Below are 144179 nucleotides of genomic sequence, written 5' to 3'. Positions count from 1 at the left end.
CTCTTTTGGAAAAAGTGGAAGGCTGAGGGGTGACCTAGTAGAAGTCTTTAAAATGATGAAAGGTTTCAATGAGAGAGAACCTTTCCTCTTGTGGGGAAAAGCAGAACCAGAGGCTGTCAATATAAGACCAATGTGAAATTCAGGAGAAACTTCTTTACCCGGGGAATGGAAGAGAATGTGGAACTTGCTCCCACAGGGAATGGTTGAGGTGAATAGTGTAGATGTATTTAAGGGAGAAGCTGGACGAACACATGAGGGAGAAAGGAATAGAGGGGTTACAATGATAGATTTGGATGAGGAATATAGGAGGAGGTTCGAGTAGAGCATAAAGAGCAGCATGGGCTGGTTGGACCGACTGGTCTGTTTCTGTGCCGTATAATCCTGTGTAGTTTCTGACCAGTGTCTCAGTTCCTTCTGCTAACATCCCTCATGCCAAAACCAACACATTTGTAAGAGGAGGCAGAACCTTAAACAGTAGTGATAAAAATGGGGCTCATGAAATAATTCAGGAGCCACCTGCGAGCTTTCCTCATCACGGTCACGTACACGGGTGCGTAGTTTAAACCCACAACACCACACCAGCACTCTACTCACGGTCTCAATTTCTAGAACACAGTCAGGACAGTTTTTCTAGAACAGTATATTTTCAAACTGGCTCGGGAACAGGCCAGGCAAGAGTTAGAGAGGAAGGACAACTTGGGCGGGGGGGATTTGTTAATCATCCAACAGTCAATGACTGCCTTGCAAACGGTGACCAGAATACAACTGAATTTGAGCTCCGGTTTGGGAGGGAGAGTCAGCGGGTGTATTTTGGTTGAGAGAATGATGAAAGTCAATATAAGTTATGATGGTACAATTTTTAAACGGGGGTTTCCCTTCCTATTTGCTTCCCAAATAATGAATTATTTCATGACCCCCACATTTTTGTTCACTGTTGTTTAAAGGTCTGGGTGCTATTACAAATCTGTTGGTTTTTCACATGAGGGATGTTAGCAGAAGGAACTGAGGCACTTGTCGGAAACCACACAGGATATAGGGCACAGAAACAGGCCATTCAGCAGCACAGGAAGAGGCCATTCAACTCCTCAGGCCTGTCCCCCTCCCCCATTCAATGGGATGGTGACTCCTCGACTCCACCTTGCTGCCCTATCCCTTTGCTCCCAAAATCCTATCGGTCTCAGACTTGAATAGACTTAGCAATGGAGCATCCACAGCGCTCGGTAGGGGGAGAATTCCAAAGATTCACAACCCTCCGAGTGAAGGAATTTCCCCTCATCTCAGTGCAAAATGGACAACCCCTCACCCTGAGACTGTGACGCCCCCAGCGCCCCCCATACTAGACTTTACAGCTGCGGGAGGGAAACAGTCTGTCAGCACTGACCCTGTCAAACCCTCGAAGAATGTTCAAAGTTTCAATCAGATCACCTTTCATTCTTCCAAACTCCAGCGGTACCAGGCTCCCCTACTTCAATCTCGCCCCATAGGATGGCCCTCTTGTAGGGATTCACAGAATGAGTAAGGAGGCCATTCTGCACTTCAGGCTCATGCCAGCATCCCAAGAATCAGTCTCGTGAACCCTCACTGCATCCCCACCAACGGCAAGTCTCCTTAGCTGAGGACACCAAAACTTGTGCATGTGCTCCAGGCATGATCTTGCCGAGGCCTAGTATAATGGGGGCAAAACTTCCTTACTCTTAAAACAGCACCTCCCTCACAAGGGGAGAGCCAACATGCCATTCGCCGCCTTTTATTGCTTGTTGCTGCCAGCAGGGCGGCTTGCTGTGTTTCGGGTGTGGGGCACCCAAATCCTCCCACACGCCAACATTGTCCTGGGCTCCGTGAGGTGGATGAAGGGTGCAACACCAAAGCAATTCACTCCAGGGCATCACCCTGGCTCCCTTTGAGTGAGGGGTACTCAGCAAATCCCAAGAGAAATTAGCGCCTTTCTCACTTTTGCCCCACATGCAATGATGATGGTGTGTGTGTGTGTGTGTGTGTGCGCGCGTGTGTGTGTGTGTGTGTGCACATAACTCCTGCCATTTCATCTTACCTGGACCTTTGGTGCTCTGAGACCCTTTACTGCCTTATTTCAACTCTTCCGCCTGCCACTGGTCACTAGCCTACCTCCAACCTGACAGGCTTCGCTGACTTGCTCTAGGACTACGTCGCAACCTCTCCTATCTCTTAAAGCCTATCTTTCCTCTTAAGAGTGAAACAATCCATTTAAGCCCAACAGTTCTGACATGCAGTCAGAGCCACATTAGTTGGCCAATGTTTGGTTGACCTTTGACCCTGCCTAAACTGGCATCCCAATGAGGTCCTGGCTGCCTTTTATTTCACTTTTTAAAACAAAGGGGAGCCTCTCCTGATTAGAGTAACCTTATTTCAAAAACAGTGCTCCCTCTTATAATGTTTTATTTCTACTTTATTCCATGACCAGCCCCTCCAACTCACACCCTCAAATAGCGTTGCTTCCCCCTCCATCTAACAGCTTAAATACCGGGGTGGGCGCAGGGAGGGGGCGGGGACAGCCATCGCCACGCCCCCGCGACCAATCACGGCGGGCGTTTCTACTTCACCCATCGCGCGGCGGCCGCCCGCCGTCCAATCAGCTCCCCACCACCTCCAGACCCCGCGCGGGGGGCAGGCGGATCCAGCTTTCCCGCCAACTGTCAGAAGTCAAAATGAGGACCACGTGGTTATTCGGCCCCTCCCACCATTACAAGCCCCTTTCCCCAAAAATGCGTCTCAAAAAAGCATTAACATAGCTGAACAATATGGGAACATGTCTTCTCAAAAGAAGTGAAGATGAAGACATTAAGATGACTGAAAAAGAAAACATCTTAAAAGGCATTCGCTAAAAGAGAGCATATCTTCTTAAAAGGCCATGAGATGACTAAAAAAGAACATATTTTCTCAAAAGGCATTAAGATGATTGATAAATAGAACACATCTTCCCAAATGACTGGAAAAGAGGACAAATGTTCTAAAATGCATTAAGATACAGAACATGTCTTCTCAGAAGGCATTAAGATGACTGAAAAAGAGAACATATCTTCTTCAATGCATTCAGATAACCAAAATGAGGACATACACAAACAAATGAACTAGGAGCAGGAGTAGGCCATAAGACCCTTCAAGTCTGCTCCGCCATTCAATAAGATCATGGCTGATCTGATTGTAACCTCCTCCCACCCCTGATAACCTGTCACCCTCTTGTCAGTCGAGAATCTATGTAGCTCTGCCTTTAAAATATTAAAAGACTTTGCTTCCACCACCTTTCAAATAAGAGTGTTTCATGACACACCACCCTCCGAGAGAAAAATTTCTCCTCATCTCTGTCTTAAATGAGTGAGCCCTTATTTTTAAATAGTGACCCCTAGTTCTAGATTCTCCCACAAGAGAAAACATCCTCTCCACATCCACTGACCCCTCAGGATCATAAATGTTTCAATCAAGTCACCTCTTACTCTTCTAAACTCCAGCGGATACAAACCTAACCTGTCCAATATTTCCTCATAAGACAAACCCACCCATTCCTGGTATTAGCCTAGTAAACCTTCACTGAACTGCTTCCAACGCACTTACATCCTTCCTTAAATAAGGTGACCAATACTGTACACAGTATTCCAGATGTGGTCTTACCAGTGCCCTGCACAATTGAAGCATAACCTCCCTACTTTTGTATTCAATTCACCTCGCAATAAGCTATTATATTCTATTAGCTTTCTTAATTGTTTGCTGTATCTGCATACTAACTTTTGTGATTCATGCACTAGGACACCCAGATCAACCAGAATCTGAGGTCTCTGCAATCTCTCACCATTTAGATAATATGCTTCTTTTTTATTCTTCCTGCCAAAATGGACAATTTCACATTTGCCCACATTGTACTCCATTTGCCTGGTCTTTGTCCACTCACTTAACCTATGTCTACTTCATTATGTCCTCTTCACAGCTTACTTTCCTACCTATCTTTGTGTCGGCAGCAAACGTACCCACCAAACCATCTGTCCCTTCTTCCAAGTCATTTGCATAAATTGTAAAAAGTTGAAGTCCCAGCACTGATCCCTGTGGCACACCACTCGTCACATCCTGCCAGCCAGAGAAAGATCCATTTATGGCTACATTCTCTGTTTCCTGTTAGCCAGACAACCTTTTATCCATGCCAATACACCCTTACACCCATAAGCTTTTATTTTCCACAACAGCGTTTGTTGGTATTTTTTCAAATGCCATCTGAAAATCTAAGTACAGTACATCTACAAGTTCCCCTTTATCCATAGCACATGTGGCTCCTTCAAAGAACGCTAATAAATTGGTTAGACATGATTCCTCTTTTAGAAAACCATGTTGACTCTGCATGATTGCTTTGAGTTTTTCTAAATGCCTTGCTATAACACCTTTAGTAATAGCTTCTAACATTTTCCCTATGACAGATGTTAAGTTAATGAGCCTGTAGTTTCCAGCTTCCTGTCTCCCTCCCTTTTTGAATAAAGGAATCACATTTGCTATTTGCCTATCTAAAGGGACCTTCCCAAAATCTGGAGAATTTTGAAAATCTTCTTAAAAGGCATTAAGATGATCAAATATCTCCTCAAATGCATGGAGGTGGCATATTATAAGACATTAAGATGACTGAAAAAGAGAACATTTCTCAAAAGGCATTAAGATAATTGAACAAAGGAAAATATCTTCTTTAAAAGGCATTAAGATATGGAAAAAGAGAAAATATCTTCTTAAGAAGCATTAAGAGGATTGAAAAAGAGGACATATTCCCTTAAAAGGCATTAAGATGGCTAAAAAAAGGACATAATCTCATCTAATTGCTGAAAAATTGGGAGGAAATATCGAAGGCAAGTTAATCAATGGTCAACACCAGGATGGTTAATCAAGGCTAAATAATTGCCTCAATGTCAAAACAAGAGTTGTCAACACAGGCCATTAAGAGTCACTAAACTTTCTTGAGATACAACCACCCACTAAAAACTTAAATGTAGCCCAAAGAGTTTTGAGGGAGATGACGGTGTAGTGGCACTGTCACTGGGCTAGTAATCCAGCAGTCCAGGCTAACGCTCAGGGGACACAAGTTCCAATCAAGAAGATTTAGCAGAAGCGACATATATTCAGAAACAGGAACCTGTCCTCTGCAGGCAAAAGGAACATGTCCAGGCATTGTGCCTTTTTTTTTGAATTGAACAAAAGCCTGGGGGGAAATAGTTCCCTTGGTGCATTGTCCAAAGTAACACCTTGACTAACCTGCTAAGTGCAAGATGAAAATTTTCGCAGCATGTCTCCTCAGCAATACACAACTCTTATCTGTTCTAAACAATTTGGTAGATATGTTGCCTTTATAAAGCACCTTTAATGACATCCCAAAGCACTTTACAAGTCAATGAAGTACTTTTGAAGCGTAAGCACTGTCGCATTGTAGGATTACCAATGTGATCACTGCTTTTTTCAGTGTCATTGGCCAAAAGATAAATGCTCATGGCACAGTAGGGATAATTCCCCTGCTCTTCTTCGGATTAGTACCCTTGCAATCCTTTACATCCACCCGAGAGGGCAGATCGGGAGCCCTCGGTTGAAAGCCTCATGCGGCAGTGCAGCATTCTCTCAGCACTGCATCAGGAGTGTCAGCCCAGCTTGTGGGCTCGAGTCACTGGACTGGGCCTTGAATCCACCTCTGATCCTGCAGCCAGGCTGCTTGCCAACAAGCTATGCTGGGTATACAATCAGGCTTTGTAGTCAACAATCAGGGCAATTTGATTGAAGTGTATACAAGATCCTGAACGGCCTTGACAAGGTGAATGTCGAAAGGATGTTTCCTCTTGTGGGTGAGTCCAGAACTAGGGGGCACTGTTTTAAAATTAGAGGTCGCCCTTTTCGGACAGAGATGGAGGAGAAATTTTTTTCTCTCAGAGGGCTGTGCGACTTTCAAATTCTCATCCTCAGAAGATGGTGGAGCCAGGGTAATTGAATTTTAAGGCAGAGGTGGACAGATTTTGTGAGGCAAGGGAATCAAAGGTTACCGGGGTTAGATGGGAATGTGGAAATTGAAACACAAGAGGATCAGTCATGATTTTATTGAATGGCGGAGCAGGCTCGAGGGGCTGAATGGTCCACTCCTATTCCTATTTCTTATCTTTTAATGTTGCAATCATGTCAATACTTCCTATGGGGAAAAATGTCAACATCTCCACTGTTAGAGGTAAATAAGATTAGGGCAGGTTTAGATAAAATAGACACAGTAAAGCTGTTCCCATTAGCGAGGTACAGGAGACACAGATTTGAGGTTTTGCACAGGGGATGCAGGGGAGATGTAAGGAAGAACTTTTTTACACAGCGATTGGTAATGAACTCGCTGCCCACGAGGGTGGTGGAAGCAGAGACAATGAATGATTTCAAAAGGAAATTGGGTGGGAACCTGATGGAAATAAACTTGCAGGGGTACGGTGATACAGCAGGAGGAATGGGACCGACTGGATTGCTCTACAGAGGACCAGCATGGACTCGATGGGCCAAATGGCCTCCCTTCTAAGAAGTAATGGCTCATTGACTATCATCTGTGGCCTTATACCCTACTATTGAACAAAATGTTAACGTCTCTTTTCCTACATATATCCAAAAACTTTCTACACAAATTTCCATTTGCTTTTTCAAATTATTAAAACTTTTAGCATACAAATTGAGGCTTTAAAAAAATTACACATTTCACATGATTAAATTTATCCACAGGGTTTTTATTAGAAAGGGACGACTTTTCTACACGACAGCAGCATAGAAAGAGACCATTCAGCCCATCTGCTGTGTGCCAGTATTTCTGCTCCACGAGCCTCCTCCCACCCCCTCACCACATCCTTCCGTTCCTCTCTCTAACTTCTCTCCAACTTCCCTTTAAACATATCTATGCTGTCCACCTCAACCCCTCCAGTGGTAGCGATTTCCACATTCTCACCACTCACTGGGAAATGAAGTTTCTCCCGAATTCCCCATCGGAGTTTCCATTCAAAAGATTTCAACCTCTTCCAGCATTTTGGGTTTAAGACTCAATATCCATTCACTTACAGCTGTATTTTCACTGTTTAAATATATATCAAAGGTTCCTTGGTAGCTGGAATATCATGGCACTGAGACAGACGAGTCACTGAATGCTCTGGTTCAACCCTTATCAGTATGTGCATTCCTTTTCAAAGCTATTTAAATGAAATGCTAGAGGGGAAAGCTTTAAAATGTTTCATTTGGATAAAATTCCTGTTTAATATTTTGAAAGGTGATTGTTTGTGTGGTGATTTAACATCATCTACTTGGCCAGCCCTTCAGGGTCGAGGATGACTTGCTTCCACTCCAGTCTGATGGGTTCTAAGGTGGCTGAGAAGCCCAGTGTATGACCTGCAGACTGTGCCACATGCAGCGGCGGTTGGCGATTGAAGGGTGAGGCAGATGGCTCCTCCTTGGGTTTGTGTGCTCTCTCGGATACCTGGGTTTCACCTTCACAAAAGAACCTCCTCCATCCATTTTGGTCAGTCACAAGCCAGGGACTCCCATGAGTCGGTGTTACTTGGGGTGGGGTGGGGGGGGAAGAAAGGTCACTGAAGCATGTCCACCATATTCTCAGGAGTCTCCTGCTTCCACTGAGTTCTGAGTATAGCAGTTGCTTCCGGAGTCTGCTATCAGGCATACGAAAGACCTTTCCTGTGTACCAGAATGGGTTTGGAGTGATTTGCGCCTCAGCACTGGGCAGACTGGCTTGGGAAAAGGAAGCTGGTGTTGGATGACCTTTCTAGTTTTAAAAAAAACACTGCAGTAACGATTACACATAATTATGCTGAGGGATTCTGCATAGAGGTGATTGGACATTTGACTCTTGATTTTTTTTTCCCCCCAAACACACCATAGATTTGGAAGTCAAGGTGTCAAATGTGCTAGCATAGTATATTAAATCATTCTGCTGACATAGGCGCTACCTAGAAGGACTCATCAACTTGGTAATGATATTCTTTGTTTGCAAATATGCAAACATTTGAACTTCAGTCGTCAGAATCCTTCAGGCCCACTTCAAACTTGCAGGCTTCTGATCTAAAACAGAATCCAATTTATTGGCTGCTATGCCACCTTAAATCTGGCCCTCCCAAAAGGAGCTTCCCAGAAGGAAATTTTCCCTAGTTCACTGTCTTTGGAACAACAGAGACCGAGGAGCAGAATGTAAGTGGTGTACAAAATTAGGCATTTTATCTGTAATGGAGGGGGCTATGAAGCAGAGTGGATATGAAGTACCCATTTCCCTCTGTAGCTCTGTATTTGAGAGGACTGCTTAAGTGTGTTGATACTCAAACAGAGGCAGTATATGCACACGTGCAAGAGATTAATAGGAGTCAGGTTGTCTTGAGGTTTTGAAAGATGTAAAGGATAGGGGTGTTAAGCTTGAGATACAAGTAACTAGGTTAGATCTAAAATTTGCATTTTTAGAGAAGTTGAGAGTTAGTTTGAATATCAAATGGGAGTCAGAGCTACCAAAAAACATCTTTTCATTTCGCAGGAGTTCCATAGGTAGAGTAGTGGGGTTAGTATTTTTTATTGACCCAAAAAGCAAAGACGGAAACATGAAAAGATTTTATATGTGGAAGGATTTGAGTTTCAATGAGGTGCAAGAACAATGGAACTGGGATGGAAGGGGAGAGAGTTTAGGATTAGAGATAGCTGGAGCTCTGGGCCGGGTGAGGATGCCATTTGAACTGGCCATCCAGTCAACACTAAAGTCCTGGGCTGCAACAAGCAGTTTTATTCTGAAGTGGATTCCAATGTAGAGTGGAAGAGGGTGGAGGTCATGTGCTAGGCCTTTATTAAAGCTACAACACTGCCTTGTGGAACATTATAGATGGTTAACTATAAAATCTAGTAAAGGAACTGTTGCCTGGGGTGTGTTTACTAGTGAGTTTGACCAAGTAGAATTTTTTTGGGGTGGAATGTTTTAAATAAAACTAACATTAATGGTGTAACTAATCTTGTGTTTAAGTTTCCTTTTATTGTTGCTAATAAGCTTTTGGGATTAAGAAATAAAAGTAAAAGCATTATGGTACTTTGCCTTGTGTTCAGAGTACAAAAAAAAGTCTGTAAGACAAATTTCCCTGAGATTTGGTTTGCACAGCAATTAACACTGGCTGTGGTTATAACAGAAATGGTCACACTCCCAAGGACCTTCTGTGTAGCAAGGTACATGGAGCTAAATGAGTAGTGGACAACCAAAGCAAAGGTTCAAGGATGCTTGTAGCCATGACATGAAGGCCCTAACCATCAACAATTGCACCTGGGAGTCAATTCTTATGGGTTGGCATGTTATGACACAAATGGCCAGTGTCTACAGCAGCCTGGCAACAATCCCCAATGTCACTTGGCAGCTTCATGGTGCAGTGCCTGAGGCAGAACCTGTTACTTGGCCTTCAAAGCCAAAAGGTACACCAAGTGAAGACACCCCTCTGAATGGATCATTTGCTACCTGCCCACCATTTGACCTCAAGGGGAATGTTGGTGTCCTTCAACAACCAGGAGACAAATTTAATGTCATTGGCATTAGGATTAGATGGGCATAGAAACTGAATGAACCATATAAATGAGAGGTCAAAGGCCAGGAACCATGTGACAAGTAACATCTGACTCCAAAGCCTGTCCACCATCTGCAAGGCACAAGTCAGGAGTGTGATAGAATACTCCACTTGTCTGGATGAATGCAACTCCTACAACACAAGCTTGACACCATCCAGGACAAAATCAGCCCCGCTTGATTGGTGCCCCATCCACAAACATTCACTCCCTCCACCATTGACAGTAACAGCAGTGTACACCATCTACAAGACACTGCAGGAATTCACCAAAACCCCTTCAACAGCACCTCTCAAACACCACCATCTAGAAGGACAAGGACAGCAGACACATGGGAACATCACCACCTGGAAGTTCCCATCATTGTCACTCACCATCCTGAATTGGAAATATATCGGCTGTTCCTTCACTGACATTGGGTCAAACTCCTGGAACTCCCTCCCCAACAGCGCTGTGAGGGAATCTGTACCACATGTACTGCAGCAGTTGAAGGCAACTGCCTACCACCCTCAGGGGTGACTAGGGATGGGTAATAAATGCTGGCCCAGCCAGCAAAGCCCACATCCTATGAATGAAATTAGAAATTTATGTGATAGGGGTAGAGGCAGCAACTTTGTCCACATCCAATAAATGTGGATATTGCTGGCTTGGCCATCCCTAATTGCCCTTGTTCAGACATAAAGAGTGGATCTAGAGTCACATGTAGGCCAGATAAGGACATCTGAAGGTCAGTGAACCAGATAGGACTTTACAACAAGAAAAAATGGTCAAATGTGGGATCTATGGTTTTTTTTTAAAAAAACTGAATTCAAATTTCACCATTGGTATGTGAACATAGGTCCCCAGAGCATTATCCTGGGTCTTGAATACCAGCTTGGTGACAATACCACCACTTAAAAAGGTGTGCTTGGAAATCTGTCATGCTGTAACCCACAAGGCTAGGGACCAATCCCAGTTGGCAGACATGGGCCAAAATTGCTTTTAAAGTTATCCAGGGTTTGGAAACGTGTATATCTAATCCAGTTTTACAGAAACATAACTACACAGTTATCAGAGAGAAAGAAAATTCCAAGGTAGCTGACTCCAGGATAATTTGCATAACAAGTTATTCATTTTAATAAATCAATTCCTCATGGGTGACAGACAGCTCCAATACAAAATTCTTTGATGACCCACATACAAACCTGCGTTTACGAAAACAGAATTTTACAGGAAATACTTGAACAGGAAAATGAAGGGATGACAAACTGGTTACATGCAGCAGTTAGCAAAATGTTCAAGCTTTTTTTAAAACACATTTTTAAAGTCAACTGCAGTTAAACCCTTCATTAAAGCTACTTTGAAAAGTCAGATAATAGTCACTGTACACATTAATTTTATTTAAATTCTGAAGTTTCTCAAATAACTAGAGTTATCAATTGGAAATAGACTGAAACATTAAGTTGTGAATTTTGACACTCCCAATAACATTCCTTTTGTGAAATAAAAGAGACTCACTCAGCTGTAATCTGTATGAGAAACAGCTTTGTTTACATTTACAGCAAAAAAATGAGTTTACTTGCAATGCTCAGAAATCACAGCTTCCATTTCTTTTGCACACATTTGGCATTTCCTTTGAATCCTGGCCTTTCACCCACCAACTCCCCTGTGGTGACAAGTTTCTAATATCTCCTGCTGGGAGGAGAGGAAAGCAAAGCAGTGCCGTCAATAGTCAGCCATTCTGCCCAAATATTGGGCTCAAGTAGTGTTGATGTGCTTGAAACAAAGATTCAATTTTTTTAAAAAATTGAAGTGTTGCATCATATCCCCAGCTGCTTGACAACCACTCAGGTTGAAGTCAAAAATATCACATCCATCACCTTCAAAAGTGGAGGGTCAGCAATTCAATCTACACTAGGGCTTCCAAAGACGGTCATTGGCTGTTTAATGATGGTGTTTACTATTACAACATCTACAAGAGCTATTGCCATTTTTAATAAAGGGAAGGATGGAAGAAATGATCCCCAATATTGCATCAACACTTGGATGTACAATACAGCTTAAACTACTTACAAAAGAAAACACATCTGGGTTATTTTGCTCAGACAAAGGGAGGGTCAGTCAATATGTTGCATTGACAACAGCTGGAGGGTTGCAGTAATGTGCTTAGGTGAAACTTCACACCCACCTAGCAGGTAGTGACCAGCTGCAGCGAAATACAGGTCTTGCTGTGCCTAGCCTTCAATTTTGGCCCATGCCCATGTGGACTGCCAAGTAGAGTTTTATCTTCAAGCCAATCTTTAGTAGTTGACAGGTGAAGGTCTTGGGATGAAATGGATATGTTTTGTACTGAAGAGTAGGCATTGTGTATTAACAATCTTGGACTGGAAGAGCATGGAATGCCTCAGCAACAAGGTTACATTACAGACTATGGAGGAAAAGAATAGGGAATTAAGCCATGTCACCCACCAGAGGATACCAATGTTGGCCTTTGATACTGAAGTTGAGGTTTCCTCTCCCTTCATTTGTCCCAAACACCATTAGATTGTTGGGCCTCAAACAATGTTATTTACCCCTCCGTACATCTACCATTTTCCTCTGAATCCGGTAGGCATCGTCCATAAACTTCTCCAGCATGGTATCCAACAAGCAGATGGTGGAAGCCCCAGGCAGTTTCCCTCCAGGCAGGGTCTCAAGGAAGGGAATCCACTTCATGTAGTGGTGGGAGACCGGCGCATTGTTCTCTGTCCACTTCAGCAGCTCCTCCGTGACGGCCTCCTCCGTCAGCACCCTCGCCATCGTGGTCTGGATCTCATCCAAGAGGATGAAGGTTGGCCGGCGAATCAGCTTGGCCCTTTTGCTCAAGGCTGGGTGGTCCAGCTCGAACAGGACACGGTAAAGCCTGATCTCGTCGTACAGAAAGTGGATATTGGCCTGGTAAGGCAGCTGTTTGACCGGGATGGGGTCGATGACGCAGCTGTAGACTGCTGACAACGGAATGAACTCCCTCATAGAGTCCTTCAGCTCCATCTTGTTGGCCAGGTAGTGCAGGGAGAGCAGCAGGGCGTGTTTCTGGAGTGGAGGCGAGGAATTTCTCTGCAGAGCCCGGACACACTCCAGAAAGTCAAACCTGTCAGCATGGTGGCAGGAGACACAGAAGAAGTGAGCAGTCACGTATTCAATGTCCAGGTTTGTAAAGTGGCCGATGGTGAAAACATGCAGGACGTCATCAATGAACTCCTTGTCCCTGTAGCCAGAAGTGTCCAAGTCAATCTTGGTGCGGATGAAGTAGAACTGCTTGCCAACCCGCCTGAGCTCACTGGCAAGGGCTGCGGCCTCCTGTGTGAACCACGTCGATGACAGGATGAAGAAGCCGACGTACTTGTCGACCTCCACTGCCTTCAGGTAGTCACTGGACGAGAAGTTGGCCCCCTCAATGCTGGGCAGCTCCCAGAACACGGAGCTGGGGTTTCCTGGCCGGCTGTAAGGTGCTGGCTTTGCCACATGTTGGTCAGGGCCAGTGGGTGCTGCACCATCTTCACCATCCTTGAAACCCATGACAGAATTAATGAAGGCAGACTTCCCCACTCTCGGGATCCCAGTGACCGCCACATGAACTGTCACGCTTTCCACTCTGCTCTTCTCAGCTTTCACCAAAGATGCCACTTCAGACACCCCACCATGGCTCATGGCATCTGAAAACCTTCCTATAATTCCTGCAATTTCCAAATCCATGCTTGTAAACTGGGAGAAAAATAAACCATAGTTAGAATCTAATCTACAACTTAGAACAAAGAATGAGAACAAAGAATGAACACATCGATGAACTCCAAGAGTCCTCTTTCTGTTTCTAAGACCCATAAACACACGTGGGAGGAGAGAGGGATTGGAGGTGGTAGCATAGTGGAATCATCAGACTACTTTCTTCTCCGCTGATGCTGCCAGACCTGCTGAGTTTTTCCAGGTAATTCTGTTTTTGTTTTGTTAAATCCATAGACCCAGGGCAATGCCCTTTGGACCCAGGTTCAAGCTGTCATGGCAGATGGTAGAATTAGAATTCACTAAAAATCTGGAACTAAAAATCTAGGTGACAGCCATGAACCCATCTGGTTCACTAATGCCCTTGTGGGAAGGAAATCTGCTGCTGGCCTTACCTGGTCTGGCCTACATGCAGTTCATTCTAAAATGTCCCCTGAAAATGCTGGCCTAGCCAGTGACACACACCCCATGAATGAATAAAAAATTGAACTAACGGCCAACTGAGGGAAGTCACCTTTTTCTCAGGCCTTGAGGAAACAGACAGGTCACTTTGTATAGATGGGGCCCAATTTTAATCCCTTGCATGCTAGTCTGCTGGACACAATGACAAGATTTGTCACACAAGGAGGCCATTCGATCTGTCAACAATTCAGCTAGTGCCATTCCCTTGTAGTCCTGCACATTCTGCTGTCTTGTAACCAAGACCTCACTATTTTTTTTTTTTTTTTTATAAACTTATGACTAAATTACATTTTTTTAAAAAATTGGATAAAGGCTTTCAAATGACTGGGGCCATTGCTGGCTGACTCAAACAAAAGGCACTTCCTGGCCCTCAGAACATCTGCCACCTTGTTATCTCTGAAGAGATGTCAATGATGGATTTGATCTCTGCAGTCACAAAGGGAATTGTACAAAGACCAATTACATTTCTAAGGTCAAGGCCTGGCCAACAGATGACCAGTCTGATAGTTCAAAGGACCCCAAAACCTCTTGGAAGCTATTAATGATGGAAACATTAACCATCAAGAACCCAGACAAAGGAATATAAATCCTTTGTCCGAACCAAAGTGGAGAAGTGGGAGTCATAGCACGTGATTACCCCACCACTGTAGCTGGGAGAACCAGTTACCCTGCCTTGTGGGGCTGCGAAGCTGACTGCCATCTTCCATAGAGCAAGTGGCAGCACAGCCAAGACTATGTCCAAGTTTAAATTGCCCTGGCTCCCATCTACTGTTTCTACTGGAACTTACTGTACCAGCACCTATAAGACTAATTCATCTCCATGTGCTGATCTCATCATGGAATTCTGTGCACTGGAAAAGTGAATTATCCAGCATTAGTCTTCAACCTGCTGATTCAGGAATACATCATTGGACTTTTGATTCTGGACTCGTGAAATTTTTTTTATTTTCTGTGGTCTTTGCCCTGTACTTCTTCCTTTATCCCTCTTTTGTATGAGTGTAAAAGTGGGTGGGGAGGGAGTGTGGTGTAGCAAACCCTCCTTCCTGCTTTGTATGTGTAAAATAAACTACTCCTGATTCTACCCTTGAGTTTGCTGTGGAGTGGTTAATAAAAATTGGATCACATCAAAACTGATGCTTGGGGGGAAAATTGCCACCACTTTTGAAATCAATCACCTCTGCTTCCACCACCCTCAGTGTTTAAAAAATAAAAATGTTCTTCACACTACTCTTCCACCCCCACCTCTTACCAAAATCTCAAATCTGTCTTCTGTTGTCCTTGGTATCAGCTTTTCCTTGTACACATAAAAAGTGGAGAAACTGGGATTGCTCTCGAGAATGGAGAGCATTAAGAGGACATTGAGGTTCTCAAAGAACTATCACAAACTGGTCAATGGCAGCAGGGTTAGATTTTAAACAGCGGCTGCTGAAGAAACCGTAGCAACAAGAGAAAGCTTTTTTTAAAAAAGTTGTGAAATGATGGCAGCAGCCGATTCTAAAATGAATATTTCTATTTGTGGAACTTTTAAGGCTTCAGGGAACACCACAAGAGCAGAACTAATCAGATAAGAGTCAGTACCTGCAGGATGGGCTGAACGGCCTCCCCATTCTTTACCAATGCAGAAACTGTTTAGCCTGCAGATGGTCAACAGTGATGGTCGAGCATTTAGCTTGATGGCAGTGTAAATAAACACTGGATTAATTACAAAAACAGAATTACCTGGAAAAACTCAGCAGGTCTGGCAGCATCGGCGGAGAAGAAAAGAGTTGACGTTTCGAGTCCTCATGACCCTTCGACAGAACTTGAGTTCGAGTCCAGGAAAGAGCTGAAATATAAGCTGGTTTAAGGTGTGTGTGTGGGGGGCGGAGAGATGAACAAGGCAACAGAGAAATCCGGAAATCTTGTCGCAGAGAGGAACAGAACTTCTTCAAGGAGGTAGGCATTTCTTGAAGAGCAGTGGCAGTCAATTAAACACAGAGATAAAAACAAAAAAACTGCGGATGCTGGAAATCCAAAACAAAAACAGAATTCCAGGTAATTCTGTTTTTGTTTTGGATTTCCAGCATCCGCAGTTTTTTTGTTTTTATCTCTGTGTTTAATTGACTGCCACTGCTCTTCAAGAAATGCCTACCTCCTTGAAGAAGTTCTGTTCCTCTCTGCGACAAGATTTCCGGATTTCTCTGTTGCCTTGTTCATCTCTCCGCCCCCCACACACACACCTTAAACCAGCTTATATTTCAGCTCTTTCCTGGACTCGAACTCAAGTTCTGTCGAAGGGTCATGAGGACTCGAAACGTCAACTCTTTTCTTCTCCGCCGATGCTGCCAGACCTGCTGAGTTTTTCCAGGTAATTCTGTTTTTGTTTTGGATTTCCAGCATCCGCAGTTTTTTTGTTTTTATCACTGGATTAATTACATCTAATGGAGGCAAATTCCATATGTAAGAAGTCAACCAAACCCATTTCTACTGAAATAGAGAGGTCAACCGAAAGGCACAGGGCCCTCTATGATCAGTTGTCTATGTTAGTGTGCAAGTAAATCATTTCTTCAAAAGATCTCAAGCTGGCTATCTGGGTCACTGACCAGGGGAAGTCAATTCTGACAGCACATAACTAAACAAACCACTCAAATTCCACCTTTTGATTTGCACATCAATTCAAGAAATACTGCTATGCACTGTAAAGATACTTTTGGCATTGTAAGATGACAACATTTGGCCCATTGTGCCTGCACTGGCTCTATGAAAGATCATTCTGCCTAGTGCCACTCCTCTGCCTTATCCCTGTAACCTTGCACACTTTTCAGGGAGAAAGCCAACTCCCCTTTGAATAGTTGGGTTGAACCTGCCTCCACCACCCTTTCAGGAAGTTCATTCCAGACTCCAACCACCCTCTGGGTGAAAAAGTTTTTCCTCATCACATTTGCTCCTTTTCCCACAATTAGTTTGAATCTGTGCCCTCATGTTCTCTTGAGTGGGAACGGTTTCTCACTATTTACCCTGCCCATACCCCTCAGGATCTTGAATCTTTCATCTAGTCTCTTCTCAGCCTCATTTTCTCCAAGAGAGTCCCTGCTTATCCTTATAGCTACAGTTCTTCATCCTAGGAATCATTGTGAATCTAGAGAATATATCAATCAATATTTTCTTGGAAACAAGGTATTAACAACCCCTCCTGCCCACACCAGTGGTAATGCCTCCTCCCACCTAACTCAGTATACCTCTTTATTCCCATTTTCCTAATGTATTTAAAAAGGGGGAAGATGGATAAATACATCTACACTATTCACCTCAACCACTCCCTGAGAGCGAGTTCCACATTCTCCCACACTCTTTGGGAGAAGAAGTTCCTCCTGAATTCCCCACTGGATTTATTAGTGACAAACTGATATTGATGATCCCTAGATCTGGTCTCCCCCCACAAGTGGAAAACGATTATTATAATCACATTCATATGTTTAAAGACCCCAGTCAGCATCTAAAAGCTAAGTACTAGGGAACTTGATTGGGTGATTCTCAAAAAACACAAGCCAGAATATCCAATTTATAACAAAGTCAGATTTTTCATTGTAAATGAAAATAACATTACAACTCAGTCAGAACTCTAGACTAGTAACTCAAATTAATGAGCATCATTATTTGTCAGGAAAATCAATAGCATTTCAAATTAATTGTGCAAAGTTGCTCAATGGCCTGATTAATCTGCCACCACAATGCTTAGCACATTTAGATTTAACATATATCTCCACCAAGACAGCATTATTCAACTGAAAGAATACATCATGCTAAAAAAGGGACTGGAAATTACAGACACCCAACATCACATTCCCTCTCAAACCATTTCTGTCTCAATTTCAAATCAGCTTTCTGGTTTAGTCTGGAGGCCAGCAGCTCCAACAAACATTAGCCATATTAAAAAAAGGATCAGCTCTGCATTACCAGTCACAATTACAGGACAAAGGTAGCTCTTTCAAATAAACCAACACTAATAGCTTTCTTCCTCTTGGACATGTTATTCCATGAATCAAACATTCAAAAAGAAACTAATGCTTTTGGACAAGTCTGAGCTCACTGGAAACAATTAGAGCCTCCCTAATTTGTTTAGTGGACAGACAGACAAGGAGCTGCTCAGCTATTCAAATTGCCAAAAAACACAAAAGGAATGTTGCTTCAAGAGCTTTAGGTTCCTCACTCACCACAGAAGTACAAGCATGCTAAAAACAGATAGTAGTGCTATGACTAAGAGATGAGGGGGAAAACAATGGTTTTTTTTCCCTCAATAGCTCACAACAACTGTTACCAGCCATTTTAATTCTCTACCTTGCTCTCACTCCAACTTCTGTCCTCAGCCTGCTCCACTGTTCCAGTGAAGCCCAAGAAACAGTACTTTCTGTCAAATCAGACACTACCTACAGCCTTCAAAGTTCAACAATTTCAGACTAATCTCTGCCCCCATTTTGTTTCCTTTGCCAGTTTCACTTTTACACATTCAGACAATAGCTGCTCTTAAATATTCTGCCATTCACATCTATAGACACATTTTGTTTCTTTACTTATCCCAAAACTAATTCCCTTGACATCACACCATGAAACCTCTCATCCTTCAATCACTTACATTTCAATTTTGAAAACAATCATCACCACTTGCTGAAAATCTATCCCATTTCTAACTTTACTCAGTTCTGATAAAAGGGCATCAACCTGAAACATTAACTCCACTTGATTTTCTCCTTTCTCGCCACAGATAGTGCCCAGCCTGCTGATTGCTTCCAGCATTTCCTGTTTGTCTTCAACTGAAGACCCATCATCCACTTACTTGTCTGAATATCCACCCAATCACATAACTATGCCAAATGCTCCCACAGCTTTTATATAATGCTAATTGATCTCTTCTGACTACTTAACTGAAGCAGCTATGTCAATTTGAAAAAGGTGCAGCCCAGTTTCCATTGACTCATTGTCACCTCTTAAGAATATTTATTATCTAACATCTCCACCATCTCATTGAGCCAATTATTGGTTAATGGAAGCAAAGGGGCATCCAAAGTGACTAACTTAACTCAGAAACCAGCTGTGAAATGTTGCATCCACTTAGACATGATAATGGTCAAGGGAAATGGCCACCCACTGGGACACAACAGTTAAATAATAGTCAGGGAGCAGGGGGTAGCAATCTCGCCCCTGAATTAAAAGGGTATTAAAAGATCTGTAGTCCCACTCCAAAGACTTGATCACAACATCAAGTCTCATACTCCCCAGTGCCAGTACTGAAGGTATGCTGCCCTGTCAGAGGGCCAGTACTGAGAGAATGCTGCCCTGTCAGAGGATCCGTACTGAGGATCATCTGCAATGTCAGAGGGTCAGTACTGAGGATCATCTGCACTGTCAGAGGGTCAGTACTGAGGATCATCTGCACTGTCAGAGGGTCAGTACTGAGGATCATCTGCACTGTCAGAGGGCCAGTACTGAGGGAGTGCTGCACTGTCAGAGGGCCAGTACTGCGGGAGTGCTACACTGTCAGAGGTCCAGTACTGTGGGAGTGCTGCACTGTCACAGGGTCAGCACTGAGGGAGCGCTGCACTGTGGGAGGGTCAGTAATAAGGGAGCGCTGCACTATTGGAGGGTAAGTACTGAGGAAGCGCTGTCCTGTCGGAGCGTCAGTACTGAGGGAGTGCAGCACTGTCAGAAGATGAGTACCGAGGGAATGCTGCACTGTTGGAGGGTCAGTACTGAGGGAGTGCAGCACTGCCGGAGAGTCAGTAATGAGGGAGAGCTACCCTGTCGGAGGGTGAGTACTGAGGGAATGGTGCACTGTCAGAGGGATGACAATTGGATGACATATGAAACTGAGGCCCTGTCTTCTCCAGTTGGCATTAAGCAGCTAATTCTCTTCAAAAGAATTGCTTCTTACCTTTGATCTGCTCCATGCAAACCACCTTCCTGTGGAACTAAGAAATTATTGGGATGGATCAATGATTACTGGCCATCTTCTAATTGTCTCTATCAATGTATGACGTTTTGTACCCTAATCCTCTAAATATATACACACAGGGCTAGGAATTGGTATAGATAAAATTAAAAACTTTTTTTTGAAAATTAAAGATAGTTTGTCCTGATGTAAAATTGTTTTTTTAATTCTTTCATTTATTGCCCATCCCTAATTGCCCTTGAGGAGGTGGTGGTGAGCTGTCTTCTTGAACAGCTGCAGTCCCTGTGGTGTAGGTACACCCACAGTGCTGTTAGTGAGAGAGTTCCAGAGATAGTGAAGGAACGGCGATATATTTCCAAGTCAGGATGATATGTGACGTGGAGGAGAACTTCCAGGTGGTGGAGTTCCCATATATCTCCTGTCCTTGTCATTCGAGGCAGTGCAGGTTGCAGGTTTGAGACGTACTGTCGAAGTACTTGGTGAGTTGCTGCAGTGCATCTTGTAGATGGTACACACTGCTGCCACTGTGCATCTCTGGTGGAGCGAGTGAATGTTTTTGGATGTGGTGCCATTCAAACGGGCCGCTTTGCCCTGGATGCTGTCGAGCTTCTTGTGTGCTGTGGGAGCTGCACTCATACAGGCAAGTGAAGAGTATTCCATCACACTCCTGACTAGTGCCTAGTAGATAGTGGACAGGCTTTGGAGAGTCAGGAGGTGAGTTACTCACCTGAGAATCCCCAATCTGTAGCTCCCATAGCTACAGTATTTATATGGCTGGTCCAGTTCAGTTTCTGGTCAAAGGTAACCTCCCAGGATGTTGATAGTGGGGAATTCAGTGATGGTAGTGTCATTGAACATCAATGGGAGATGGTTAGATTTTCTCTTGTTGGCAATTGTCATTGACTGGCACTTAATGATTCACAAATTTTACTTAATGAAATGGTTCAAATTGTTCATCCCCCAAGATGCTCCTGAGTTTAGTGTGTCACTGTACAATTTAGCTGAATGCACAGCTAAGGTTCTACTGAATGGCGAACTTTAATCTGTCAGACAATAGATTATTAGGCAAGAAGGGGCCAGCATGGAGCAGAAGGAGAATATTCAGCCCCTCGGGCCTGCTCTGCCATTCAGTAAGATCGTAGCTGATCTTCTAGCTTACTCCACTTCTTCGTCCGACATATCCCCATATCCCTTAATATCCAAAAACGTATCAATCTCAGTCCTGAATATACTCAACGAATGAGCATGCACGGTTTTCTGGGGCAGGGAATTCCAAAGGTTCACAATGCTCTGAGCGAAGAAGTTTCTCCTCATCTCGGTCCAAAATTGTCAAGCCTTTATCCTGAGACTGCGCCCCGCGCCCCCCCCCCCTCCTCCCCCACCACCACCAAGTTCTGCCTCTCCAGCCAAGGGGGAAATCCTGACTTGGAAATATATAGCCGCCCCTTCACTGTCATTGAGTCAAAACCCTGGAACTCCCTCTCTAACAGCACTGTGGGTGTACCTACACCACATGGACTGCAGCGGTTCAAGAAGGCAGTTCACCACCACCTTCTCAAGAGGAAATTAGGGATGGGCAATAAATGCTGGCCCAGCCAACGAAGCCCACATCCTGTGAACTAATTTTTTTTAAAAAGTGATTGCTTATTGTCTCAAATTCTAACTTGATGGTGGACAGATTGGCATGTGACATTTTTTCAGGCACCATCTCGTTTATTGGACAGCTTTGCTGAATCATCTTGCACAGTGTGCATGATTAGAGGTCTATAAAGAGTTGAGCTTTCCATCACAATCTGTAAAGTAAGACAAGGACAGAGGTCACATCTCTACCCAAACGGGAATCAGGATAATTGCGTTTATTTCTCAGTATATTCACTGCTTCTAGGCATTATGCCGTCAAAGAGTGGATTAAGGAGAAGAAAAGGCTTGCGTTGCCATTAAATTAGAGCACAGAAGATGGCCATTTGGCCCATTGTGACTGTGCTGGCTCTCTGAAAGAACAGTCATGCAAGATCTAGTACAATCACGTTGCTTTTATATTCTGTGCCTCCATTTATAAACTCAAGGAACCCATATGCTTTTATTACCATCTTATCAACTCTGTTGAGTTGAACAGTAGCCTTGTGGTCATGTTATTGGATGAATAATCAAGAGACGTGAGTTCAAATCCCACCGTGGCAGGAATGAATTTAAATTAGGTTCATTAAATAAATCTGGAAGTAACAGTGATCATGATACTATCATTCTTGTTGTAAAAACCCATCTGGTTCACTCATGCCCTTTAGGGAAGGAAATCTGCCATCCTTACCCGGTCTGGCCTGCATGTGATTCCAGAACCACAGCAATGTGGTTCACTCCTAGCTGCCCTCTGCAATGGACCAGCAAGCCACTCAGTGGTATTCAAGAAAGTAAATCCCCATCATCTTCTCAAGGGGAAATGAGGGAAGGGCAATAAATGCCAGCCATGAATGAATGGAAAGTAAGGGACCTGCCACCTTTAAGTTTGGGCTAATGTCTTTCTGCTCATCTGCACATGACCCATACGTTACATTTCGTGGTGGCACAATGATCAAGGGTTGCATTTAATTCTGAGGACACTAGCTTGGGTGCCAGGAAGTGGGAACTTCAGTAAGGAACACAACAACTAAACTCAGAGCAGGTGGTGATGGAAGGTGTTTAGGTGTAGAGAGACTGTATGTAAACTACGTAACATTGTGGTGTGAGCACTCATCCTTTTATTGTCGTGTTCAGAAAGTGCCAGTGTGTGGTGCACTCATGTTCCTCCATCTTTGGCTGGAAGGGATCATTCTGGCTTCCTGTTATGGTGTGGTGAAGACAGCAGAGATAAGGTGTTTATAGTCTGGGATCCTTAAATTCCTGTGTCTCTCGTGTGGAGACATCAGTTGCAAGTTTCATGGTCTGGTCCACTTGGCTCTCAGTTGCCAGTGACTGTGCATCAGTCCCTGTTCCAGAGTCATTCCCTGTTCCAGAGTCAGCAATGCAAGTTCTTCATGAAGGCTTTGCGGAATGCCACGTTGAAGGTCGTGTAGATGATGGGGTTGATGATGTAACCCAGCCAGGCGCAGACGCTATAGAGCGCCGGCGGGATGTAGCACCTCTGGCAGTGGACGTTCAGGATGTGAGTGATGAAAAATGGCAGCCAGCTGATGATGAAGACGCCTGCCAATCCGACACAGAGAGAGGAAAAGAGTCGTCAATGCACCTGTCCATTTGTCATTGCAACGCAGTGACTCGCGAAAGGGTTCCTACCCCACTCAGAGCTCCTCAACCATATGGCAACAGGGCTCCATTAATTACTTGCAGTTGCTACTTCTTTGATAAAATTTACATTACATTCATGGCACACAAGCTTATACATTTGGTATCATCGGTATAGAATACAATACTAGAACATAGCGATTCCATACAACTTAGCCTATTGTTCTAGATCATTGTAACACTATAGGACTCAGACTAATCTACTGGGAGTATGGTACACCATTCACAGCCAATTAGTCTAGATCATTACATTTCCATGCAGCTTGGCCTATTACTCTAGAACATTGTGGTCTGGTGGAATGCAGCCTATTGTTCTGGATTACAGCAAAACCCATAGAACTTGGACTGTTGATCTAAATTATTGTGCTACAATGCAACTTAACCTATGGTTCTAGATCATTGTGCCACAAGGCAACTTTGCCTATTTTCTAGATCATTTCAAGACAATGGAAGTTAGTCCACAGTTATAGAGTATGGAATTTAGCCTAAAGTCCAAGATCATTGCAAGATCCATGGAATCTATCCTGCTCTTCTAAATCATTGAGACACAACGGAACCTCATCTATTGTTCTAGATAGTTGTAACTACATAGAACCCGGTCTGTTGTTCTAGATAATTGTTATATGTTGCATGTTCTAGATCATTGTGGCACAACAGCACCTAATCAATTGTTCAAGACCACCGAGACTGTGGATCTTTGGCTAATGTTCTAGGTCATTGTGACTCGGTGGAACATAGTCTATTGTTCTAGTTTGTTCTAGACTCACCTAAGACAACTGCCAACATTTGTTGCTTTCTTCTCCTTCTGGTGGGACAGTTTGCTTTCGCTGCTGATTTGGCCATTGGCACCTGTTTCTTGTCCAACACCCTCTGCACCTCAAAAGCGCTTCGCCTGAAGAACCCTGCTTGGCCATCGCTCTCGGGGTCCGCAGATACCGCGATGGAGGAAGTTGGCCTTCCATTTACCAGCCATCAGGCAAGATCTGGAAGTCGTCGTGAGCTGGAAAGCCAGCGGAGTTCCTGTTGGCCTTGAGCTCTCGGGAGACCCCACAAAGCGGTTTCCCTCAGATTCTTCAGAGTAAGGGATTGCTTCTCGTACCAGTGTCTAGGATACCAAAAAGAAGAGAAAATAGGTGTTACCAACAGCCAATAGCACAGACCAGAGCACACACAAATCACAGGAGAGGACAAGGACGGGAATGACAAATGGCCCTTGTCTCCAAGTCACCATTTTGTACATGGGGTGTGGGCACAGAATCATACTGCACAGAAGGCCATTAAGCCCATTGAGCCTCTGCTGGCTCTTTGAAAGAGCTTTCTAATCAGTCCCACTCTTCCGCTCACTCTTTGCCCAACAGCCCAGCAAATTTTTATCCAATTCCCCTTTTGAAAGTTCCTACTGAATCTGCTTCCACCGCCCTTTCAGGCAGCGCCTTCCAGATCACAGCAACTCACTGTGTAAAAAGAAAAAAAAATTCTCCTCATCTCCCCCTCTTTCTTTTACTGATTCTCTTCGATCTGTGTCCCTCTGGTTACCAACCCTCCTGATACAGGAAACAGTTTCTCCTTATTTACTCTATCCAAACCCCTCATGATTTCGCCCACCTCGATTAAATCTCTCTCTGTACCTTCTCTGCTCTAAGGAGAACAATCCCAACTTCTCCAATCTCCCTATGGAAGTGAAAAGAATTGGGGTTCTGTGCGATGGGAATGGATCGATCTATTGACATTCTGCACAATAGGAGTGAAGGAGAAGGGGTTTGTTCCATTGGGATTGTGTGCAATGCGAATGAGTGGGAAATGGTTTGGGTCCATTGAGATTCCGTGCGATGGCAGCGAATGGGAAGAGAGTTGATCAATGACCTTTGGAATGATTGGTGACCTTAGTGACAAGTGGGAATTTCGGCCACTCAAATTGATCTGGGAATTTGTCAATCAGCTCCGAGGATTCTGATGTATCCAGGTGAGGCCTTACCAATTTATTTTTACTCACACTAGTGCTCCCGTTTGATTGGACCATTAAAGTGCAAAGTTTGACATCTGGGTGTGTGCACTTATTCTGAAACTAAATAAAACAAAAAAAAATGGAATTATCGACCCTAGCAACAGAGTAGGCACGAACATGGATACGAATACTTCATATTGGCCATAAAGAAAAGCCATTGTTTACAATTTGAATTGAGAGATTATCCATTTAATAGGGCAAAAATCCTTTCAAAATTACTGACTTAAGTATTACACTTTTTAAAAAAAATATTCGTTCATGGGATGTGGGCTTCGCCGGCTGGGTCAGCATTTGTTGCCCATCCCTAATTGCCCCTTGAGAAAGTGGGGGTGAGCTGCCTTCTTGAGCCATTGCAGTCCATGTGGTGTAGGTACACCCACATTGCTGTTAGGGAGGGAGCTCCAGGATTTTGACCCAGCGACAGTGAAGGAGCAGCCGATGTATTTCTAAGTCAGGATAGTGAGTGACTTGGTGAGGAACTTCCAGGTGGTGGTGTTCCCACCTATCTGCTACCCTTGTCCTTCTAGATGATCATGGTCATGGGTTTGGGAGGTACTATCTAAGGAGGCTTGGTGAGTTGCTGCAGTGCGTCTTGTAGATGGTACACTCTGCTGCCACTGTGCGTCGGTGGTGGAGGGAGTGAATGTTTCAGGTGGAATATAATTATGAGATATGCACAGTAATATTGCACAAGGAAATATCTCCCTGAAAAGCATATTTTTTAAATAATAAAGCAAGACACTGTCCCTTCCAAACACTCCCAGGACAGGTACAGCACGGGATTAGATACAGAGTAGAGCTCCCTCTACACTGTCCCCACCAAACACTCCCAGGACAACGTGAAGTTAGATGTACATTTCCCTCTATACCTGCCAATCTGCAGCCTCCTACAAAAGACCAACATCCTATACCTGTGATGACATCACTTCCTCAGTCATCCTGTATCCTCCCTTAAACGGCAGGTTGAAAGCAACTCTGCATCATTGGCAGCGTGTCTGGTACAAAATGGATCGAAGCAACTCTAACCCATGTCGAATTGAACCCGTGCAGCCTCTATACAAAGCAAACTTGTGCAGGATTTAATCGCGGAGTCTAGAGGTTAAAGGTCAGTCACTTACACCACGCCCACTACGCACATCCCCTCATCTTAATATTTGAGCTTGTTATTTACGCTTCTGACCTTTATGGGCGGTTGGGTTTCATGCTCCATGGCAACGCTAATCCTCTTAGCTGCCACGCGCTTCCTCCTCCATCTCAGCATGGCATAGATCTGGACATAAACCAATAGCATCATGATGAAGGGAACATAGAAGGACACAATAGAAGAATATAAAATAAAAGAAGGGTTCATGATGGCACAGATGGTCTCGTTCATTTTATCTGGAACAGGACAGAGCACATTCCTGGTCTCCATAATTGCAAAAACTCTCATTGAGTCACTGGAGAATATGTAACTAAAGGTTCACAAAGATGGCACCCGAATTACGAGCTTATAACTACCAGGCAAGACTGAAGAGGTTGGGGCTCTTTCCTCTAGAAAAGAGAAAGCTGAGGGGTGACCTGATAGAAGCATTTAAAACTATGAAAGAGTTTTGACAGGGTGAACCTAGAGAAATTGTTTCCACTTTTGGGGTGGGGGAGGGTAACGCGGGTGGGAGACCAGAACTGGACGGTGATCAAAATAAGATAGTCACTAGTGTTGTATGTGCTGGCATGCCACTGTAACGTAAAGGTGTTCAGAGAGTAAGAGTTAGAGTGGGACTGGAGAATAACACCACCCACGGTATGATGTATAAAGTCACATGGTAACAGACTGAGAGAACAGTCTGGAGAGAACACTCTGCAACCAGCCTGCATGGAGGTAGCAGCGCCATGTATGACAGTATCCTGAGATCTGTAAATAGATAAAGAGTTCATGTTTAAATCTACAATTCTCAAGGTCTCATCGTTGATACACCACCACACACCATAATACAACATGGGTTGGCAGAGGTGAGATACCAGCACTATCAGCGTAGTACAACAACTAGTAAATCCAGTGGGGAATTCGGGAGAAACTTCTTCACCTAGAGAGTGGGGAGAATGTGGAACTCACTCCCACAGGGAGTGGTTGATGTGAATAGTATCGATGTATTTAAGGGGGAAGTTAGATAAACACATGAAGGAGAAAAGAATAGAAGGAAATGGTGATGGGAGAGATAAAGAGGGGGTGGGCGGGTGCTCGTGTGGAGCATAAATTCTCCTAATCTTCTCCTCTGGTTCTTTTCCCGATTCGCTTCAATCTGTGGCCCTCTGGTTACCGGCCCTCCTGCCACTGGAAACACTTACTCCTTATTTACTCGGTGAAAACCTATCATGAATTTGCATGCCTCAATTAAATCTCCCCCTTAACCTTCTCTGCTTTGAGAAAAATTCCAGCTGCTCCGGTCTCTCCATATAACTGATGTTCCCTGCTGTGAGAATTCTCATGCCCCTCCCTCACCATAGAAGGAGACAAAAGAGGAATAAAAGGTGAAAGAAGGGTTCATGATGGGCACATCTTACCAGGGTGGTTTTTTAGCCCGAAGAGCAGTGGGCATGAGATGGCGAAGGACAGCACCCAGACCATGGTTATCATTAACGTGACTCTCCGCTTGGAGCTGCAGTGGGTATTGTAGAGCATTGGCATGGCAACCGCTGTGTAGCTGCAAGGGGTGGACAAGAAACAGGTTAGAGCTGTTGATGAACCGGACGGTCTTTAAAAAACTCCAAAATAGGTGGCGAGTGAAGCAGGGAAGTAAGTTCAATAGGCCAAGTGGCCTACTCCTGTAGCCATGGCAACCAAGGGAGGTTGAGGATGAGGATCCATTGATCCAATCGGAAAAAGGTACAGAATACTCCCAAGAACTAGCAAACAACCAGACAAATAGGAGCAGGAGGAGGCCATTCGGCCTCTCGAGCCTGCCTCACCCATTCATTAAGGTCATGGCTGATGTTCTACTTCAACTCCATTTTTCCACCCTCAGTGCCCAAAAATCTATCAATCTGAGTCCTGAGTATACCCAATGATGGAGCATCCATAGCTCCCTGGGGTAGAGAATTCCAAAGATTCACAACCCTCTGAGTGAAGAAATTTCTCCTCATCTCAGTCCAAAATGGCTGACCTCTTACCCTAAGACTGTGACCCCCCCACCCCACATTGTACCAGACTCCCCAGCCAGGGTAGGGGTTGGGTGGGGGGGGGAGGTTAACAGCCTCCTAGAATCGACGATGTTAAACTCCCAAAGAATTTTGTACATTTCAATGAGATCACCTGTCATTCTTCTAAACTCCAGAGAATATGGGGACATTCTACTCAATCTCCCCTCATAGGACATCCCTCTCATCCTAGGAATCAGTTTAGTTAAAGTTAGGGATGGGATTAGGGAATTAGGGATGGGGTTATGGAGTTAAGGTTAGGGGTAGGGAGTTAGGGATGGAGTTAGAGTTTGGGGTAGGGAGTTAGGGATGGGGTTGAGGAGTTAGGGATGAGGTAGGGAGTTAAGGATGGGGTTAGGGCTGGAGTTGGGAGTTAGGGATGGGGTTGGAGAGTTAGGGATGGAGTTATGGAGTGAGGATTGGGATAGGGAGTTAGGGAAGGGGTTAGGGTTGGGGTTGGGGTTAGGGGTAGGTCTAGGGGTTAGGAGTAGGGTTAAGGATCCAGAACTGTGCACAATATTCAGGTGTAGTCTCACCAAAGATCTATATAATTATTTTAAGACTTCTTTACTTTTATATGCCAATCCATTTGCAATAAAGGCAAACATGCCATTTACCTTTCGAGTTCCTTGCTGTACACATATGCCGACTTTCTGTGATTCGTGTACAGGGACACCCAGGTCCCTCTGCATCCCAATATTTCCCAGTTTCCCACCATTTCCAACGAGAATCACAAGCGGGACAGCTTCTCTCATGGGAGCGTCCCATCCTCTATCGAGCTGCAGGGAGGATGGGGGGGGGAACCTTGTCAATGCACATCGGGAGAACCTGGAGTCATGAAAGGTCCTCTCACTGGCCGTTGGGTCTCGCTGGTCCCACTCCTCCCAAAACTAGGGAGCCCAGGGAAAGTAATGGAGGAAGGAGGGAGGGTGGTGGGTAAAGGCCTGAGGAGGGAGGTGGGGTGGGGGGTGTTGGCGGTGAAGAAATTGTGGAAGAGTCTAGCTACCCTTGTGCAGCCCAGAGGGCACTCCACTGACATTGGCACACGTGTGTCATGTACCCCACTGGAACCCTGATGTGTATGAATTCAGATGGACACATAACAAATTATGAATTAGGAGCAGGAGTAGGTCACTCAGCCCCTTGAGCCTGTTCCACTATTCAATAAGATCATGGCTCACCTGATTGTAACCTCAACCCCACATTCCTGCCTAGCCCCGATAACCTTTCAACCCCTTGTTAACTAAGAATCTATCTAGCTCTGCCTTAGAAATATTCAAAGACTCTGCATCCACTGCCTTTTGAGGAAGAGAGTTCCAAAGACTCATGACCCTCTGAGAGAAAAAAAGTTCTCCTAATCTCTGTCTTAAATGAGCGACCTCTTATTTTTAAACAGCGACTCCTCGTTCTAGATTCTCCCACAAGAGGAAACATCCTCTCCACATCCACCCTGTCAAGACACCTCAGGATCTTAAGTGTTTCAATCAAGTCACCTCTTTCTCATCTAAATTCCAGTGGATACGAGCCTAACCTGTCTAACCTTTCCTCATAAGACAACCCACCCATTCCTGGTATTAGCCTGGTAAACATCCTCTGAACTGCTTCTAACGCATTGACACCTTTCCTTATATAAGGTGACCAATACTGTACACAGTACTCCAGATACAGTCTCACCAGTGTCCCATAGAACTGAAGCATAACCTCCCTACATTCAATTCCCCTCACAATAAATGATAACATTCTATTAGCCTTTCTAATTACTTGATGTACCTGCATATTAGCCTTTTGTGATTCATGCACTCGGACACCCAGATCCCTCTGCATCTCAGAGCTCTGCAATCTCTCACCATTTAGATAATATGCCTCTTTTTTATTCTTCCTGTCACTGCCCCACCACCCGGTGCCAAAAGGGCTGGAGAAGCAAGTCGTCCGCTACCATTTTAAGTCTGTTGCTATGCAATTTCCGCCAGGTGGAATGAAATTAAACCCCTTTTCCTGATCTTCTCAGGACTGCACAGCACCGAAGGAGGCTATTCTTCATCTATTCTGCATTTTCTACACTGCCAAAATCCGAGAGATTATAACTCTCAGGAAAGACTGAACAAGCTGGCGTTCTTTTCTCTAGAAATGAGAAAGCTGAGGGGTGACCTGATTAAGACGATGAAAGGGGTTTTTCAATAGAGTAGAGAAAGTCTTTCTATTTGTGTGGGGTGAGACCAGAACTAAGGGCTATCAATATTTGATTGTCACTAAAAGGTGAGATGGCGACATAGCATTAATGTCTGGACTATTAATCCAGAGGCCTAGGCTAATGCTCTGGGGGACAAGGGTTCAATTCCTACCACAGTGGCAGGTGGAATTTAAATTCAATTAATAAATCTAGAATTGAAAACTAGTCTCAGTAATGGTGACCATCAATTGTCATAAAAACCCTATTTGTTTCACTGATGTACTTTTGGGAAGGAAAGTGTGATAGAGTTGATTTTCTAGGCAGCTTTGCTTGGTGGAAACTTTGAACTTTATTTACAAGATGACAGCAGCAGTTACATGTGTGCATCTAACTCTATAACTAAAGAAGAATTCTCTCCTCGAGGGTCCCCATGCTGCTAACTCATTGGTCTTTACAGATCATGTGATCTTACAACACAGGAGTAATCTTAAAGCTACAGTCCTACGTTTATCAGAACTATAATTACAGCAGCCACCACGACCACCACCCCCACCCCCACCCCCACCCCAACAACCTTAAACTTTTCTCTACCTTTTGTATTTATCTCATGACAGCACAATATTTACACAGGTCATGAAATTACAAGTTCAGTCTTTAAGATGATTTCCTGATCTGTGTGGAATGTTGAAGCTCCACGACTTCCGATTCTTTTGCAGGAACCATATTCCCCGGAACCACATTAACATCAGGTACCTCATTAGGCACAGACAGTTCAGTGTCTTCCACTCCGACAGAGACATCAGGCATGTCTGTCCTTGGCTGAGCAACTTCAACAGGAACCAGAGGTTCAGCAATGGTGACAGGTGGAACATCATTTTCTTGGGATATCTCTCTTCCTCAATGATCCACATGCTTACGGGTGATCCAGCTCTCCACTTCCACACAGTACGACAATGCTCCGGTCACAGAGCTTACTTTACCAGCTAACCACTTCGGTCCTCCACTGACATTCCTTACATACACTGTTTCTCCAACAGTAAAACAGCAAATCAGGAGTCGCTTTTTGGTTTCCTTGACTTTTCTCCATCTTACCCTCCAAATTGGGATTGTTCTGTAGTGAAATAGGAAACGAGCAAGTTTAGTTTAGTCACCTGTTAACTTTTTCATTCTCGCCTTTTATTGTCTTTTCAGGATCTTCCTCCTTTTTGTCTTCTGCTTTCTACCACAGAGTATAGTCTTGGCCTTCATCTTGACTTCACTGTGGGCCAGACTTCTCTCTCAACTTGTCTTAGTTCAGTAATTGAGTTACCCATGACTTCATTATCTACTTGCATCTTGGAAAGTTCTATGACCTTTCCTTTCAAGGTCTCTTTAGCTTCATTCAGCTGATTCTTCAGCTCTTCTGTCTCCTCCTTGTATCCGTTGGCTTCCTTCAGGAACCTTGAACATTGCTGCATCTTCTGTGCCAAGTGGTTCTTCAGTTTGTTCAGAGTGATGTTAAATTCTCCCTGCTTCTCTTCATAATTTTCCAGAGGTACAAATTTTGACCTGAGGGATCCTTGTGGTGTGTGAGAGTCTTTCAACAGGGTTTTTCTTTTCTTTGTGAAACTCGCTCGCTTCAACTTGAACTCTGTAATTCAGCAGAGTTGCCTTCAGTTTCTTCTGCTGTTCTTCCATGTCGTTGTTTAAGACAGTCTTAATTTCTTCAGGTTGCTGAATAGCTACACAATCCATTTTCATCTAGTTGTGGTCCTTGGACTCTCCAGGCTCTTTCTGAAGGACCTTGCGTTGTTCCTTTTTCAACTCAGGAACTCTTCCTGCTTCCTTTTGAAATCTGACTGGCCAATCAAGATTAGTTTCCCTCAACCAATTTCGACTTAGAACATTTGGTCCTCTAACTTCTAATACCATCACTGGTAGTTGTACTGTTTGGTGTCTACAATAAGCAGGTAATCTGGTGATACCTGTTACCTGGATTTCTTCGCCTGTGTATGTTTTCAACTTGGTAGACGTTTGTTCCAAATTTAATTGTTGAGCACCTTTATTTAAATATCTGAAAGTTTGTTCTCCTACTACAGTGGTAGAAGCACCAGTGTCTACTTCCATTATTAAGAGTTTCCCATTTACCTGTAAAGTGACAGTGACTGGCTCTGCCTTCCCAACTTTCATGTTGAATAAGGATTAAAAGTCAGAATTGGTTGTTTCTGGCTCTTCCTCACTATATACTTCATTGGGCTTTGTTTGTTGCCCTGAAGCCTGTTTTAATGTCGCTTTGCAATATTTCAATATGTGTCCTCTCTTGTGACAAAAATAACACTCCACCTTTTTAAATTGCCACTCATGAGGAGTGTGATTGTTTCCACGTCGATAAAAATTAGTTTTCGAATTTGCTAACAAACTGGTTCCTCAATTTTCGGTTAGTGGGGGCTGTTTCCCGCTTCCTGGCGGAGTCATGGATTTTTGCGCCATTTTCAGTCGACCGTTCCCGCCCAACTAGGAAAATGGCGCCATTTTGTGCACCTTGAATTGCTTGTTGAATCCCTTCCAGTGCTTTCCATCGCAAGCACTATTTCTAACGCTTTCTTAAAATCAAGATCCACTTCCATCAGCAATCTTCGCTGAATAGCATCCTCTTGCACACCACAGACCAAAATGATCTCTGAGCTTATCATTCAGGCTTTCACCAAAATCACAATATTCCATTATTTGTTTTAATTTCGCCATGTAGGTAGTAATGGTCTCTCCCAGGGCTGTATTCAGTGAATTGAACGTGAACCTCTACATTATGACTGAGGGTTTGGGTTGAAAATGTTTCTTATTGTCACTAATTTACTGAGGGTCTTCAAATCAGGGGGCCATCAAGCTTCGAATTAAACTGTAGGTTTTGCTCCCACAAATACTCAGAAGAATCTCTCTCCTCTTTTCCTCCCCTGTGGTTAAAGCTACAGTCCTATGTTTATCAGAACTATAATTACAATAGAAAACCCTTTTATAGACTCACAGAGATGTGGTTGACTCTAACCCTAACACTGGCAGGCCACTCAGTTCAAGGGTGAAATTGACCTTGCCAGCGGATGCCCACATTCCTAAAAATAAATCCAATGGGGAATTCAGGAGATACTACTTTACCCAAAGATTGGGAAGAATGGGGAACTCGCATCCAGGGAATGGTTGAGGTGAATAGCATCGATGAATTTAAGGGGGATAGCAGGATAAACACATGAGGGAGAAAGAAATAGAAGGATATGGTGAATGGGGTGAGGTGAAGAGGGGGTGGGAGGGGGCTCGTTTGGAGGAGAAACACCGGCACGGAGCAGATGGGCCGAATGGCCTGCTTCCACACTGGCGAACACCACTGAAAGCCCTCCAGTTACCTGTTGATGCTGATGGCACACAGGCTGAAGATGCTGTCTGTGCACAACATCATGTCCAGTGTCACAAAGATGTCACAGTGAACCCAGCTGAAACACCACTTGCCAACCACCTTTAACCAGAGCAAAGTACAAACAACATCAGCAACAGTTCACAGCCAGGGTGGCATCCCTTCAAACAAACCCTTCCACAAGATCACAGAACACCTCTAGCCATCCGGACGTCTGTTCACTGACTGGAGCTCTACATCCAGCCTTAAATCCAGATAAAAGATCTGCATTCCTACAGTGCCTTACTCTTTGGTTCTGACCTGAAACGTTAACTTTGTTTCTCCCTCCACAGATGCTGGGTGTTTCCAGCATTTTCTGTTCTTATTTCGGATTTCCAGTGTCTTCAGTGTTTTGTTCTTCCACTGCTTTTGCGCACAAGACACCTAAGAGCAGTTCTTCTAAAATGCTTTTGTTAGTAGATCACTTTTGCAGGCGGTGTGGGAGGGGCTGGGGAGGCTGCCGATCCTACCCCACCCACTTTCAATTGTCACCCCCAAATAAGCTCATCAGAATTAATGGGAAGAATGGCTCCAAGGAATATGTTTATGGAAACTTAAGGTCACCCAAACTCCATTTTAGAATTCTTATTCCTGTTTTCAAATCTTTCCTTGTGCCCCCTCCCTGTCTCTGTAACTTTCTCCAGCCCCTACAACCTTTCCTATCTCTGGAACCTCCTCCAGTCCTTACAACCTTTCCCATCTCTGTAAACTTATCCAGTGCCTACAACCCTCCTTAACTCTGTAACCTCCTCTAGTCCCTTCAACCGTCCTTATCTCTGTAACCTCCTCCAGCCCCTACAACACTCCCTATCCCTGTAATCTCCTCCAGTCCCTACAATACTCCCTATCTCTGTAACTTCCTCCAGCCCACACAACCCTCCCTATGTCTGTAACCTTCCCTAGTCCCTAAAACCTTTCCTATCTCTGTAATCTCCTCCAGTCCCTGCAAACTTTCCTATCTCTGTAACCTCCTCCAATCCATACAACCCTCCTTATCTCTGTAACCTCCTCCAGCCCCTACAACCCTCCCTATCTCTGTAACCTCCTCCAGCCCCCACAACCTTCCCTATCTCTGTAACCTCCTCTAGTCCCTAAAACTTCCCTATCTCTGTAATGTCATCCAGCCCTCATAACCTTTCCTATCTCCTGTGAGGCACCTCGGAGACACTTCATTAAATCGAAGGTGCTGTAGAATCATAAGTTGTTGTTGAAATTATAAACTTTCTGCTGCTGTTTTGCTGTTGACAGATTTGCACTCATTGACATTTTCATTGAATAACACATTAATTCATGCCAGAGAAAAAGCCTAGACATTTTCATATTCTAAACATGAATATGCCAAGAGAACGTGTTGATTTGAAACATTTGAATATGTGTTATAACATCATCTTAACAATCATCTGTTGAGAAACTAACACTTATTCTGCACCTACATTAATCAAATTTGGAGAACATTGGCTTAACACTTGGGTCGTTTTATGCATTTGTCACTGATGTAGTGTCTTTGAAGAGCGGACCACAGGAGACTCAGGTACAGGTTATGATCGTTTATTCGAGCAATTGCAAGGAGGGCACAATCTCAATACAGCTTGAGACAGCACTCTGCTAAGCTACAAGTGTTCACCATATTTATACATTATTGGTCACATACAATAACATCCGCCAGATTCCGATCTTGTCAACATATATGTTTACATTGAAGAGCACACTTAATCTATGTTATTGCCATCCTCTGACTCCAGTATAACTCCCAGGACCTTGCTAGTGATTGCAAACACTGAGGGTGTACAAAGTTTGAGAATGTATAAGGTTCATTTGGTTTAATTGTTTAATTGTTCATTTACTGATTTGCGCTGGCTGCCTCTAGATTCTAATTTAAGTAATTAATTCCCTTATAATGAATCGTCCTTTACCATAAATTCTCATTTACTTTCTTCCCCTTAAAAGTCACTGAGGTCCATAGAGATATTACATCTCCATTGAAAAGAATATAAAAGGCGAAAATAGTAATTCGGGTAATTTCAAAATAAGAACGTTCCAAGAGATTAAACGCTTGTGGACAGTCTAGATAATATGAAGTATAAATTAGTTTGACAAGCGCTGCAGCAAAGAATATTACAGTAATTCTCATTTCCTATAAAACTAATTTTGCTCCAGGTTTAATTGTGTGAAAATAGTGCGATTAGATATCTAGCGGAGACATTATACAAAATTAATTATCTAGCAGTTGGATGATAATGAATGAATATTTTATCATTTGTGCACTGAATAGCTTCATTGCGCCGGCTGATCTCATGTTTGATTTTTCTTTATTTGAAGTAGTAATGAAAGCAATTGAGAGATGGGATTGCGAGATTCGCTCTTTGGAGGATCACAACACTCAGAAGCGTGCCCGACGGCAGCAATATTATCCCCCATCCATGACGATCATTCAGCGGCTGAGGGTTGGCCGCGACAATGTAGGAAAGGTTTTTGCTAAGGTGGATAAGCCTTCGGTGCAAGTGAAGCGTCACCAGCAGGGGGCGAGGTGAGGAAGAGCGACTTTTAATCACACAGCGAGTTGTTGTGATCTGGAAGGCGCTGCCTGAAATGGCGGTGGAAGCAGATTCAACAGGAACTTTCAAAAGGGGGGAATTGGATAAATACTGGAAGGGGAGAAATTTTCAGGACGACGGGGGAAAGAGCAGCGGGGGACGGGGGGAGACTGGGGACTAATTGGATTGATCTTTCAAAAAGCTGCAGCAGACTCAATTTTTCTTAATCTTTTCGTGGGATGTGGGCATCGCTGGCAAGGCCAGCATTTGTTGCCCATCCCTAATTGCCCCTGAACTGAGTGGCTTGCTCGGCCATTTCAGAGGGCAATTAAAAGTAAACCATATCGCTGTGGACCTGGAGTGACATGTAGGCCAGACCAGGTAAGGACGGCAGATTTCCTTCCCTAAAGGGCATTAGTGAACTAGTTGGGTTTTTATGACAATCGATGATAATTTCATGGTCACCATGACTGAGACTGGCTTTCAGTTCCTGATTTATTAATTGAATTTAAATTCTACCAACTGCCTTGTAGGGATTGGAACCCATGTCCCCAGAGTGTTAGACTGGGCCTTCAGATTACTAGTCCAGTGACATTGCTACTACGCCACTGTCTCTCCATTTGAATGGCCAAATGGTCTCCTTCTGTGCTGGACCATTCCATGATGAATAGTGAAACAGGCTCAATAGACTGAATGGCCTGCTCCTGTCCCTATTGTGCGCAGTTTTTGTCTCCTTACCTAAGAAAGGGTATACTTGCCATAGAGGGAGAGCAATGAATGTTCACTAGACTGATTCCTGGGGTGGCAGGATTGTCATATGAGGAGAGATTGGGCTGACTAGGCCTGTATTCACTGGAGTTCAGAAGAATGAGAGGGGATCTCATTGAAACATATAACATTCTGACAGGGCTGGACAGACTGGATGCAGGGATGATATTTCCTCTGGCTGGTGGGGTGGTGTAGAACAAGGGGTCATAGTCTCAGGATGTGGGGTCGGCCATTTAGGGCTGAGATGAGGAGAAACTTCTTCACTCAGAGGGTGGTGAACCTGTGGAATTCTCTACCACAGAGAAGTCACTGAGTATATTTAACAAGGAAATAGATGGATTTCTAGACTCTAAAGGCACCAAGGGGTATGGGGAGAGCACGGGAGTGTGGCGTTGAGATAGAGGATCAGCAATGATCATACTGAATGGCGGAACAGACTCAAAGAGCCAAATTACCTAATCCTGCTCCTATTTCCTATAGCCAGGATTTTATGGCCCCACCGCGGCGTGTCTCTCCCCCAGCGGATGCGGCAAGCCATTTAAATCTCCATTTAGTTCGGCGGGACCGTAATATCCCGATGGGCAGGAGGGGCCATAAAATCCTGGCCTATGTTTCTATATGGTCAAGTTCAGTCTTGTGTTGTTCACCAATCACCTGGTATCGAAATGGATGACTGGAAGAGAGACCTTGTTCTGGCTGTGACTGATGCGCAAGTGACTGGCTCCAGGAAGGGAAGTGGGAAAAGGACTTAGGACCTCTTTGGCGGTGGGTGGGATCGCTGAGGTGCGATGTTGGTAGCTGCGAGGCCCAACGCCCTTCGCGGCCCTCCCACCTATCGATACATGGGACCGAACTAACGGTTTTACCTCTAGATAGATGACCCAGGGCATCACCAGAGTGGCCACCAGTAGGTCTGCCACAGCCAGGCTGACGATGAGGTAGTTGGTGGTGGTCTGCAGTGCCCTCTCCCTGGACACTGCCATGCACACCAGCACATTGCCAAACACCACCACGAATATCAGGAGGCTGAGCAATGCTGAGTAGTAATTGTAGCGATGCCTCCACTGCTCACCGGCCCTGTTGCTCCAGGGCCCCAGCTCCCTCATCTGCGAGTCATTCAGGGCAGCCATGTTTGGAGCAGCCATTGGCCGCGACCTCTGAACTCCAACCTCCTCAGTAGCCTGCAGAGGAAAGAAGGCAAAAAATTTAACTTCAACCAAGTGGGAAAATGGTGCAACAATACCGGCAATCCAGGCACCAAGGGTAAAAAGGAAGCAATAGCAGCAACAACAACTTATATTTATCTAGCGCCTTTAGCATGGCAAAGTGTCCCAAGGTGCTTCATAGGAGCATTATTACATTTGACACCGAGCCACATAAGGAGATATTGTGGCCAATAACTCGGTCAAAGATGTCAGTTTTTAAGGGGTATCTTAAAGGAGGAGAGAGAGGGAGAGAGTCAGAGAGGTTTAGCGAGGGAATTCCAGAGCTTAGGGCCTCAGGCAGCTGAAGGCACGGCCGCCAATGGTAGAACGATGGGAATCGGGTTGTGCTCAAGAGGGCAGGATTGAGGAATGCAGGGAGGGTTAAATCAGATGATCTGATCATTAACCACCTTGAAGTTGGCGGGATCTTGCTGTGCTCAATTTGGCTCCCGCCTTTGGTACTTCTGTCATTTATTGTAAAAGGCTTTGGGACATGGGCAGGTCCAAAATGCGAACAATAGTTCTCTAAAGTGTTCATATAAACACCCCTTAAATGGTGCCTCTTAATCCAATCTAGTTGGCTTTATCCAACAGCAAAGATTATGGTCGGGGAAGTTGTCATCTCCGGATGTTCAACTGTAACTTAATCCGATTCCATTAAAACTGCCTCATCAAGACATTTATTAAATCAATAAAACCTCTTGTATGTCAAGCATTGTGCACAGACCATTTATAAGCATTAATCAGTTCACATGAGGGATGTGTGTTCACAATAACCTGAGAAGATAATTATATGAAATCTATCAGCCATGATATGAACTGAACAATTGCGGTCCCCAAACTATTGTTAACTCATTCATTGTATGTCGACTGGTCTACACACAGAATTAAATTACTCAATAGATAATGATCTGCGGAGGTAGGATTATGCTCAGGGACAAAAACCCACCAGTTTGCTATGCCCCCTGCCCTCTCTCTCTTTAGACTCTTTCCCTACATAAATCCGCCTCATCCTCTCTACTTACCTCTTTGAAGACTACCCAATCCTCTCCTCTCTTCCTGCTATGTGGATCTCCAATCCCAATGTAAACCACACGGGCCAATCTCACCGGGTATCAACCAGCCAATCCTGTCCCTCAGGCCAACTCTCGGGTACCCTCTTCTCTCTTCCGAGGTTAAAAGCAGGGGAGGGAGGAAATGCATGAGGAAGGAACGAGGGAGAATGGGAGGGAAGTAAGGATGGAGGAATGGGAGGAATAAATTGGGGAAATTAGTTGGAAGGGAGGAAGGAAGGGAGGGAGGGAGGAAAAAATATGAGGGAAGGAAAGAATAAACCACTGGATTCCATCCGACCCTTTCTCCCCTGTATAACCCACTGGATTCTACCCTGACCCTTTCCCCTCTGTAAAAACCACTGGGTTCCACCCTGACCCCCTCTCCTCTGCATAACCCACTGGATTCCACCCTGACATTCTCCCCTCTGTAAAAACAACTGGATCCCATCCTGACCCACTCTCCTCTCTATAACCAACTGGATTTGCCCTGACCCTCTCTCTTCTGTAAAACCCACTGGATTCCACCCGATCCTCTCACCTCTGCATAATCAACTGGAATCCATCCTGACCCTCTCTCCTCTGCATAACCTACTGGAATCCATCCTGACCCTCTCTCCTCTGCATAACCCATTGGATTTCATCCTGACACTCTCTCCACTGTATAAACAGGGAGAGTGAGTCAGAAAGAATGGGATACCAGGGGGATGGGAGAGAAGGAGAGAGACCAGGAAAAATGGGAGAATGGGAGAGATAGAGACAGAGTTGGGATTCAAACCCTCAATTTTCCAAAGGCAGGGGTGGAAGACAGCGAAGGGAGGGGTGGGGGGTTGGGGGAAGGTGGGGGGAAGAGAGAAAGAGAGGTTGGGAGACAGAGAGGGGAAGAGAGAGAAGGAGAGAGGCAGAGGGAAGGGGATTGGGGGGTGAGAGGGGAGAAAGAGAGAGATTGAGGTACAGAGGAAGAACAGATTAGAGGAGAAGGAGGGAGAGAGAGAGAGAGAGGGAGAAAGGGTAATGATGAATGGGGATGGAAGAAAATGAAAGGGAGAGAGAGAGCGGGAGGCAGGGTGGGTGGTAGAGGGACAGAAGGAGAGGGAGACCAGAGGAAATGAGAGCGCGAGAGTGAAGGAGAGAGAAACATTTTTAAAAATTCATTCATGGGATTTGGGCTTTGCTGGCTGGGCCAGCATTTATTGCCCACACCTAATTGCCCTTGAGAAGGTGATGGTGAGCTGCCTTCTTGAACCGCTGCAGTCCCTGTGGTGCAGGTACATCCACAATGTTGTTAGGGAGGCTGATATAGTTCCAAGTCAGGATGGTGAGTGACTTGGAGGGGAACTTCCAGCTGGTGGTGTTCCCATCTATCTGCTGCCCTTGTCCTTCTAGATGGTAGTGGTTGTAGGTTTGGAAGGTGCTGTCAAAGGAGCCTTGGTGAATACCTGCAGTGCATCTTGTAGATGGTACACACTGCAGCGACTGTGTGTTGGTGGTGGAGGAAGTGAATGTTTGTGGATGGGTTGCCAATAAAGCGGGCTGCTTTGTCCTGGATGGTGTCCAGCTTCTGAGTGTTGAGGGAGCTGCACTCATCCAGGCAAGTGGAGAGTATTCCATCGTACTCCTGACTTGTGCCTTGTAGATGATGGACAGGCTTTGGAGAGTCAGGGGGTGGGTTACTCATCGCAGGATTCCTAGCCTTTGACCTGCTCTTGTAGCCACAGTATTTATATAGCTCATCCAGGTGTTAGTAAGGAGGACTTAGGGTCGACAGGGCTGAGATTTCTGTTGTCATTTCTGGTGCCTATGTCAATGCCGGATGGCCCATCCAGTTTCATTCCTTTGTCGAGACTTTGTAGCGGTTTTGAGTGGCAACTCAGCCATTTCAGAGGGAATTTAGGAGTCAACCACATTGTTGTGGGTCTGGGGGTCACATGTAGGCCAGACCAGGTAAGGATGACATAATTCCCTCCCTAAAGGGGCATTAGTGAACCAGATGGGTTTTTACAACTATCGGCAATGGTTTCATGGTTATCGTAAGACTTTTAATTCCAGATTTTTAATAAATTCCAATTCCACCATCTGAACCCATTACCATTCAAACCCGGGCCCTCAGAGCATTACCCTGGGTCTCTGGATGACTAGTCAGGTGACAATACCACTACGCCATCGCCTCCCCTAACTGGGGAGTGGGACACCAGGAGGGAAGGAGAAAGAGACCGGAGAGAATGGGACAGCAGGAGAAAAGGAGAGAGAGACCACGGAGAATGGGAGAGCGGGAGGGAATGAAAGAGAGACCGGGGGGAGTGGGGGAGCGGGAGAGAAGGAGAGAGAGAGACCAGAGAGAACGGGAGAGCGGGAGAGGAGAGAGAGACCGTGGGGAGTGGGAGAGCGGGAGGGAAGGAGAGGGAGACCGGTGTAGTGGGACACCGGGAGGGAAGGAGAGGGAGACTGGGAGGGAAGGAGAGAGAGACCAGGGGAACGGGAGAGCAGAAAGAAAGGGAGGGAGAACAGGGTGTGGGAGAGCGGGAGAGGAGAGAAAGAGAGACCGGTGAGAATGGGAGAGAGGGTGGGAAGGAGAGGGAGACTGGGGGAGTGGGAACGTGGGAGAGAAGGAGAGGGAGACCGGCGGGGGGTAGTGGGAAAGTGGGAGGGAAGGAGAGAGAGAGCAGGAGGAATGGGAGAGCGGGAGAGGAGGAGAGGGAAAATGGAAGAGCGGGAGAGGGAGGTGGATATGACAGAGAACCAGGATAAAACAGTGACAAAAACAAGTAAACATGCCAGTTAGAGACTGTGGAGGGTGCACAATCCAGTGTGTGAGCAGAAAGAAATGAATCATAAAATCTTACAACACAGGAAGAGGCCATTCAGCCCATTGTGCCTGTGCTGGCTCTCTGAAAGATCTATCCAATTAGTCCCACTTCCCCCAGGTCGCTCTTTCCCCCATAGCCCTGCAAACATTTCCCCTTCAAGTATTTATTCAATTCCCCTTTTGAAAGTTCCTGTTGAATCTGCTTCCACTGCCCTTTCAGGCAGCACCTCCCAGATCACAACAACTCGCTGTGTAAAAAAAAAAAATCCCCTCATCTCCCCCTCTGGTTCTTTTCCCGATTCTCTTCAATCTGTCTCCCTCTGTTCACTGACCCTCCTGCCGCTGGAAACAGTTTCTCCTTGTTTACTCCAGTGAAAACCCTGATGGTCGTAGGGAAGGTGTCACGATATCAATGCCCAACCATTTACAGCTCAAATAGCTGACTGTGAAGGTGCCAGGCTTTACCAGGTGTGGCAGGAGGGCACCAGCAGCCATTTCCCGGCTCCGTACTGATTTCCCCGGAACTGTCCCATGTCCCCCGCGAGGGAGGCAGTGCGGCACCTTCGAGAGGGAGTGGGTTACCACAGGGTGGTACAAATACGTTTTGACAGGACTTAACCCAACCAGTTTGGATACAGAAAGAAAGCTTGGCAGAAATTTTGCTCCCGTTCACCAAATTATGCAGAACTAAAGGAGACCATTCAGCCCATCGAGTCTGTGCCAGCACTTCTGACGAGCGATCAGGTTAGTCCCACTTCCACCACACCCATCCCTAACTCTTTCCTTTAACTGCTATTCGACCACTCCCTATGGGAGCGAGTTCCACGTTCTCCCCACTCTCTGGGTAAATTCTCCTGAATTCCCCATTAGATTTATTAATGACTATCTTATATTGATAACCACTAACCACCCCGACCCCCACCGCCCAGTTCTGATTTCCTCCACATCTTCTCTACGTCCATCCACTCAAAACCCTTTCATCATTTTAAGGACCTCGACCAGGTCACCCCCTCAGCCTTCTCTTTTCTGGAGAAAAGAGCCCCAGCCTGTTCAGTCTTTCCTGATGGTTATAATCTCTCAGATCTGGAATCGTCCTTGTAAATCTTATTTGTTTTGCATCTTCTCCGGTGCCTCTATATCCTTTTTTATAATACGGAGGCCAGAACTGTGCACAGTGCTCCCATCGCTTGATACAGGGCAGAACAAAACCTCTGTTTTTCAATGCTCACCCTCTAGAAATGAAACCAAGTGCTTATTGCTCTTCTAAAAGTCTCTATCAACCTGCATCACCAACTTTTTGCCACTGGTGTTTCGTTCCTGTTTGCTCGCCTTGATAATTTGGTGTTGAAAATTGGGTAGCACATTCACTTCTGCTCCGTCCCGAGACCGAGTACCTCCTTGTGAGTCTCCTTCTGTTCTTCCTTCCCTGCAGCATCCACAGAGCGGAGAGTCTCACTCCGGCAGAGAGAGAGACGTTCTCGATCATTCAGGGCTGCACTGGTGCTGCCTGTACCAAACTCTCAGCACAGCCTGTCTCTCTCTTACACACACACACACAAACACAAACACACACACACACACACATGCACCATCAGAGACCTGCTCTCCTCAACATCATCCCTCTCCCTGACAGCTTGATGTTCTCTCCAAATAAGCCAGACACCCAATCGGATTACAACTCAACAGACCAGAAATTAATTCCCCCAGCTAACCATTGCAGTCCTGGGGAGGGGTTTAAGAGTTGAGGGATCCCGCCTGTGGGATCCATCACTCGCCTCTTAGCAGCAGGTAAGGGTTTAATGAGAAATCGAAGTACAGCCAGAATTAAACATTTAGCAAGGAGAGAGAATATTAAATTTACTAAGTGTCTGTCGACTACCACTGGGTCTCACCGTGTTTCACCTTACCATTTATCTGTTTAATCCATTGGTTTCCTGCAACGAAGGGACGCCAACAAATTTATGATATTTATAGCACAGGAGGAGGCCATTCGGCCCATCGTGCCTGTGTTGGCTATTTGAATGATCTACCCAATTAGTCCAACTGTCCCCCCTGCTCTTCCCTCCACAGCCCTGCAAGTATTTTCCCCTTCAAGCAGATGAAGTAATTAGTTACAGCTTAGCTAATCTTAGGCAGGTAATTAGCAAGTGGGACAACTTTTAGACACAGTGATCCCGGACGAAAGCAGAAATACTCACCTCTCACTCCTAGAGCCATAGAAGGTGTTGCATTTCTCTAGTGCCTTTCACTGCTTAAGGACGTCCCAAAGAACATCACAACCAATCATATTACTTCCTGAAATGTTGTCCCTGTTGTAATGGGACACCATTTTATGCACAGCAAGCTTTCACAATGAGTAACGTGATAATGACCTAGATCATCGGTTGAGGGATAACTATTGGGCCCAGGACACTGGGGAGAACTTCCCCCTGCTCTTCTACCAAATAGTGGCCCTGGGATCTTTTATATCCACCAGAGAAAGCAAACGAAGCGATGCTTTAACGTCTCACCTGGAAAACGACTCCAGCAGTGCAGCACTCCCTCAGTGTTCACCCTCCAACAGTGCAGCACTCCCTCAGTACTGACCCTCTGACAGTGTAGCGCACCTTCATTACTGAATCTCCAACAGTGCAGCTCTTCATCAGTACTGACCCTCTGACAGTGCAGCGCTCCCTCAGTACTGACACTCTGTCAGTGCAGCGGCCCTCATTACTGACTCTTCAACAGTGCAGCTCTCCCTCACTTCTGCATCTCTGATAGTGCAGCGTTCCCTCAGTGCTGACTCTCCAACAGTGCAGCGCTCCCTCAGTACAGACCCTCCCTCAGTTAGGAGAAATGGATTTTGATTCATGGGCCACTAGCACCAACAATGGGGAAAGAGGGAACCATAGCATTGGGGTGGCCTTCACTTGAACCACACTGGGATCAGTCCCCAGGTGAATCACATAGATAGGGCTGTAGAGTGGGCTCTAAACTAAATAGTGGAGGAGGGGGCAGGTTTGGGATGAAGGGAAAGTTAGAAAGTTGACGGGAAAGGACAAGGCAATAGTGCAGGCTAGCAATATGGGTAATGATAACCAGAGTGTGATAGGAAGGAACAGAATGTACAAATATAAGAGTGCAACAGCAAGCAGGGTCACAGTAGGGACAACTGACAGAAAGACAGATTTAAAAGCTCTTTATCTGAATGCTTCAGCATTTGTAACAAGATGTATGAATTGATGGAACAATTAGAAATAAAGGTGTATGATATCACAGCCAATACAGGGATGTGTTTGCAACATTATTAAGGCAGGGGGCTGAATATTCAGGAGTATTTGACATTTCTGAAGGATAGAACAAAATGAAAAAGTCACGGTTTAGGTATGGTAATAAAGGCTGAAATCAGTACAGTCATGAGAAATTATTTTGGCTCAGAAGATGAAGATGTGGAATCAGCTTGTTTGGAGATAATACAAGTAAGGGTAAGAAGCCACTGTTAGGAGTATTTTATATGTCACCGAACAGTTGTGATGTGGTAGGATTGATAATAACAGAAAAAAATGGGTACTTGTGAGAAAAGTCCTTCAATAATCGTAAGTGTAATTTGCTTATAAATTGGACAAAGCGAATTGGCAGAGGATGAGTTCATTGAATATATTCTAGAACTAATGAGGAAACAGGCAAGTTAATCTGTAATGAGGCAGGATTAGGAATGATTTCATAGTGAAACATCATCTAGTCAAGAGTGATCGTAACATGAAAGAATGTTACATTCAATTTAACGATGAGAAACCTGGGCCTGAAACTGGGTCTTAAAGTTAAATAAAGGCAACTACAAAGATCTGAACTCAGAGGTTGGCTGCAGTGGACCGGAAAAATAGGTTGAAAGATAAGGCTGTAGATAGGAAGTGGCAGATATTTAATTCACAACTCTGAACAACAATGTATTCCATTGACAAAGAATGACTCTATGAGAAGGATGCACAATCCATAGTTAACTAAGAAACTTAAGTATGCCCATGGGGGAGGTGCCAGAGGACTGGAGAACAGCTAATGTGGTTCTGCTATTTAAGAAGGGTTGTAGAGATAAGCTAGGGAACTACAGGCTAGTGAATCTCATGTCAGTGGTCGGGAAAATATTGGAGAAAGTTCTGGAGGAGAGTGCTTATCTCCACGTGGAGGGGCAAGGTTTGATCAGGGATAGTCAGCATGGCTTTGTCAGAGGGAGGTCATGGCGAACATATTTGATTGAATTTTTTGAGGAGGTGACCAGGTGTGTCGATGAGGGTAGCGCAGTTGATGTAGTTTATATGGATTTCAGCAAAGCCTTTGACAAGGTCCCATGTGGGAGACTTATAAAGAAGGCAAATGCACATGGGATAAAGGGTAATCTGATAAGGTGGATTCAAAATTGGCTTAGTTGTAGGAGACAGAGGGTGATGACAGAAGGATGCTTTAGTGACTGGAAGCCAGTGTCCAGTGGCATACCACAGGGATCTGTGCTGTGTCCCCTATTATTCATCATTTATATAAATGACATAGATGACTATGTAGGGACTAGGTTTAGTAAGTTTGTGGATGACACATAGATTGGCCAGGTGGTTAACAGTGAGGTTGAGTGTCTTGGACTACAGGAAGATATAGACGGGATGGTCAAATGGGCAGATAAGTGGCAGATGGAATTTAACCCTGAAAAGTGAGAGGTGATACACTTTGGAAGGAGTAATTTCACAAAGAAGTATTCAATGAACTGCATGACACTAGGAAGTTCTGAGGAACAAAGGGACCTCGACGTGTCCATAGATCTCTGAAGGCACAGGGCCGTGTTAGTGGGGTGGTGAAAAAGACATATGGGATGCTTGCCTTTATCAATCGAAGCATAGATTACAAAAGTAGGGAGGTGATGTTGGAGTTGTATAGAACCTTGGTGAGGCCACAGCTGGAGTACTGTGTGCAGTTCTGGTCGCCACATTATAGGAAGGATGTGATTGCACTGGATGGGGTGCAGAGGATATTCACCAGGATGTTGCCTGGGATGAAACATTTAAGTTATGAAGAGATGAAGATAGACTTGGGTTGTTTTTGTTGGACCAGAGAAGACTGAAGGGCGACTTGATTGAGTGTACAAGATTATGAGGGGCATGGACAGGGTGGATAGGGAGCAGCTGTTCCCCTTAGTTGGAGGGTCAGTCACGAGGGGACATAAGTTCAAAGTGAGGGGCAGGAGGTTTAGGGGGGATATGAAGAAAAACATTTTTTACCCAGAGGGTGTTGACGGTCTGGAATGCGCTGCCTGGGACGGTGGTGGAGGCGGGTTGCCTCACATCCTTTAAAAAGTACCCAGATGAGCACTTGGCACGTCATAACATTCAAGGCTATGGGCCAAATGCTGGAAAATGGGATTAAGTAGGTAGGTCAGGTGTTTCTCACGTGTCGGCGCAGACTCGATGGGCCAAAGGGCCTCTTCAGCACTGTGAGATTCTGTGATGAATCACCAGGACATTCACACTGCGGAAAGGCCATTTGTCTGTTCAATCATAAGATTGAATTCACTCATTCATCCAATCTTCAGAGGCAGTTCACACTGGGCTGAGGCTGTTCACCTGCTCCATGTGTCAGAAAGGATTCATTCAGTCATTTAAACGTCCAACACATCAGCGAGGCATGTGTTTGTGTGTGTGTCTGAGTATGTGGGTGTGCATATGTATGAGTCTGTATGCCTGTGTGTGCTGCTTCTCATTAGCTGTAACACAAACCATCCTCTCCAAGCAGATGATGTTCCATCGAGCGATTTGAATGGTACCATTCAGGGATTCCTCATCCAGGGTGAAACCACAGGCTGACCGCATCCTGTGTAAAACCTGACATCTGCACAACCAGTAAAATAAAAGCAAAATACTCGGATGCTGAAAATCTGAAATAAACACAGAAAATTCTGGAAAAAACTCAGCAGGTCTGGCAGATTCTGTGTAGAGAGAAACAAAGTAAATGTTTCATGTCTGTATGATGCTTTGAAGAAGAGTCATATGGATTCAAAATGTTAACTCTGCCTTTCTCTCCACAGATGCTGCTAGACTTGCTGAGTTTTTCCGGCATTTTCTGTTTTTATCTGCACAATCAGACCTCACTTCTCCTGGAACAACATTAAGTGTCTGTTGTTTTCCAGATCCCTTTCTTTCCCCTCACTATGACCCTCAGATTGTTCACGGCTTCCTTGTGTGCATCATCCTCCAGAAACTGAACGGGACTAACCATATAAATACAGTAGTGACAAGAGCAGGTCAGAGGCTGGGAACTCTGTGCAGAATAGCCCACCTCCTGTCTCCCCAAAGCCTGTCCATATTCTACAAGGCACAAGTCAGGAATGCAATGGAATACTCTCCAATTGCCTGGATGAGTGCAATTCCAAAAACATTCAAGATTTTCCACACCTTCCAGGACAAGCAGCCTGCTTGATTGATGGCCCATCCACCACCTTCAACATTCACTCCATCCACCACCGATGCACAATGGCAGCAGTGTGTACCATCTACAAGATGCAATGCAGCAACTCATGAAGGCTTCTTTGCCAACCCCTTCCAAGCCTGTGACTTCTACCACCTAGGACAAGGACAGCAGATGCATGGATATACCACCACCTGGAAATTCCCCTCCAAGCCACCACCATCCTGATTTGGAAATATACCACCGTTCCCTCACTGTCATTTTGTCAAAATCTGGAACTGCCTCCTTAACAGCACTGTGGGTGTATCTACACCACATGGACTGCAGCAGTTCAATAAGCTGGCTCGCCACCACTTCCTCAAGGGCAATTAGGGATGGACAATAAATAGTTAATGCCCAAATCCCATAAATGAATTTAAAAAGTCCAATGTCTCCACTTTAAACACTTCCATTGGTCTTACTAACAGATAGCAATGGGATTGCTGCGATCACAGGCACCAGTTCTGAAAAACTGCCACTCTGACTTTAAGGCTTCCTGGAGTAAGATACTGATCCAGATCTTCCCACCTAACACCAATCCACATCCCTATCTGAGTTCCAGATTTTAAATTGATTCTTCAACATAGAAAACATATATAATTTAATTCAGTTCTGAAGAAGGGTCATATTGGATTCAAAACATTAACTCCGTTTCTTTTTTCACAGATGCTGCCAGAACTGCTGAGTTTTTCCAGCACTTATATTTTTATTTCAGATTTCCAGCATCCTCATTAATTTGCTTTTACATATATTTTAACCCCTTTAGGTCTGATTGTTAATATCTATTAGCACTGCCAGAGACTGTCTTTGAGATTAGTTGGTTATGCATAATCTGTGTTGTTTCGAAAGTTACCCTTCTCCCTAACCTGTCCTAACCCGTCTTGCCGGTTAATTTATTGAAACCAGGTCTGATGGTGACATCCCCTCTCTGCCCAGTTATTGATTTAAGTCAGCCTTTGAATTGATTGTGCTTTTATCCTCATGTTACCGCAGTTAACAAAAAAATGTTGAAATGTTTGCTCCACACACAGGGTTTCATCTGTTTAAAGCCACAAACAGAAAGGTCCAGTTTTCTCCTGAAATTTGAGACAAATCAGCTTCCAAAATGATGCAGAGTTTCAGCCAATGAGGGAGATCTGGGCTCAGCCCCGCCTCCTCGTTCACCCCGATTGGTTGGAGGACCAGCAGCTTCAGCCCCAGCCCCGCCCCCTCTTCCTATTGGTCCGCAGCTGCCGTCAACTGGACGGGCCGTGTGATCTGGAGCATGCGCAGTGCGAGTGACGTTGATGGAAAGACGCTTATTTGCCGCATCTTCAGGCGGTGAGTATTGGACGACACAGTGGTGATATTAGGGGCCGTGGGTGGGCGGGAAGGTTTCATAAACACCCATTGTAGGCGAGAAATTCCAACCAAGAGGCTACCGGCCCGCGGCTACACCGAGCGGCAGCTATGGGCCCTTCCCCGGTTATGAAACCCTGGTTAACGGTCGCCACCTTTATCGGGGGCAAAGAGCAGCAGGACGCATGCGCAGCCGCCATCTTTCTAGGGGCAACTTGTAGCAGGGCGCATGCGCTGTCATCTGGCTGCAGGAACGTGAATGAGGAGCAGGAGCAGACCATTCGGCCCCTCCAACCTGCTCCACCATTCAATAAAATCACGGCTGAACTGATTGCAACCTAAACCCCACATTCCTGCCTACCCCCGATAACTTTCCACCCTCTTTGCTTGTCAGGAATCTATGTAGTTCTGCCTTAAAAATAAAAGACTGCTTCCACTGCCTTTTGTGGAAGAGAGCTCCAAAGACTCACAATCCTCTGAGAGATAAAAAACTCATCAGTGACCCCTTGTTCTAGATTCTCCCACAAGAGGAAACATCCTCTCCACATCCACTCTGTCAAGGCCCCTCAGGATCTTGAACAAAAATGAAAATACCTGGAAAAACTCAGCAGGTCTGACAGCATCTGCGGAGGGGGATACAGTTGATGTTTCGAGTCTGTATGACCCTTTGTCAGACCCTCCTCTCAGGATCTTAAAGGTTTCAATCAAGTCGCCTCTTACTCTCCTAAACTTCAATGGACACAAGCCTCGCCTGTCCAACCTTTCCTCTTAAGGCAATCTGCCCATTCTTGGTATTAATCTGGTAAACCTTCTCTGAACTCCTAATGCATTTATATCCTTCCTCAAGTAAGTTGATCAATAATGTACACTACTCCAGATCTCTCACGAGTGTCCTGTACAACTGAAGCATAACCTCCCTACTTTTGTATTCGATTTCCCTCATAATAAACAATAACATTCTGTTAGCTTTCCTAATTACTTGCTTACCTGAGAGAATGTTGTGAATTTCTATCCTGGACTGACAGGGATGGATTTTGAAAACTCCCTTTCCAGGGGGTTAGCTGGGGGTTTCCTGAGGCAGCTCTGAAAATGTGGAACTACTACTATTGGATGTGGTCGAGAAAAATAACAGATACTTTTAAAAGGAAACTAGACGAGAACATGGGAGAAAAGGGATTAGAAAGATGAGCTGAAAGCCTGAGATGGGGTTGGCAGAATGGGGGAGACTTGTGTGGACTAGAAACTCCAGTACAAACTGGATAGACTGAATGGCCTGTTTGTATCATGTGTTTTCTATATAAATCTTTGTAACTTACTTTACTGGATAATAGAGGAGGAGGATTTGCATTCAGGAGAAGCAAACCAAACCTCACATCTGACAGGGTCAATCAGTTCATTGGAATCTGAAAATTCGTACATCTGAAGGGATTTAATTGACTGCCTCAGCTGGAAACTGGTGAGAGGCTGTTCACCTGCTCCTCCTGTGGGAAGGGATTGATAGAGCGGGTAAACATGCTGACATGTCAGCGAACTCACAATAGCGAGAGACCATTCACCTGCTCCGTGTGTGGGAAGAAATTCATGTGTTCATCCAACCTGCTGGCACACCAGCTCGATCACATTGATGAGGAGCCTCTTCAATACTCTGACTCTGAGAAAAGTTTTGAAATCTCTGAGGAATTGGTCCAACATCAGCGAGTTCACACTGACGAGGGACTGTTCAGCTGCTCCCACTGCGGGAAGAGGTTCAGGCTGTCCTCCCGCCTCGCAGAGCACCAGCTCCTTCACACACACGAGAAGCCGTTCAGCTGCTCTCACTTTGGGGAGTCGTTCAGCGAGTCAGTGCATCTCATTGAGCACCAGCGAGTTCACACCAAGGACAGGCCATTCAGCTGCTCCCAGTGTGGGAAGAGATTCGCTCAGTCCTCCCATTACACTGAACACCAATTGGTCACTCAGAAAAGGGACCTTTTAAATGTACTGAATGTGAAAAGACTTTCAAAAGAAACATTAATTTGCTGATACACAGCGCATTCACACTGGGGAGAGGCCGTTCCCCTGCTCAGTGTGTGGGAAGAGATTCACTCATTCAGTTCAGCTTCTGACACGCAAGCGTGTTCACACCAGGGAGAGGCCTTTCCTCTGCTCTGTGTGTGAGCAGACATTCACTCGATTTTCACACCTTTTGACACACGAGAGTATTCACACTGGGGAAAGGCCATTCACCTGCTCAGTGTGTGGGAAGGGATTCACTCGGTCCTGCTATCTGCTGAAGCACCAGCGAGTTCACACCGGGGAGAGGCCGTTCCTCTGTTCCATGTGTGGGAAGAGTTTCCCTCGTTCGTCCCACCTTATGATACACGAGCGTGTTCACACCGGGGAGAGGCCGTACCTTTGCCCCGTGTGCAAGAAGAGATTTACTTGTTTACAACACCTGCTGAGACATCGGACTGTTCAGACTGGGGAGAGGGTGTTCACCTGCCCTGTGTGTGGGAAGGGTTTCACTGAGTCATCCAGCCTCCAGAGACACCGATGCACTCACACTGAGGACAGGCCGTTCATCTGCTCCATTTGTGGCAAGAGGTTCGCTCAGTTGTCCTACTACACTGAACACCAACGCATTCACTCTGATAAGAGACCTTTTCAATGTTCTGAATGCAGGAAGAGCTTTAAAAAAAGCAATGACCTGCTGAGGCACCAACGCACCCACACTGGGGAGAGGCCGTTCCTTTGCTCTGAGTGTGGGAAGGGATTCACTCATTCATCCGGCCTGCTGAGGCACCAACGCACTCACAGCGGGAAGAGGCTGTTCACCTGCTCCAAGTGTGGGAAGGGATTCGTTGATTCATCCCGCCTGCTGAGACACCAGCGAGTTCACACTGGGGCAAAACCGTTCACCTGCTCTGTGTGTGAGAAGCGATTTACTCAGTCTTACAGCCTGCTGAAACATAAGCGGCTTCACATGTTACCGACAGAGTTAGAATCAGTTGTTGCTGCTAAGAATCACGTCCAGCACTGAACCTTTTCTCCTTTCTAACTTTAGATTATTTCAGTTCTCAGACCTTCAGTTACTCTCATGGACAAGTCCCAGCTCCCCATACCTTCCAGAGTGTCTCTCTTAGCCTTGAGATCCAGGGAAGGTATCAGTAACATGCACTGGATCAGGAAATCCAAACTCAGTCTGTTAATCAGTGTACCATAGCATCTCAAAGAACTAAGAACAAAGAAAAGTACAGCACAGGAACAGGCCCCTTGGCCCTCCAAGCCTGCGCCGATCATATTGCCCTCCAACTAAAACATTTTGCACTTCTGGGGTCCGTATCCCTCTATTCCCAGCCTATTCATGTATTCATCAAGCTGCCTCTTAAACACCACTATCGTACCTGCTTCCACAACCTCCTCTGGCAGTGAATTCCAGACACTCACTACCCTCTGCGTAAAAGACTTGCCCCGCACATCTCCTCTAAAGTTTTCTCCTCTCACCTTAAATCTACGTCCCCTAGTAATTGACTCTTCCACCTGGGAAAAAGCTTCTGCCTATCTACTCTGTCCATGCCACTCATAATTTTGTAAACCTCTATCAAGTCGCCCCTCAATCTCCGTCGCTCTAGTGAGAACAATCCAAGTTTCTCCAACCTCTCCTCATAGCTAATAACCTCCAGACCAGGCAGCATCCTGGTAAACCTCCTCTGCACCCTCCCCAATGCCTCCATATCCTTCTGGTGACCAATGTGTGACTAGAGTATCACATCTGTAAACCTGGTCTAAATTGAAATCCACTCAGTAAATGTATTGGAGAGGAGCCTGCAGGCTGTTGAGACTCGGTTAGACTGTCAGCGTCCTCCTGCACTACTCCGTATTTAACATGAACCTGCAGGCTGATGAGACTCGGTTAAACTGTCAGTGTGTTCCTGTACTGCTCTGTATTTTGCTTGTGATGGAAAATGACTGAACCTTTGTCCCAGTGGAACCTTTGCTGTTATGAAATGTGGGTGTATATTAATGAGCCTCACATCCTTGCTCATATCTCCTGCAATTATGTAGAAAGGGGATGCGTAAAGAGCTGGTCTTTGTATGGAGATGTGAACCAAGGAAAATGGTATCTGTGTGTGATAGTGACACAGCCTTGTGCTCACACTCAGAACAATGCACAGATATCCTTGTGGTTATGGTTTGGGAAGGCCAGATCCCGGATGTAGTGAACAAGTTAAATATAAATATCTCGAGTGTAGCTGCAGCTTGTTAGATCACAGCTGGGGAGAAGGGAGTTCTGAACCCATTTATTATTTCTTTCTCTGGATCGGGTAACTATGTTTTTTGAATATAATGGTATTATATTCAAAAAATATGTTCACAGCTCAAAGGCTGAATTGTAACTTACATCAAAAAAATTCATAAAATTTAAAATATAGACTTAAATAATCAAGTTAAAAACATGGAAACATGACAATCATGTAATGATAAAAATAGAAAAATTCAACAGGTAACAGGGAAGTGGTGAACATCGTATTAAAAGAAGGAATATTGAATTAAAATTATATTAAAATTACAGACCAATACACCATTCCTATATTACAGGCTCTGAAGTATATAAATGATGACATTTAGAAGTACTTCATTGAGGACCGGAACCATGTAAGGAATTACTCTGTATGATTGCAGTGCTGTTAATAAAGTCAGGAAAAGACTATCTGTTGTTGTGAGCTTGACTATTTGGTGTCTGAAACCACAAGTTTCAACATTTAGAGTCAACAAGATGAACAAGGAAACACATCACAGCCCAATATTCACAGGGGAAAGTCTGTTAGCTAACATCTCAAGCGGACAGAACAGAGAAAGATCCCAACTGTAAGAAACCCTTGAATCATTTGTAAATATCTTTCAAATGCTGACTGATTCCAACCGTCAGTTTTCATTACATTGAAGTCAATGGAAGGTGAGAGGGTGGTTAAAGATTCTATATATAACACTACTTGGTGTTGTCATTGTTTTACATTAGTAGAATCAGGAGTGTCACACAAATCACTTTAAATCCTCGTATCATAATTACCATCATTTTCAGGCTTGAAACTTAAACCTGTTTCACATTCAGTCAGGAACAGATCACAGTTTTACACCAATCTCTGATTTGACAGCACGTTTCCAGCAATCACCGTTGTTCTTCCTGACTCTAAACACAGTTGCAAAGGAGCCTTCTGTTCTGTGTCTAGGAGCTCTGAACATTGGAAGAGTGCGACTGGGCCACATTTCTTACACACCTCAGGATTAACCTGCAAGTTCAGTCCTGGATGTAACTAACAAAAGCAATAACAGAATCCAACTCCTGCAGTCAGTTGTGAACTCGCTGGTGTCTTACCAGGTGGGATGACTGAGTGAATCCCTTCCCACACACACAGCAGGGGAACGGCCTCTCCCCAGCGTGAATTTGCTGATGTTTCAGAAGATGGTATGACTGAGTGAATCTCTTCCCACATGTGGAGCAAGTGAATGGCCTCTCCCCAGTTTGAACTCGCTGGTGTGTCATTAGGTCAGATGACTGAGTGAATCCCTTCCCACACCTGGAGCAGGTGAATGGCCTCTCCCCAGTGTGAACTCACTGGTGTATCAGAAGGTGGCATGACTGAGTGAATCCCTTCCCACACCCAGAGCAGGTGAACGGCTTCTTCCCAGTGTGAACTCGACAGTGTGTCAGAAGGTGAGATGACCGAGTGAATCCCTTTCCACACTTGGAGCAGGTGAATGGCCACTCCCCACTGTGAAGTCGCTGGTGTGTTCACAGATACTTCTTGCTTTTAAAGCTCTTCTCACAGTCAGAACATTTAAAAGGTCTCTGATCACTGTGTACAAGTTGATGTTCAGTAAGATGGGATGACTGAGTGAATCCCTTCCCACAGACAAAACAGGTGACTGGAGTCTTCCCAGTGTGAACTTGCTTATGCGCCAGCAGGTCAGATGAATAAGCAAATGCCTTCCCGCATGCACACCTCAACGGTCGTTCCCCGGTGTGAACTCACTGGTGTGTCAACATACTGGATAACTGAGTGAATCCCTTCCCACATAGAGAATAGGCGAACGGTTTCTCCCCAGTGTGACTGCGTCGATGAGTTTCCAGCTTTGATGGGGAAATGAATCCCTTCCCACAGTCCCCACATTTCCATGGTTTCTCAGCGGTCCTGGTGTCCTCGTGTCTCTCCAGGTTGGACGATCAGTTGAAGCCTCGTCCTCACACAACACTTGTACGTTTTCTTCCTGCTGCGAATGGTGATGTTTTTCATGCTGTGTACCTGGTTCAAGCTCTTTCCACAGCCAGTTCACTGGAACACAAACTTGGGTGTGTGAATGTCTCGGTTCTTTTCCCCCTGTAAAAGGAGTTTACCAGAGTTATCATTGTAAATACAGGATAGAAATTCAGAACAGAATATTCTAGTTTCCTCTTTCATTCCCCCAAATCTATAAATCTCTGTCCCACACACTCCTCTCCCTCTCTGCCCATTGTTCCAGATTCAGTGTCCTGTCTCCTACTTATTCTTTTCTCCTCTCCAGATTCTCTCTCCTCCTGTCCTTAAACTGGTGACTCAGAATGTGGATCAATTCTACTCCTTCAGTCTAATTCCACCAAATACTTTGGGCCAAAACAGCAAATTATCTTTCAAGTCTCTGTTAGTAATTTTAAATAAACAGAAGTAACCACCTTTTCCCAATTGTGCCTTTGGTTCATGTGGATGCCGAAGAGAAGCCGGAAGCGACGTCGAGATTCCAGACCAATAGGAAGAGTGGGGGCGTAGCTGGAGGACCTAGTGAGAACAGCTTGTCCTCCAACCAATCGGAGTGAATGAGGGCCGGGGCCTTATCCTCGCGGAATGAGCCTCGCGCAGGCGCGGTGCAGGGCACTGGAGCAGGATGCAGGCGGTGATGTGGAATCCACGGCGAGAGAATTGACCCCGGGCAGGAGAGGAATAGATCCAGTGGGTGGACTGAAAGGCTTCACAAGTATCTTTTGTACGTCTCAGGATCCGAATAAGAATCTAGAGGTTCCGTGTTTTGACCAAATGTAGCAATAGCTGCGGGGCTTCTGATGACAGCCCCAGGGTAACGGCTGCCATCTTGACATCAGGAAAGTGCAACAGGGCGCATGCGCGGTCATCCCTGTCCCTGTCAGCAGGAGAGAATATTATGAATTTCTATCCTGGACTGACAGGGATGGATTTTGAAAACTCCTTTTACAGAGGATTAAATGGGAAAAGATTTCAGGTATCAGTGTAATTGGAATAGCACCGAGATATTCAAAATCCTAGTCAGATCACACCTGGAGAACTGTGTGAGAGTCCTGGACACCACAGCGTAAAAGGACATGCTGTGTAGGTCTTGGAGGAAGTGCAGATTTACCTTAATGACATAAAAGCCAAACATTGGGGATGCTAAGTTTGGAATGAAAATAGAAATTCTCAAAAAACTCGTCAGATCTGGTGGCATACGTGGTGAGAGAAACAGAGTTAACGTTTCGAATCCAATATGACTGTTCTCCAGTTCCAGCATTTTCTGTTTTATTTACCTTACCTGAACCTGGATTCCAAGGGTTAAATTAGAATGAGTTACATAAATCAGTTATTACAGCACAGAAAGGCCATTCCTCCCATCAAGTCTATGCTGCTCTCAATAGAGCAATCCAGTCAACCTCATTTTCCCTTCTCTATACTTAAACCCGACACGTTTATTTCCCTCAAGTGTGTGTCTCGGTTCCTTTCTAAAATCATTGATGAACTCTGCTTCCACCACCCTCATTGGTAGCGAGTGCTGAGTATTCCCACTCACTGTGAAAAAAATATTCTCCCCGATATCTCCCTTGTATCCCTTGCCAAAATCTTAAATATGCTCCCTAATGCTTGTACCACCTAATGGAAACAGCTTTTCCCTTGTACATTTCATCCAAATCTTGTGCACCTCTATCAAATCTCCCCTCAGCTCCTTGGTCCAAGGAGAAACCCAGCTTCTCCAAACTAACCTTGTAGCTAAATTCCATTTTCCCTGGAACCATTCTGGTAAATCTACCATGCATCCTCTGATTGAGCCTCATATCCTCCTTAAGGTGTGGTGAACAGAACTGGACACAAGAATCTTCTTCTGACCTAACCGGAGCTTTATAAAGGTTCAGCATATTTTCCCTACTTTTGTACTCAATGTCTCTATTTATGAAGCCCAAAATCCCATATATTTTCCTAACTGCTCTCTCAGTCTGGCCTGCCTCCTTCAAAGATCTGTGTACGTGAACTTCCAGGTCTCTCTGTCCCTGCACACTCTTTAGAACTGTATCATGAAGTGTATATTGCCTCCCCTATTCCTTCTATCAGAATTTATCACCTCATTGTGAGTTCTGAAGAATCATATTGGACTCAAAATGTTAACTCTGTTTCTCTCTCCACAGATTCTGCCAGATCTGCTGAGTTTTTCCAGCACTTTCTCTTTTTACCTAATTTGAAGGTTATATTCCCTGGAATTTAGAAGATTAAGAAGTGATTTGATCAAAGCTTTCAAGATGTTAATTGGAACTGTTAGGGTAGATAGAGAGAAATGACTTCCACTGTTGGGGAATCTAGGACGTAGGGGACGTAGTTTGAAAGTTAGTGTCAGATTTTTCAGGAGTGAATTTGGAAACACTTCTCCATGTAAGCTCGGTAGAAATTAGGAGCTCTACTCATCAAATGGCAGTTCATGCCAGGTCAATGTTAATTTTAAACCTGACACTGATGAATCATTGCTAACCAAAGGTATTAAGGGACATGGGGCAAAGTGTCACCAATCAGCCATCATTTCATTTCATGGTGGAACAGGCTCGAGGAGCTAAATGGCCAAATCTTAGAATCGTAGAAACTTACAGCACAGAAGGAGACCATTCAACCCTTTGTGCTTGTGCTGTCTCTTTGAAAGTGCAGTCGTGTTTAGACCAACACACCCACTTTCTGTTTGTAACCCTGTAAGTTCCTCATTCCCAAATCCCTGTCAACTTCCTTTTAAAATTCCTTATTGGATCAGATTCCAGCACCTTTTCAGGTCGAGAGTTCCAGATCCTGACAACCCTCTGTCAGTGTAGAAACTGCTGAATCCGATATTGAGTCTGGAAGGTTGTTAAGTGCCAGATTGAAAGATGAGCTGCTGTTCCTCGAGCTCCCATTGGAACAGTTCAGGAGGCCAAGGGCAGCGAGGTCAGAGTGGGAGTGGGGCAGAGAATTAAAATGACAAGTGACTGGAAACTCAGGGTTAAGCTCACAGACTGAGCGGAGGTTGTTCCATAAAGTGATCACCCAATCTATGTTTGATCTTCCCAATGTAGAGCAGACCACATGATCAGCACTGAATACAGAAACTAAACTGCAAGAAGTCCAAGTAAATCACTGTTTGGTTTCATGGTTCAAAATCTTGGGAACAGCCTGAAGAAAGATTCTTTATTTGAAGAGTAAAGATTGCAAAATCAAGCAAACTGATCATCAGAATATTAAATTCTATTCCAGTTATAAGGATTTTTAATATCAATAGAAATGAACCCCGTGTGTCCGAATGAACACGGTTCAGTCCTGGATGTGATTAATCCAGCAGAATCCAAGCCCTGCAGTCACTGGTGAACTGGCTGGTGTTTCAGATGATCAATTAAATCATTTCTCACACACGGAGAAGGTGAACAGTCTCTGCCCAGTGTGAACTCAGTGTTGTCTGTATTGGACATGATGGTTTTCCCAGGTACCAGCTGCCCTTTTCTTTCTGGTTGGTGGGGTTTGTTGGTTTGGGAAATTCTGTTAAAATTCTGCTCGAGGTGCAGATGGATGAAGTCCTTTGCCCCTCTTCCAACTCTCTCTCTCTTTGTCTCTCACTCTCTCCTACCATAAAGGCCAGTGTCTTGTGTAGGCCCAGACTGGGTGGCAGGTTCCCTTCCCTGAAGGACATTAGTGAACCCGTTGGAGTTTTAAGACAATCCAATACTTTGATGGTCACTTTTTCTTGTTTTAAATTCATTTTACAGGATATCGTAAAGGGAGGATTTGGAAGTGGGAATCTCAAACCAAGCATCAGATCAAGGCCTGACAGAGACACTCAAATCATCAGGACCTGAATACCATTGGATTTTGAACATGGAAGGAAAAAGCACTGTTCATAGTGAGGAGAAACTGTACACGTGTTCTGTGTGTGGACGAAGATTCAGCCAATCATCTGGCCTTTCGAAACACAAGTGCAGTCACAACCGGGTGAATCGCTGGAAATGTGGGGACTGTGGGAAAGGATTTAATTACCCGTCTGAGCTGGAAATTCATCGGCGCAGTCACACCGGGGAGAGGCCGTTCACCTGTCCCGACTGTGGGAAGGGATTCACTTGTTCATCTACCCTGCTGACACACCAGCGAGTTCATACTGGGGAGAGACCATTCACCTGCTCTGAGTGTGGGAAGAGATTCACTCGGTCAACCATCCTTCTGAAGCATCAGCGAGTTCACACTGGGGAGAGACCTTTTAAGTGCCCAGACTGCGGGAAGTATTATAAAAGTTCTGGGGAAGTAATGCGCCATCAACGTGTTCACACTGACGAGAGACCATTCAGGTGCTCTCACTGTGGGTCAGCATTCAGGCAATCATCCGAACTCTCTGTACATCAGCGCATTCACGGTGGAGAGAGACCGTTCACTTGCTCCGAGTGTGGGAAGGGATTCACTCAGTCATCCCACCTGCTGACACACCATCTAGTTCACACTGGGGAGAGGCCATTCACTTGCTCCAAGTGTGGGAAGGGATTCACGTGTTCATCTCACCTGCTGACACACCAGCGCACTCACACTGGTGAGCGGCCATTCACCTGCTCTGAATGTGGGAAGAGATTCACTCAGTCATCTGCCCTGCTGAAACATCAGCGAGTTCACAATGGGGAGAAGTTGTTCACTTGCTCTGAGTGTGGGAAGGGTTTCACTCAGTCATCCAACCTGCTGACACACTGGCGGGTTCACAATGGGGAGAGACCATTTACCTGCTCTGAGTGTGGAAAGGGATTCACTCAGTCATCCACGCTGCTGAGACACCAACAAGTTCACAAGTAACTAGAGTGATGGAATTTTGTGACTGAACCATGTTCATTGAGGTCTGTTTCTACTGATGTTAATGAATTCCAGCCCAGTTATAGAACATAAGAAATAGGAACAGGAGTAGACCATTCGGCCCCTCGAGCCTGCTTCGCCATTCAATAAGATCATGACTGGTCTTCTTGTGTTTCAATTTCCACATTCCCATCTAACTCTGATAACCTTTGATTCCCACCTTTGATTCCCATATTATGGATAAAAGTCAAATAAAACAGCTTTGTGTAAAACACGCAATGTGTTGAGTCTTTTAAATGTTTCTAACACAAGTTAGTTTATTTTGAAGGGCTCTCCCACTCCCCTATCTCCTCAGTTCTCATCTCCAACAAGTGTGAGGAGCTCGTGGAGCTTTTCTGTCACTAAGATTGAGACAGTCCGATCAGCTGCCTCTGCTGCTTCCCTCCCTTCCAATAGCTCACTGGGAAAATCTGTCTCTTACATTCTCCTGTCCTGGGCCTGAACTCACAACTTTCTCTAGTTTCCCTGCGACCTCCTCTCAGGCGGGTTTCCTTTGGCCTCTCCAGGTTGGATGATTAGACAATCAGTTGAAGCCTCGTCCACAGACAAAGCACAGAGCCCAGAGTGAGACAGGTGGGGGGAGGTATAAAATTTGAGGGAGCTAGGGAGGGGCGGGGGATGGTTAAGAGTTGTGAGAAGGCAGGGGGTTGAATTGTTTAAGCTGGGGAGGAGGGTGTGCAGTCATTTTTTCACTGATCTTTACGATGGAGGCAGTGATGGGGCCTCAGACCTCATTCTCTGGATATGTGAATAATCACAAGAAAAGAAACACTCGTAATGGAGCCTCGAACCCAATGGCAGGACTGTCCCAGCTGAGTCTCCGCTCCACAGCTGCTATTGCTGCCCCAGAGGACATGACAGCAACTCCTCAGCGCGCAACCTCACCAGGGATCATGACCCACAGTTTGGGAACCCCTGCTGTAAGATTTTGTCAACATATTTTGTTTGAGTTTTCTGTCTGCAAATCCTCGCCCTCTCCTATCCTGCAAAAGGAAAGCTTGGACAGGCTAGGCTTGTATCTTCTGGAGTTTAGAAGAGTAAGAGGCTACTTGATGGAAACATATAAGATCCTGAGGAGTCTTGACAGGGTTGTTGTGGAGAGGATGTTTCCTCTTGTGGGAGAATCTAGTAGTAGGGGGTCACAGTTTAAAAATAAGGGGTCGCCCATTGAAGACAGAGATGGAGAGATTATGAAGAGAACAAATGAGTCTTTTGGAACTCTCTTCCTCAAAAGGCAGTGGAAATAGAGTCTATGAATATTTTTTAAGGCAGAGATAAATTAATTCTTGGTAAACAAGAGAGTGAAAGGTTATTGGGGTAGGTGGGAATGTGGAGATGAGGTTACAATCAGATCAGCCATGATCTTATTGAATGGTGGAGTAGGCTTGAGGGGCCGAGTGGCCTCACTCTTGCTCCTAATTTGTATGTTTGTCCAACAACAAGCGTGAGGAGCTCATGGAGCTTCTTTGTCACTAAGATTGAGACAATCTGATCAGTTGCCTCTGCTGCTTCCCTCCCTTCCACTAACACACCAGGCTGAACTGCCTCTAATTTTCATCCTTGCCTGAGACCTGAACTCACTTCTTTCTTTAGTTTCTCTCCCATGTCCCCATCTGCCCTCTCAGGGCTCATCTTCTCCATGAATCCCACCTTCTGCTCCATCGACCATATTCCCACTAAACTGCTGATCAGCCAACTTCCCCATGTTCACTGACTTTATTAATGGTTCTCTCTCTCAGGTACTGTCCTGCTCGCCTTCAAATTTGCCATCATCAGCCCCTCCTCAAAAAACAAACCCTTGACTCCCCCATCCTTTCACTGACCCACCTGCAGGCCTCTCTTTCCTCTCCAATGTCCTAGAACCAAAGTCCCAAATCCATGCCCACCTATCCTGGACATCCATGTCTGAATCCCTCCAATCAGGTTTCTGCCCCTGTCACAGTGCTGAAACAGCTCTTATCAAAGTCACAAATGACATCCTGTAACTGAGAAAGATAAACTTTCCCTTCTTGACTTGTCTGCAGCCTTTGACAAGGTCGACCACATCAATCTGCTCCATCACCTCTCCAGTTGTCCAGCTGGAAGGGGCTGCTCTCTCCTGACTCAGGCTGTGAGTTAATCCCACTCCTTCACTCTAATTCTACCAGATAATGCAGCTCACAACAAGAAATCATCTTTAATGACTTTATTAGTAATTTTCAAAGAATCATCTTTTCCAATTGTGTCCAGTGGTTAGTTCAGTCAGAGCTTCCTTCTTCCCAGATCTGTTCCAACAAGCTGTGTCTATCTGAGTTACATTTATACAGACTCACTCACTCAGGAAGTGATCAGATCTCACTGAACTATGACACAAACTGTGTCTATCTGAGTTACATTGATACAGACTCACTCACTCGGTAAGTGATCTGGTCTGACTGAGATACAACAACAACAACTTATATTTATATTGAGCTTGTAACATAATTAAACATCCCAAGGCTTTTCGCAGGAGCATAAGGACATATTAGGTCAGATGACCAAAGCTTGGTCAAAGAGGTTGGTTATAAGGAGTGTTTTAAAGGAGGAAAGTGAAGTAGAAAGGTGGAGAGGTTTAGGGAGGAAATTCCAAAGCTTAGGGTCCAGGCAGCTGAAGGCGCGGCCACCTATGGTGGAGAGATTAAAATCAGGGATGAGGGACATCGGGTAATGGTGCTCCACGTATGTGGGCCTTATAGCCCAGACCTCAAGGCCCAAATCTGACCTTTGCAACATCATTTGACCGTCCCTAGTCTCAAAGAAAAGCAATTCCCCGTATGAGCAGCTTGTAAGATCTTTGTTTATTGATACCATAAGAAGTTAGGACCAGTTGAGTCCTCCTGTGTACTCGATGGGGATTGACTTTAACAGATTTAAAATCCTCTGGATTTCAGTATTACAACAGCTACATTTTAATAAAAAGAAAACATATATATAAATCCTGGAAAACTAAAAGAACAAAAATGGGGAAATACACAGCAGCTCAATCATTTCAAAGTGATAAATGAATGGTCACTGTTTCAAGTGGGACTCCTTCAGAATGAACACTTCCCATCAACAGCACCAAACCCCCCTACCCCTCCCTGTTCACTGAACATTCCTTCACCCACTCATCCACCCATTGCACATCCACCCAATGGTTCCCAGCCCGGACTGACATTCAGCATGAACCCAGTAAGAGGGTGAGCTGACCCTCGGAATGTCAGAATGGACAAGAGCTGGAAGTGGTTCCAATCGATACATTTTCTGTGTCATTATTTAAAAAGGAAATTAATATATAATCAAACGCCCTTGTGTACCTTTGGTGAATTACAATTTCCAGCCCAGACCCTTCCTATTGCTTCTACATGGTGCATCCTGTGTGGTTTCAGCAGAGGGAGAGAAAGGCTGCTTACACCCCTGCTCTCACTGCTGTGAGGCTTGTGGTCTCCGTCTTCTGAGTGTCAGAGCCCCTCAGGGTCCTGGCAAAGACTGGTCCACCTGTATCTGTGCAGATTCAGCTGGTGGGAGAGGGGACAGCATGTCGGGAGATGAAGGCAGCATGTTGGGTACTGCCTGGGGGTTCAGGAGTAATGGGTGAGAACTGGGAACATTTTGATCAGAGTTCCCACTTCTGTGTCTCCTTAGTCCATCATCCCTCTCCTGGACTAGAGTCACATCATTCCTCCCACTCTGCTGCAGACCAGTTTGGTGGAGGTCAGTGACATGTTGTAAGGTCACAGATACAGTGTCTGTCATCCTGTTTAAGGCAGCAGACATCTCCTGTACGGCTGTGGTCATGACCTGCATGGACCCATTTCAGAGCTGTGCTTGAAGCTCCATGAAGGCAGCCACTCTCTCCATGACAGACAGTCTCTGGAACCTCCTCCAGCCCCACAATCCTTCAAGCTCCCTGCGTCTCTCCAATTCTGACCCATTCCCCACACTCCCACCTACTTCACTCCACCATTGGTGGCTGTGCTTTCAGCTGCCAAGGTCCCAAGCTCTGGATTTCTCTTCCTAAACCTCTTGCCTCCTTAAAATCTATCTCTTTGACCAAGTTTTTGATCACTTGATCATGCAGAGATGGTGGCGTGGTGGTTAATTCACTGGACTAGTAATCCAGAGGCCCAAGCAAATGGTCTGGGGTCCCGGGTTCAAAAGCCATCACGGCAGATGGTGGAATAAATCTGGAATTGAAAAGCTAGTGACCATGAATCTATCATCGATTGTTGCCCTTTAGGGAAGGTGATCTACCTCCTTACCTGGTCTGACCCACCTGTGATTTCAGACCCACAGCAATATACTCTTAACTGTCCTCTGAAATGCAAGCTACTATGTTCAAGGGCAATCAGGGATGGGCAATAAATGCTGGCCCTGCCAGCGATGCCCATATCATATGAAGGAATAATAAAAATTCTAAAGCACTTGGGACATTGATAAAGGTTCTATATAAATGCAACATGATGTTGTTATTACTCTTCATCGGTAAACTCAGGAATGTCACGCCAACATTTTCAATAATTACCAAATTTTCAGGCTGGAAACTTAAACCTGCCATTTCACTTTCAGGAACAAATCACAGTTTTACACTAATCCCTGATTTGACAGCACATTTCCAGCATTCACCATTGTTCTTCCTGACTCTAAACCCAGTCGTAAAGGAGCATCCTAAGCTTTGAACCATGGAACACACATTTCTTAAACATCAGTTTAACTCACATGTTCAGTCCTGGATGTGAGAAACAGCAGCAGTAAGACTCCAACTCCTGCAGTCATTTGTGAATTTGCTGGTGTCTCACAAGGTCGGATAGCTGAATGAATCCCTTCTCACATTCAGAGCAGGTGAATGGCTTCTCCCCAGTGTGAACTCGCTGGTGTCTCAGCAGGTGGGATGATTGAGCAAAGCTGTTCCTACACATGGAGCAGGTGAACGGCCTCTCCCCAGTGTGAATTCGCTTGTGTACCAGAAGGTCGGATGGCTGGGCAAATCCCTTTCCACACATGGACCAGGTGAACAGTCTCTCCCCAGTGTGAATTCGCTCATGTCTCAGAAGGTGGGATGACTGAGTGAATCCCTTCCCACATGTGTAGCAGGTGAACATCCTCTCTCCAGTGTGAACTTGCTGGTGTGTCAGAAGATGTAAAGAACGAATGAATCTCTTTCTGCACTCAGAGCAGAGGAACAGCCTCTCCCCAGTGTGAACAAGCTGGTGTACTACCAGATTCTTCTTGTTTTTAAAGCTCTTCTCACAGTCAGAACATTTAAAAGGTGTTTGATCACTGTGTACACATTGGTGGTCAGTGAGGTGGGATGACTGAGTGAAGCTCTTCCCACACAGTGCAGGTGAATGGTCTCTCCTCAGTGTGACTGCGTCGATGAGTTTCCAGCTTTGGGTAATTCAATCCCTTCCCACAGTCCCCACATTCCCATAGTTTCTCCATGGTGCCAGAGTCCTTGTGTTTCTCCAGGTTGGACAATCAGTTGAAGATCAGTCCACACACACAACATATGTACGGTTTCTCCCCACTGTGAATGGGGTGATTTTTTTTCAGACTGTGTGACTACTTAAAGATCTTCCCACAGTCAGTTCACTGGAACACTCTCACATGGGTGTGTGTCTGTCTCAGTGCTTTTCCAGTCACACTGTTGTTTGAAATCTTTTCCCACAAACAGAACAAACATTTCTCTTTCCACATTTGAAAACTGATGACATTCAGGTCCTGATAAATTGAGTGAGTATCAGATGTTGACATGACGTGTTTGGTTTGACTTTTCTGTCTGGAACACCTCCCCTTCTAATACTTTGTAAAAGGAGTTGACAAAATTCATCTCGGTAAGTGCGGGACAGAAATTCAGAACAATCAATTCCAGTTTCTATGGAACATTTTTTCCTCTCTTGTTCCCCCAAAGTTGTAAATCTCCATCCCACACACTCTCCCTCCTCCCTGTGCTCAAATCCAAACCCATTGCATCACCTCCATCAATTCCTTACTCCACTCCCAGTTTTTTTCCCTCCCTCTACTCTGGCTGTGTTCAGTCTTCAGCTCCTGTGGGCAGAATGAGGATAAAATCAATGAGTCAATGATTTGCCCTTCAGGGACCCTGAAGCCCTGTCCACTCTCTGTTCTTGCCCCACAAATTAACAGCTTCACTCAGCTGAATTTTACAGCTTTCCTTTGTATATTTGTGAATTATCTCTCACTCCCTTTTCTTGCTTTAAATTCATTTCACAGCCGATTAGAAAGGGATGATTTGCAGGTGGGAAACTCAAACCAAACATCACATAAAAATCTGATCGAGTCCCTTGAGTCCTCAGGACTTGAATATCATCAGACTTTGAACATGGACCGTAGGAGGGGATTCAGTTAACAATCTGAGCTGGAAACCCATCAATGTAGTCACACAGGAGAAAGGCGTTTCATCTGCTCTGTGTGGGAAAGGATTCACTCGGTCATCCAATCGCTGTACACACCAATGCGTGTGTACTGGGGAGAGGCCATTGACCTGTTCTGTATGTGGGAAGGGATTCACTCGATCACCCCATCTGCTGACAAACCAGCGTGTGTGTACTGGGGAGAGGCCATTGACCTGCTCCATGTGCAGGAAGGGATTTAAACAATCAGCCAACTGCTGCCAGCGAGTTGATTCTGCTGTTATTGCTGCTGTTAATCACATCCAGGACTGAACCATGTTCATTCTGACAGCTGGGGCTTCGTTCTGCTGATTTTACTCATCCTTACAGTTGGGCAGGTGTTTATATTCTGGCAGCTTTCCCGTGGCCAGAGAGGAATTAAAAATTTGGGTCAGAGCCCCTGTGATCTCCACCCTTGCCTCCCTCAGCAGTCTGGGACACAAATCATCCGGACCTGGAGATTTGTCCACTTATAAGCCTGCCAACATCTCCAACACCTTGTCACTTCCTATATCTATTTGCTCAAGAACCTCACAGTCTCTCTCCCCAAGTTCAATACTTTCATCCTCATTCTCTTGGGTGAAGGCGGATGTGAAAATCTTTTCACATGAAATCTTTTCCCACAAACAGAACAGATAAACTTGTTTCTTTGCACATTCAAAGGTCGATGATATTCAGGTCCAGTTGAATTGACTGAACTTTGATGCAATGCTTCGTGTTTGCTGTGTGTAAATCCTCCCCTTCTGATCCCCTGTAAAAGGAACATTCTCTCCTGCTGACAAGGACAGGGATGACTGCGCATGCGCCCTGCTGCAAATTGCCCCCGATGGCGGCCCGAAAGCCAGGCCTGATGCCGAGAGAACAACTGCCGGTCCTCTTGGTGCAAACACTGGAACAGTAGTTTCTTACCAGGACCTCAAGGTCTGCGCCAGGTGTTTATGAAGTATCTTCGCCCATCAACCCGTTGGCAGACCGCTCCATTCCTCTCCTGCACTCGGCTGTTTCTTTCACCCGTTGCGATTGCGACACGACCTCCTGGCGCTAAAATAAAAACAAAAAACTGCGGATGCTGGAAATCCAAAACAAAAACAGAATTTCCTGGAAAAACTCAGCAGGTCTGGCAGCATCGGCGGAGAAGAAAACAGTTGACGTTTCGAGTCCTCATGACCCTTCCACAGAACTTGATCATCCCATCTGCTGACAAACCAGCGTGTGTGTACTGGGGAGAGGTCATTGACCTGCTCCATGTGCAGGAAGGGATTTAAACAATCAGCCAATCTGCTGCCAGTGAGTTGATTCTGCTGTATTTGCTGCTGTTAATCACATCCAGGGCTGAACCATGTTCATTCTGACAGCTGGGGCTTCGTTCTGCTGATTTTACTCATCCTTACAGCTGGGCAGGTATTTATATTCTAGCAGCTTCCCCGTGGCCAGAGAGGAAGTTCTGTGGAAGGGTCATGAGGACTCGAAACGTCAACTCTTTTCTTCTCCGCTGATGCTGCCAGACCTGCTGAGTTTTTCCAGGTTTATTGTTTTTGTTTACGACCTCCTGGTGCCTCCATCAAACTCCAGCACTCGCACTGCGCATGCTCTAGGCACAGCTCGGTATTGCGCCTGCGCAGATGTGCTTGCAGTGAGGACAGGGCACAGTCTGTCCCACGGAGAATGCTGGGTAATACCTCTGCCATCGGATCGCCCCCTTTGTGAGGAAAGCTCAGTTCCAGAGGGCCAAGATATAACATCAATAATCAAGTGATACACATTTGATGTTTGTGGCTATGTTTCGAATTTGGTGCTCAAAACATTGCTAAAAGTAAAAAGAATACACCTGTTTTGCCAACATAAATCAGTTGCTCTGATAAATGGTCTGGTACATTGAGCAGCACCAGAACCATTGCAAAACAGCAGATCATCTGGCTCATTGTTTGCCGTGCCTTTGTACACCTGCTGGTAATATAGCCTGAATGATAATTGTGTATTTCACATATGTTACATCACAACATTTAGTCAATTTCCTTGCAGCCGATTGTTTTGTGAGAAAATATATTCCAGCAACCTTAATAACCAGTTCCAAAGAAGCATCACATGGACTTGAAACTGTTATGAACAGTGTATAATTTAAAGTTGAATATAAAAGTGTACACACATATATATATATATATATATATGGTTTCAGTTTCATTAAGGTTGCTGTCAGCCTTGGTGTCTGGGAGTCTGAACGTTCAGGTCTTTTGGGTTTGTTTGTATATGTGCATTTTGAATGAGGTGTTACAAGCCCTGAGGTGAAAGAGATGGGTCAAATGGGGTTAAAAGTTTTGTGAGTCAGGGCAAAAAATACAAAGTAGAGAAAAAAACCTTTCCTGTTGCCTTGCAACAGTGATCCAGGGACAGACACAAAGAAAGACAGGAGTTGGGAGGAAGATAGTTCCGTGTGTGTCAGAGAGAAGGGACAGGAATTTTAAGTTCTCTGATAAGAAAACTTTTAAGGCCATTAGCACCAGTAGTTGACTGAATAGTCAGTTATAGATTTCAGAAAAGAGATCAGTTTAGCTGAGGTGCTACTGGAAGACTGAGTTTAAGGTGTCTTGGGGAGAGATACAAGTTCAGTGAAAAACATTGAGTGAATGCTCAGGAATTTACCAGAAGAAAACAGTTTACAACTGTGCCAGTCCCAAGCGAGAAGCCTTCATGTCAAGCTAGTGGTGACTCTTTACTGGTTTATGTGTCAGTAAAGATATTGCTGGAGTACAGGAATAGTGTAACTTTGAAGCATTTTCTTGTGTTTGTATTGAGATCTTTCCAACATTTTTTTTCTGGCGTGATATAGTTCATTTTTCTTGTTTAATAAATATTTTATCCTTTGTGTTAAAAGTTAATCAGCAGAGTTGTGTGAATTTGTTCAGCAACTTGCCTCCAAGGCTTCTGAAAAAGAAGTAAGGATCTACCAAGCCAGCTTTCACCCTGGGATCTGACTTATCCAGTACTAACATCAGCTGGGATCATAACAAAACATAAACTGTTTCTCTCGCTCCACAGATGCTGCCAGACTTGCTGAGCTTTTCCAGCAGTTTCCATCTTTATTTTTAATAACTAATGTTTCTTTTATCAAGTGAACTTTGTCAACACTACATGAAAAATGGAGCGGTCTGAGATAATAGAGATAAGAAATAGATAAATAACAGATGGGCAATACTGAAGGTGAGTAAGTCACCCTGTGCAGATTGAATGCATTCCTGGTTGCTGGTAAATACTGGGGAGGCAATTAGTCACAAGTTTCCGAAACACCTTATATATCCGGGTAAACATAGAGGACTGGAAGACTATAGATATTACACCCTTGCTCAAAAAGGGGAGATGGATAAACCTGGTAATTAATGCTGGTCAGTTTAATGCTGGTGATGGAGAAACTTTTAGAAACAAAAATCCAGGAAAACATTAACACCCACATTACCAAGTATAGACGGAAAAAGAAGAGCCAGCATGGGTTTATTAAGGGCAAATCATTTTTATCTAACTGGACTGACTTTTTTTGCTTGTGGGTTAACATAGAGAGTGGGATAAGGAAAGTGCAGTAGATGTTGTGTATTGGCACTTTCAAAATGCAATTGGTAAAATTGGAGGTCATGGGATAAAGGCAGAAAAGGGTCAGCAGCAGCGAGATACAAAATTGGATCAGGGTTACAAATGAGAGAGTTGTGGTGAATGGCTATTCTTACTGGAGGGAGGTATAAAGTGGTTGTCCACAGGGTTCAGTACTGCTGCTTTTTATGTACATTAAGGCTTGTAATTGGGAGTACAGGGCACAATTTTGAAATTTTCAGCTGACAAAACTTGGTAGCTAAACCAATGAAGAAAATAAGATTAGATTTTAATAGGACAGACACAGCTGCGGGAATGGACAGACTCATGACGGATGACATTCAGTGCAGTTAGGTGTGAGGTGATACATTTTGTCACGAAGAATGAGAAGGCACAATACATACCCACTTCAGGCGAGACAGGGAAGGAGGTAAAAGAGGAGGGGGTATGGAAATCAGGCAGAAGGACTTGATATACTTAAAGAAATTAGTATAGAAAGGGAGGAGGTTCTATGTGATCTGGCAGGCTTAAAAGTAGATAAATCTCCAGGCCCGAATGAAAGGTATCCCAGGCTGATGAGTGAGGCAAGGGAGGAGGGGCTCTGGCAATAATTTTCAATGCCTCTCTGGCCACAGGAGAGGTGCCAGAGGACTGGAGGACAGCCAATGTGTTACCGTTATTCAAGAAGGTAGGAAGGGATAAACCAGAGTACAGGCCAGTCAGTCTAACCTCAGTGGTGGGAAAACTATTGGAAGCAATTCTGAGGGACAGAATTAATCCACACTTGGAGAGGCAGGGATTAATCAAGGACAGTCAGCATGGTTTTGTTAAGGGGAGGTCATGTCTGACCAATTTGATTGAATTTTTTGAAGAGGTGACTAGGTGTGTAGATGAGGGCAATGCATTTGGACTTCAGCAAGGCGATTGATCGGGTCCCACATGGAAGACTGATAACAAAGTTAAGAGCCCATGGGATCCAAGGCAGTTTGGCAAATTGGATCCAGAATTGGCTAAGTGGCAGGAAGCAGAGGGTGATAGTCAAGGCATGTTTTTGTGCCTGGATACCTGTGTCCAGTGGAGTTCCACAGGGATCGATGTTGGGTCTGTTGCTGCTTGTGGTATATATAAACGATTTAGACTCGAATGTAGGAGGGTTGATCAGTAAGTTCGCGGATGACACGAAAATTGGTGGGGTGGTAAATAGTGAGGAGGATGGCCTTAGATTACAGGAGGATATAGACGGGCTGATCAGTGGCAAATGGAATTTAATCTGGATAAGTGTGAGGTGATGCACTTGGGCAGGACAACAAGGCACAGGAATACACGATGAAAGGTAGGACCCTGGGAAGTACTGAGGATCAGGGGGACCTTGGTGTGCATGTCCACTGGTCCCTTTAGGTAGCGGGACAGGTAGATAAGTTGGTTAAGAAGGTATATGGGATACTAGCCTTTATTAGCTGAGGCATAGAATATGAGCAGGGAGGTTATGCTGGAACTGTATAAAACGCTGGTTAGGCCACAGCTAGAGTATTGCATGCAGTTCTGGAATCCACGTTATAGGAAGCATGTGATTACATTAGAGAGAGCTCAGAGGAGATTTACCAGGATGTTGCCTGGGCTGGAGAGTTTTAGTTATGAGGAGAGATTGGATCGACTGGGGTTATTTTCAGGAGCAGAGGAGATTGAAGGGGGACATGATTGAGGTGTATAAAATTATGAGGGGCCTAGATAGGGTGGACAGGAAGGAACTTTTCCCCTTGGTGAAGGTATCAATAACCATGGGGCCATAGATTTAAGGTAAGGGGCAGGAGGTTTGGAGGGAATATGAGGAAGAATTTTTTCACTTAGAGGGTGATGGGAATCTGGAACTCACTGCCTGAATGGGCAGTAAAGGCAGTCCAGCATAAAAACTCAAAGATAAAAGCAAAATACTGCGGATGCTGAAAATCTGAAACAAAAACAAAAATTGCTGGAAAAACTCAGACGTTCTGACAGCATCTGTGGAGTGAGAAACAGAGTTTTGAGTTCAGATGACTCAGCTTCAGAATGCTCTGTCAGACCTGCTGAGTTTTTCCAGTAATTGTTGTAGTTGTTTCAGAATCAAAACTCCCCGGGTCACTGAGACCCTGAAGCCCCGCCCACTCTGGTGCATCACCAGGATGGCCACGCATGCGCTCTGCTCCCCGCTGAACTAAGATGGCGGCATTAACCTGGGCCGGTTTCCGGGAAAAAGGCCAAAGTTACAAAGGCGGGAGCTTTAGGTTCTTATTCGGGGCTTGCGGCCTACACAAGGTGTTTCTGAAGACTCCGCTTCCTCTCCTCCCCACCAATCGGCTCCGTTCCCTCCCTGCGCCCCGGCCGCACTCACCTGATTCCAAAACCGTCTGCATCATGACGCTGATCAGTGACACTGCGCATGTTCCAGAGACTGGGCAATGGGCCTGCGCACTGGGCTCCTGCTGGGTGAATAGGGCACGTTCAGTTCCGCACGGAACCTTGGGTAAAAACAGCGACATCGAAACTCCAAACTGGGAATAGAAAATAATTGTTATTCACTTGAGATACTTAACCAAAGGAGACAAAAATCCTAGTGAGTGGCTGCTCTGCCATGCTACATTTCCCGAAGTGATTTAAATCACTGCTGTTCTGTGGGAATACACTGAGTCATCAATATTGTTTCTCCACTCACTCCTCCCCTGAAGGAGCTGACTCTGGCTGGGTTCAATTCCACAGTCACTGGTTTTTCTCTGATAGTTTATATTCACTGTTTTACAGAATGAAACAGCACAGATGGAAACCATTCGGCCCATCATGCCTTGCTGGTTCTTTTGGAAGATCTATCCAATCAATTCCACAGCCCTGCTGGCAGAGACAGAACAATGAATATCTGCTTTAGTAATGCAAGGATTAATTGAACATGTTTTCCTCTGTGTGTTTCTCAGACACACTCACACCTGTGGAAAGATTGATTGCCCAGTGTATTAAGCAGATATTAGGGGTTCACTGGTTAGTTAAGCACACAGGATACTTGGTCGAGCTTAATTCAATAATTCTACACTCCCCACACATCACAGCGACATAAGTAAAGGGCCAAGTTAAGGGAGTATCCCCGGTGTGATAGAGCGGATGAATTGTAGAGTATAGTACTAAAGCAGTATTAACACTCTAAAACCACAAAATAACCAATTGGTTGGTGTGTTTCAGTATGAAAGAATCCCAGATGATCCCAGATTACTGGAAAAATTCTGAAGGAGAGAATCTATCTCCACTTGGAGAAGCAAGTTTTGATCAGGGATAATCAGCATGACTTTGTCAGAGGGAGGTCATGCCTAACAAATTTGAATTTTTTGAGGAGGTGACCAGGTGTGTAGATGAGGCTAGTGTAGTTGATGTAGTTTACATGGATTTAAGCAAAGCCTTTGACAAGGTCTCACATGGGAGACTTATAAAGAAGGTAAATGCACATGGGATACAGGGAAATTTGATAAGGTGTATTCAAACTTAGCTTAGTTGTAGGAGACAGAGGGTGATGACAGAAGGGTGCTTTAGTGACTGGAAGCCACTGTCCAATGTCGTACCACAGGGATCTTTGCTGGGTCCCCTATTCGTCATTTATATAAACGACATAGATTACAATGTGGGAGGTAGGATTAGTAAGTTTGCGGATGACACAAAGATTGGCCGGGTGGTTAACAGTGAGGTTGAGTGTCTTGGGCGACAGGAAGAAAAGATGGGATGGTCAAATGGGCAGATAAGTGGCAGATGGAATTTAACCCTGAAAAGTGTGAGGTCATAAACTTTGGAAGAAGTAATTTGACAAGGAAGTATTCAATGAATAGCATGACACTAGGAATTTCTGAGGAACAAAGGAACCTAGGTGTGTGTGTCCATAGATCTCTGAAGGCGGAGGGTCATGTTAGTGGGGCAATGAAAAAGGCATATGGGATGCTTGCCTTTATCAATCGAGGCTTAGATTGCAAAAGTAGGGAGGTGATGTTGGAGTTGTATAGAACCTTGGTGAGGCCACAGCTGGAGTACTGTATGAAGTTCTGGTTGCCACATTATAAGAAGAATATGATTGCATTGGTGGGGGTGTAGGGGAGATTCACCAGGATATTGCCTGGGATGAAATATTTAAGTTATGAAGAGAGGTTGGATAGACTTGGGTTGTTTTCATTGGAGCAGAGAAGACTGAAGGGTGACCTGATCGAGGTGTACAAGATTATGAAGGGCATGGACAGGGAGCAGCTATTTCCCTTGGTTGAAGGGTCAGTCACGAGGGGACACAAGTTCAAGGTGAGGGGCAGGAGGTTTAGGGGGGATGTGAGGGAAACCCCAGAGGGTGGTGACGGTCTGGAATGCACTGCCTGGGAGGGTGGAGGAGGTGGGTTGCCTCACATCCTTTAAAAAGTACCTGGATGAGCACTTGGCACGTCATAACATTCAAGGCTATGGGCCAAATGCTGGTAAATGTGATTAGGTAGGTAGGTCAAGTGTTTCTCATGTGTCGGTGCAGACTCGATGTGTCGAAGGGCCTTTTCTGCACTGTATGATTCTGTGACATGTGAAGTGAGAAGCCATGTACACTGGACCTGTTAAAGCCACATCACTGTTAAACTCATTGGGGTTTATGTGGACTGTATCAGAATGGTGCTGTGTCTTTGTTTCCCCATGAGAGCTGTAACATCCTTATGAAATTTCCACCACAATATTTAGCCCAGAAATCTGAGGTAATCAAGCAGACTGATTCAGCAGGAAAGCTGCTCCAGAGGGGATTCCATGGGATCTACCCAAAACTCCATCATTGGCACCAGTATGACAGACTCCAGTTAAGGCTGATGTGAAAACTTGTCAGGACCATGACCTGATTTGACTCTGTACACCATAGGAAAGTCTTCCCCTCATCCTTCGCAGCAAGTAATGATTTACCCATCCTATATCATAAGGTTTCCTATCCAAGAATGGCTCTAATTTGATTTGAATCACATCTCAATGCTTTAGAATTTTGTTTATGGGTCAAATTAGGGGAGTGTTTCTATGTTTCAGGTCCTCGATTTGTTACATAATTACTAATGGTGGCTCAAGATGCACCATGATGTCCATCACCACCCGAATCTGCATCTCATCTGTGTCCAAATTAAGCCTGCTTCTGCCAAATGAAAGGTCCCATTAACATATCCCATCTTAATGCTGTCCCTGGGAAACATTGCAGATTGATTATACAGTCCCACAACCCACAGTGAAAGGAGATGACTGGTATATTCTGGTAGTTATAGATATGTTTATCTGGTGGATTGAAGCTTTCACTGTCTGTAAAATTGATGCAGTTACTACAGTTGAAATCTTGTGGGAACAGATCTTAATCAGATGGGACTTTCTGAAAAGGATAGAGAGTGATAATGGTTCTCATTACACTACAGACGTAATGCAGCAGCTCTTGCATCTTGTGGGTGTGGGACAACATTTCAACATCCCCAACCACCCAGAGTCCAGTGTGATGATCAGGAGCTTTAATGACTGTAGAAATGACACTGAAAAAGCTATCATGAAGGGAGCTGATGATCTGGTCAAGCCCAATGACTGGCGTCTTAATGACCATTCACTCCACCCCTGTTCACTCCCCTGGTCACAGACCATTTCAGCTCATGACAGGTCTGCAAATCCGGATTGTGAATCCCCCCCACCGGGGTCCCACTCCCCACTACTACTCGGCAGACTCATGAACAGTTTCTCCAGAACCTCCCTGCTAGAGGCAGTGGAGAAGATGCATGCTGCCCATCTCAAAACTCCAGGGAGAACCACCCCACCCATTACATTAACTGTTCAATGGGAGATAAATTCATGTTAAAAACATTGCTAACATGGGGTGGGGCTGGGAAACCAATTGGGAAGGTCTACATGATGCTCTGAATAATTGAGAGAATCAAATCTTATATTCGGTAACTGGAAACAAGGAAAGGAAACACAATATCTATATTGCCAAGGAGATCAGTGCAAAATGAAAAATCAGATAACCAGATATAGAATAAATGCTTTGTTTGATTTTAACCAACAGGAACAAGATGTCATAAAAGCAAAATAGTGCAGATGCCGGAAATCTGAAACAAAAACAGAACATGCTGGAAAAACTCAGCAGGTCTGACAAACTCAGCAGGTCTGACAGCATCTGTGGAGAGACAAACAGAATTAACATTTAGAGTCTATATGAACTCTTTCAGAGCTAAAGGGAAGTAGAAATGTGATTAAATTTATACTGTTTAAGTGGGGTGGAGCAGATGAAGCTGAATAGAAGGACAAGATGTGGATGGTCATCATTGCCCTGGACTGTGTCCAGACTGAAGATGTATTCCTGCTGTATGATCCTCCCACCAGATTGTGATGCTTTGTGATGTTCTGGGGTTGTGAACGGCGTTATATCAATGCAAATCTTTTTACCAAGTTGCTGACAACACTCACTCTCCCAACGTTGATGTCTGGAGATTTTGATTTTTGCCCCATATACCCAAATCCAGATCATTCCTCTATACTGGGGAGAGCAATAGTCCCAACACTGACACTTGGGGACACCAGTGTTTACATCCCTCCAGTCTGAAGAACATCCATTAACCACTGTTGTCTGTTTCTGTCCTTTCCCAACCTTCTATCCCCGCTGCCCCAATCCCTTTAATACCACGAGCTTTAACTTTATCAACAAGCCTCCTGTCCGGCTCCTTATCAAACACCTTCTGATAATCCATCCACACAACATCCACTGGATTTTCTTGCTCACTGCACTGTGTTATTCCCTCAGATAATTCCTGCTGTCTGTCCTAAATGAATCCATCTCATTAACAAATGTTGAGATTCAGGGACAGACTCTCCCACTCAGCCCTCAAGTCCCTTTCCCTTATTCCTGTTGGTCTGAAGTTCACCACAGACCCCAGGGCCGGGTTCATGGTGAAATGGATGGTCCTGAGCTGCCTTTAGAAAATCACCAGCAATCCAACTCATCAGTTACAATATTTAATAGAACAAAATTGATCAAAGGTTCTGATAAAACATTCTCCAAATTTTTATGACATGCGCTGAGATTGTTCATGATGGTTTCATGGTGGTCACCATTACTTGGTGTAGCCTGGGTTTATTTTATACACATTCCTGCCCATCACTGTCCCTGAGGCACTTTACCCCCACCCAGAATCCCCATCCTATTGGAGAAAACTCAGTCACTGACCTGAGATTAGGGATTTAAATGGTGGCTCGAACAACCCAGCATTCACCAAGAGGCAGAATTAACCTTATCTCATAAAAAAACAGAGCCCAAAATAAAACAGTGAACGTTATCCCCCAGACCCGAATATAAAAGAGTGAACATTATCCATCCCCCCACCCCCACAGACCCGAATATAAAACAGCGAATATTATCCCCCAGACTCGAATATAAAACTGTGAACATTATCCCCCAGGCCCGAATATAAAACAGTGAACGTTATCCCCCAAGACCCGAATATAAAACAGCGAAAATTATCCCCCAGACCCGAATATAAAACAGCGAACATTATCCCCCAGACCCGAATATAAAACAGTGAACATTATCCCCAGACCCGAATATAAAACAGTGAACATTATCTCCCAGACCCGAATATAAAACAGTGAACATTATCCCCCAGACCCGAATATAAAACAGTGAACATTATCCCCCCAGACATGAATATAAAATAGTGAACATTATCCCCAGACCCGAATATAAGAGTGAACATTATCCCCCAGACCCGAATATAAAAGTGAACATTATCCCCAGAACTAAATATAAAACAGTGAACATTATCCCCCAGACCCAAATATAAAACAGTGAACATTATCCCCCAGACCCGAATATAAAACAGTGAACATTATCCCACAGACCCGAATATAAAACAGTGAACATTATCCCGCAGGTCTGGGAGCTGCCCTGAGACTGTGACGTTCCAATATTCCAGATGAGCTCATTCCAGGAACCGGATTTAAGGACCCGATTATTGGAGACCAGGGACACCCCCCTTCAAACTTGCCTCATGTGAGGAACTGCACCAATGAGGTTCAGGAATGATGCAACCAGAGTCATATGACCACCAGGTGTGTCATCGAACAAAGCATCACAATGTTGACGATGTGTTTCAGGTGTCTGGATAGGTCTGGAGGTGATCTTCGGTACTAGGCAGCCATGGACTCCAGAATAATAGTGATGTGCTGCACCCTCACAACATTGCATAGCAGAGGAGGAGGAGGAAGGGACAGACTCAGCTAGAGGGAGATGAGGCAGCCTGTCAGGTACTGCCTGGGAGTGGTGGGTGAGGCCAGTTAAAGGGTCAGAAGTGAGAACGCTCTGTGTGGAGTTCCCACTTGCATGTCTCCTTTCTCCATCATCCCTCTCCTAGACCAGCCTCACATCATTTCTCCCACTCTGCTGCAGACCAGCTGGTATCATCCTGGTCAATCTTCTCTGCACCTTCCAATGTCTCTATATCCTTTTTATAATATGGTGGCCAGAACCGTACGCAGTACTCTCAGTGTGGTCTCACCAAGGCTTGATATAGATTCAGCTTAACTTCCGTACATTTCAATTCTATCCCTCTAGAAATAAATCCTAGTGCTTGGTTTTCTGTTTTATGGCCCTGCTAACCTGGGGCACTGCTTTTATTGTTTGGGGTGTTTGCACTCTGAGATCCCCTTGTTCCTCTGCTCCACCCAGACTCACACCTTTTCCTACCACGGATGTGAAGCTGACTGGTCTATAATTCCCTGGGCATATTCTGTCTACCATTTTAAATATAGGAGTTACATTAGCTATTTGCCAGTCTTCAAGCACTACATCTTTTTAATGAATGATTAAATCTCTGTAGTGCAGCTTCTGTTATCTTTTCCCTAGATTTAAACAAAAATCTGTGGTTGCAATCCATTTGGATCCGAGACTTTATTCTCTTTTGAGTTTGATTTGTTTCTTTAATACAGCCCCTTTCTGGACTTTAAATTGACTTATCTCATGACTCATCTCATCATTCAATGTCACATCTCCCTGTTCTATCTCCCTGGGAAATACCGAAACACAATAATTACTGAATATTTCGGTCATCTCTCTATCGTTCCCTGTGGTATTATCCTGCCTAATCCCTTAATGATCCTATTCCCATTCCAGCCTTCCTCTTTTACTGATGTTGTCATCATCCTTCCACCTACATTAGATGGTGGACGTGCAGCAAATCAAACTGTTGGGGATGGGGGAGTTTCATATGGTTCACTTTTACTGATGGCTGAAGAGACCAATCTGTGAGAGGCAGGTTCTGCCACAGGTGGCACATATGAAATGGTTCTCAGGTGCGGTTGTGGGTTGTTGTTTTCAGTGTTGGCACCTGTTGCCAAGTCACTGTAATGACCGTCCTCCATCCTGTGAACATACCCGAGCCAGTGAAGTCACCTCTGCTTGATGACAGCCAGCAGACTTGGGAGATTTGTCTTTGAGAGGACAACCGCATTCCTGATTCTGTCCCTGAGACGCCCAGAATGTGCCTCAAACAGCGAAGGTGAAAGTTGTTGAGCTTCCTTTCCTGATCACTGTAAATCGTCCATGTTTCACAGGCAGATAACAAGGTGCTGAGGTCACAGGCCTCATAAACCAGCATCTTGGTGCTGAGAGGCAGCTTGATGTTATTCCATGGACGATTCGTGAGTTGGCCAAAGGTGGAGCTGCTTTCCCTACATGTGTATCGAGCTCTGCATTGAAAAATAAATTGTCTGTCACTGTGGACCCAAGGTCATAGATTTCACTGACCACTTCCAGCGGAGTGTTATTTAGTGTGATATTTAGATTGGAGATGTGAGACCATGTCCCCAAACCACAGTTTTCTTGATGTTTACAGCAAGGGAGAACAAGTTACAGACATGGGAGAGACAGTGCATGAGTCTTTGTAGCTGAGTTTCTGTGTGAGTCACTAGCATGGCATCATCACTGTTGCAGAGGTCTGTGATCGAGACAGGCTGTATTTTTTTGACTTCACTTTCAGACTGGACAGGTTGTAGAGTTTGCCATCTGATCGAGTATGCAGGGAAACTCCTTCCATGTCTGCAGGGAAGGCCAAGGTCATGAACATGGAAAAGAAAATACCAAACAAAGTGGGGGCTCGGATACAGCCCTGTTTCAGTCCATTCTTCACCCTGAAACTGTCAGTGGAGCCATCAAACTGTACAGTACAGGGTGTGTTGTTATGAAAGGAGTGGATGAGACTGAGGAGATTTGATGGACAAAGGTCTTGCTGCAATCTCCTCTGTCTTGCGTATGATGATGATTTTTGTGTCACTCATGTCCTGGGAATGGATCCTATCTTCCAACAGAGAAGAAAGAAATCATTAAGATATAGCAGTAAACAGGAGTTGCTATGCTTGAGAATTTTAGCTGGAATTCCATCCTTGTCGGCTGTCTTTCAGCTTGTCCAACTCAACCATGACAGGAAGCTGCGGGAAATAGTTAAATGGAGATTGAGAGGTGTCCGTCTCATGAGAGTTCCTTGATAATTTAATTTCAGAATGAAGTTGTCACTGTAAGTAATGTGCAAGAAAGTCGGAATTGTCAGCAAGGATTAATCAGCATTTTCTGATTAGAGATGTTAATCAGTGGAACATTCCAGATACTGAATTGTAGAGTTTGCACCAAAGATCAATTTTGGATTGAAGTAAAAGTTCACAATTTTATTGTTTATAGTTCCTGGTGAGAGTTCTTGAGTTAAAGGGAAAAATCACTGATGGTGCTTTTAAAAAGGGACATTGCAACCCTGAAAAACAGTGACATCTCCAGAATATTAAACTCCAGCCAGTTAGAGGGATTGTTAACATCAGCAGAGACAAACCCAGACTATCAATCCAGGGTGTGATTAACAGCAGCAAAATGAGCAAAATCCAACTCCTGCAGTCACTTATGAAGTCGCTCGTGTGTCACTAGACTGCAGGAGCGAGTGAATCCCTTCCCACACACAGAGCAGGTGAACGGTCTCTCTCCAGTGTGAACTCGCTGGTGCACAAAGAGAGCAGATGAACACCTGAACCTCTTTCCACAGTCAGTGCAGCTGAATGGCTTCTCCTCAGTGTGAATTTGCTGGTGTGACTTAAGGGTGGATGATACAGTGAATCTCTTTCCACACACAGAGCAGGTGAATGGTCTCTCCCCAGTGTGAACTCGCTGGTGTTCAACAAGGGCGTATGACTGCTTGAAACTCTTCCCGCAGAAAGTGCAGCTGAATGGCCTCTCCCCAGTGTGAACTCGCTGATGACTCACCAGGCTGGATGACTGAGTAAATCCCTGCCCACACACTGAGCAGGTGAATGGCTTCTCCCCAGTGTGAATTCGCTGGTGTTCTTCGAGGGTGGATGAATACCTGAACCTCTTTCCACAGGAAGTGCAGTTGAATGGCTTCTCCTCAGAGTGAATTCGCTGATGAGTAACCAGGTTGGATGACTTTGTGAATCCCTTCCCACACATGGAGCAGGTGAACGGTCTCTCCCCAGTGTGAACTCGCTGATGTTGATTGAGGTCAGATGAAGACCTGAACCTCTTTCCACAGGAAGTGCAGCTGAATGGCCTCTCCTCAGTGTGAATTCGCTGGTGTAACATTAGGCAGGTAGGCTGAGTAAATCCCTTGCCACACACGGAACAGATGAACGGCCTCTCCCCAGTGTGACTGCGTCGATGGTTTTCCAGCAGGGATGGATAATCAAAACCTTTACCACAGTCCTCACATTTCCATTGTTTTTCCACTATGCCGGCCCAGGTGTGACTGCGTCGATGATATTCCAGCCGGGATCTATAACTGAATCCTTTACCACAGTCCTCGCATTTCCACGGTTTCTCCATGGTACCAGTATACTTGTGTCTTTCCAGGCTGGACAATCAGTTGAAGCCTCATCTACACATAGAACATGTGTACAGTTTCTCCCCCACTGGAAATGGTGTGATGTTTGTTCAGGCTGCGTAACTTGCTAAAACCCCTTCCACAGTCAGTGCACTGTAATGCTGTCACTCAGGGGGTTAGGGGGAGGGCAGTGTGTCTTGGTGCTTTTCCAGTCACATTGATGTTTGAAATTTTCTCCCACAGACAGAGCAGACTCTCCTTTCACATTCAAAGGCCTGATATTCAGGTCCTGATCAACTAACTGACCGTCAGTTCTTGACATGAAGTTTGGTTTGAGTTTCTATCCATAAATCCTCTCCTAATATTATCCTTTATAAGGAGATTACACAAGTCATCACTTTAAATCCAAGGCAGATATCGGGTACAATTCTAGTTTCTGTGGAACACTTTTTCCCCTCTTGTTTCCCCAAAGCTGTAAATCCCCGTCCCACACACTCTCCCTCCTCCCTGGGCTGAAATCCAAACCCATCTCACCATCTCCACCATTTCTTTCCTCCACTCCCAGTTTTCTCCCTCCCTCTCCTCTGCCTGGGTTCAGTTCTCCAGCTCCTGTCTGCAGACTGACAATAAAATCAATGAGTCTTATTGGGAGTTTGGGGCCTCCAGCGGGTGTTTCTGAATCCTCCCCGCCCACCTCCAAGGGTTTCCTTCTTTCCCACAGATCAGATTCCTCATTGATTTGTGCCCAAAGTGTAACCTCTTATTTATTGTCCCCCCTCCCCCATCCTCTGATGTGAACCATCCTCCACTCGCTGACCCAGGATGGCGGCCGTTAACTTGGGCCTGTTCCCGGGAGGGAGAAGCCCCGCAGCTGCAAACCAGGAGCTGACAATTATTCCTCAGGGTTTGCGGATCCACAAAGTGTTTCCAAATCCTCCCATCCACCATCTCGCTCTGACTCCGCTTCTCCGCACAAACAGGCGCCTCTTTCCACAAGGCCATCGATCGCACCGCGCATGCTCCAGATTCTTTGACACTCCACCTGCGCACTGGTGTCCCGCTGCACGGCGCATGCCCCAGCTCATGGGATTCGCCTGATAGACAGATATTCTGGACCAATAGAGGCTGGGGACAGGTATGGAAGACAGAACGGGAAATGCTGGTTCTTCAACCAATCGGAGTGAATGAGGGGCAGGGCTGAGCCCGGATCTCCCTCATTGGCTGAAACTTGGCATCATTTCAAAAGCTGATTTATTGCAAACTCCAGGAGAAACTGGATCTTTGTTTGTGGCTGTGGGTGTGGAGCAAACGTTTCAACATTTATTAGTGAAATGTGGGAATATGATGAAACAATGTACAAACAATTAAAGTGCTGACTTCGTGAGCAACTTGGCAGATCGGGAATGTCATCATTAGAATAAGGAGAGCCCCTGGTTTCAATAAATTAAGTGACAGGGCTAGGCCATGTTCTTCGGAAACTGGGCTGACTGATCCTTTGTCCCCTTCACCATCAGGGCTGATGGCCTGAAGGTGATGGGGATATGGTTCAGAGGGACCAGGGCATGTGTTAGAAACTGGAAGGAGCGAGTGTCTATGGTGAAAAGGAAACTGGGCATGTGGGAGCAACGCTGTCTCTCCATTGCAGGTAAGAACCTGGTCATCAGGTGTGAGGCACTGTCGCTGTTGCTGTACATGGCCCAGGTCTGGCCCATTCCACACTCCTGCATGGTGGCGATCACCCGAGCCATCTTCCGCTTTATCTGGAGGTCGAAAATGGATCGTGTCCACAGATAAAGGGGGAAAAAACGTGCCCAACATTGCCCTCATATTGATGGCCACCTTTGTGTGTGGCTGCATCAAGCAGTGTGTAGGCTCTCAGTATGCAAACACCAAGTGTCACTAGGTGCTGAGGTTCTACCTGTCCCCGGTGTTGCGAAGGATGGGTCTGGCCATGCTGCCGCGGAATGCTCCAAGTAGTTAGACTGTGCTGTACCACCGGTTCCTTGTGGAAAAATTTATGCAGAGAAACACCTTTGACCACAAGTCCATCTGGCAGTGGTCAGCACGTAACATCTTAGAGGCCCTGAGGGAAAAGGGGAGGGTGGATCCTGTGGCATGGTTCCCCGAGCAGACTGTCAAAGTCATTTGGCAGAATACCTTATCACCAGAACTTTCCAACAAGCACCAAGATGTAGCTTGGCTGGTGGTGAGAAAGGCCCTCCCCGTCAGATCCTTCCTACACGCCAGGAGTCTCACCCCCTCGGCACGTTGCCCTCGAGGTGGCTGTGGTGGGGAAGAGACCGTTGTTCACCTCCTTGTAGATTGTGCCTTTGCAAAGAAGGTCTGGAGAGAGATGCAGTGGTTTCTGTCGAGGTTCATCCCGAGCAGTTCTGTGACACAGGACTCGGTGCTCTACGGGCTGTTCCCAGGGACACACACCAAGACAAACATCAACTGTAGCTGGAGGATCATCAGCTCGGTGAAAGACGCTCTTTGGTCTGCCCGAAACTTGTTGGTCTTCCAGCGCAAAGAGTTGTCCCTGACCGAGTGTTGCAGACTGGCACATTCCAAAGTCCAGGACTATGTGCTGAGGGACACACTAAAGCTTGGGGCAGCTGCTGCAAAGGCGCAATGGGGAAGGGTCACTGCCTAAGACCTTTCTGCCACAGTGCACTGAGGGACTGGGAACTGTGTAGACCCCTCGGGCTGTACAGCTCAAAATGAATGTCTGCAAATGATTGTAATATTCATTGTTTGTACTGATACACCTTGTGATACATGTTGTAAAAGTTGAACCTGATTGTATTTTTCTGATGGTGATTTTGAAATGGTTTGGAATGTTGTTGAAGATATTTTATGAATAAAGTATATTTTTGCAAAAAAAAGACAGGGCTAGGACAGAAACATAGAAACTAGGAGCAGGAGTAGGCCATTCAGCCCTTCGAGCCTGCTTTGCTATTCATCACGATCATCGTTGATCATCCAACTCAATGGCCTGCTCCTGCTTTCTCCCCATATCCTTTGATCCTTTTAGCTCCAAGAGCTATATCTAACTCCTTCTTGAAAACATAAAATGTTTTGGTCTCAACTACTTTCTGTGGTAATGAATTCCACAGGCTCACCACTCTCTAGGTGAAGAAATTTCTCCTCATCTCAGTCCTAAATGGTCTACCCCATATCCTCAGACTGTGACCCCTGGTTCTGGACTTCCCCACCATCGGGAACATCCTTCCTGCATCTACCCTGTCCTGTCTAGTCCTGTTAGAATTTTATAGGTTTCTATGAGATTCCCCCTCATTCTTCTGAACTCCAGCGAATATAATCCTAACCGACTCAATCTCTCCTCATATGTCAGTCCCACCATCCCAGGAATCAGTCTGTTATACCTTCGCTGCACTCCCTCTACCACAAGAACATCCTTCCTCAGATAAGGAGACCAAAACTGCACACAATATTCCAGGTGTGGTCTCACCAAGGGCCTGTATAATTGCAGCTAGACATCCCTGTTCCTGTACTCAAATCCTCTGGCTATGAAGGCCAACATACCATTTGCCTTCTTTACCGCCTGCTGCACATGCATGCTTACTTGCAGCAACTTCTGCATGAGGACACCCAGGTTTCTTGCACGTTCCCCTGTCTCAATTTATAGCCATTCAGATAATAGTCTGCCTTCCTGTTTTTGCCGCCAAAGTGGATAACCTTACATTTATCCATATTATACTGCATCTGCCATGCATTTGCCCACTCATTCAGCTTGTCCAAATCACAGTGAAGCATCTCTGCATCCTCCTCACAGGTCACCCTCCCACCCAGCTTTGTGTCATCTGCAAATTTGGAGATATTACATTTAGTTCCCTCATCTAAATCATTAATATGTATTGTGAATAGCTGGCGTCCCAGCACCGATCCCTGTGGTACCTCACTAGTCACTGACTGCCATTCGGAAAAAGACTCATTTATTCCTGCTCTTTGTTTCCTATCTGCCAACCAGTTTTCTATCCATATCAATACACTACCCCCAATCCCAATTTTACACACTAATCTCTTATGTGGGACTTTGTCCTCAGCCTTTTGAAAGTCCAAATAAACCACATCCAATGGCTCCCCCTCATCAACTCTATTAGTTACATCCTCGAAAAATTCCAATAGATTTGTCAAGCATGAATTCCCTTTCGTAAATCCATGCAGGTTAGGGAGAAGGTTAATGAAGTTCAGCTCTTCTCTCTGACGGGATTTCCGTTTGTCCCTTTCACCATGTTCACCTTCATTGTTTTCCATTTTCCTCCTGGTGTTTGACAAGGTGTTTACCAAAACTCAACCACTACCATTAACACTCCCGCTGTCTTGTGTCTTGGCAAATTTCTCCTTGGCTCCCACCTATCCTGACCCCCTATTTTGCTCCACCTGCTTCACCCCTTCTTAAACAGTATAAGATCCATCACATTTCTATTCCTCTTTAGCTCTGAAGAAGGGTCATACAGACTCAAAATGTTAGCTCCGTTTCTCTCTCCACAGATGATGCCAGACCTGCTGAGTTCTTCCAGCATATTCTGGTTTCATTTCAGATTTCCAGCATCTGCAGTATTTTGCTTTTATCTTAGGGAGAAGGTTAATACTGTCATCATTCAGAACAGCACAGACTATAAAGGAATAACTGATCTCAAAGACAATCTCTTGTAGTTTGTGTGGAGCAGATGTGCTGAATCAGTTTTATAGGAGTTAAATTATCTATATTTTCTAGATTGGACTATCACGTTAAAATGTGGAACTCAGATGGGATATCAAATTGTGTGTTGTGGAAAGATCTGGATCTAAGTGATAGGGTTTCAGAACTGATTCTTGTTATAACAGCAATTCAATGGCTACCTGTTGGCAAGACTGAAGAAAGTATTTAAAGTGGAGAACATAGATGTGTTGGAGGATGATGTACACAAAAATTTGTGAACAATCTGAGGATAATAGTGAGGGGAAAGAAAGGGATCTTCAAAACAGCAGACACTTCATGTTGTTCCAGACGAAGTGGGGCCTGGATGTGTAGATGTCAGGTTTTACACAGCACACGGTCAGCCTGTGGTTTCACTCTGGATGAAGAATCTCTGAATGGTACCATTCAAATCACTCAATGAGATTCTCAGAGAACCAACATCGTCTGCTCAGACAGAGGAAGGTTTGTGTTACAGCTAATGAGAAGCAGCACACACACTCACAGACACCCATGATCACACAACCGCATTCTCATACACAGAGAACCACATTCACACACTCACACAGGAATACTTCCTGTCCCATCAAGTGGACAAGAGCAGACTGCCTCATACTGAGGATAAAGTATCAGTGTCTGTAAGGACCACAACATTAGAGGAACTCAAGTAAACATTATCCTCTAGTGACTGAATGGTTTTGTTCATGCAATTCCATTGTTTTCTCTGAACCCTAAATCAACATTAGATAACATTTGGGACATAGGAAACAGCAAACAATAACATTGAACATTCTATTGTCACACTGGGTGATCATCCCCAGTGGGAGATAGTGTAAAATACAAAACAACATCCTGAGATAATCACAGCATCTACCTTCCTCCTGGTTTGCTTGATGGAGAGAATGCTAAGACAGGTTACAATGACAAAGAATATAATTGAAATGCAAATAGTCATTCGGCAGTACAGAACTTGAGTGTTGCTGAAGAAAGACATGTGTTGAAGCTTTTCATCTTGTATTCATCAGGACAATTCACAAGAGCGCCAAATGTAAAAGGAACAACAATTTATACTTCATAGAGTCATAGTGTTTTACAGCACAGAAAGAGGCCCTTTGGCCCATCATGTCCATGCCAGCCATCAAGCCCCTATCTACTCTAATCCCATTTTCCAGCACTTGGCCCATAGTCTTGTATGCTATGGTGTTTCAAGTGGTCATCTAAATACTTCTTAATTGTTGTGAGGGTTCCCGCCTCTACCACCCCCTCAGGCAGAGTTCCAGTTATTCCATACCCTCTGGGTGAAAAAAAAATCCTCAAATCCCCTGTAAACCTCCTGCCCCTTACCTTAAATCTATGCCCACTGGTTATTGGCCCCTCCACTAAGGGGAAAGGTTTCTTCCTATCTACCCACCTCATAATTTTGTGCACCTCAATCAGCCTTCTCTGTTCTAAGGAAAACAACCTCAGCCTATCTAGTCTCTCATCATAGCTGAAATGCTCCAGCCCAGGCAACATCTTGGTGAATCTCCTCTGCACCCTCTCCAGTGCAATCACATCCTTCCTATCGTGTGGCGACCAGAGCTGCACACAGTGCTCCAGCTGTGGCCTAACTAACATTTTATATAGCTCCAACATAACCTCTCTGCTCTTGTATTCAATGCCTCGACTAATAAAGGCAAGTATGCCCCATGCCTTCTTAACCACCTTATACACCTGTCCTGTTGCCTTCAAGGATCTATGGACATTGACACCAAGGTCCCTCTCATCCTCTGTAATTCCTAGGGTCCTACTATTCAACTCCATTCCTCAATACTCTGTCTGGCTCAGTCTCGGTGCTACCACGATCCACAGTGAAAGTGAAAAAGCCATTCAACAGCTGAGAAATGACACGGCCTCTGGAGCAGATGGAATTTCTGCTGAAATTCTGAAACACGGCAGTGTTACACTCCTGGCATAGCTCCACAACCTCATATTCCTGATCTGGGAAGAAAGATGCATGTCAGGGGATCTCTGGGGCACTCTGGTTGTGAATATATTCAAGAAGGGAGACAAGTCTGAATGCGGTAATTACAGAGGAGACTCTCTGCTCCCTGCCACTGGGAAGATCATTGCAAAGAATCACCTTCTCTTAGTGGCCAAAGAGCTCCTTCCTGGGTCACAGTGCGGTTTTCCCCCATTGCGAAGCACCAGAGACATAATGTTCAATGTGCGGCAAACCCCCAAAAAAATCAAGGAACAGCATCAACCACTATACTTGGCGTTTTTGTCCTCACAGAAGACATTTTCTTTATTCATTCATGGGATATGGGCTTCACTGGCTGGGTCAGCATTTATTGCCCATCCCTAGTTGCCCTTGAGAAGGGGGTGGTGAGCTGCCTTCTTGAACCGCTGCAGTCTATGTGATGTAAGTACACCCACAATGCTGTTAGGAAGGGAGTTCCAGGATTTGGACCCAGTGACAGTGAAGGAACGGCCGATATATTTCCAAGTTAGGATGGTGAATGGATTGGAGGGGAACTTCCAGATGGCGGTGTTCCCATCTATCTGCTGCCCTTGTCCTTCTAGATGGTAGTGGTAATGGGTTTGAAAGGTGCTGTTAGAGGACCCTTGCTGAGTTCCTGCAGTGTATCTTGTAGATGGTACACACTGCTGCTACTGTGTGTTGGTGGTGGAGGGAGTGAATGTTTGTGGATGTGGTGCCAAACAAGGGGCCTGCTTTGTCCTCGGCGGCGTCAAGCTTCTTGGGTGTTCTGGGAGCTGCACTCATCCAGGCAAGTGGGGAGTATTCCATAGCACTCCTGACTTATGCCTTGCAGACAGTGGACAGGCTTTGGGGAGTCAGGAGGTGAGTTACTCATCACTGAATTCCTAGCCTCTGACATTCTCTCACAGCCACAGTATTTATATAGCTAGTTCAGTTCAATTTCCAGTCAATGGTAACCCCCAGGATGTTTATAATGGGGGATTCAGTGATGGTAATACCATTGAACATCAAGGGGTGATGATTATATTCGCTCTTTTTGGAGATGGTCATTGCTTGATATTTATGTGGCGCAAATGTTACTTGCCAATTGTCAACCTTAGCCTGGAGTATGGCTGCATTTGGACATGGTCTGCTTCCAAATCTGAGGAGTCATGAATGGTGCTGAACATTATGCAATCACCAATGAAATTTCCCACTTCTGACCTTATGATGGAAGGTCATTGATGAAGCAGCTAAGATGGTTGGGCCAAGGGCACTACTCTGAGGAACTCGTGCAGTCATGTCCTGGAGTTGAGATGACTGACATCCAACAACCACAACCATCTTCCTTTGTGCTAGGCATGACTCCACTCAGTGCAGAGCTTTCCCCCGATTCCAATTTTTCTAGGGCTCCTTGATGCCACATTCATGCAGATGCGGCCTTGATACCAAGGGCAGTCATTCTCACCTCACCTTGAGGCTTCAACTGTTTTGTCCATGTTTGAACCAAGGCTGTAATGAAGTCAGGAGCTGAGTGGCCCTGGCAGAACCCAAACTGGGCGTCAGTGAGCTGGTTATTGCAAAGCAAGTGCTACCTGATAGCATTGTTGATGACCCCTTCCACTACTTTACTGACGATCAAGGGTAGACTGATGGGGCGGTAATTGGCTGCATTGGATTTGTCCTGTTTTTTGTGTACAGGACATACCTGGGGAATTTTCCACATAGCCGGGTAGATGCCAGTGTTGTAGCTGTACTGGAGCAGCTTGGCTATGGGTGCGGCAAGTTCTGGAGCACAAGTCTTCAGTACTATTGCCGGAATATTATCAGGGCCCACAGCCTTTACACTATCCAGTGCCTTCAGCCATTCCTTGATATCACATGGAGTGAATCAAATTGGCTGAAGACTGGCATCTGTGATGCTGGTGACCTCTGAAGGAGTCCAAAGTGGATCATCCACTCAGCACTTCTGGCTGAAGCAAATTTTTCAGTCTTACCTTTTGCACTGATGTGCTGGGTTCCCCCATCATTGAGGGTGGGGATATTTGTGGAACCTCCTCCTCCAGTGAGTTGTTTAATTGTCCACCACATTCATGACTGGATGTGGCAGGACTGCAGAGCTTAGATCCGATCTGTTGGTTGTGGGATCGCTTAGCTCTGTCTATCACTTGCTACTTATGCTGTTGGCACACAAGTAATCCTGTGTTACAGCTTCACCAGGTTGACACCTCATTTTTAGGTACGCCTGGTGCTGCTCCTGGAAGGCCCTCCTGTATTCTTCATTGAACCAGGTTTGATCCCCTGGCTTGATGGTAATGGTAGAGTGGGGGATATGCCAGGCCATGAGGTCACAGATTGTGTTCCAGTACATTTCAGCTGTTGCTGATGGCCCACAGTGCCTTGTGGATGCCCAGTTTTGAGTTACTTGATCTGTTTGAAATCTATCCCATTTAGCGCAGTGATAATGCCACACAACATGACAGAGGATATCCTCAATGCGAATGTCGGACTTTGCCTCCACAATGACTGTGCAGTGGTCACTCCAACTGATACTGTCATGGACGGATGCATCTGCAGCAGACAGGTTGATGAGGGTGAGGTCAAGTATGTTTTGCCCTCTTGTTGGTTCTCTCAGCGCCTGCCACAGACCCAGCCTAGCAGCTTTGTTCTTTAGGATTCAGCCAGCTCAGTCACTAATGGTGCCACCGAGCCACTCTTGATGATGGCACTCATTGGTATCTCAGCAGAGTGGATAACTGAGTGAATCCCTTCCCACACACAGAGCAGGTGAACATCCTTTCCCCAGTGTGAACTGGCTGGTGTCTCCACAGATGGGATGATTCAGTGAATCCCTCACCCTCCCAATTATCTGCAAATTACTTTAAATGGAAACTCCCTAGGTATTGACCTTTCTTTCATGAAATAGGTCCTTTCTATCCACTCTATCAGGGCCCCTCATAATTTTATACACCTCAGTTAAATCTCCCCTCAGCCTCCTCTGTTCCAAGGAAAACAATCCCAGTCTAACTGATCTTTCCTCACAGGTAAAATTCTCCAGTCCTGTCAACATCCTTGTAAATCTCCTCTATGGTGTGAATGCATCCTTCCTGTAATGCAGTTATCTAGCTGCGATCTAACGAGTGTTTTATTCAGCTCTAGTATAACCTCCCTGATTTTGTAATTAAAAACAGAAAATGCTGGAAATACTCAGCAGCTCTGGCAGCATCTGTGGAGAGAGGCGTTTCAGGTCTGTGATCTTTCATCAACAGAAAATGCTGGAAATATTCCCTGTTCCTCTATTCTGTGTCTCAGTTAATAGTGTGAACTCGCTGGTGTATCAGAAGGCTAGATGAATCAATGAATTCCTGCCCACACTCAGGGCAGGTGAACGGCCTCTCCCCAGTGTGAACTCGATGGTGTCTCACCACATGGGCTAACCGAGTGAATCCCTTCCCACAGATAGAGCAGGTGAATGGCCTCACCCCAGTGTGAGTGTGTTGATGTTTCAGAAGATCCCTTTTGCTTTTAAATTTTTTCTCACAGTGAGAACAATGGAACAGTCTCTGATCAGTGTGAACAAATTGGTGTTTCAGAAGGTGGGATGAACAAGTGAATCCCTTCCTACACACGGAGCAGGTGAATGGCCTCTCCCCAGTCAGAGTGCGTTGGTGGTTCTGTAAATCCTTTTTACTTTTAAAGCTCTTCTCACAGTCAGAACATTTAAAAGGTCTCTTATCTGTATGAACAAGTTTGTGTGTCAGGAGGTGGGATGATTGAGTGAATCTCTTCCCACACAATGCGCAGGTGTGAGAGCGTTGGTGTATCAGTAGATCCTTTCTGCTTTTAAAGCTCTTCTCACAGTCAGAACATTTGAATGGTCTTTGGTCAGAGTGAACTTGCTGGTGAGTCCGGAGGATTGATAATGCATTAAATCCCTTCCCACATTCAAGGCAGGTGAATGGCCTGTCACCAGTATGAACATGCTGGTGTGTGTAGAGGCTGGATGACTGAGTGAATCCCTTCCCACACACAAAGCAGGTGAACGGCCTCTCCCCAGTGTGAATACGTCGATGAGTTTCCAACTCAGATGGGTAATTGAATCCCTTCCCACAGTCCCCACATTTCCACGGTTTCTCCATGGTGTGGGTGTCCTTGTTTCTCTCCAGGTTTGACAATCAGTTGAAGACTCATCCACACTTAGAACATGTGTACAGTCTCTCCCTGCTGTGAATGGTGCACTTTTTTTTCAGGCTGTGTTGCTGGTTAAAACTCTTTCCAATCAGTGCACTGGAATACTCTCACTCATGTGTGTGTATCTCAGTGCTATTCAGTCACAATGTTGCTTGAAATCTCTCCTTACAGTCAGAACAAACAAACATTTCTCCTTCCACATTCAAAGGCCGATGATATTCAGGTTCTGATGAATCGAGTGACTCTATCAGATCTTGACATGATGTTTGGTCTGAATTTCCCATCTGCAAATCCAACCCTCTGAATACCCTGTAAAAGGAATTTACATTGAAATACTCAGAATATTCAAAAAACAAATGCCATTCTGTGCAACTACTCTGCTGGTTTTTATACACCACATGCTTCTCCTCCCATTCCATGCACCTCATGTCGTCCTTTCAGCTTATCTTTCTATTCCCATTTCCCTCACATACTCTAGTTTCCTTTCAAAATTATCTCAATGGTTTCCTGAGTTTCACATTGTAACCACTCTCTGAATCAAGAAATTTCAAGTGGAAACATTCTCTCCATATCTACCTCGTCCAACCCATTGATCATTGTAAAGATCTCTATCAGCTCACTGCTAACTCTTCCCTTTTCTAAAGGAAAAAGATAGCTCCAACCTGTTCAATCTTTCATAACAGATGTATTTGTTTTGGTTTACAAAATGAATCACTGTCAATCCAGGATAGAAATTGAGAAGAGACAAACATTTCTCTAGGTTTGAGTTTGTTGTGTGTAAATCCTCCCCTTCTAAAAGGAGTTTCCAAAGCCCAGTCCAGGATAGAAATGCACAACATTCTTTCCTCCTGCTGACAGGGACCGGGATGACCGCGCATTCGCCCTGCTGCACATTGACCCTAGAAAGATGGCGGCCGTTAACCCGGGCCTGTGACCGGAAGAGGTCGGCAGCTTTGCTCGATTTGGTGCAAACGCGGGTCCGGCAGCTTCTCATTCGAGTCCAGAGACCGACACCTAGTGTTTATGAAGCATCCAGTCTCCGGCTCCATTCCTCTCCACAGTTACGCTGTTTCTGACCTCCCCCCTCTCCCCCATCCCCCATCCTTCCTCCTTCAGCTCCCGCAAGCCCCAGACTTCAGTCACAACGATAATACGCCTGCGCGCAGGGCTCCAGCCGGAAGGATGATCAGGTGGCACCCTTCCTTCATTCCGATTGGTTGGAGGACCAGCTAGTCCCTCTCGGTCTTCCAGTCCCGCCCCTCTTCCTATTGGTCCGGAGCTGCTGTCAATCACCCGTGCATTGTGACGGTTTCAAATGCTGACAGCGGCCACAGATTCGACCTGATTTGCTGATTCTTGGCAGCGTTTTCTGTTGGGAAATTAGAGCTAGAGATGGAAAGTCTACGGAGAGGGAAACAGAGTAAATGTTTCAGGTCGCTAAATTTTTATCCAAGCTGGAAGAATTTAGAGATTTAGTTGTTTTCCAGCATGTACGGAGTTAGGGAAATGAGAAGGGGAGAGGATAGGATGGAAGGCTGGAGTGATTAAATGACAAAGCGGATGATGCAAGGCAACACTGGGTGATAAGGAGAAAAGTAAATAAACTAATGGGACAAGTGAAGAGACAAAAGACAGGTCCAGATGAGGTATGAATGATAACAGCAGAACAATTACAAGCACCTATGTCTGAAAAAATGGGAGTGGTGGTTATGATCTGAAATTGTTGAAATGAATGTTGAGTCCAGAAGGTTGCAAAGTGTCTAAGCAGCTGTTCCTCGAGTTTCCTTTGAGATTCATTGGAACAATGCAGGTGGCTGAGGACATAGAGGTCAGACCTGAAGTGAGGCAGAGAACTAAAATAGTAAATGATCAGAAGCTCAGTGTCACGTTTGCAAACTGAATGGTGATGTTCCACAAAGCAGTCACCCAATCTAATTTAATCTCCTCAGTGTAGGAGAGATGGCATCATGAGTAATGAAAACACAATGCTAAATTGCAACATCACTGTGCCACCTGGAAAGCGTATTGAGGGCCAGGAATGTAAGAGGGGAGGAGGTGAAAGGGTGGGTGCAGCATCTGCTGTGCTCGCACGGAAATGATTCAAAATGATGTTCATAAGAAGACCAGAAATAGGAGCATCGGGAGACCATATGGCCACTTGAGCCTCTACACCATTAAATGCTCTTCCTCCTTAACTCCACTTTTCCTCCCCATCTTCAAACCATTGATTCCCTAGTATCTAAACTTTCATGGATTTGCATCTGGAATATATTCAAGACAGAGAATAATTTGCAAGTGCTCCCAATCACTGCTTGGCAATCATATTAACTGAACTTTAGTCTGGCCTAGTGTCACAGCACTGAAATCTTGTCTTTCTCTGACAAGTTATTCTTAATGTCATAATTGACAGATTAAGAGTAAAACAGCCACCGTTTCACTGTAAGAATAGACAACTTTGTAATTACTCCAAAATGTTACAGTCTGGCTCATTAGATCTGGTTATTCCATCCCATTTTATATTCATCTCATGGGAAAATGAGTAAAATACTGAAACATACGTGCTTTTGGTGAGTTTGCTGCTCAGATTAGCTCAGGTCTCCAGATTATAAGATAGATCTAAAAGGACTGGAGAAGATGCAAGAAAAAAATACTAGAATGATGCCAGAACTGGCAGGTGATACCCATTAAGAAAGACTGGACAGGCTGTAAATGTTTTCTCTGGAAAAGAGAATGAAGGATGACTTGATCCTTTAAGATTATGAAAGGGTTTGACAGGATAGACAAGTGGAAGATGTTTCCACTTGCAGACAGAATGAGAATAAATATCATTTAGTTACTAATAAACTTAATATGCAGTTCCAGAGCAACATTTTAAACCAGAGATTAAAAACGGAAAACATTGGAAATATTCAGCATATCTGTGGATGGAGACAGAAGATTAATATTTAAATCTGTGTACAGATGCAGTCCAGTTCTGATGAAAGATCATGGGCCTGAAATGTAAACTGTTTCTCTTCACAAATGCTACCAGAATTGCTGAGTATTTCCAAATTTTTCTGTTTTTAATTAAGATGTGAAGCATCCACAGTATTTTGTTTTTCTTTAACTGGAGAGTGCTGAAGTGAACTCCATGTGACATCAAGAAAGAGCTAAAGACACTGGATACTGCAAAGGCTATGGGCCCAAACAATATTCCAGCAATTGTACTGAAGACTTGTGCTCCAGAACTTTCCACGTCCCTAGCCAAGCTGTTCCAGTACAGCTACAACACTGGCATACATTTGGCAATGAGGAAAATTCCCCAGGTATTTCCTGTACACAAAATGCAGGACAAATCGAACCTGTCCAATTACTGCCCCATCAGTCTCCAGCCCCAATAATCTGGTTAATGACGCCCAGTTTGGGTTCCAGGGCCACTCAGCTCCTGACCACATTACAGCCTTGGTTCAATCAATGACAAAAGAGCTGAACTCCTGAGGTGAGGTGAGAGTGACTGCCCTTGACATCACAGCTGCATTTGACCAAGTGTGGTATTAGGTAGCCCTAGTGAAACTGGAGTCAATGGGAATAAGGGAAAACTCTCTGCTGGTTGGAGTCATACCTAGCACAAAGGAAGATGGTTGTGGTTGTTGGAGATCAGTCATCTTAGCTCCAGGACATCACTGCTGTTTGGGCCTCGGACACTACCTCAGTTGCTACATCAATGACCTTCCTTCCATCACAAGGTCAGAAATGGGGAGGTTCACTGATGACTGCACAATGTTCAGCACCATTTGCGACTCCTCAGATATTGAAGCAGTCAATGTTCAAATGCAGAAAGACCTGGACAATATCCAAGCTTGACTGACAAGTGGGAAGTAACATTTGCAAAACAAGTGCTAGTCAATTACCATCTCCAACAAGAGAGAATCTAACCATCACCCCTTTACATTCAATGGCATTACCATTGCTGAATCCCCAACTATCAACATCCTGGGTGTTACCATTGACCAGGAACTGAACAAGATTAGCCATATAAATACTGTGGCTACAAGACCAGGTCAGAGGCGAGGAATCCTGTGGCAATAACTCACCTCCTGACTTCATCATCTACAAGACACAAGTCAGGAGTGTGATGGAATACTCTCCACTTGCCTGGATTTCTGCAGCTCCCACAACACTCAGGAAGCTCAATGCCATCCAGGACAAAGCAGCCCACTTGATTGGCATCCCATCCACAAATATTCACTCCCTCCACCACTGATGCACAGTAGCAGAAGTGTGTACCATCTACAAGATGCACTGCAAGCACTCACCAAAGCTCCTTAGACAGCACCTTCTAAACCCAAGACCTCTACCATCTAAGAGAGCAAGGACAGCAGATCCCTGGGAAACACCACCACCTGGAACTTCCCATCCAAGCCACTCACCATCCTGACTTGGAAATATACTGCCGTTCCTTTGCTGTCACTGGGTCAAAATCCTGGAACTGCCTCCCTAACAGCACTGTGGGTGTACCTACACCACATGGACTGCAATGGTTCAAGAAGCTAGGCTACCACCACCTTCTCATGGGCAATAAATGCTGGCCTAGCCAGCGACGCCCACATCCTTTGAATGAATTTTTAAAAAGATTATGAAACTAACCACCAGAAGGATTTGTGATTCCCACCTGAGCTGGAAATTCTTAGATAAAACCCCACCGTGCAAAGATAATTTGAAAGCTGAATGTGGAAAAGGATTTACTCAGTCATTCCCACTTACTGTCGCAACAGCACATTCACATTTGAGGGAGGAGAATCAGACACATTGTGTGTGCAAAGGCATTTACTCAGTTTTCCCCCTGGTTAACACACCAAGTTTAGAAACTCAACACTTTTGATCTACAAATGTCCATTCTTATTCGCGAGGGATAGTTTAACTCTTATGTCTATGGAAAAAAAAATCACTTGTTCACCCCACCTGCTGAGACTCCAGTGAGTCCACATCTAACTGTAGGGGTTTGTTCTGCTGTTAATCACACCCAGGACAGAACTATGGTGGAGGACCCATGCTCTTTAGTTGCTGTATCAATTGATTTATTAAATTTGTAACTTGAACAAATGGCTCTAATTGTAATCGGAATTCTGATCGCAAATCACAATGTTCTATTTAAAAATGTCTGATCTCAATGGCGTCGCTCTGACCCAGCATTCACTACGGGTAAGAATGTACCTATCCACACGACAGGCGCGCCTCGCGCAGGCGCATTACCCCGCTGAGAGTAGAGCATGCGCAGTGTAGACTGTCAATGGCGCTGCAAGGAACGGGGAAGAAACAATCGAGTGCAGTTAAGTAATGGAGTCGGTGGGTGAGCGGGGAGGATTGGAGCCAGCGGAATGGGCGGGAGGGGCGGGGCAGGGCTTCATAAATGCCATGTGGAAGCTTTGAACCCCGAGTTAAAAGTTATCGGTCCCGCATTAGCACCGAAAGGTCTAAGAGCTGCGGGGCGCCTCCCGTTCACAGGCCCGGTACAGCAGAGCGCAGCATGCGCTGTGATCCTGGATCAGGAGACAGGCAAAGAGGGGGTTGCCAACCTTCCAGGATTGGACTGGATTCTCCAGGAGCTGAAGATCAATCTCCAGAACACTGCTGTGTGCAGCCCTGGAGAAATATCTTAAGAGCATTAAAAAGATTGTTTTAATTTGTAATTTTCTTTGAACGTTTCTCTTTATAAAAATATTGAAAGTGGGACAAATCATCATCCAATTGCGCCACGAGACATTTTGCTTTCCAATTGGCCTGAGAAGGCAGCGTGTCACAAGGAAGGATGTGTTGGCCGACTAATGGCTGGAGTATAGGGGCAAGTCATGTGATGGAACCTCCAGGAATACATTTAATCAGAGTTGGCAACCCTAGAGGAGAGAATATTGTGAATTTCTGTCCCAGACCGACAGTGATGGTTTCTGTAAACTTACAGGGCACTGGAATTGGAGAATTGATAGGCTGGAAACTCAAACCAAACATCACATCAAGATCTGACAGATTCACTCGATTCATCAGAAACTGAATATCAGCAGCATCTGAATGTGAAAGGTTTGTCTGTGCTGTTTGTGGGAGAAAATTTCAGATATCAATGTGTCTGGAAAAACACCAAGACACACAAACCCTGGATAGACCACACCTGGAGAACTGTGTTCAATTCTGGACAAACATCAAGGAAGGATAGAATGGTCTTGGAGGGAGTGTAGCACAGTTTTACCTGAGTGATATCCAAACTCCAAGGGTTAAATTCCAGAAGAAAATTACACAAAAGAGTCATTATGGCACAGAGGAAGCCATTCAGCCCATTTAGTCCATGCCAGTTTTCTGGAGCAATCCAGTCGTCCCATTCCCCTGCCCCTGCTCTATCCCCATATCCTTGCAGGTTCATTCCCCTCAAGTGTCTGTCCAATTTCCTTTACTTCTCTCTTAATACATCCTGTCACCTTCAGAGATCAAAGCACATGAACTCCGGGTCCCTCTGTCCATGCAGACCCTTTAGAACTGAGCCATGAATTATATCTTCCCTCTCCCTATCCCTTCTGCCAAAATCCAGCACCTCACTATGAGCATTGTAATCCCAGAAACCTTGGAATTTAGAAGATGAAGAGGTGATTTGATTAAAGTTTTTGGGATATTAATTGGAACTGACAGGATAGATAGAGAGGAACTATTTCCCCTGGTTGGGGAATCTAGGACAAGTGGGCGGAGACTAAACATAGAATCAGGTTCCAGCACCTTTTCAGGAAGAGCGTTCCTGATCCTGACAACTCTCTGTTGGTGCAGAAACTGCTGAACTCGATGCTGAGGTTGTAAAGTGACGAATCGAAAGATGAACTGCTGTTCCTCAAACTCCCCTTGAGCTTCATTGGAACAGTTCAGGAGGCCAAGGACACAGATATCAGAGTGGGAGTGGAGCGGATAAGTTAAATGATAAGTGACCGGAACTTCAGGGTCCAGCAAGCACTTAACATGGTCAAATTCTTGATAAAATCCTGGCAGTATAACATCCAATTTCCTTTTGAAATGATTAATCGTCTCCACTTCCACCATCCTCGTGGGCTGAGTTCCAGGTTATTATTGTAGAAACATGCTCTCAGAGGATTTTTAGTCATCAAATTAAGCTTTATTTAGACAAGAGCTCGTCTGGCTGCTTGTATCCAGCCAGCTCCTCATACAACCACTTCCTAGGAAACTCCTCCCCTAGAATTTATTCCCCTGTGCTAGCTACACATTGGTTGAACAAATCACATGACCCTACTTGCTGTGAAAAAAGTTCTTTCTCATATCCCCTCTTGCATCTCTTACCCAAAACCTGTATCCTTATACCATCAGCTAATGGAAAAGGATTTCCTTTGTCTATCTTATTCTCAACCTTTCATAACCTTGTACACTGCTATCAAATCTCCCCTGCTCCAAAGAGAACAACCCCAGCTTCTCCAGCCTAACCTTGTAGCTAAAATCCCTCATCCCTGGAACCATTCTGGTAAATATCCTCTGACCTTATCAAGGCCTCTCACATTCTTCCTAAAGACTGGGAACCAGAACTGGATGCAATATTCTAGTTGTGACCTAACCAAAACTCTATAACATAAGAACATAAGAACCAGGAGCAGGAATAGGCAATTCAGACCCTCGAGCCTGCCCAGCCATTCAATACAATCATGGCTGATCTCATTTCAGCCTCAACTCCAATTTGCTGCCCTCTCCCCATAACCTTTCAACCCATTACTAATTAAAAATCTATCTCCTCCTTAAATTTATTCAGTGTCCTGGCATCCACTGCACTCTGGAATAGTGAATTCCACAGATTCATGACCCTTTGAGAAAAGTAATTCCTCCTCACCTCTGATTTAAATCTACCACCCCTTAGCCTAAAACTATGGCTTCTCGTTCTAGAATGCCCCACAAGGGGAAACATCTGCTCCACGTCTACTTTGTCTATCCCCTTTAGCATCTTACATACCTCAATTAGATCTCCTCTCATCCTTCTAAACTCTCGCGATTATAGGCCTAAATTGCTCAATCTCTCCTCATAAGACAAGCCCCGCATCACTGGAATCAATCTTGTGAACCGCCTCCAGTGCAACTAAATCCTTCCTCAAGTAAGGGAACCAAAACTGTGCACAGTACTCCAGGTGTGGTCTCACCAATGCTTTGTACAGTTGCAACAACACTTCCCTATTTTTATACTCTATTCCTTTTGCAATAAATGCCAAAATTCCACTTGCCTTCCTTATAAATGCCAAAATAATGCCCCTGTTTTTATACTCAGTACCTCTATTTATGAACCCCAAGGCCCCCTGTGCTTCACTGACTGCCCCCTCAATCTGTCCTGCCATAAGAAATTGGTCCCACAAATGGTTTAATCATCACCCATACTCAGAAAGCCTATATAATGATACAAGATTTAAAATAGTTCCTGTAATATTTGCCCTGAACCCCAATACACCCATCCCCAAGGTTATGTCATCCCATCTTCAAGCACCTTGATGTTCGGATGATAAGGGAATTATCCGGGGATTTCAGAAGTCAGAATGCAGGGAGAGAGATTGGTGGACTGTGACCACCAGTAGCCAAGACCCTGGCGTTAAGGCAGTTTTGCAAAACACTGCGATCATTCCTGTGATAGTGACACCAGTAAAAAGGGTAGAGAGAAGAGAGGGATCAGTGACTGGGCTGGAATAGGGGCCACGGCTGGCACGGCCACTGGGAAGCACTTAGACATGGAGAATATGTGGGAACAGGACGAGGCTGTGAGGCAGCAATGGACAGGATTCTTCAGTAAAAGAAATAAAAGGCAGAGAGATGAAATCCTGGAACAACAAGAAGGAGTGAAATCCAGAAAAGAGATGGTGGACGCACTGATCGAGAGAAAGGGAACGGTCAGTGAGATCATTCAGCAGAATAAGATTGAGGTGAAAAGTCAGAACATGTCTAAAGCTGTTCCCTGTGTGAGATAAGGAGGGTTTTTATTGGATCAGGTACAACAAGGCCAGGAGGACATTGAAAAACAATACAGAGTCCAACATTAGACAGTCCAAAGGGCCTGGAGAGGGAGGGTTAATAAACCTCGGGAGTCATAGGACTGGGAGGATATTGAGAAACAATAGAGAGCTCAAAGGGTCTGGAGAGGGAGGGTTAATAATCCCAAGGAATCACAGGCTGCACAAACTTCAAGTGTGAGCCCAGACTCATTGTAAAACAGTAAACAAATAAATCCCGGATTTTACTGAGACTCTTTTCCATGTCCCAGCTCCTGTAAATACTGACTGGAAAGGGAACAGAATCTCAGGAGGTTCCACACCGCTGGCTGCTCGTGTGAAAGTGATCTCCGATCAGATTAATGTGCTTCTGCTGTGAGTATTTAATAAAGTGTCTGAACCTCTCAATGTGCTTCCTGTCCAATATCCCCCTCATCCATGGATCTTCCGTTTTACCAACTAGGCAAAAAAAATTGCCTAAAACTGCGGATGCTGGAAATCTGAAATGAAAACAGAAATTGCTGGAAAAGCTCAGCAGGTCTAACAGCATCTGTGGAGAGACAAACAGAGTTAACGTTTCGAGTCCATATGACCCTTCAGAGCTGGTGTTGAAAAAAGTTGTCTGTTCGCTGATTGGCCTCAATGGTGGCAGTATTACCCAGAATGCCTCATGGGTCAGAAACCCCCTATCAATGAGAACAGGAACCCAGAGCACCGGCCTGGGGGCCGGGCTGTGCTCAGAGCATGCTCAGTGCGGCTGGTGGAGACTGACTGGGGTGGAACAGGCAGCTGAGGAGATTGTGGATGCACGGGAGAAATTGGAGCCAGGGGTGGGTCAGAATTTGATGATCTCAGATAGTCCTGGAAGGCTAAGGACTGGAGACGACCACGACCCTCAGGGAGTACAGGGGATGTTGGTGAACAAGACTTGGTACAAGTAAGGACATGAGCTGCTGAGTTTTGGGTGACCTCCAGTATCTATGGAGTTGAATCTGGGAGGCCGACAAGAAGCACAGTCGAATCGTTCAGTTTAGAGGGAACAAAGGAATGGATGAGTTTCAGCAGCAGATGAACTGAGGCAGGAATACATTTGGGTGATTTTACTGAGGTGGAAATGGGTAGTTTTAATGATTTGTAGCCAGAAGCTTAGCTTGGGCTGAAATATGACAACAAGATTGTGAACAGTCTGGTTCAGCTCAGAGAGCTGCAAGAGGGATGGAGTCGGTGGTTAGGGAGTGGAGTTTGTAGCAGGGACTGAAAACAATGCCTTTCATCTTCCCAACATTTAAATGGAGGAAATTTCTGCTCATCCAGTACTGGGTGTCAGACATGTCAAGACAGTGTGTGAGTTGTAGGTGATGGTTTCACTGACACCTGTTACCTTCGTCCTTCTAGGTCGTGGGACGTTGAGGGTTTAGGATATTCTGCCAAAGTTTTGGTTGAGCTGAAGATGTATTAAACACATCTTCACCCCCTGCACCTCCCACCTCTCTCTTTCCTCCCATGGAGGCCAGAGTCCTGTGTAACCCAGACCAGGTGGCAGGTTCCATTCTCTGAAGGACATTAGTGAACCAGTTGGGTTTTTATGACAATCCAGCAGTTTTCATGGTCACTTTTTCCTGGTGCCGGCCCCACAAATTACCAGATTCATTCAGCTCAATTTCACAACCTGCCTTTGTGTTTTTGTGGATTCTCTCTCACTCCTTTTTTTTTGTTTTAAATCAGTTTCACAGGGGATTAGAAGGGGAGGATTTGCAGTCAGGAAACAGAAACAAAACATCACAGCAGAATCTGACATTCGACTGATTTATCGTAACCTGAATATCATTTGATTTTGAACGTGGAAGGAAAAAGCACCGTTCACAGTGGAGAGAAATCGTACACATGTCCTGTGTGTGGACGAGGCTTCAACCGATCATCTGACCTGTCAAGACACCAGCGCAGCCACATCCGGGAGAAACCATGGAAATGTGGGGATTGTGGGAAGGGATTCAGATTCCGATCTGAGCTGGGGAGAGGCCGTTCACCTGCTCAACGTGTGGGAAGGGATTTACTCTTTCAGCCCACCTGCTGAGCCACCAGCGAATTACAGTGAAGAGAGACCTTTTAAATGCCCAGACTGTGGGAAGTGCTTTAAAAGTTTCTGGGAGCTGATGTCCCATCAACGTGTTCACACTGACAAGAGACCATTTAAGTGCTCTCAATGCGGGACTGGGTTCAGGGGATCATCCCAACTCACTGTACACCAGCGAATTCACACTGGGGAGAGGCCATTCATCTGTCCCCAGTGTGGAAATGGATTCACTCAGTTATCCCACCTGCTGAGACACCAGCAAGTTCACATGGGGGAGAGACTGTTCATCTGCTCTGAGTGTGGGAAGGGATTCACTGAGTCACACAGCCTGCTAACACACCAGCAAGTTCACACTGGGGAGAGGCCATTCACTTGCCCCAAGTGTGGGAAGGGATTCACTCAGTTATCTAGCCTGCTGAGACACCAGCAAATTCACACTGGGGAGAGGCCATTCACCTGCCCTCAGTGTGGAAAGAGATTCACTACCTCATCCCACCTGCTGAGACACCAGCGAGTTCACACTGGGGAGAAGCCATTCACCTGCCCCCAGTGTGGGAAGGGATTCACTCAGTTATCTAGCCTGCTGAGACACCAGCAAATTCACACTGGGGAGAGGCCATTCATCTGTCCTCAGTGTGGGAAGAGATTCACTACCTCATCCAACCTGCTGGCACACCAACGAATTCACACTGGGGAGAGGCCATTCACCTGCCCCCAGTGTGGGAAGGCATTTAGTCATTCACCCCACCTGCTGACACACCAACGAATTCACACTGGGGAGAGGCCATTCACCTGCCCCCAGTGTGGGAAGGGATTCACTACCTCATCCAACCTGCTGGCACACCAACGAGTTCACACTGGGGAGAGGCCATTCACCTGCCCCCAGTGTGGGAAGGGATTCACTACCTCATCCAACCTGCTGAGACACCAGCAAGTTCACAAGTAACTAAAGTGGTGGGATTTTGCTATTAATCACATCCAGGACTGAACCATGTTCACTGGGATCTGTTTCTGCTGATGTTAATAAACTACAGACCACTTAGAGGGGCTAATATTCTGGATAAATGTCAAATAAATTAGTTTTGTGCTAAAGACACAAGGTGTTGAATCTTTTTAATATCTCTAACACAAGTTAGTTCATTTTGAAGTGCTCTCCCTCTCCCCTAGACTCCATCCTCACCCCCAGCAACTGGTGTGAGGATCTCATGGAGCTCCTTTGTCACTAAGATTGAGACAATCCGATCAGCTGCCTCCGCTGCTTCCCTCCCTTCCACTCGCCCTCCCTAAAGTTCCCCATTACCCGAGTCCTGAACTCTCATCTTTCTGTATTTCTCTCCCATCTCCCCTCAGGCCCTCTCAGAGCTCATCTTGTCCATGAAACCCACGTCCTTCATCAATCCTGCTGCAACTACACTACTGATCACTCAACATCCCCATGTTCACTATGATAACAGTTTTCTCTCTCAGGTACTGTCCCTCTCTCCTTCAATTCTGCCATCATTATACCCTTCTCAAAAAACAAATCCTTGTCCCCACTGTCTTTCCAAACTACTGCCCCATCTCCAGCCTCTCTTTCCTCTCCAAAGTCCTTGTTGTCACCTCCCAAATCCCTGCCCATCTTTCCCAGAACTCCATGTCTGAATCCCTCCAATCATGTTTCTGCCCCTGCCACAGTACTGAAACAGCTCTTATGGAAGTCACAAATGACTTTGTCCTGTGACAAAGATAAACTCACCCTTCTCGTCCTTGACCTGTCTGAAGCCTTTGACAATGTTGACCACATCATTCTGCACCTTCGCCTCTCCCCTGTCATCCAGCTGGTTGGGGCTACTCTCTCCTAGTTCCATTCTTCTCTATCTAATCATCGCCAGAGAATCATTTGCAATGTCTTCCCTTTCCACTCACACAGTTACCTCTGGTGTCCCCAAAGGATCCAGCCTTGGTCTCTTATTTCTCATTAACCTGCTCCAAACAATGACATCATCTGAAAACACTGTCACTTATCATATTTACACTGACAGCTCACCACCACCTCTCTCAACTGCTCCACTCTTGGTAAATTATCAGACTGTTTGGTGGATGTGCAGAAATTTCCTCCAATTAAATACTGGGAAGACTGAAGTCATTGTCTGAGTGGCTGGTGGAAGCAAATTCAGTCGTAACTTTCAAAAGTGATTTGGATTTTAAATTAATACGGAAAGATTTGGAAGGCACTTGGAAAAAAGCAGAGGAGTGGGACAGATTGGTAATGTTTTCAGGGACAGTACAGAATCAATGGGCTGAATGGCCACCATCCATGCTCTATGATTCTATCATATGTTTATTATGAATCATATTATTATAGATGATAGAATTTCCTAATAGTACAGCAGAGAAGGAGGCCGGTTGGCCTTTCAAATCTGTACTGACAAATTCAGTGACCTATCTAGTTAGTCCCATTCCCCCATTCTTTACTCATCCCTGCATCATTTCTCCTTCAAATACTTATCCAGTTCCTTTTTGAAGTTTACTCTTGAACCTGTATCCATCAGATAGTGAATTCCAAATTCTCACCAGTTGTTACTGAAAAGATTTCCTCATGATGCTAGCATAAAAGCAAAAGATTGTGGATGCTGGATATCTGAAATAAAAACAGAAACTGCTGGAAAAACTCAGCAGGTCTGACACCACCTGTGGAGAGAGAAACAGAGTTAACATTTTGAGTCCGTATGACTCTCCTTCATTGCACAATACCAAATCTAGGATAGCCTGTTCCCTAGTCAGTTCCTCGACATCCTGGTCTAAAAACTATCTTGTACATTCCGGGAATTCATCTGCCAGAGTATTTTTGCTAATTTGGTTTGCCCAGTCTATATGCAGCTTAAAGTCACCCATGATTACCGTAGCACCCTTGTTACATACATTTCTAATTTCCTGTTTAACACTGTCACCTACCTTATTGCTACTGGTTGGAGGCTGATAGACAACTCCCACGAATATTTTCTGCCCTTTGTTTCTTCTTAGCTCCACCCAGACTGATTCTAGGTCTAGATTTTCTAAGCCAATATCCTCTCTCACTACTGCACTGATTTCATCCTTAACTAACAATGTCACACCACCTCCTTTTCCTTTTTGCCTGTCTGTCCTAAATATCGAGTACCCTTGGATATTCAGTTCCCAGCCTTGGTCACCCTGCAGCCATGTCTCCATAATCACAATTATATTGTACCCGTTTACATCTATTTGCACTGTTAATTCATCTACCTTATTGCAAATGCTCCATGCATCCATATACAGTGCCTTTAGACTTTTTAACATTTTTTATACATCTCTTTTTGTACTATGGTCCTATTTGCTGCTAGCCCTTGTTTCCTCTGCCTTCCACTTTTGCTTTCTACTTTTCCATCTTTCATTCCTATCTTTGTTTCCCTCTCTTATGTCTCCTCACTCAGTTTCCCATTCCCCTGCCAGTCTAATTTAAACCTTCCCCCACATTACTAGCAAATACCACTGCGAGGATACTGGTCCTGGTCCTGCAACCCATCCAGCTTGTACATGTCCCATCATCCCCAGAATCAGTCCCCATGCCTCAGGAATCTAAATCCCTCCCTCCTACACCATCTCTCCAGCCATGTATTCATCTGGTCTATTCTACTCCTGATCTCGCTAGTACATGGTGTGATTACTACCTTTGAGGTCATGTTTTTTAATTTATTTCCTAGCTCCCTATATTCTGCTTTCAGGCCCTCATCCCTCTTGTTACCTATGTTGTTGGTACCAATAGGGACCATGACCTCTGCCTAATCTATTATATATAATATATCATATATTAACTATATATATAATATTTTTTAAAGTTCATTCACGGGATGTGGGCTTCACTGGCTGGGACAGCATTTAGTCCCCATACCTAGTTGCCCTTGAGAAGGTGGTGGTGAGCTGCCTTCTTGAACAACTGCAGGTACACCCACAGTGCTGTTAGGAAGGGAGCTCCAGGATTTTGATCCAGCGACTGAAGGAATGGTGATATATTTCCAAGTTAGGATGGTGAGTGGTTTGGAGGGGAACTTCCAGGGGGTGGTGTTCCCATCTATCTGCTGCCCTTGTCCTTTGAGGTGGCTGCAGTCATGGGTTTGGAAGGTGCTGTCGAAGGAGCCTTGGTGAGTTCCTGCAGTGCATCTTGTAGATGGTACACACAGCTGCTACTGTTTGTTGGTAGTGGAGGGAGTGAATGTTTGTGGATGGGGTGCCAATCAAGTGGATGTCCTGGATGGTGTCAAGCTTCTTGAGTGTTGTTGGAGCTGCACTCATCCAGGTAAGTGGAGAATATTCCATCACACTGCAGATGGTGGACAGGTTTTGGAGAGTCAGGAGGTGAGTTACTTGTGGCAGGATCTCAAGCCTCTGACCTGCTCTTGAAGCTACAGTATTTACATGGCTGGTCTAGTTCTGTTTCTGCTCAATGGTAACACCCAGGATATTGATAGTGGGGGACTCAGTGAAGGTAATGCCACTGAATGTCAAGGGGTGATGAGTAGATTCTCACTTATTGGAGATGGTCATTGCCTGGCTGTTGTGTCTTGAGAATGTTACTTACCACCTGTCAGTACAAGCCTGGATATTGTCCAGGTCTTGCTGCATTTAGACATGCACTGCTTCAGTAGCTGAGGAGTCGCGAATGGTACTGAACATTGTGCAATCACCAGTGAACATCCCCATTTCTGACCTTATGATGGGAGGAAGGTCATTGATGAAACAGCCTGAAGATGGTTGGGCCTAGGACACTACCCTGAGGAACTCCTGCCATTATGTCGTAGAAATGAGATGATTGACCCCCAACAGCCACAACCATCTTCCTTTGTGCTTGATATGAATGCAACCAGTGTACTTTCCCCCTTATTCCCATTGACTCCAGTGTTGCCAAGGCTCCTTGATGGCACACTTGGTCAAATGCTGCCTGGATGTCAAGGGCAGTCGCTCTCAAACGCACCTCAGAAGTGCAGCTCTTTTGTCCATGTTTGAACCACGGCTGTAATGAGGTCAGGGGCTGGGTGACCCTGGCGGAACCCACACTTAACATTAGTGAGCAGGTTATTTCTTAGCAAGTGCTACTTGATACAGAAACAGGCCCAATCTCAATGTGGTGAATGAATATTTTCATTCACCAATTAAGCTTTGAGTGACACTGTTACAATCGATAATTTTCCATGTGCCAGAATCTGCCCCATCAATGACTACAGGCACCTGGTGTGATTACTCTGCACTCAGTTGCTCTCTGAGCATGTGCAGTACAAAAGGTGGATGTCATGCTGATCAGGAGCTGGTTGGAGATGACACTGAATTACAGAAAATATCAAGTCCAGAAACAGAGAATTCTGTTCAACTGACCTATGCTGGTGTTTATGTTTCGCACAAGATACATTCCATTTCGTCTATCTCATGTCTGCTTTTCAGCATATCTTTCCTTACAGAGATACCAGCACTGAATTAAAAGCAAAAAACTGTGGAAACTGGAAATCTGAAATAAAAATGGAAAGTGATGGAAAAACTCAGCAGGTTGTTTCCACCAGTTTGTACCAGTCTTGAACTTTGTGAATTTCAACTTCGACCTTTTTCCAATCTGCAATTGCAGGTGGAGGTGGGGGTGAATTGCACAGATTGCATCATGGAGGAAGTCCAGACATTCTGATATCTACATACTTTAAGTACCTATTGTGTGTATTGCGCTGTCATGAAAATATAATGCATTTCATCATATTGATGTGATACATTGTAAAGGTAGGTTAATTTTGGGGTCTGGATTAGTTTCTCTGTGTGGATATGTGTGGGGGAGGAGATTTAATGGTATTGGAGACAGCTGGTCTGGAGCTTTTGAATCATCTAAAGGGAAGCTAGGTTTGAAATGCTAAATACATAAACCTGGCTGAAGTTTTAGAATGCGAGGTGCAAGGAACAATTGCATTTTTAGATAAATTACGTTAGTTTGAACTTCAAAGAGATGATAAGATGTTACATCTAGCCGTAGGAAGCTAAGTCAAACAGTGTGTTTATTTTTCCCAAAGGTTACTGATAATATGAGTACTATGAAAGATTTATGATATGAGAAAAGTATATTTGCAAAGACATATTGGGACATTGGAATTTACATTAAGAGAGAAACATGTATAAAGGAGAGGGAAGGCATTCTGAGATCCAACACAAGTGTGAAAAGCCTCCAGCCTCTGTACATTAAGTTGCTGTCTGCAGGAACTGAAGCTAAGAAAACTCACTTTGAATATCATTGTCCAAAGTATTGTGTGCTTTACCTGGGTCTGTTAAACTTATGTTTTGTTTCACTGTTGCCTTAACAGAGGTGTAACTGGGAGCTAGATTAATTAGGGGAGTTAGGAGTTATTATAATAGTAATTTGTAGACCTATGAATGTGCTTACAAACTTTTATTCTGTTAATGAATGTTTAATTTAGTTTTAAAAAACTCTAATTATGGGTGGACTTATTACTGCTGAATTCAAGGCACATACCTCGAAATAAAATACAAATTGCAAAACAGTGGCAGCTGTTTCAGGTTTTGCTCTGTGATTCGAGCAGCTCAGCATTTACCATCTACTATGCCTTAACAGTGCCCCGGGTCCCGATCTCGACTGGGAAGCCGATGCATTGAATTTTGTGTTCCAATTCAAGTGATCAATGACGGATTATTTACCCAGAACACACCGCGTTGCAGTAAGTCCCCTAGCAATGACTATAGGAGTCCTGTGAGCAGGTGCAGTGTGGGTGTGCGCTCTGAGCATGCTCAGTGTCAGTCATGGTGACAGAGTGCGAGGAGCGGATGGTTTGGAAGGCGGGAGGAGTTTGTGAGCACAGGGTAGGAATGGAAACCGCGGCTGGACTGGGAACTGGATCAACTTCTGGGGTAGGCCCCAGGCCCCGTGTCTACCCCGCGGTGACAGGCCCGGGGCGAGGGAGCGATGGAGCCGGCGGCTGGACGGGGAGGATTTGGAAACACTTTGTGGATCCGCAAACCCTGAGGAATAATTATCAGCTCCTGGTTTGCAGCTGCGGGGCTTCTCCCTCCCGGGAACAGGCCCAGGTTAACGGCCGCCATCCTGGGTCAGCGAGTGGAGGATGGTTCACATCAGAGGATGGGGGAGGGGGGACAATAAATAAGAGGTTACACTTTGGGCTCAAATCAATGAGGATCTGATCTGTGTTTGGGAAACTGTTAACAAATGGCCCCTTGTAAAACATGATCTCCAGTCGTAGAATTTATTAAAAGGATACAGAGAATTATCCAACACTTTATTTAGATTTCAGCCCATGGAGGAGGGAGAGTGTGTGGGACGGGGATTTACAGCTTTGGGGGAACAAGAGAGAAAAAAATGTTCCATAAGAACTAATATTAACTGTTTCTAATTTCTATGCTGTGCTTACAATGAGGACTTTTGAAATTTCTGCTTACAGGGGCATCAGAAGGGAGAATTTATAGACTGGTAACTCAAACAAAATATCGCATCAAGATCTAACAGAGTCACTTGATTCATCAGGAGCTGAATATCACCGGCCTTTGAATGTGGAAGGAGAAATATTTGCCTGTAAAAAAAAAAATCACTCATCTATATGACTGGAAAAGCACCGAGACACACTCACACCGGTGAGATTATTCCAGTGCACTGACTTTGCAAAGAGCTTTACCTAGTTACACAACCTGAAAAAAAAATTACAGCATTTACAGTGGGATGTTGTGAATTCCACGTACATGTGTAGGTATGTCTGGACAAGGATCCAATCTGGAGAGACACAAGGACACCCACACCATGGAGAAACCGTGGAAATATGGGGACTGTGGAGCTGGATTCATTTCCCCATCCCAGCTGGAAATTCTTCGGCGTATTCACACTGGGGAGAGGCCTTTCAACTGCCCCAATTGTGAGAAGGGATTCACTTTTATATCTAACCGGAAGAGACACCAGAAGTTTCACATATGACAACAGGGGTTGGATTCTGCTGTTATTGCTGCTGTGAATCACATCCAGGTTTAAACTAGGTTCATTCTGATAGCTGGGGTTGGATTTTCACTTTCTGACAGGGGTGGGAACCGGGACTTGTGCGATTTGAAAATTACTTTCCTGGTCAGAGGCACTGGATCCGCTGCCTCTGAGACAGTTTGTAATTTTCAAAGCGCCAGTGGAGGGGAGGAAGCAGGAAACCCACTCACCACCAATTAACGGCCCCTTAATCTCATTAAAGAACTTGTTAAGGAGCCTGTCTGGAACAGAATGGGATTTTCAATCTTTTTTCTGGATTTGAATTGAATTTTGGGGTACAGGTTGTTTGTAATAAATCCCCATTTGTGAATGAAATCATCAGGTTCTACAGAACTTAACCATCTGGCAGGAATGAAGACTTTAAATGGTCATTTCAAAATGATTTATTAACCATTAAAATGTCGAAAGGTAACAAGTTAGAAAAATAAAAATCAAGGTTTCATTAACAGTAAGAGGAGAATGTTTAACTTTAACAATTAAACAGACTTCTCACAACTTTCCTCGGCTGATCAGGCTGAAGACGTGAAGTGAGGATAACCCTCCGTCATTCAATACACATGCAAATAAAGTGGCTTCTCAAAATCTTCATTTTTACACTTAAAAGATGCTGTAAGCCCACCTTAACCAAGTTATTGGAAATGGCTAATTAGTCTGTGATTTGTCAATAATGTGACAAGAGTTAACTCCATTGGTTTTAGTTAATTTGCCATATTGTCTTAAACTTAGGACAGTGCCTTCCTTTAAGCTATGTCTCTCATCTTGATATCTTTGCAGGAGCCCATTCATTAAGACAGACTCAACAATCAAGGAGAGTGTGTGTTCCTGATAGGGAGCAAATACAAGGCTTATCCCATTTCTTTCCCAGCTGTTACAGCACTTTAATTCTCTCATAAGAAATGCGAACAGAGAAATATTGAGATAACATAAAGCGACTTCTAAGCAACTACCAATCATCTGTTGCTTGTCAGTCACTGCTTCATAATACTGTTTTGGGTTAGTTTGTTGTAAAAGGTTAAAATCATCAAAATGGCTTCTCATCTCAGTGTTAGCAGAAAATTGTGTTTTGACATTGTTAGCTTATTACAATGAATATGACATGAAATGAACCTGAAAATGCTGGGCTACACTAAAATCTAGTACCCAGGCTTACTTACAGGTTGAAGTCAGACAGCCTGGTGCATGTTAGTGCACAGCTGTTAGAGTTACCAGAAGTTGAAAGGAAGTTAATTTTCATCTGTGTTTTGTTTGTAAAATTTGAGGGGTAGACTTCTTCTGGTTTGAGCACTGTACCTCGGCAAAGCAGCAGCAAACCCCAAAATGGCTGCCATCTGCCTTTGCTGCTGGCATCAGACAGGAAGCTCCCTCCCCCCGGAGGCACTTGGTGCCTCGGTTTGGATGCTGAGATCACCTCCTGCCAAAACAGCTCATTTACATTTTAAAATAGTGCTACAAGAGTGGGTGTGCGGACCCGGAATTAATCTCGTGTCAGGTTCCCAACCCTCTGAAAATCCAGCTCTTGGGGGTTTATTCCTCCTGATGTTAATAATCCCTGTAACAGGGCTGGAGTTTAATATTCTGGCTAAATGTCAAATAAATCAGCTTGGTGTCAAACACACAGTGTGTGGAGTATTTGTTTACTCCAGGATAAGAGGAGACTAATTTAAATGCTGTTCTCGACTGTTCCATTTCTGGGCCTTTTCTCCTCTGTTAAAGAAAAGTTTGTATTTCTGCAGAGCCTTTTATGACATCAGGATGTCCCAAAGCATTTTACAGCCAATGAAATTCCTTTGAAGTGCAGTCAATGTTGGAATGTAGGAAATACAGTAGCTAATTTATGCACAGCAAGATCCCATAGACAACAAATTAATAATACCCAGATAATCTGTTTCAGTGATGTTGATTGAGAGATAAATATTGACCAAGACTCCTGGGAGAAACCCCCGGCTCTTTGAAATAGTGTCAATGGATCTCTTACACCCGTTCATTCTATCTCAGTGTCATCTCTGACAGTCTGTCTCTGACAGTGCAGTGCTCCCTCAGTACTGCAGTGGAATGTCAGCCTGAATTTTATGCTCATCTTTCTGGATGTGGATTTGAACCCACAACCTCCTGATTCAGACATGAAAATGCAACCACTGAGCCACGACTAACACATCATCACTCTGGATTATTTCAGGACCTAGACCTTCTGTTACTCTCATGGACAAGTCCCAGCTGCCCATACCTTCCAGAGTGTCTCTCCTAGCCTTGGTAGCAAACATCATCTCACTTTGCTGAAAAGGAGGAAGAGGGAAAATGGGGAACTAGAGATCAGTCAGTCTAACATCAGTAATTGGCAAAATGTAGGATATGAGGGATGTGTTGACAGGGCATTTAGAAAATCATTAACTGATTGAGCAGAGCCAATATGGATTTATGAAAGGGAGATCATGTTTGACAAATCCATTCAGAGCTTTTTGAAAATGTAATAAGTAAGGAGGATAATGAGGGTATCAGTAGATGTTGTGTATTTGGATTTTCAAAAAGCATTTGATAAGGGGCCACACAAGAGGTCATTACACACAATTCGGTCTGGTGTTTGAGGGTATCTCAGCATGGACTGAGGATTGGTTAATGGTCAGAAAACAGAGAGTAGGAATAAACGGGACATTTTCAGGGTGGCACGCTGTGATTAGCAGATGCCACAAGGATTAGTAGTTGTGCCTCAGCTATTTACAATCGATATCAATGACTTAAATGAGGGGACTGAGTGTAACGTATCCAGGTTTTCTGATGATACAATGTTGGGTGGGCAAGTAAGTGCTGAGGAGGACACAAAGAGGCTGCAGAGGGATATAGATAGGTTGGGTAAGAACAAGGCAGATGGAATACAACATGGTGAAGTGTGAAGTTATCCACTTTGGTAGGAATAATAAAAGAAAGAATATTTTTCAAATGGTGAGAGACTGGGAAATATTTGCATTCAGAGGTACCTGGCTGTCCTTGTACAAGAATCACAGAACGTTAACACACAGGTACAACAAGTAAATGGTCTGTTAGATTTTATTGCAAAGGGATTGGAGTATAAGAATAAAGATGTCTTACTACAATTATACAGAGTGTTGCTGGGGCATCACCTGGAGTACTGTGTGCAGTTTAAGTCTCCTTACCTAAGGAAAGACACACTTGCCCTAGAGGGAGTGAAACCACTATTCACCAGACTGGTTCCTGGGATGAGGAGATTGTTCCATCAGGAGAGATCGAGCAGACTAGGCCTATATTGAATGGAGTTGGGGAGATTGAGAGGTGACCTAAATGGCCTGACAGGGTAGATGCTGAGAAAATGTTTCCCGTCTGGAGAATCTAGAGCACGGGGAATCAGTCTCAGAATAAGGGGTCAACCATTTAGAACTGAGATGAGCAGGAATTTCTTCACTCAATTGTGAATCTTTGGAACTTTCTATCCCAGGGATCCGTGGCTCTCAGTTATATTTAAGACAGAGATTGACAGGGAATTAAGGTTTCTGGGTAGTGTGGATCTGAGGTAGAAGATCAGCCATGATCATATCGTATAGCAGAGCAGGCTTGATGGGCCAAATGGCCTCTTCCTGCTCCTATTTCTTATTTTCATTCAACCTCAATCTGGTTCCCCTCAAGCTGCTGAGTGAGTGAATTAAATCTTTCTTCACAAATCACCCGGATACCAGACTACAAGTCAGGCCATGAACGTTGTTTATTGTTTACAAATTGCAATTAAATTTGAGCACACAGACCCTTTCTAGACTTGTCGAAATGTAATCAGAGTTATCCAGCAGTTCAGCACTAACGGGGAAAGCTATTTCATAAAACAAGGAACAAAGACTTCACAGGATATTCAGTGATTCACTGTAAATCAGCAGGAATGGATGCTGAGAATTAATTACAGCAGGGAGCAGAGGCTGAGGTTATCAATTGGTGAGTTTACTTTCAGAGTAATTCCTTCAATATTTGACATGTTAACAACTTTGAACAGCTCTTCTCTCAAATAGCTCGAGCCTACTTGTAATTACAAACATTCAGAGCTTACCAAGCTTCATCCTCGAGTTACAGAACAGACTTTCTCCTGTCAATATAGAGCTGCAGGATTGCATTGTGATCTACTCATTGTTCATCTTTAGTTCAATACAGTTCTGAGGTTTGCAGACATGATGGTCTATTCACTCATAATTGAGAGATGGTGCGGGTACATGCTAAGTCTAAACTGGGCAACTGACATTAGAGATCAACCCAACTGTCAGAATGAACATGATTCAGTCCAGGATGTGATTAACAGCAGCAATAACAGCAGAATCCAACCCCTGTAATCACTTGTGAACTCGCTGGTGTGTCTGCAGTTGGAATAAGCGAGCGAATTCCTTCCCACACTCGGAGCAGGTGAACGGTCTCTCCCCAGTGTGAATTCGCTGGTGTGTCAGCAGGTTGGATGACTGAGTGAATAGTTCCCACACTCAGAGCAGGTGAACGGCCTCTCCCCACTGTGAGTGCGCTGGTGTGCAGTGAGATGAGATGGTTGCCTGAACCCAGTCCCACAGTCTCTCTTCAGTGTGAATACATTGATGGTATTGCAGATCCATGGAACTTTTGAAGCACTTCCCACAGTCTGAACATTTAAAAGGTCTCTCATCAGTGTGAACTCGCTGGTGTGTCAGCAGGTGGCGTGATGTACTGAACCTCTTCCCACACTGTGAGCAGCTGAATAGTGCGTACCCGGTGTGAATGCGCTGGTGCTGCCTCAGTGTGTATGGGTTTTTAAAGCTCTTTTCACAGTTGGGGCATTGAAACTCTCTCTTGTTGGTGTGAACTTGCTGGTGTTTCAGCAGGTAGGATGAGCGAGTGAATCCGTTTCCACACACGGAGCAGGTGAACGGCCTCTCCCCAGTGTGAAGTCGCTGGTGTGTCTGAAGGCAGGTTAACTGAGTGAATCCCTTCCCACACACGGAGCAGATGAATGGCCTCTCCCCGGTGTGACTGCGTCGATGAGTTTCCAGATCAGACGGGGACCTGAATCTCTTCCCACAGTCCCCACATTTCCAGGGTTTCTCCCTGGTGTGAGTGGTGCTTTTTGCTTCCATTTTCTAAGGAATGATGAATCAAGCAAAGTTTGATGTGATTTTGATTCCTGACTGCAAATCCTTCTAATACTCTGTAAACTGAGCTCAAAATAGAACCAAAGAACTGTGAAAGAGAACTGACAAAAACACAAAGGCAGGTTGTGAAATTGAGCTGAATGAATCTGGTAATTCGTGGGGCCAGCACGAGGAAAAAGTAACCATGAAAATTGCTGGATTGTCATAAAAACCCAACTGGTTCACTAATGTAATTCACAGAAAGGAAGCTGCCACCTGGTCTGGGCCTACACAAGACTCTGGCCTTTATGGGAGAAGAGAGAGTGAGAGGTGGAGGAGGGGAAAAGGAGATGGGTTTCACAGATCTGCATTTCAACCAGAATTTTGATAGGATCCCCCAAACTCCTGACCCCCACCACCTGGAAAGACAAGATCAGCTGGTGCATGGGAAAAACCATTACCTCCAAGACACACAGCAGGGTTCACACTGGGGAGAGACCAGACACCTGCTCCATGTGTGAGAAGGGATCTAACCCATCATCCAACCGGCTGACACACCAGCGAGTTCAGCATTGACTCCAGGGGTTGGATTCTGCTGTTAATCACATCCAGGACTGAGCCATGTTCATTCTGATACTTTGGGTTTGTTTCTGCTGATGTTAATAACTTTTGTAACTGGACTGGAGATTTAATATTCGGGAAATCAGCTTATTTTAATTTGTAACCCTTACCCTTCAAATGAAGTATATTTCTTCAGCCTACAACAAACAGTGATTTACTTGTAATTGTTTTCAATTTAGTTACTGTATTCAGTACTCATCATGTGGTCTGCTCTACATTGGGAAGATCAAACACAGATTGGGTGATCACTTTGTGGAACAGTCTGTGAGCTTGACCCTGAGCTTCCAGTCACTTATCATTTTAATTCTCCACCCAACTCCCACTCTGACCTCTCTGTCCTCGGCCTCTTGAACTGTTCCAATGAAACTTAATGGGAGCCGAGGAACAGCAGCTCATCTTTCAATCTGGCATTTTACAACCTTCCAGACTTAACATCAAGAGAGTTGTCAGGATTGGGAACTCTCTACCTGAAAAGGTTGTGGAACCTGACTCGATAAGGAGTTTTAAAAGGAAGTTGACAGGTTTTTGAGAATGAGGAACTTACAGGGTTACAAACAGAAAGTATGCGTATGTGGGTCTAAACATGGCTGCTCTTTCAAAGAGCCAGCACAAGCACAAAGGGTTGAATGGCCTTTCTGTGCTGTAAGTTTTTTTGATTCTAGGATTTGGTCATTTATCCCCTTGAGTCTGTTCCACCATGCAATTAAATCATGGCTGATCTATGATCTAACTTTATACACCTGCCTTTGCCCCATATCCATCAATAGCTTTAGTTAACAAAGATCGTTCAATGTCAGATTTAACATTCACATTGATCTCGCACCAACTGCTGTTTGTGGAACAGAGTTCCTCACTTCTACCTCCCTTGGTGTGTAGAAATGTTTGCTAACTTCACTCCTGAAAGGTCTGGCTCTCATATTTACACTATGCCCCCAGTCCCAGATTCCCCAACCAGTGGAAATCATGTCTCTTTACCCAATCAGTTCCAATTAATATCTTGAAAACTTTGATCAAATCACTCCTTATTTTTAATTCCAGGAAATACAACGCACACTTGTGTCACCTCTCTTAATAACTTAACTCTTGGAGTCCAGGTATCATTCAGGTAAATATGCGCTGCACTCTCTCCAAGGGCAATATATCCTTCCCAGAACAAAGGTGATTTATTTGACTTTTATCCTGAATATTATATCCTTCAATGGTGTGGAGTTTATTAACATCAGCAGAAACAGACCCCAGTAAGCATAGTTCAGTCCTGGATGTGATTAACAGAAAATCCAATCACTGTAGTTACTTGCGAACTCACTGGTGACTCAGCAGTATGGATGACTGACTGAATCTATTCCCAAACCTGGCGCAGGTGAACGACTTTCCATATGTGACCTCACTGGTGGCTGAGCAGGTGGGCTGACCGAGTGAATCTCTTCCCACACTTGGAGCAATTAAACGGCCTCTCCCCAGTATGAACCCGTTGGTGATTCAGCAGTGTGGATGACTGAGTAAATCCCTTCCCACACTCAGAGCAGGTGAATGGCCTATCCCCAGTGTGAATTCGCTGATGTACAGAAAGTTGAGATGATCCCCTGAATGCAGCCCCACAGTAAAAACACCTGAACAGTCTCTCGTCAGTGTGAATACATTGATAAGACATCAGTTCCCCAGAGCTTTTATAGCACTTCCCGCAGTCCAAGGATTTAAAAGGTCTCTCATCAGTGTGATCTCTTTCATGCATCAGCACATGGGATAACTGAGTAAATCTCTTCCCACACATGTAGCAGGTGAAAGGTCTCTCATCAGTGTGAATTCGCTGGTGTACAGTGAGTTGAAATGATCCCCTGAACCCAGTCCCACAGTGAGAGCACCTGAAAGGTCTCTCATCAGTGTGAACACGTTGATGGGTAATCAGGTCCCCAGAACTTTTATAGCACTTCCCACAGTCTGGACATTGAAAAGGTCTCTCCCTAATGTGAATGCGCTGGTGTGTTAGCAGGTTGGATGACTGAATGAATCCCTTCCCACATTCAGAGCAGGTGAACGACCTTTCCCCGGTGTGAACTCACTGGTGTGTAATCAGCTGGGATGAGCGAGTGAATCCCTTTCCACATGTAGAGCAGGTGAACGGCCTCTCCTCAGTGTGAGTGCATCGATGAGTTTCCAGCTCAGATGGGTAACTGAATCTCTCCTCATGATCCCCACATTTCCATGGTTTCTCTCCACAGTGAACAGTGCTTTTTCCATTCATGTTCAAAGTTCTACGGTATTCAGGCTACGATAAATTGGGCGACTCCATCAGATGCTGACGTGATATTTGGTTTGAGTTTCCCGACTGCAAATCCTCTACTTCTAATACCCTGTGAAATTGATTGAAAGCAGAATAAAGGAAGTGAGAGAGAACCCTAAAAAATACAAAGGCAGGCTGCGAAATTGAGCTGAATGAATCTGGTCATTTGTGTGGCTGACACTAGGAAAAAGCGACCATGAAAACTGCTGGATTGTCCTAAAAACCCAACTGGTTCACTAATGTCCTTCAGGGAAGGGAACCTGCCTCTCGGACTGGTCCTACACAAGACAAAAGCCTCAGTGGAAGAAGACATGGAGACATTAGAGAGGCAGTGGGTGAAGGAGAGGGATTTTATATATCTACAACTCGACCAGAACTTTGACAGAATCTCCCAAACCTTCAACCTCCATCACCTAGAAGGACCAGGGTAGCAGGTGTTTGTGAACACCATCACTTCCAAGTTCCCCTCCAAGTCATATACAATCCTGACTTGTCTGACATCTAGCACTGGATGAGCAGAAATTTCCTCCATTTAAGTATTGTGAAGACCGAAGCCTTGTCTTCAGTTCCAGCAGCAAACTCCACTCCTGAGCCACCATCTCCATCCCTTTCCCTGGCAACTGTCTGAGGCTGAACCAGACTGTTCACAACCATGGTGAAATATTTCATCCCAAGATGAGCTTCCAAACACATACACATATTATCACCAAGACCACAGTGCCCAACTCCACCCTAGTCTTAGTTCAGCTGCTGCTGAAATCATCATCCATTCCTTTGTTACCTTGAGACTTAACTAGCCGAATGCATTCCCGGCCAGTCAGCCACAATCAACCTCCCTGTAATCTTGAGATCAATCCCTATCTGTAATCTCCTCTTCCCACGCATCTCTCCAAAATATGTGTTCATTGAATTCTATCTCTTGAATATTCCCGACATTAATCACCCCACCATTGGTGGCTGTTCTTTCAGTTGCCTGGGACCCAATCTCTGGAAATACCTCCTGAAAACCAACCTCTTTAGCCAAGCTTTTGGTCACCTGCCCTAATATCTGCTCATGTGGCTCAGTGTCAGAAGTTGCTTTGTGAAATGTCTTGGAACGTTGTATTGCATTAAAAGTGTGATATAAAAACAACTGATTGTCATTGATTGGACATATATCACCATTCCTTCATCATCACTGGGTGAATAATCTTCCGGACTGAATATTCAATTCAACAACTTTAGATCTTGAACTCCCTCCTCATCCCCACCCCCTTTCTGTTTCTTCCCCCTTCCTTTTGTTTTTTCCAATAATTTATATATATTTTTCTTTTCCCACCTATTTCCATTATTTTTAAATCTTTTATGCCCTGCTAGCCTTTCCACCCCACCCCCACTAGAGCTGAACCTTGAGTGCCCTACCATCCATTCTTAATTAGCACATTCGTTTAGATAATATCACCACCATCAACGCCTCTGTGTTCTTTTGTCTGTGACATCTTTTGATTATCTGCTTCCATCACTGCTTGCTTGTCTCTACAACCACACCACCACCCCTACTTCTCTCACCGCCCCCCCTCCGACCCCCCACCTCAAACCAGCTTATATTTCACCCCTTTCCTAAGATTCACTCTGTTGAAGGGTCATGAGGACTCGAAACATCAACTCTTTTCTTCTCCGCCAATGCTGCCAATTTCTCCTTCAACTCCTCTCACTTCCTCCAAATAAAAGGTGTGGCTATGGGTACCCGCATGGGCCCCAGCTATTCCTGTCTCTTTATGGGGTATGTGGAACATTCCTTGTTCCAGTCCTACTCCGGCCCCCTCCCACAACTCTTTCTCCGGTACATCGATGATTACTTCGGTGCTGCTTCACGCTCTCATCAGGACCCGGAAAAATTTATTAACTTTGCTTCCAATCTCCACCACGCCATCATTTTCACATGGTCCATCTCTGACACTTCCCCTCCCTTCCTTGATCTCTGTCTCAATTTCTGGTGATAGACTGTCCACCAATATCCATTACAAGCCTACCGACTCGCACAGCTACCTCAACTACAGCTCCTCACATCCCACTTCCTGTAAGATCTCCATCCCATTCTTTCAGTTCCTTCACCTCAGTCGCATCTGTTCTGATGATGCCACTTTCAAAAACAGTTCCTCTGACATATCCTCCTTCTTCCTTAACCAAGGTTTTCCACCCACAGTAGTTGACAGAGCCCTCAACCGTGTCCGGCCCATCTCCCGTGCATCCGCCCTCGCGCCTTCTCCTCCCTCCCAGAAACATGATAGGGTCCTTGTTCTCACTTATCACCCCACCAGCCTCCGCATTCAAAGGATCATCCTCTGCCATTTCCGCCAACTCCAGCATGATGCCACCACCAAACACATCTGCCCTTCACCCCCCCCCCCCCCCCCCACCGGTGGCATTCCATAGGGATTGTTCCCTCCATGACACCCTGGTCTACTCCTCCATCACCCCCTACTCCTCAACCCCCTCCCATGGCACCTCCCCATGCGACCGCAGAAGATGCAACACCTGCCCCTTCACTTCCTCTCTCCTCACCATCCAAGGGCCCAAACATTCCTTTCAAATGAAGCAGCATTTCACTTGAACTTCCCTCAATTTAGACTACTTCATTTGCTGTTCCCAATGCGGTTTCCCCTGCATTGGAGAGACCAAATGCAGACTGGGTGACCGCTTTGCAGAACACCTTCGGTCTGTCCAAAGCATTACCCAGACCTCGCTTGCCATTTTAACACTCCACCCTGCTTTCATGCCCACATGTCTGTTCTTGGCTTGCTGTATTGCTCCAGTGAAGCTCAACGTAAACTGGAGGTACAGCATCTCATCTTCTGACTAGGCACTTTACAGCCTTCTGGACTGAATATTGAGTTCAATAATTTTAGATCTTGAACTCTCTCCTCCATCCCCACCCCCTTTCCGTTTCTTCCCCCTCCTTTTTGCTTTTTCCAATAACTTATATAGGTTTTTCTTTTCCCACCTATTTCCATTATTTTTAAATGTATTTCCACCCATTGTTTATCTCTACCTTTTAGCACTTTTAGTATTCCCCACCCCCACTAGAGCTATCTGTACCTTATCTGTCCTGCTTTCCACTCTTAATTAGCACATTCCTTTAGATAATATCACCACCTTCAACACCTCTTTGTCCTTTTGTCTGTGACTTCTTTTGGTTATCTCCACCTATTACTGGCTGCTTGTCCCAACAACCGCACCCCCCCCCACTGCACCCCCAAACCAGCTTATATTTCACCCCTTTCCTATTTTTACTTAGTTCTGTTGAAGGGTCACGAGGACTCGAAACGTCAACTGTGCTCTCCTCCGCCGATGCTGCCAGACCTGATGAGATTTTCCAGATATTTCTGATAGAAATGCACAACATTCTCTCCTCCTGCTGACAGGGACAGCGATGGCCGCGCATGCGCCGTGCTGAACATTGCCGCTGATCAACATGGCAGCCGTTAACCTCGCTTTGCAGCAGCAGAAGCCCCTCAGCTTTATCCCTACTCTTGTAAACAGGGACCGGCAGCTTCGAGTTCGGCGGTCTGAAGCTTACATAACATGTTTAAAAAACCTTTTGGTCCACTGTCCGGGTCCATCGCTCCATTCATCCTTCCATTACTCGCTCCGCGCATGCTCAGACACATTTCGACACTGCGCCTGCGCACTGACCTCCTGTCGTGTGCATAGGGGACATTTTCTACCGCGGCGAATGCTGGGTAACCTCCCCACCACCCCTCCGCCTCCTCAAATTGAAAGAACAAAGTAGGACATCCTGATTTGTTTCCCTGTTGCACAGTGGAGACTGGGGCCGGAGACGCCAATAATAAAGTTAAAGAACAAATTATACTGAAAGCTAACTGCATGGGCTCTCCATTATCCACCGGAAAGAAGGAGAACAGCAGCAAAAACGGCACAATCCAACCCCTGCAGTCATGTCAACTCACTGGTGTCCCAGCTGATGGGAAGAACAAGTAAATCACTGCCCACACACAGAGAACGTTTAAACAGTCTCTCTGGTATGAATGTGCTGCATTCATCAAATCCTTTAGAACCATAAAAACAGTTATGGTGCAGAAAGAGGCCATTCAGCCCATTGTGTCTGTGCCGGCCAAAAAAGAGAAAAAGAAACCAACCACTCATTTTTATTCCACTTTCCAGCACCAGGTCCATGTCCTTGCATGTTCCAGCACTTCAGATGCAGATCCAGATAACTTTTAAATGAGTTGAGCATTTCAGCGTCAACTCCCAACTTAGGTAGTGAATTCCAAATGCACACTGCCCTCTCAGTGAAAAGGGTTTTTCCTCATATCCCCACTAATCCTTCTCCTAATCACCTTAAATCTATGTTGCCTGATAATTGACCCCTCAGCTGGGGGAAACAATATTTTCCTGTCTGCTCTATCTTGGCTCCTCAAAATTTTGTACACCTTAATTGGGTTACCTCTAATTAGCCTCTTCTGTTCTAAAGAAAACAATCCCAGCTTATCCAATATCTCCTCATAGCTGCAATTTTCAAGCCCCAGCAACTTTCTTGTAACTCTCTTCTAGACTCTCCAGAGCAATTGTGTGAACTTTCAACGTTGTTGGGAAAACTGAGTAAACCCTCTTGGACTCATGAAATACCTGAGCAGTGTATCCATTGTGACTGTGTTGCTGTGTCACTAAATGGGATGACCAAGTGAATCCTTTTCTCAGCCAATAAAGATCCTCTCCCTGGTGCCACAGCATCCATAGTTTTTCAGCTTAGACTGGTAATGGAATTGCTCCTTAAAGTAGACAACAACAGCTTGCATTTATACAGCACCTTTAATGTAATAAAAACGTCCTGAGATGCTTCACATGACAGTTAATAATCCCCATGTTAACACAGTCTGTGCTTGTGTCTCTCATTTGGTATAATTTTGCTATAATTTCCATACAAGAAAATTGGGAATGCACATATTTTACCAACATAATTGTACCTCACTCCTCTGGATGTAAAATAATAGATTTTCTGACTCAGCTTGATCCGTGCCTTGGTAGATCTGTTAGGAATATGCTTGATGTTTGCTATATCCCACACATTTACTTCAGTTGAAGGGCTTGATGCTGATTGTCTCCCAGGCAGAATTATTCCAACAACTTTAGTAATCAGTATTTCTTATTTCTGAGCTTTGTTCCTACTGCTTCTGCGTCCAGTTGACCCCCTTGTTATTTCTTACTTCTATTTTAGCTAATTTTTCTTCATGATCCTTTTTCATTATATGTTTCCCATCTACATCCTACCGGCCTAGACCGATATTCTTCCCAGAGTTAATAAGGATATTAGATGTGTCATGAAGCAGTCTACTCTCCATCATGTATAAAGTAATGGAAGAGGTCATCAACAGTGCTGTCAAGCGGCACTTGCTTAGCTATAACCTGCTCACTGACACCAAGTTTGGGTTCCGCCAGGACCACTTGGCTCCTGACCTCATTACAACCTTGGTTCAACCATGGACAAAACAGCTGAACTCCCGAGGTGAGGTGAGAGTGACTGCCCTTGACATCAGGGCAGCATTTAACTGAGTGAGGATGCCCAGCAAAACTGGAGTCAATGGGAATCATGGGGAAAACTCTCCACTGGTTGGAGTCATACCTAGCACATAGGAAGATGGTTGTGGCTTTTCGAGGTCAGTCATCTCAGCTCTGGGACATCACTGCATGAGTTCCTCATGGTAGTGTCCAAGGCCCAACTACCTTCAGCTGCTTCATCAATGACATTCCTTCCATCATAAGGTCAGAAGTGGGGATGTTCGCTGATGATTGCATGACATTCAGCATCAAGAAAGAATCTGACTATCGCCCCTTGATGTTGTATTGCCATCACTGAAACCCCACTATCAACGTCCTGGGGGTTACCATTAACCATAAACTGAACTGGAATAGCCATATAAATATTGTAGCCACAAGAGCAGGAATCATGCGACAATTAACTCACCTCCTGACTCTCCAAAGCCTGTCCATCATCTACAGGGCACAAGTCAGGAGTGTGATAGAATACTCTTCCCTTGCCTGGATGTGCAGTTCCCATAAACACTCAAGAAGCTTGACACCACCCAGGACAAAGCAGCTCACTTGATTGGCACCACATCCACAAATATTCACTCCCTCCACCACCGACGCACAATAGCAGTAGTTTGTACCATCTACAAAATACACTGCAGGAATTCACCAAGGCGTTTCAACAGAACCTTCAAAACCCATGACCACTGCCATCAAGAAGGACAAGGGCAGCAGATAGATGGGAACATCACCACCTGGAAGTTTCCCACCAAGTCACTCACCATCTTGACTTGGAAATATATCGCCGTTCCTTCACTGTCATTGGGTCAAATTCCTGGAACTCCCTTCCTAATAGCACTGGCTGAAGAGCTTTGGTATCGAGTGCACATTCTTGGCTACCTCCTCCTTACCCCCTCAGCACAGCTCCTGGCCTCTCTCTTTCCTTTCGTGCTCCACACATCATTGAAGTTTCCCGAATGCTGTTCTTGTGGTTTAAAGTCTCGGTTTAAAGTCTCAAGCAAAGGACAGCACATCTGACAATGCAGGACTCTCTCAGTCCTCTGGGGCGTGTTAACCTCGATAGCTGTTCTCAAAGTCTTAACCATGGGAATTTACCTCATAACCTTCCCACATAGAGGTGAACGTGTTATCAACAGAGTCACAGCAAAACAAACAATTCAACTTGGGAAAACATTTGAGGTGCCGTAACCTACAGACCTATGGAGGAAGAATTTAGAATGCGTTGCTCTTTTCCTGCCAGCATGGATAAGGTGGATCAAATGGCCTCCTAGGACGCAACCATTTCTATTGTTCATTGTGTATCTTGTGAATGTTTGCTCAATTGAGGCTTGAAAAGGTCACATTAAGTGAAAGAAAACTGATCTACAGTGACTCAAAATATGGCATATGCTGGAAATCCAAACTCAAACAAGAAAATGTCAGAAACCAAGCAGGTTAAACCGTATCTATGAAGAGGGAAACAGAGTGAATGTTTCATGTCAGTGACACTTTACCCAAACTGGAAGAGTTTTGGAGATTCTTCACCTTGGGGAAGTGCAATGGGAGAGGTGGAACTGTCAGCTGCTCAGAACCGGCCGGCGCTGAGTTCAAAAGGAGAGTGAAAAAAACACATTGTGACATCACGGGAAAGAAGCAATTTGATTGGTTGGAGAAGAAGCTGGCTACTTGCTGAGTATCTGGTGAGTATCTTCATAAATGTTTAAGGTTTATTATATGTCTAAGATTTAGAATAAAGTAAGAACTGTACTTTTTGGTAAGGTTTATTAAGTAAGATTTAAAAGCTAAAGTGATTTAAAAGTTTAAGGCATGGCAGGACAACTCAGAAAAGTGGAATGCCAGTCCTGTGGCACGTGGGGAGTTTTGGACACTTCTTGTGACCCAGATGAGCCCGTGTGCAGCAAGTGTCACCGGCTGCACAAGCTTGAGCTCTGTGTTTCAGAGCTTGAGCAGTGATTGGAGTCACCATCCGTGAGGCCGAGAACTCTGTGGATACCACATTCAGAGGGATGGACACACCACAAGTTAGGGGCAAGCAGGCAGATAGGGAATGGGTGACCGCCAGGCAGTCTAAGAGAAACGGGCAGGCAGTGCAGGAATCGCCAGAGGTCCCGTTCACTAACCAGTTTTCCATTCTGGATATCTGGAGGGCAATGGATCCTTGGAGGAGTACAGCAAGAGCCAAGTCCATGCCACCACGGGTGGCCCAGCTCGACAGGAGGGGAGGAAGAAGAGCGGAAGAGCAGTACTGATAGGGGGTTCTTTAGTTAGGGGAGCAGACAGGCGTTTCTGCGACCTTCAACATGACTCCAAGATGGTTTGTTGCCTCCCTGGTGCTCAGGTCAAGGATGTCACAGAGCGGCTGCAGGACATTGTTGAGGGGGAGGGCGAACAGCCAGAGGTCGTGGCCACAATGGTACTAGCGACATAGGTAGGAAGGGGGATGTGGTGCTGCAATTGGAATTTGGGGAACTAGGTAGAAAATTAACAAGCAGGACCTCTAAAGTAGTAATCTCTGGATTACTCCCCTGTGCCACGTGCAAGTGAGTACAGAAACAAAGAGATAAGACAGGTGAATGCGTGGCTGGAAAGATGGTGCAGGAGGGAGGGCTATAGATTCCTGGGACATTGGGACCAGCTCTGGCGGAGATGACACCTGTACAAGCTGGATGGGTTGCATCTGAACAGAGCTGGGGCTGAGTACCTTGCGGGTTGTTTTGCAGGTGCTGTTAGGAAGGGTTTAAACTAACTCAGCAGGGATGTGGGAACCAGGAGAGAATATTAGAGAGGAATGCCAGCGTGTACGGAACCTTGGGAGAGGCAGATAGTGATAAAATAGAGAATAGCAAGTTCATAATGGAGTTGGAGTAAAGGAGCAAGTAATGGAGTCTAAATCAGGGTTACATTGCATATATGTGAATGCACGGAGTACAGTTAATAAAATTGGGGACTTACAGGCAGAGATTGCCTTGTGGGATTATGATGTTGTGGTGATAATGGAGACCTGGCTTAAGGAAGGACAGATCTGTGTGATAAGTACTCCTGGTTACAAAGTATTCAGAAAAGATAGGAAAGGGAAAAAAGGAGGAGGACGAGTGGCATTTTCAGTTAAGGAGCATATTGCAGTACTGGAGAAAAAGGATGTGTCAGAGGATTCAAGGACAGAATTGATTTGGCTAGAGCTAAAGAATAAGGAGTGTGCAATTACATTGCTTGGTGTAATGTATAGACCACCAGCTAGCAGAAAGGATATCGTGGAACAAATCTGCAAGGAAATTACAGAGAAGTGTAAACATCATAGAGTTGTTATAATGGGGGACTTTAATTATCCGTATGTAGACTGGGATAGTGGCAGTGTAAGGAGCAGTGGGGGACAAGTTTTCCTAGATTGTGTTCAGGAGAATTTCCTTTAGCAGTATGTGTCCAGTGCAACAAGAAAGGAGGCACTGCTGGATCTGGTTCTTGGGAATGAGGTGGGCCAAGTAGATCAAGTGACAATGGGGGAACGGTTAGGGGACAGTGATCATTGTATTAGAAAGTTTAGAATTATGGTGGAAAAGGATATTGGTCAATCCAGAGTAAGAATAATCAACTGGCAGAGAGGAGACTTCAATGGGGCTAGAACTGAGCGGGGCCAGATAGACTGGAACCAAAGGTTGGCGGGAAAACAAAAGCTGGACAATGGGCTAACTTCAAAGAGGAGATGGTTTGGGTATGTTTCCTCAAAAGGGAAGGGTAGAACAAACAAATCCAGAGCTCCCTGGATCACAAAGGAGATAGAAATTAAGTTAAAGAAGAAAAAGTGTGCTTACGACAGGTGTCAGGTAGCAAATAGAATTGAGAACCAAGCTGAAAACAGAAGGTTCAGAAGGAATATGAAAAAGCAAATACGAGAAGCAAAGAGGGATTATGAAAAGAGACTGGCAGCTAGCATAAAATGAAACCCCAAAGTTTTCTATGAGCACATCAACAGTAAAAGGGTGGTAAAAGAAGGAGTAGGGCCGACTGGAAGCAAAAAGGAGATTTACACATAGAAGCAAGAGGCATGCCTGAGGTGTTAAATTAATACTTTGCTGCTGCCATTACCTACGAGGTAGATGCTGCCCAGGCCATGGTGACAGAGAAGGAAACTCAGTCACTGGAAGGGTTTAAAATTGATGAGGAGGAAATATTGGATAAGCTGTTGGTACTTAAAGTTGATAAGGCACTGGGACCAGATGAGATGCAGCTAAGAATATTGAAGGAAGTGAGAGTGGAAATTCTAGAGGCACTGGCCATAATGTTTCAGTCTTCCTTAGGCTCAACGGAGGTGCCAGAGGACAGGGGAATTGCAAACATTATGCCTGTGTTCAAAAAAGGTTGTAAAGCTCTGCCCTGTATTTACAGACCAGTCAGTTTAACTTTGGTGGTGGGGAAACTTCTAGAAACAATTATTCAGGATAGAATTAATAGTCACATGGAAAAATTTGGATTGATTCAGAAGAGTCAGCATGGATTTGTTAAAGAAAATCATGTCTAACTAATTTGCCAGAGTTTTTTTTTGAAGAGGTAACAGAGATGGTTGATGAGGCCAAGGCCGTTGGTGTGTATATGGACTCCCAAGATGTAATGCCACACAACAACCTTGTGAGGAAAGCTATAGGTCATGGAATAAAAGGGGCAGTATCAACGTGGCTACAAAATTTGCTGAGGGACAGGAAACAGAGAGTAATGGTTAATGGGTATTTTTTGGGCTGGAAGAAGGTTGGTAGTGGAGTTCCCCAGGGGTCGGTACTGGGACCCTTGCTCTTTTGATATATATAAATAATCTGGATCTTGGTGTGCAGTGGACAATTTCAAAGTTTGCGAAAGATATAAAACTTGGGAGAATTTTAAACTGTGTGGAGGACAATGTAGAACTTCAAAAGATCATTGACACATTGGTGGAGTGGGCAGATTGGTGGCAGATGAAGTTCAGTGCAGAGAAGTGTGAGGTGATATGCTTTGGTACAAAAAGCATGGAGAGACAGAATAATTTAAAGTATACTATTCTAAAAAAGTGTGCAGGATCAGAGTCCTGGGTGTAGATATACATAAATCATTAAATGTAGAAGGACATGTAGAGAGAGCGAATACTAAATTATATAGTATTCTAGGCTTCATTAATAGGGGCATAGAGTACAAGAGCAGGGAGGTTATGTTGAACTTATATAAGACACTGGTTAGACCATTACTGGAGTATTTTGTACAGTTCCGGGCGCCACACTATAGGAAGGATGTGAACGCAATGGAGAGAGTGCAGAAGTGGTTTACAAGAATGGTTCCAGGGATGAGACTTCAGTTATGAGGAAAGTTTGGAGAAGTTGGAACTGTTTTCTTTGGAGAGGAGAAGACTGAGGGGAGACTTGATAGAAGTTTTCAAAATAATGAGGGGCCTGGACAGAGTAGATAGGGAGATACTGTTCCTGCTCGTAAACGCATCGAGAACCAGAGGGCACAGTCTTAAAGTCTTTTGCAAAATAAGCAAATGCAAGCTGAGAAAAAACTCTTTTACACAGCGAGTAGTTATGGTTTGGAATGCACTGCCTGGAAGTGTGGTGGAAGTAGTTTCAATTGAGACATTCAAGAGGGTATTAGATGATTATCTGAACAGAAACAATATGCAGGGTTATGGGGAAAAGGCAGGAGATTGGCACTAAATTGAAATGCTCAGAGAGCCAGTGCGGATACGATGGGCCGAATGGCCTCCTTCTACACTGTAATAATTCTGTGATTCAATAATTTTTTTCAAACAAGTACAGAGTCGGGGAAAGGAGAGGTAGAGAGCAACAATGAGCATTGTGTTATGATGGAAGAGAGAGAGATCAAATGACAAAGGTGATGATGGTGCAAGACAAAATTCTGCGATAATGAGACAAGGAAAGTAACTAATGAGCCAGAGATGAAACAAAAGACAGTTCCAGAGAAGGTATAAATGGTAACAGCAGAACCATTATCAGCACCTACTGTCCGAAAAGATGGGAGCAGTGGTAATGATCTGAAATTGTTGAAATGAATGTTGAGTCTGAAAGGTTGTAAAATGGCGAATTGGCAGGTGAGGTTCTCTTCTCTGAGCTTCCATTAAGATTGAAAGGAACTGTTCTGGAGGCTGAAGACAGAGAGGTCAGACCAGGAATGGGGTGGTGAATTAAAATAGCAATTTATCAGACGCTCATAAACATACTTGCACGCTGAATGGTGATGTTCCGCAAAGCAATCATCCAATGTTGATTTATCTCCTCAGTGTAGAGAAATCACATCATGAAGAGTGAATAAATGATACTAAATTGCAAGAAGTGCTGGCAAATCATTCTGTCACCGGCAAGTATATTTGAGGCCCTAGAACCTGGAAAGGGAGGAGGTGAAAAGGCGGTTGCTGCATTTGCTGTGCTTGAATCAAAATCTCCTGGAATGATGCAAGAACGAGGAGGTTTTATCGATCAACGAAGATTGAACAAATTGGAGATGTTTTCTCTGGAAAGGAAAGTGAGAGATGACCTCATTGAGGACCCTAACACTATGAAAGTGTTCCACAGGATAGACAAGTGGGAGATGCTTTCACTTGTGGACAGATGATAATAAATATAAGTTAATCACTATTAATTCTAATGTGCAAATCAGGAGCAATTTCTGCAACCAGGTATAAAAACAGAAAATGCTTCTAATACATCCCACATCTGGAAGCATCTGTGGATTGGAAAACAGTGCAGTTTTGAAAGGAAACAGGTCTGAAATATAAACCATATTTTTCTCTCCACAATGCTACCAGATCTGCTGAGAATCACAGAATTTTCTGTTTTTATTTCAGGTTTCCAGCATCTGCAGTACTTTGCCTTTCTTTAAGGGAGAGATTTGAGAATCTGGAATTCATTATCAGAGGAGTTGAGATCCCTGTCTGACTGGAAACTTATGGGTAAAATCACATGAATGAATAGATTGCTCACAGGCTGAAAGTTGGAAGGGATTCACTCACTCATCCCATTTATTGACACAGCAGCACAGACACACTGGAGAAACACCACTAAGATAATTCAAATGTATGATGGGATTTACTGATCCCACACCTATCAACATTCCAGTGATAAAAGTTCAATGGATTTGATCCACAATTGACACATTATTTCTGGCAAGACACTTGTTCCATGTATCAGGAGAAAATCACTTGTTCACCCCAGCTGCTAAGATTCCAATAAGTTCACATCAAACTAGAGGAGTCTGTTCTGTTATTTACACATCGGACAGAACTATGTGGAGGTTCTGTGCAACTTGGTTGTTGTATTAATTGATGTAATAATTTTATATCTTTGTCCTATGGCTCCATTGTAATCTGATATCAAAACATAATTTTAGTACATAAAATTAGTAAGGAAGGCAAATTGAAAGTTGCTGTTTATTGCAAGGGAAATGAAATATAAAAGTCACGGTGTTGTGCTACAGTTGGACAGGGCATTGGTGAGACCTCATCTAGAGTACTGTATACAGTTTTCGTCTCCCTGTTTAAGAAAGGATATAAATACAGAATAAGTTCAGAGAAGGTTCACTAGACTAATACCTGGGATGGTGGGGTGGTGGGAGGGGGGGGGGGGGGAGCGGGGGGGTGGGTGGGGTTGATGGGTGGTAGTGCTATCTTGCAAGGAAAGGTTGGACAGGCTGGACCTGTATCCATTGGAGTTTCGAACGTTAAGAAGTGAATTTATTGAAATATGTAAGATCCTGAGGGGACCTGAGAGGATGGATGCCAAAAGGATGTTTTCCCTAGTGGGAGAGACTAGATCTAGGGGACATAGTTTAAAAGTAAAGAGTCTCCCATTTAAAACAGAGATGAGGTGGAATTTCTTCTCTCAGAGGGTCATGAATCTTTATAACTCTCTTCCCGGAGAGCAGTGGAGGCAGTGATAGTGAATATTTTAAAGCAGGCCTTGGTAGATTCTTGATTGACAAGGCAGTCAAAGGTTATCAGGGCAAGCAGAACATACGACCATATGAACAAGGAGCCGCAGTAGGCCATTCAGCCCCTCGAGCCTGCTCCACCATTTAATAAGGTCATGGCTGATCTGATAGTAACCTGAAATCTGCATCCCACTTACCCTAGATAACCTATCACCCCCTTCCTTATTAAGAATCTATTTACCTCTGCCTTAAAAATATTCAAAGTCTCTGCTTCCACTGCCTTTCTGGAAGAGAGTTCCAAAGCTTCACGACCCTCTGAGTGAAAAAGAATTCGTCTCATCTCTGTTTAAATGGGCGACCCCTTATTTGGAGCTGAGGCCAAAATCAGATCTTATTAAATAGCGGATTCGAAGGTCCGAATGGACCTCCTGCTCCCAATTCGTGTTGGTAATTTTCTATTGAACAACATTCACTTTCAATGGCGAGGATCTTACCCAGCATTCGCGACAAAATAGAATGTGCCCCAAACTCACTGCAGAAGCCGCTTGCGCAGGCGCAGTGGTGAGTTGTGGAGGAAGCATTAGCAGCTCGGTTTCAAAGGCGCATGCGCATATTTGGTGCTGGCTTTTCAGTGAGGCCGTCAATTTGACGCTGCAGCCTCTAAGAAAAGGCCGATTGTAGGAGGGCAGTAAAGGTGGTGGACCGGGTGGGGAGGCTTCATAAACACGCAGTGGAGACCTCAAAACCGAATAAGAAACTCTGTGTCCTGCGCTGCCATCAAACGGAGCTGCAGCTGAGGGACTTAACCTGACGACAGACTCAGATTAACGGCAGAGATAAAAACAAAAAACTGCGGATGCTGGAAATCCAAAACAAAAACAGAATTACCTGGAAAAACTCAGCAGGTCTGGCAGCATCGGCAGATAAGAAAAGAGTTGACGTTTCGAGTCCTCATGACCCTTCCACAGAACTGGGTGAATCCAAGGAAGGGGTGAAATATAAGCTGGTTTAAGAGGGGGTTGGGTGGAGGGAGAGAAGTGGGCGGGGGTGGTGTGGTTGTAGGGACAAACAAGCAGTGATAGGAGCAGATAATCAAAAGATGTCACAGACAAAAGAACAAAAGAACACAGAGGCGTTGAAGGTGATATTATCTAAACGAATGTGCTAATTAAGAATGGATGGTGGGGCACTCAAAGTATAGCTCTATTGGGGGTGGGGTGGAAAGGCTAGCAGGGCATAAAAGATATAGATTTAAAAATAATGGAAATAGGTGGGAAAAGAAAAATCCATATAATTTATTGGAAAAAACAAAAGGAAGGGGGAAGAAACAGAAAGGTGGGGGGGATGGAGTAGGGAGTTCAAGACCTAAAGTTGTTGAATTCAATATTCAGTCCGGAAGGCTGTAAAGTGCCTAGTCAGAAGATGAGGTGTTGTTCCTCCAGTTTGCGTTGGGCTTCACTGGAACAATGCAGCAAGCCAAGGACAGACATGTGGGCAAGAGAGCAGGGTGGAGTGTTAAAATGGCAAGCGACAGGGAGGTTTGGGTCATTCTTGCGGACAGACTGCAGGTGTTCTGCAAAGCGGTCGCCCAGTTTACGTTTGGTCTCTCCAATGTAGAGGAGACCGCATTGGGAGTAACGAATACAGTAGACTAAGTTGTGGGAAATGCAAGTGAAATGCTGCTTCACTTGAAAGGACTGTTTGGGCCCTTGGACGGTGAGGAGAGAGGAAGTGAAGGGGCAGGTGTTACATCTTTTGCGTGGGCATGGGGAGGTGCCATAGGTGGGGGTTGAGGAGTAGGGGGTGATGGAGTAGTGGACCAGGGTGTCCCGGAGGGAGCAATCCTTACGGAATGCCGACAGGGGGGTGGGGATGAAGGGAAGATGTGTTTGGTGGTGGCATCATGCTGGAGTTGGCGGAAATGGCGGAGGATGATCCTTTGAATGCGGAGGCTGGTGGGGTGATAAGTGAGAACAAGGGGGACCCTATCGTGTTTCTGGGAGGGAGGAGAAGGCGTGAGGGTGGATGCATGGGAGATGGGCCGGACACGGTTGAGGGCCCTGTCAACGACCGTGGGTGGAAAACCTCGGTTAAGGAAGAAGGAGGACATGTCAGAGGAACTGTTTTTGAAGGTAGCATCATCGGAACAGATGCGGCGGAGGCGAAGGAACTGAGAGAATGGGATGGAGTCCTTACAGGAAGCGGGGTGTGAGGAGCTGTAGTCGAGGTAGCTGTGGGAGTCGGTAGGCTTGTAATGGATATTGGTGGACAGTCTATCACCAGAGATTGAGACAGAGAGGTCAAGGAAGGGAAGGGAAGTGTCAGAGATGGCCACGTGAAAATGATGGAGGGGTGGAGATTGGAAGCAAAATTAATAAATTTTTCCAAGTCCTGACGAGAGCATGAAGCAGCACCGAAGTAATCATCGATGTACCAGAGAAAGAGTTGTGGAAAAGGGCCGGAGTAGGACTGGAACAATCCCCGATTGTGAATTTCTACCCTGGACTGTCAGGGATGGATTTTGGAAACTCAATTTACAGGGGTTAGAAGGGGAGCATTTACACACAGCAAACTCAAATCAAAGTTTGAAATGCTTTTCCCTTCTGAATTTTTAATCTTGGACTGACAGTGGTGACTTTTTGTTGAACAGGTCATTAGAAGACCAGGATTTGAAGGCAGGAAACTCAAACCAAGCAATGCATCAAAACCTGACAGAGTACAGTGGATTCACCAGGACCTGAATGTATGTTGTCCTGTGGCAATAGATTCAAACTTCTGTACAACTGGAAATAGGGAAGGGAAAGTCATGGAGGAATTCAAAAAGAAGGATGAGAATTCTAAATTTAGATGCTGCATAACTAGGAGCTTATATAGGTCAGCAAGGACAGGGTGATGGGTGGGTGAGTGAGTGGGACTCAGTGCAGAGGACATAGTCAGCAGAGATTTAAATAAACTCAAGTTTCTGAGGGGGTGAATGTGAGAATCCAGCCAGAATTGTGTTAGAATAGCCAGGTCTAGAGATAACAAAAGAATGGATGAGAGTTTCAGAAACATGAGCTGAGATGGTGCAAAGTTAAGCAATGTGACTAAGATAGAAATAGGCACTGTTCGAGATGCCACAGATATGTGGCTGGAAGTTCAGCTGGGGGTTAAATGTGACAGTCTGGTTCAGCTGTAGATAGCCAGGGAGACAGATGGACCGGATGGAGTCATTGGCTCGGGAATGGAGTTTGCAGTTAGGACTAAAGACATGGCTTCAGTCTTACTAATATTTAAATGGGAGGAAATTCCTGTTCATCCAGTACTGGATGTCAGTCAAGCCGGGACGATGTGTGACTTCGAGGAGAACTTGAACGTGATGGTGTTCACACACATCTGCTCCTTTGGTCCTTATAGGTTGTGGAGGATCTGGTTGAACTTTATGTATGTAAAATCCCTCTCTTTTGCTCCTTGCTGCTCCCATCCCTCTCTCTCCTCAAATTGAGGTCAGATTCTTGTGTAGGCCAAGATCAGGTGGCAGATTCCCATCTTTGAAAGACATTAGTGAACCAGTTGGGTTTTTTGACAATACAATCCAGCAGTTTTCATGGTCACTTTTTCCTAGTGCCGGCCCCACAAATTACCAAATTCATTCAGCTCAATTTCACGACTTGCCTTTGTGTTTTTGTGGGCTCTCTCTCACTCCCTTTCATCTGTTTTAAATCAATTTCACAAGGTCTTCGAAGGGGAGGATTTGCAGTCGGGAAACTCAAACCAAACATCACATCAGAATCTGTCGGAGTCACCCAATTTGTTGGAACCTAAATATCACCAGGTTTTGGACAAGGAAGGAAAATACACCGTTCACAGTGGAGAGAAACCATACATGTGTTCTGCGTGTGGACGAGTCTTCAGCCAATCATCTGATCTGTCAAAACACAAATATTGTCACAATGGGGAGAAGCCATGGAATTGTGAGGATTGTGGAAAGAGATTCATATCCCCTTCTCAGCTTGAAACTCATCAACAGAGTCACACAGGGGAGCCGCCATTCACTTGCTCTGAGTGTGGGAAGGGATTCACTCAGACATCTTACCTGCTGAGACACCAACGAATTCACACTGGATAAAGGCCGTTCGCCTGCTCCGTGTGTGAGCAGGGATATACTCGGTCATCCAACCTACTGAGACATCTGCGAGTTCACAATGGGGACAGACCATTTATCTTCTCAGAAGTGGGAAGGGATTCACCCAGTCATCTAGCCTGCTCAGACACCAACGAATTCACATTGGGGAGAGACCGTTCACCTGCTCCAAATGTGGGAAAGGATTCAGTCAGCCATCCCATTTGCTGAGACACCAAGGAGTTCTTAATAACTACAGTGATTGAATTTTGCTGTTAATCACAACCAGGACTGAACCATGTTCATTGGGGTCTGTTTCTGCTGATGTTAACAATCTCCAGCCAGTTATAGAGACTAATATTCTGGATAAAATGCAAATAAATCATTTTTGTACTAAACACACAGCATCTTGAATGTTTTTAAAATTTTTAACACGTTAATTCTTTTTGAAGTGCTCTCTCTCTCCCCTCCATCCTCACCTCCAACAACAACTGTGAGGAGCTCATGGAGCTTCTTTGTCACTAAGATCGAAACAATCCAATCAGCTGCTTCCCTCCCACTAACCCATTGGGCTGAACTGCCTTCAAATTTCATCCATGGTGTAGGACAAAGTATTCAAGAGAAAATATTGTGTGCTTTGTGATAAATATATACTAATATTGTAGGGTACGTGACATTCAAGAAGAATAGGAAGCTAGGTAAAGGCGAGGGGTGGGGTAGCACTGTTAATCAAAGAGGGCATTGGTGCAATAGTTAGAGATGACATTGGTTCAGGAGTTCAGGATGTAGAATCAGTTTGGGTGGAGATGAGGAATAGTAGCTGGACAAAGTAATTAGTGGGTGTGTTCTACAGGCCCCTTAACAGTAGCCACAGTATAGGACAAAGTGTTGAAGAGGAAATATTGTGTGTTGTGATAAAAGGATGGCAATAATCATGGGTGATTTTAATCTACACATAAACTGGAAAAATCAGATTGGGAATAGTAGCCTGGATGAGGAGTTCTTAGAATGCTTTTGAGATAGTTCCTTAGAGAACCAACCAAGAGCAAGTTACATTAGACTTGGTGATGTGTAACATGACAGGATTAATTAATTACCTCAGAGTAAGGGCACCCCTAGGTAGCAGCGACCACAATATAATTGAATTTTACATCCAGTTTGAAAGGAAGAAGAGTGGGTCTAAGACTAGTACCTTAAATAAGGGCAACTATGTGGGGATAAAAGCTAAGCTAGCTGAAGTGAACTGGGAAACCAGGCTAAACGATAAATCAAAAGATAAACAGTGGCAGACACTTAAGGGGATAATTCAGAGTATTCAGAATAAGTACATTCCTACTATTAAGAAAAATTCTAAGGGGAGGACCCACAATCCGTGGTTAACTAAAGAAGTTAAGGAAAGCATCAAACTTAAGAAAAAAGCAGAGAACTCCACAAAGATGAGTGGCAGGACAGATGATTGAACAGAATATATAGAATGGCAGATAATGGCTAAAAGGTTAATCAAGAGAAAGGAATTAAAGTATGAGAGGAAACTAGCTAGAAATGTGAAAATGGGTAGCAAGAGTTTCTACAGGAACGTAAAAAGTAAAAGAGTAAGTAAAGTGAGTGTTGGTTCTCCAGAGAGTGACAGTGGGGAGTTAATGGTAGATAATAAGGAAGGAAATGGAGGAAATGAACACATATTTTGCTTCTGTGTTCACTATAGGGGATACAAAAAGCATTCCAGCAACAGCTGCAAATCAAGAGGTGAATGGGAGAAAGGAACTTGGTGAAATTGAAATCACTGGGGAAATGGTATCGACCAAATTGATGGAGCTACAGGTCTCCGGGTCCCGATGGATGACATCTTCGGGTCTTAAAGGAGGCTGTTAATGATGTAGGTGATGCACTGGTGTTAATTTTCCAAAATTCATGACATTCTGGAAGGATCCAACAGATTGGAAAGTAGCAAATATCACCGCTCTATTTAAGAAGGGAGGAAGGCAGAAAATAGGAAACTATAGGCCAATTAGCTTGATGTCTGTTGTGGGGAAGTTATTGGAATTGGTCATTCAGGAGATTATAGCTGGGCACTTAGAAAAGCTCAAGGCAATCGGGAAAAGTCAGCATGGTTTTGTGAAAGGAAAATCACGTTTAACCAATTTATTGGAGTTTTTGAAGGAGTAACATGCGCAGTGGATAAAGGGGAGCCTGTAAATGTACAGTACTTGGATTTCCACAAGGCATTTGATAAGGTGCCACATCAAAGCTTATTACAGAAAGTAAAAGTGTAAGGTGTAGGGAGTAACATATTAACATGGATAGAAGATTGGCTGGCTGGCTGGCAGAAAGCAGAGAGTATGCATAAATGGGTCATTTTTTGATGGGCAGGATGTGGTGAGTGGAGTCCCACAGGCATCTGTACTCGGGGCCTCAACTTTTTATGATTTACATCAATGACTTAGATGAGGGGAGTGGAGACATGGTAACTAAATTTACAGATGACACAAAGATAGGTCGGAAAGTATATTGTGAAGAGGACATAAGGAGGTTGCAGATGGATATAGATAGGTTCAGTGAGTGGGCAAAGATTTGGCAAATGGAGTGTAATGTGTGAAAATGTGAAGTTCATTTTGGCAGGAAGAACAAAAAATCACAGTGTTTCTTAAATGGAGAACGGCTGCATAATTCTGAGATGCAGAGGGATCTAGATGTTCTAGTACATGAGTCACAAAAAATTAGAATGCAGGTGTGGTAAGTAATTAAGAAGGCTAACGGAATGCTATCCTTTATTACGAGAGGGATTGAACATAAAAATAAGGATGTTATGCTTCAGTTATACAAGGCATTGGTGAAACTGCATCTCAAATGCTGTGTGCAGTTTTGGTCTCCTTATTTAAGGAAGGATGTAAATACATTGGAGGCTGTTTAAAGGAGGTTTACTAGATTGATACCTGGAATGAGTGGGTTGTCTTATGAGGAAAGGTTGAACAGACTGGGCTTGTTTCCACTGGATTTTAGAAGAGTGAGGGGTGATTTTATTGAAGTATACAAGATCCTGAATGGCCTTGACAAGGTAGATGTTGAAAGGTTGTTTCCTCTTGTGGGTGAGACCAAAACTAGTGGGCACTGTTTTAAAATTAGGGGTCGCATTTTTAGGACAGAGAGGAGCAATTTTTTTCTCTCAGAGGGTTTTGAGACTTTGGAGCTCTCTGCCTCAGAAGGTGGTGGAGGCAGGGTCGTTGAATATTTTTAAGGCAGAGGTAGATAGGTTCTTGTTAGACAAGGGAATCAAAGGTTATCGGGGTTAGATGGGAATGTGGAAATCGAAGCACAAGACCAGCCGTGATCTTATTGAATAGCGGAGCAGGCAAGAGGGGCTGAATGGTCTACTCCTGTTCCTATTTCTTATGTTGTTATTCTTTCCAGAGCCCTTATCCTGCATCTTTCTTTAGTTTCTCTCCCATCTCCAATCATCTCCGCTCAGTGCTCATTTTGTCTGTTAGACCCACCTCCTGTTCCATCGGCCATATTCTCATGAAACTGCTGATCATGTACATTCTCTACGTTTGCGCTGATATCGTTAACAGTTCTCTCTCTTCAGGTGCTGGTTTGCTCACCTCCAAATCCACCATCATCACCCCTTCCACAAAATAACAAACCCTCTGTCCTTGGTCAAAGAGGTCTGAAAGGAGGAAAGCGAAGTAGAAAGGTGGAGAGGTTTCAGGAGGAAATTCCAGAGCTTAATGTCCAGGCCGCTGAAGGCGTGGCCACCAATGGTGCAGAGGTTAAAATCGGGGATGAAGGACATTGGGTAATGGTGCTCCATGTATGTGGGCCCGATAGCCCAGGCTCAAAGCCCAAATCTGAATGTTGGGACATAGTTTGACCGTCCCTAGTCTCAGAGAAAAATAATTCTTCCTACAGACATTTTGTAACATCTTTTTTTATTGATACCATAAAAAGTTAGGACCAGTTGAGCTCTCCTGTGTACCTGATGGGGATTGACTTCAATAGATTTCAAACTTTCTGGATTTCAGTGTTACAACAAGAATGTGTTTGAGTAAATTTTTTTTAAAAATACAAATACTGAAAAACTGGAAAGGACAAAAATTGGGAAATACACAGCTGGCCGATCATTTCAAAGTGATAAATGAATGGTCACTGTTTCAGGTAGGACTCCTTCAGAATGAAAACTTCCCACCAGCAGCACCAACTCCTCCTCCCCCTCCCTGTTCACTGAACATTCCTTCACCCACTCAGACACCCATTGCACATCCACCCAATGGCTCCCAGCCCGGATTGACATTCAGCATGAACCCAGTGAGAGGGTGAGCTGGCCCTTGGGATGTCAGAATGGACAAGAGCTGGAAGTGGTTCCAAACAATACATTTTCTGTGTCATTATTTAAAAAGGAAACCTAATATTTTGTCAAACCCCTATGTGCAACCCTTGGTGAATTACAATTTATGGCCCAGACCCTTCTTATTGCTTCTTCATGGTTTCAGCAGAGGGAGAGACAGGCTGCTCAGATACCTGCTCTCACTGCCAAGAGGCTTGTGGTCGCCACTTTCTGGGTTTCAGAGCCCCTCAGGATCCTGACAAAGACTGATCCACCTGTATCTGTACAGGGGCAAGTTCAGCACATGGGAGATGGGGCAGCATGTCGGGAGATGGGGGTTTTGTGGGGCAGTAGATGAAAAGTGGGAGCACTTTGACTGGAGTTCCCACTTCTGTGTCTCTTTTCTCCATCATCCTTCTCCTGGACCAGCGCCACATCATTCCTCCCACTCTGCTACAGACCAGCTTGGTGGAGACCAGTGACGTGTTGTAAAGTCAGGGATACAATATCTGTCATCCTGATTAAGACAACAGATATCTTCTGCACGGCCGTAGTCATGGCCTGCATGGACCCATTTCAGAGCTGCTGTTGAATCTCCATGGAGGCAGCCACTCTCTCCATGACAGATAGTCTCTGGAACTCCATCCAGCCCGAGGACCCTTCCTGTGCTCCTCCGAATAGGGAGACTGTAGTGTAGTGGTAATATCACTGGAGCAGTAATCCAGAGATTCAGGCCATTGCTCGGAGGGCTTAGCTTCAAATCCCACCACAGCAGTTGATGGATTTTAATTTCAATTAATAAATCTGGAATAAAAAGCTAGTCTCAATAATGGTGACCATGACAACTATTCTCGATGATTGTAAAAACCCAGCTGATTCACTAAGGCCCTTTAGGAAAGGAAATCTGCCATCTTAACCTGGTCTGGCCGACATGTGACTTCAGACCCACAGCAATGCAGTTGGCTCTGGTGCTAAGCAACCCATCAGTTCAAGGGTAACAAGGGATGGGCAACAAATACTGGCCATTCTGGTGACCCCCCCCCCCCCACCCCCGACATCTCATGAAAGAATAAAAATAAAATTCTGACCCCTTCATCTCCCCCCACTCACATCACTCCACAGTGGCAGAGGCACTTTCACCTGTGGAGGTCTTAAGGGCTGGAATTCCTTCACTAAACCTGTCTCCTTCTTACCTTTTCGACCCAGCTTTTGATCCTCTGTGAAGGGTCTTGGGGCATTTTAATCTGTTCAAGGGTAAGTCCAAGTTGTTGTTGTCACTGCCTTACATTGGGAGACTCCGGAATGTCACATAAACACTTGGAAACTTTCAGATTGGAAACTTCACTTTCAGTCAGGAGCAGATCACAGTTTCACACCAATCTCTGATTTGACAGCATGTTTGGTAAAATATCACCATCTAATAATCTTCATGAGATGTGAAGAAATTCATTGA

General features: G+C 44.8%; 2 protein-coding genes, 1 long non-coding RNA gene and 1 pseudogene across 4 annotated transcripts; 2 read left to right on the top strand and 2 right to left on the bottom strand.

Annotated features, from left to right (window-relative positions):
- Window positions 1-22718: 22718 nt before the first annotated feature.
- Window positions 22719-38187, bottom strand: LOC121270219 (annotated as a pseudogene).
- A 34-nt stretch (window positions 38188-38221) lies between these two features.
- LOC121270220 (gastrula zinc finger protein XlCGF8.2DB-like) lies at window positions 38222-83950 on the bottom strand. Its single transcript, XM_041175535.1, has 4 exons — window positions 80483-83950; window positions 73436-73595; window positions 68398-68529; window positions 38222-38261 (listed from the first exon to the last, which is right to left on the bottom strand). Exon 1 carries the CDS (start codon window positions 82925-82927, stop codon window positions 81989-81991), a length of 939 nt encoding a protein of 312 aa, XP_041031469.1. The 5' UTR covers window positions 82928-83950; the 3' UTR covers window positions 38222-38261; window positions 68398-68529; window positions 73436-73595; window positions 80483-81988.
- LOC121270218 (zinc finger protein 850-like) lies at window positions 56827-138764 on the top strand. The gene is made up of 4 exons (XM_041175533.1): window positions 56827-56945; window positions 59959-61017; window positions 104858-105781; window positions 138153-138764. The coding sequence occupies exons 2-4, from the start codon at window positions 60068-60070 to the stop codon at window positions 138409-138411; spliced, it is 2133 nt and encodes a 710-aa protein (XP_041031467.1). The 5' UTR covers window positions 56827-56945; window positions 59959-60067; the 3' UTR covers window positions 138412-138764.
- Window positions 99042-104747, top strand: LOC121270221. Of its 2 annotated transcripts, XR_005941497.1 has the most exons (4): window positions 99042-99089; window positions 99720-99835; window positions 103038-103140; window positions 104491-104747. It is a non-coding gene; the product is annotated as an uncharacterized LOC121270221 (long non-coding RNA). The 2 variants fall into 2 exon arrangements; XR_005941496.1 differs by lacking the exon at window positions 99042-99089 and having other exon boundaries at window positions 99125-99835.
- Window positions 138765-144179: the final 5415 nt, after the last annotated feature.

The sequence above is a fragment of the Carcharodon carcharias genome, chromosome 27, assembly GCF_017639515.1.
Source record: "Carcharodon carcharias isolate sCarCar2 chromosome 27, sCarCar2.pri, whole genome shotgun sequence".
In the NCBI taxonomy this organism is placed as follows: Eukaryota; Metazoa; Chordata; class Chondrichthyes; order Lamniformes; family Lamnidae; genus Carcharodon; species Carcharodon carcharias.
This window is presented reverse-complemented; position numbering and strand designations above follow the sequence as displayed.

What these genes read in the sequence shown, in the direction of transcription:
- LOC121270218 (XM_041175533.1), top strand. Translation starts at nt 60,068, where the DNA reads ATGGAAGGAAAAAGCACTGTTCATAGTGAGGAGAAACTGTACACGTGT. An exon ending in AGACACCAACAAGTTCACAA is followed by an intron (nt 61,018 to 104,857) that starts GTAACTAGAGTG and finishes AGCGAATTACAG; the next exon opens with TGAAGAGAGACCTTTTAAAT. An exon ending in AGACACCAGCAAGTTCACAA is followed by an intron (nt 105,782 to 138,152) that starts GTAACTAAAGTG and finishes CACCGTTCACAG; the next exon opens with TGGAGAGAAACCATACATGT.
- LOC121270220 (XM_041175535.1), bottom strand. Translation starts at nt 82,927, where the DNA reads ATGGAGAAACCGTGGAAATGCGAGGACTGTGGTAAAGGATTCAGTTAT.